This window comes from Perna viridis, chromosome 2 (assembly GCF_037379345.1).
Source record: "Perna viridis isolate PV_CMFRI_1.1 ecotype Kerala chromosome 2, ASM3737934v1, whole genome shotgun sequence".
Taxonomy (NCBI): domain Eukaryota; kingdom Metazoa; phylum Mollusca; class Bivalvia; order Mytilida; family Mytilidae; genus Perna; species Perna viridis.
Window position 1 is genome coordinate 66,713,492 of NC_142446.1, and position 121,896 is coordinate 66,835,387.

Below are 121,896 nucleotides of genomic sequence, written 5' to 3' on the forward strand. Positions count from 1 at the left end.
GTGTGCGTAAATTTCAATACAAAGATTTTTAACACGGTTATTGTAAACCTAACTTGCAGTAACTTAACTTGATTAATCGCATTCAAAACGCATTTTTTTTGTTACCCATGTGCGTATTTTTTAAGTTTGAAGGAGCAAACTTATTCGTTGACAAAACAAATAGTTTATTATGTATATAAAATCCTAAAATTTAGACCTATTGGGACGGGTTATATTTTTCACTGAGTATCACTAAACATTGCAGCAACATCAAAGTATTTGTGCGTTGGCATGGCTATTACAGTCTATATTGCGGAGTCATCATTCAAAGTTTCTAATGAAGGCAGCAAAACCCTACTTATTAGTCACCGTCTATACTACTCTAGTAGAATTTAAGTCTTTGTAAAGCAATTGGATATTAAGTTAGGACGCGGATTCCTCGAACAAATATGGCCCCAATGGAAGCTGCATTTATACGTTCTTTTAAAAGTCTTTTCAATTATGTCAAATAAGATTAGGAGTGATACTTAGAAGGGAATTTAAACTTTTGCCATCTCCAATTTATCCTCTAGTTATCTTAATTTTTTTTTGTAAAAAAAAGTCCTTAAAAGTGCCGCCAACATGTAAATTATCAATCGAAAAAATGATGAAAACTTTTTATGAGACTTTTTGACATTGAAAGTTTCTATCTATATTGTTTTTTTCTGAAAATAGGCTTAATACTGAAAATACCTATTTAATTCGCCTTTTAAGATCAATACCTTCTACAACATTGTAATAGTAAAACGTTTGTAAGCACTGTCATAAGAATCACTTCATAATGTGAAAGTTTCATTTTATTTTATGGCGCTTTTATGCGGAACAAATCATTTTGGCTTTTCAAGTGCAACAACTCTAATATGTCATAAATAGACATGGCGGAAATGTTTCTACGGATAAAAAGTCCATATGCATGTTTTTTCAGGATACCCTAAGAAACACTCATGCCCGCTTCCATCCAAACCTGTCGTATGGTTTCAGAGCATAGGATGTTTGAAGAATTGCTGAAAGAGAATACTGCTACAACGATGACGACGACAATAGTGACGACGGTGAACGATGCCAAGTGCTTGTCGTTTGAACAAATAAACAAATAGACCATGTGCACCGGTAAGATATTGGTTGAATTTATTATAAATAAATAATACAAATATCCCCATTTACGTTATACATTTTCATCCTGTAATAAAAGAAAGAGTAACCAAGGGAACCAAGATTCTAGCGGAAATTAACAGAAAGTAATCCTGGGACAAAAGCCAGACATGAAAAACAGACACAAGCAACAAAGAACATAAAATAACCAAAATAATACACGCAAAGTAACAAAAGTGAAAGAGCAATTTGGACTCCACTAAACGTTTCGAACACGAACCATTGAAAATGTGAACTAAATAACTTTATAAAGTTTTGAGACACTAAGACCGGGAACTTTCATAAATGTTCGGTTTAGGAAGGTTTTCAGTTTAGACAGGTTTCATTGAATAACATAGCATCTTGGCAATTTGAATAGTCTTGTTTTTCTCAGATAATTAACGAGGTAAACCTAAGGTTAGGGAGTCAGCTCTTACGAATCATTGTCATGGGAATGTTTGTATTCAACATTTATATTAATTTCATGTATGCATCGAAGTAACTTGGATTGTTTTCATTCAATGAAAGCTTGATAGGCATCGGTGAAATTGAATATAATACAAACACTGATTTCAAGAGTTATTTCCCTTACTCTAAGTCTACCTCCTTAAATTATAATATATAGGATTTAATTTTCTGAAGATGACCAATGTTATAAATACGATATACTTCACTCTCAGCATGATGAACCATCAAACGACGAACAAGCAAAAGAGATGGTATAGTAAAAGATGTTGCTGTACCATGTATGTCTGAGAGCAATTTGGCCACCTTTTAAGTCTAGGGTGTAACAATTTTTTTTATCGGTAAAACACATCTTAATTCATTTATTTTTTTATCACAAGCAGATACTAATGATTGGCGATAATCAAACATGCCGTTTATCTCTTTCCACCTTCCCTCTTGTGACCGGTAATGTATTTTAGTAGTAACGCTCTGAACAATTTTATTCCTAATTTGAAGACATTTATACTTATTGTTCAACTAGCCTCCGATTGATCAACCAAGGAAAAATATAAATTATGTTTATATCCGCGCATCTATCAATATCAACGATGGTAGATAGACTACCCACAAAAACAAAGAATTTGCTTAAAATACCCTTATTCCGTAATTTGATATGTCAACTTTGTGTTATTGGCTTCCAGTATTGACAATTTTTCTGTCAGTTAAAGGTAACAAAATGTGTTAACGTTATACTGATACATGCATACATAAATACGTGAGTAAGGCTGTCGTTTGCCCGGTAGAAACAAACACTATTTGACCCATCGTAACGACAAAATAAAAGAAACGTGTCCCTCACACACACACACACACACTTCTGAAAATCATTGGCATTACAATAGTTCAACGTTGTTTTGTTTTTGTTACTTTGTATGTATGATTTCAGTTACTTCATGTCCTTTGTTGTGTATGTTTGTTTTCCATGTCTGGTCTTTGTCCCTGGATTACATTCTTTTGATTACCGCTATAGCCTTGGTTCTCTTGATTACTCTTTCCTATAGTATATACATTTAAATGTGATTTCTCAAAAAATACGCAAGGATTTCTCATATCATCTTCAACAATGTCCACGACTCCATGAGGAGTTACTACCTTAAACAATAAGATTTGATTCATACTTGTAAGTTTTTATTTCCCCTGGCCGAAGGCCATCTGAATTATGTGAGCTATTGCAATCACTTGGTGTGCGTCGTCGTAGTCGTCGTCGTTAACAATTTTTCACAACTCTTTTCCTCTGACACTACCAGACCCATTGGGAACAAACTTAATATGAATGTTCCTTGGGGTATTATGCATAGAACTGATTTTTGATCCGTCGAAAAAGATGGTCGCTGTTTCTACAAATAGAACATAGGGGTCAGACAGTTGTTTTTTGCATATATCTCCAAAACAGTTATGTTTAGCCAAATCCTAACATGGGATAAAAGTGTTCAGCATGGTGAGTTCTATCTGTGATCAAAATTTCATTTTAATCTGTTACAGGTAACCCATGTTGAAGTTATTGCCCTTTTTTGAATTTGTTTGCTACTTTTAATGTTATTTCTTTCAAAAATCTTCTCCTCTGACACTACTTGACCAATTGGGACCAAACTTGGTATGAATGTTTCTTAGGATATCTTGCATAGGACTGATGTGAGGATTTTTGATCCGTGGAAAACATGGTCGCCGTTACTAAAATAGAACAAAAGTGTCCGACAATAGTTTTTGACATATATCTCCAAAACGGTTAGGTTTAACGAAATTGTGACATGTGATATAAGTGTTCAGCATGTATCTCCAAAACCGTAAGGTTTAGCAAAATTATTTCAATTGCTGAAATGATCCTTATTATAAGGCCTTCAAAAGTCCTCAGGGATCAAAGTTGTCAGGCGACTCCTTCTAAGAGTTATTGTCCTTAAAAGATGAAAAATGACATTTTTTTTTACAGTTTTCAGACAATATCTTGAAAACTATAATAGATAGAAAGAAACTTTCAATCGCTGAAATAATCCTTATGACAGTCCTACTGAGTCTTCTTGAGTCAAAATGATTGGACAACTCCTTGTCAAATTTATTGCCCTTGAAAGACAAACTTTAACAAAGTGAGGGATTCAGGCTCCTGGGGGCTTCTTGCTTAATTATGAATTTGGTGTGTACAATGATCCGTCATTCATTGTTACTTCTATAATCTTAAAACAAAATGTCAATGGAAGTTTCGGTAAGAGTCTTCTCTTTGTAAAGGGTGGCATTCTGTAAACCACTGCGGCTTCTTGTGTGATTTTTTTTGTGAGCTTCACCAGTTTTTTTTATTAAATGAAAATTGAAAACTTATATTCATTGTTTGTGTCAATTTTGAGGTTAATGCATGCAATGTTTTATTAAAACAGCTTTTAAAAAAATCAAATACATTAGGTCGAAATGTATGTAAAAACAATACTTTAACGAAAATACTCCATAGTATTTCAAATCCATGGACATTTTTGAAACTTAACCTTCCACCACCGAATAACAACAAAGTTACACTAATTGTAAAGTGCTATATTCTGTAGAAATCAGGCTGTAGTAAAATTATAATAAAAAACACAAACAAGTAGACCCATGAAATCTTTATCAAAATGTTATCCGAAACGACGATAGAAATCAAATTCATATTTGTTTTAAGTGTCAGTAATTCAAAGCATAAATTTATGAAATGCATTGTTATTTCATCATCAAAGGTAAAATAATTCACGTCTCACTCATATTCTACTGTAATTTGGAGCTTTTCTGTATCCTCTGACACTTTTGGAAAAAAACTGCCTCTCAATTTGTCTTCAATAGACTATAAATTCTGTATTAACATTGTCGAATTGATATGTTTTTTGTCTGCTTATTTTGTTTTTTTTTAAGTTTTGCCTGAATCGAAAAGTTTCAAGCACATGAATCAAAAAGGTTATAGTTTAAAAAAAAAAAAATAATATTAAGGCTTTTTTACCCAGAATTAGAAAAAAAACTAATTTTGACATTTTGAATACGAAGTTTCATCTGTATCAACATAATGAAAATTTTTAATCACTAGTTATATTTGTAATCTGACAATGAAAGTTATGCTAAATCACAATAAAAGGTTGTACTCTACATTTAGGAAATAGTTAATACATTTAGTATGCTTCATACTAGGTTCATATTACCTATAACACTTACTTTGAAAATAACTGTAAAACTGATATTTCAAATTAATCTAGTGTTTAATAATTTTTTGTGACTTATATAGTACATGTAAATGTTAAGTCTGTTAAACAGAGAAAAATGAATTTTATTATTTTTTTTTATTAAAATACCACGCACTGATAATACAAAAACATATACAATTTCTTGAAACAAAAAGATACACATTAAGCCTATATGGACTTATATGACACTATTTGATCATTTGTACATTGAAAACAGTTCAACCAGACAACAATGTCCAAGTACATTCCGCTAAAAAAACAAAATACAAAATTATAGTTTCTTTTTGTATCAACGTTACAAATGTTACATTCAAACTAGAAGCAATGAGACAGTACTTAAAATACAAAAAGGAATATGACACATCTAGTATAATAATACGACACAAAACACTCTTAAATACTTTTCTATACTAACGGCGTCGGATTGCTATCATAACAGTCGTTTGTTTTACTGTATTTTTTTACGAAAACTGTGAAATAATGAAGAAAATTATTTAAGTACTTGTCCATTTAAAATCTAGATACTGTGTAAAGTAGAAGTGTTTTATGATGTGAGAAACCCATGGAACAAACGACGCTCATTTAGTCAACATATGTTATATTATAACGTAACGATAGTCATTTTCGGTATTTAGATCTCAACTTATTTTTTTTTTAGAAAACCAGACGTTTATCACCCACTAAAATCAACTAAATCAAACCTATTCAAGAAAGAAAAAACTTGCAACGTACCAATTTCATACACAATCCATATAATTTATATCTCGAAAAAGCATTAACCGACTTACAAACTAAGACTGGTAATTTGGTCTATAACTGTTTCTGAACTAGAAATAAAGCAAATTGGTGGGTTTTTGACATACATGAAACACTTGCTGGCTGATTTTCATAAAGACTTCTACTTAATGAAGTGCTCTCTCTCTCCTTCTGGCTATTCTTTATATAGAGGAGGGAAGACTGCGTTGTCATTGCCTGGCTGCGAAAACCCAGGCTGTTGCCCATATTGTTGACCATTTTGTTGCTGTCCAACAACTGTTGTTGTTGCACCGGGTTGAGTTACGACTGTTCCTACCGTTCGCTTATGAGCTGCTATATGTTCAGTTAAATGAAAATAATAATTTTATATTCACAAGAATCACACAGACAACAACTATAGAAATAAAATTTAAAAGTAAATAAAAATCATGATAAAACCAAATACAGTACAACCCCCTTAAATGAAGACAAACAAAAACAAACAAAAACAAACAAACGATCCCCAAAAGAAACCAAAACAAACAAACAAATAAACAAAACCAAGAAAAAAAGAAAAAACAAACAAAAAGAAATGTTATTTTCATTGAACCGCTGAAGGATATCCAGGTAATTTGAAGCTATTTTAACATTTCCTTTGACACTTTATCATATATTGCTTCACTGAATTCTTCGTCAATTAGTGTATTATGAAATGTAGGTTCATCGTAAGCATTGTTAATCATAGCAATGGTAGTGCCACTCGAACACTAAATACCGGGAGCATGGACCAGGTGCATCTGTAGAGTAAGCGTTCTACGCTTTTCTAGAAACACCAGCCGAGTTGCTCATAAAAGTCAAGTCCCAGGACAAAAACAACTGAGCTTCGAAATAGTATGTCCTATTCCGCCAGCAACACCCCTCTCATTGCTAATGAATAAAATACGGTAGATGTCAGGTGCGATTGGTTGTCACTTCAGCAAAATAAATTAAAATTTTACTGATATCTGATTTTATATGTGAGAGATTGAAACCTCAGATCAGTCAATCAAACTGTATTGACGACCATAAAACTTATTAAGTGATGAATAACATACAATCTTTCTACATGGAATATTTCTTCTGTAAAAAATGTTCTATTACTCCAAAAACCTATTAAAGAAAGAACCGAAAAGTCTCTAAACCATGCTTGTCTTTATACTTACATTTGCAGCAGTAATAGACAAGGGACATGAGGAACACAAAGCCAAACAAGGCCCCAATACTAACTCCAACAATGGCTCTGTAATAAAATTAGAATTCAAATACACAAGTTAAAAAAAGGTGTTTTTACAAAGTTAACAATCATTTTTGTTGTTCTACAATTTTCAAAAACAGAATTAATCTTTTATTCCCCCCACCCCGCAAAATTCGTAGACACTGATCCAAATTGTCAATTCAAGTTAGGCACCATTCAATAACAAGATAACACACGCAAAAGTTTTGTTCATTAGTATCTTAGAAATATCCTTCTCAGGAAAAGAAATGATGAAATACAAAAAATCTTTTGATAAACGTTAAAAATAAATAGTACCTAATCGACATACAAGTGGAGCTTCCGGTACAGACATATCCATCTTCACAACACCAGTCATATCCAGAACAATGATAATAGTTTGTGTAGCAGGTTTGAGCTGCAAAAAAAATTCACATTCAACATTAAGGCTCCAATTAATCTGATAATTAGTCGCAGTATTTGTAACAATACGTTCTTATTCTGTCAGTAAAATATAACTAACAAAAACAAAATTTCATGTAACTCGTACTTGAAAATATAATGATTCTTGTTGCGTAAAAAATAAGGCCCAGTATTTTTCGTTTTTGTTTTTTTTATCTTTGGCGCGCTTTTCCATTTTTCCTACCAAAATCCTTAAAAATAAAAGTTTAAGAGTCAAGTAATATTGCAATGATGTTACTTACACTTCACATCTACGACACATATTCCAAATAGAATTATTTGATTATATATGATATTCATTGTACTCTCACTGTCTACGATGTACGTAATAAGTAAATAAGTAACGGAAAGGCCTTTAAAACCAGTATTACGAGGAAGTCCTCTGATATGTTATCGCGCATGACAAAAGTAATCGTAATACATTATTATTTTTAAAGACACTTTCATTCGACGTTTCAAATACCAGTCTTTGTAAATATCAGACAGGAGTTGATTCATGCATTTCTAAAACCCATCATTTTTTTTATTAATTCAAAAAAAAGTTACAGACCACATAAAGAGTCCTGGTATGTCTTTCTGTTGTTGCACTTTTGAAATAAAAATTAAATATATTGTGTATGTAATTGACACTTTTTAAGAGTTCTTGATTTATTTTGATCGATATAGGTGATAATGCATATTTGTCTTTAATATATACAGTTGTATGCAAAAACAACTACATGTCGGAAAAACCGTTTGATTGGTATCTTTTTCTGCATCTTGAGTCGCCTTTACCCTTGAAAGTGCCTAAATTTTATGTGGATTGGTACTTAAGTGGACAAGATCTGATTAGGTGTTACAAGCTATGAAGACAAATTTGTATTTCCCTTGCATCTTTTAGACATTGTATAGCAGAAAATCGTTAAAGTATACTATTTAATGCACAATATACAACAATGTGACAAACGCAGGCAAAATTTTTTTTTTAAAGTCGGAATGAGTTATTGAATAAAATGAGAATATTTTCTGCATTTTAGCTCAAATTCAAACCATCTTGGTAGTACAACGGTACGTTAGGTATATATGAAGAACAAGCAATTAACCAGAGAGGCTACATACTCGGATGAATAGACCTAAAATCATCAGGTCCTTAATAGGTTTTAGACTGGAGATCTTGAACTGGCAAGACAGTTGTATTTGACTCTTCTTCTAACGTATATTCGGTAACGTTTATCTTAGTACCACGAAAATGTAAAATTAGCACACTTGTTTTTAACAAATTTAACTTTTTAAATGTTACATTAATATTCAATGGATCAAAGAATCACCTATTTACCATTAAGAAAGTTCTACTGAAAAAAATATATATTTTTCCTATCAGTGCATTTATCTCAATAAAAAAAAACATTAGTCATAGTGTTGGATATCAACTACTGCCAAAATATACTATAACCTATTGCTATATACTGAATACCCGTTTTCCGTAATTCAATACGCCAACTTTGTCTCATTGATTTATACTTTTGACAATATGACAATTTTTTCGTTTTAGGAGGTAAATGTATGTCAAAATATAAGAATTATTCCACTGAATCATTAAGATTACAAATAGGACACTTGTATCACATACATGTGTACTTTAAATTTGCTTCTTAACTAAAGTGAATGAAAGTGTTGATGTATTTCTCCGGTAAATTGATAGTATTCCTAAATTTTATTTTTTTAACTCAATTATTTACATGGACATTAAAATTTAATGTCCCATGTTCATCTAGAAGAAGTTATAATGCTTAAATTGCAGTACAAACAATGAAATGCCTGTCGTCAAGATGGAACTCATGGATGTTCGCTTAAATTACAACACAAATACTGAAATATTTGACGTCGAATCAACATGGAATCCATGCATGTGTTTTTATTCTTGCAGCACAAACATTATACAATAAGGCGGACCAATATATTATTAATGCATGTGTGTTTAAATTACAGCACAAGCACTAAAATACCTGATTTACGATCAAAATTGAACCAATGCATGTGTGCGTAAATTTCAATACAAAGATTTTTAACACGGTTATTGTAAACCTAACTTGCAGTAACTTAACTTGATTAATCGCATTCAAAACGCATTTTTTTTGTTACCCATGTGCGTATTTTTTAAGTTTGAAGGAGCAAACTTATTCGTTGACAAAACAAATAGTTTATTATGTATATAAAATCCTAAAATTTAGACCTATTGGGACGGGTTATATTTTTCACTGAGTATCATTAAACATTGCAGCAACATCAAAGTATTTGTGCGTTGGCATGGCTATTACAGTCTATATTGCGGAGTCATCATTCAAAGTTTCTAATGAAGGCAGCAAAACCCTACTTATTAGTCACCGTCTATACTACTCTAGTAGAATTTAAGTCTTTGTAAAGCAATTGGATATTAAGTTAGGACGCGGATTCCTCGAACAAATATGTCTCCAATGGAAGCTGCATTTATACGTTCTTTTAAAAGTCTTTTCAATTATGTCAAATAAGATTAGGAGTGATACTTAGAAGGGAATTTAAACTTTTGCCATCTCCAATTTATCCTCTAGTTATCTTCATTTTTTTTGTAAAAAAAAGTCCTTAAAAGTGCCGCCAACATGTAAATTATCAATCGAAAAAATGATGAAAACTTTTTATGAGACTTTTTGACATTGAAAGTTTCTATCTATATTGTTTTTTTCTGAAAATAGGCTTAATACTGAAAATACCTATTTAATTCGCCTTTTAAGATCAATACCTTCTACAACATTGTAATAGTAAAACGTTTGTAAGCACTGTCATAAGAATCACTTCATAATGTGAAAGTTTCATTTTATTTTATGGCGCTTTTATGCGGAACAAATCATTTTGGCTTTTCAAGTGCAACAACTCTAATATGTCATAAATAGACATGGCGGAAATGTTTCTACGGATAAAAAGTCCATATGCATGTTTTTTCAGGATACCCTAAGAAACACTCATACCCGCTTCCATCCAAACCTGTCGTATGGTTTCAGAGCATAGGATGTTTGAAGAATTGCTGAAAGAGAATACTGCTACAACGATGACGACGACAATAGTGACGACGGTGAACGATGCCAAGTGCTTGTCGTTTGAACAAATAAACAAATAGACCATGTGCACCGGTAAGATATTGGTTGAATTTATTATAAATAAATAATACAAATATCCCCATTTACGTTATACATTTTCATCCTGTAATAAAAGAAAGAGTAACCAAGGGAACCAAGATTCTAGCGGAAATTAACAGAAAGTAATCCTGGGACAAAAGCCAGACATGAAAAACAGACACAAGCAACAAAGAACATAAAATAACCAAAATAATACACGCAAAGTAACAAAAGTGAAAGAGCAACTTGGACTCCACTAAACGTTTCGAACACGAACCATTGAAAATGTGAACTAAATAACTTTATAAAGTTTTGAGACACTAAGACCGGGAACTTTCATAAATGTTCGGTTTAGGAAGGTTTTCAGTTTAGACAGGTTTCATCGAATAACATAGCATCTTGGCAATTTGAATAGTCTTGTTTTTCTCAGATAATTAACGAGGTAAACCTAAGGTTAGGGAGTCAGCTCTTACGAATCATTGTCATGGGAATGTTTGTATTCAACATTTATATTAATTTCATGTATGCATCGAAGTAACTTGGATTGTTTTCATTCAATGAAAGCTTGATAGGCATCGGTGAAATTGAATATAATACAAACACTGATTTCAAGAGTTATTTCCCTTACTCTAAGTCTACCTCCTTAAATTGTAATATATAGGATTTAATTTTCTGAAGATGACCAATGTTATAAATACGATATACTTCACTCTCAGCATGATGAACCATCAAACGACGAACAAGCAAAAGAGATGGTATAGTAAAAGATGTTGCTGTACCATGTATGTCTGAGAGCAATTTGGCCACCTTTTAAGTCTAGGGTGTAACAATTTTTTTTATCGGTAAAACACATCTTAATTCATTTATTTTTTTATCACAAGCAGATACTAATGATTGGCGATAATCAAACATGCCGTTTATCTCTTTCCACCTTCCCTCTTGTGACCGGTAATGTATTTTAGTAGTAACGCTCTGAACAATTTTATTCCTAATTTGAAGACATTTATACTTATTGTTCAACTAGCCTCCGATTGATCAACCAAGGAAAAATATAAATTATGTTTATATCCGCGCATCTATCAATATCAACGATGGTAGATAGACTACCCACAAAAACAAAGAATTTGCTTAAAATACCCTTATTCCGTAATTTGATATGTCAACTTTGTGTTATTGGCTTCCAGTATTGACAATTTTTCTGTCAGTTAAAGGTAACAAAATGTGTTAACGTTATACTGATACATGCATACATAAATACGTGAGTAAGGCTGTCGTTTGCCCGGTAGAAACAAACACTATTTGACCCATCGTAACGACAAAATAAAACAAACGTGTCCCTCACACACACACACACACACACTTCTGAAAATCATTGGCATTACAATAGTTCAACGTTGTTTTGTTTTTGTTACTTTGTATGTATGATTTCAGTTACTTCATGTCCTTTGTTGTGTATGTTTGTTTTCCATGTCTGGTCTTTGTCCCTGGATTACATTCTTTTGATTACCGCTATAGCCTTGGTTCTCTTGATTACTCTTTCCTATAGTATATACATTTAAATGTGATTTCTCAAAAAATACGCAAGGATTTCTCATATCATCTTCAACAATGTCCACGACTCCATGAGGAGTTACTACCTTAAACAATAAGATTTGATTCATACTTGTAAGTTTTTATTTCCCCTGGCCGAAGGCCATCTGAATTATGTGAGCTATTGCAATCACTTGGTGTGCGTCGTCGTAGTCGTCGTCGTTAACAATTTTTCACAATTCTTTTCCTCTGACACTACCAGACCCATTGGGAACAAACTTAATATGAATGTTCCTTGGGGTATTATGCATAGAACTGATTTTTGATCCGTCGAAAAAGATGGTCGCTGTTTCTACAAATAGAACATAGGGGTCAGACAGTTGTTTTTCGCATATATCTCCAAAACGGTTATGTTTAGCCAAATCCTAACATGGGATAAAAGTGTTCAGCATGGTGAGTTCTATCTGTGATCAAAATTTCATTTTAATCTGTTACAGGTAACCCATGTTGAAGTTATTGCCCTTTTTTGAATTTGTTTGCTACTTTTAATGTTATTTCTTTCAAAAATCTTCTCCTCTGACACTACTTGACCAATTGGGACCAAACTTGGTATGAATGTTTCTTAGGATATCTTGCATAGGACTGATGTGAGGATTTTTGATCCGTGGAAAACATGGTCGCCGTTACTAAAATAGAACAAAAGTGTCCGACAATAGTTTTTGACATATATCTCCAAAACGGTTAGGTTTAACGAAATTGTGACATGTGATATAAGTGTTCAGCATGTATCTCCAAAACCGTAAGGTTTAGCAAAATTATTTCAATTGCTGAAATGATCCTTATTATAAGGCCTTCAAAAGTCCTCAGGGATCAAAGTTGTCAGGCGACTCCTTCTAAGAGTTATTGTCCTTAAAAGATGAAAAATGACATTTTTTTTACAGTTTTCAGACAATATCTTGAAAACTATAATAGATAGAAAGAAACTTTCAATCGCTGAAATAATCCTTATGACAGTCCTACTGAGTCTTCTTGAGTCAAAATGATTGGACAACTCCTTGTCAAATTTATTGCCCTTGAAAGACAAACTTTAACAAAGTGAGGGATTCAGGCTCCTGGGGGCTTCGTGCTTAATTATGAATTTGGTGTGTACAATGATCCGTCATTCATTGTTACTTCTATAATCTTAAAACAAAATGTCAATGGAAGTTTCGGTAAGAGTCTTCTCTTTGTAAAGGGTGGCATTCTGTAAACCACTGCGGCTTCTTGTGTGATTTTTTTTGTGAGCTTCACCAGTTTTTTTTATTAAATGAAAATTGAAAACTTATATTCATTGTTTGTGTCAATTTTGAGGTTAATGCATGCAATGTTTTATTAAAACAGCTTTTAAAAAAATCAAATACATTAGGTCGAAATGTATGTAAAAACAATACTTTAACGAAAATACTCCATAGTATTTCAAATCCATGGACATTTTTGAAACTTAACCTTCCACCACCGAATAACAACAAAGTTACACTAATTGTAAAGTGCTATATTCTGTAGAAATCAGGCTGTAGTAAAATTATAATAAAAAACACAGACAAGTAGACCCATGAAATCTTTATCAAAATGTTATCCGAAACGACGATAGAAATCAAATTCATATTTGTTTTAAGTGTCAGTAATTCAAAGTATAAATTTATGAAATGCATTGTTATTTCATCATCAAAGGTAAAATAATTCACGTCTCACTCATATTCTACTGTAATTTGGAGCTTTTCTGTATCCTCTGACACTTTTGGAAAAAAACTGCCTCTCAATTTGTCTTCAATAGACTATAAATTCTGTATTAACATTGTCGAATTGATATGTTTTTTGTCTGCTTATTTTGTTTTTTTTTAAGTTTTGCCTGAATCGAAAAGTTTCAAGCACATGAATCAGAAAGGTTATAGTTTAAAAAAAATAATAATATTAAGGCTTTTTTACCCAGAATTAGAAATAAAACTAATTTTGACATTTTGAATACGAAGTTTCATCTGTATCAACATAATGAAAATTTTTAATCACTAGTTATATTTGTAATCTGACAATGAAAGTTATGCTAAATCACAATAAAAGGTTGTACTCTACATTTAGGAAATAGTTAATACATTTAGTATGCTTCATACTAGGTTCATATTACCTATAACACTTACTTTGAAAATAACTGTAAAACTGATATTTCAAATTAATCTAGTGTTTAATAATTTTTTGTGACTTATATAGTACATGTAAATGTTAAGTCTGTTAAACAGAGAAAAATGAATTTTATTATTTTTTTTTATTAAAATACCACGCACTGATAATACAAAAACATATACAATTTCTTGAAACAAAAAGATACACATTAAGCCTATATGGACTTATATGACACTATTTGATCATTTGTACATTGAAAACAGTTCAACCAGACAACAATGTCCAAGTACATTCCGCTAAAAAAACAAAATACAAAATTATAGTTTCTTTTTGTATCAACGTTACAAATGTTACATTCAAACTAGAAGCAATGAGACAGTACTTAAAATACAAAAAGGAATATGACACATCTAGTATAATAATACGACACAAAACACTCTTAAATACTTTTCTATACTAACGGCGTCGGATTGCTATCATAACAGTCGTTTGTTTTACTGTATTTTTTTACGAAAACTGTGAAATAATGAAGAAAATTATTTAAGTACTTGTCCATTTAAAATCTAGATACTGTGTAAAGTAGAAGTGTTTTATGATGTGAGAAACCCATGGAACAAACGACGCTCATTTAGTCAACATATGTTATATTATAACGTAACGATAGTCATTTTCGGTATTTAGATCTCAACTTATTTTTTTTTTTAGAAAACCAGACGTTTATCACCCACTAAAATCAACTAAATCAAACCTATTCAAGAAAGAAAAAACTTGCAACGTACCAATTTCATACACAATCCATATAATTTATATCTCGAAAAAGCATTAACCGACTTACAAACTAAGACTGGTAATTTGGTCTATAACTGTTTCTGAACTAGAAATAAAGCAAATTGGTGGGTTTTTGACATACATGAAACACTTGCTGGCTGATTTTCATAAAGACTTCTACTTAATGAAGTGCTCTCTCTCTCCTTCTGGCTATTCTTTATATAGAGGAGGGAAGACTGCGTTGTCATTGCCTGGCTGCGAAAACCCAGGCTGTTGCCCATATTGTTGACCATTTTGTTGCTGTCCAACAACTGTTGTTGTTGCACCGGGTTGAGTTACGACTGTTCCTACCGTTCTCTTATGAGCTGCTATATGTTCAGTTAAATGAAAATAATAATTTTATATTCACAAGAATCACACAGACAACAACTATAGAAATAAAATTTAAAAGTAAATAAAAATCATGATAAAACCAAATACAGTACAACCCCCTTAAATGAAGACAAACAAAAACAAACAAAAACAAACAAACGATCCCCAAAAGAAACCAAAACAAACAAACAAATAAACAAAACCAAGAAAAAAAGAAAAAACAAACAAAAAGAAATGTTATTTTCATTGAACCGCTGAAGGATATCCAGGTAATTTGAAGCTATTTTAACATTTCCTTTGACACTTTATCATATATTGCTTCACTGAATTCTTCGTCAATTAGTGTATTATGAAATGTAGGTTCATCGTAAGCATTGTTAATCATAGCAATGGTAGTGCCACTCGAACACTAAATACCGGGAGCATGGACCAGGTGCATCTGTAGAGTAAGCGTTCTACGCTTTTCTAGAAACACCAGCCGAGTTGCTCATAAAAGTCAAGTCCCAGGACAAAAACAACTGAGCTTCGAAATAGTATGTCCTATTCCGCCAGCAACACCCCTCTTATTGCTAATGAATAAAATACGGTAGATGTCAGGTGCGATTGGTTGTCACTTCAGCAAAATAAATTAAAATTTTACTGATATCTGATTTTATATGTGAGAGATTGAAACCTCAGATCAGTCAATCAAACTGTATTGACGACCATAAAACTTATTAAGTGATGAATAACATACAATCTTTCTACATGGAATATTTCCTCTGTAAAAAATGTTCTATTACTCCAAAAACCTATTAAAGAAAGAACCGAAAAGTCTCTAAACCATGCTTGTCTTTATACTTACATTTGCAGCAGTAATAGACAAGGGACATGAGGAACACAAAGCCAAACAAGGCCCCAATACTAACTCCAACAATGGCTCTGTAATAAAATTAGAATTCAAATACACAAGTTAAAAAAAGGTGTTTTTACAAAGTTAACAATCATTTTTGTTGTTCTACAATTTTCAAAAACAGAATTAATCTTTTATTCCCCCCACCCCGCAAAATTCGTAGACACTGATCCAAATTGTCAATTCAAGTTAGGCACCATTCAATAACAAGATAACACACGCAAAAGTTTTGTTCATTAGTATCTTAAAAATATCCTTCTCAGGAAAAGAAATGATGAAATGCAAAAAATCTTTTGATAAACGTTAAAAATAAATAGTACCTAATCGACATACAAGTGGAGCTTCCGGTACAGACATATCCATCTTCACAACACCAGTCATATCCAGAACAATGATAATAGTTTGTGTAGCAGGTTTGAGCTGCAAAAAAAATTCACATTCAACATTAAGGCTCCAATTAATCTGATAATTAGTCGCAGTATTTGTAACAATACGTTCTTAATCTGTCAGTAAAATATAACTAACAAAAACAAAATTTCATGTAACTCGTACTTGAAAATATAATGATTCTTGTTGCGTAAAAAATAAGGCCCAGTATTTTTCGTTTTTTTTTTTTTATCTTTGGCGCGCTTTTCCATTTTTCCTACCAAAATCCTTAAAAATAAAAGTTTAAGAGTCAAGTAATATTGCAATGATGTTACTTACACTTCACATCTACGACACATATTCCAAATAGAATTATTTGATTATATATGATATTCATTGTACTCTCACTGTCTACGATGTACGTAATAAGTAAATAAGTAACGGAAAGGCCTTTAAAACCAGTATTACGAGGAAGTCCTCTGATATGTTATCGCGCATGACAAAAGTAATCGTAATACATTATTATTTTTAAAGACACTTTCATTCGACGTTTCAAATACCAGTCTTTGTAAATATCAGACAGGAGTTGATTCATGCATTTCTAAAACCCATCATTTTTTTTATTAATTCAAAAAAAAGTTACAGACCACATAAAGAGCCCTGGTATGTCTTTCTGTTGTTGCACTTTTGAAATAAAAATTAAATATATTGTGTATGTAATTGACACTTTTTAAGAGTTCTTGATTTATTTTGATCGATATAGGTGATAATGCATATTTGTCTTTAATATATACAGTTGTATGCAAAAACAACTATATGTCGGAAAAACCGTTTGATTGGTATCTTTTTCTGCATCTTGAGTCGCCTTTACCCTTGAAAGTGCCTAAATTTTATGTGGATTGGTACTTAAGTGGATAAGATCTGATTAGGTGTTACAAGCTATGAAGACAAATTTGTATTTCCCTTGCATCTTTTAGACATTGTATAGCAGAAAATCGTTAAAGTATACTATTTAATGCACAATATACAACAATGTGACAAACGCAGGCAAATTTTTTTTTTAAAGTCGGAATGAGTTATTGAATAAAATGAGAATATTTTCTGCATTTTAGCTCAAATTCAAACCATCTTGGTAGTACAACGGTACATTAGGTATATATGAAGAACAAGCAATTAACCAGAGAGGCTACATACTCGGATGAATAGACCTAAAATCATCAGGTCCTTAATAGGTTTTAGATTGGAGATCTTGAACTGGCAAGACAGTTGTATTTGACTCTTCTTCTAACGTATATTCGGTAACGTTTATCTTAGTACCACGAAAATGTAAAATTAGCACACTTGTTTTTAACAAATTTAACTTTTTAAATGTTACATTAATATTCAATGGATCAAAGAATCACCTATTTACCATTAAGAAAGTTCTACTGAAAAAATATATATTTTTCCTATCAGTGCATTTATCTCAATAAAAAAAAAACATTAGTCATAGTGTTGGATATCAACTACTGCCAAAATATACTATAACCTATTGCTATATACTGAATACCCGTTTTCCGTAATTCAATACGCCAACTTTGTCTCATTGATTTATACTTTTGACAATATGACAATTTTTTCGTTTTAGGAGGTAAATGTATGTCAAAATATAAGAATTATTCCACTGAATCATTAAGATTACAAATAGGACACTTGTATCACATACATGTGTACTTTAAATTTGCTTCTTAACTAAAGTGAATGAAAGTGTTGATGTATTTCTCCGGTAAATTGATAGTATTCCTAAATTTTATTTTTTTAACTCAATTATTTACATGGACATTAAAATTTAATGTCCCATGTTCATCTAGAAGAAGTTATAATGCTTAAATTGCAGTACAAACAATGAAATGCCTGTCGTCAAGATGGAACTCATGGATGTTCGCTTAAATTACAACACAAATACTGAAATATTTGACGTCGAATCAACATGGAATCCATGCATGTGTTTTTATTCTTGCAGCACAAACATTATACAATAAGGCGGACCAATATATTATTAATGCATGTGTGTTTAAATTACAGCACAAGCACTAAAATACCTGATTTACGATCAAAATTGAACCAATGCATGTGTGCGTAAATTTCAATACAAAGATTTTTAACACGGTTATTGTAAACCTAACTTGCAGTAACTTAACTTGATTAATCGCATTCAAAACGCATTTTTTTTGTTACCCATGTGCGTATTTTTTAAGTTTGAAGGAGCAAACTTATTCGTTGACAAAACAAATAGTTTATTATGTATATAAAATCCTAAAATTTAGACCTATTGGGACGGGTTATATTTTTCACTGAGTATCATTAAACATTGCAGCAACATCAAAGTATTTGTGCGTTGGTATGGCTATTACAGTCTATATTGCGGAGTCATCATTCAAAGTTTCTAATGAAGGCAGCAAAACCCTACTTATTAGTCACCGTCTATACTACTCTAGTAGAATTTAAGTCTTTGTAAAGCAATTGGATATTAAGTTAGGACGCGGATTCCTCGAACAAATATGTCTCCAATGGAAGCTGCATTTATACGTTCTTTTAAAAGTCTTTTCAATTATGTCAAATAAGATTAGGAGTGATACTTAGAAGGGAATTTAAACTTTTGCCATCTCCAATTTATCCTCTAGTTATCTTCATTTTTTTTTGTAAAAAAAAGTCCTTAAAAGTGCCGCCAACATGTAAATTATCAATCGAAAAAATGATGAAAACTTTTTATGAGACTTTTTGACATTGAAAATTTCTATCTATATTGTTTTTTTCTGAAAATAGGCTTAATACTGAAAATACCTATTTAATTCGCCTTTTAAGATCAATACCTTCTACAACATTGTAATAGTAAAACGTTTGTAAGCACTGTCATAAGAATCACTTCATAATGTGAAAGTTTCATTTTATTTTATGGCGCTTTTATGCGGAACAAATCATTTTGGCTTTTCAAGTGCAACAACTCTAATATGTCATAAATAGACATGGCGGAAATGTTTCTACGGATAAAAAGTCCATATGCATGTTTTTTTCAGGATACCCTAAGAAACACTCATGCCCGCTTCCATCCAAACCTGTCGTATGGTTTCAGAGCATAGGATGTTTGAAGAATTGCTGAAAGAGAATACTACTACAACGATGACGACGACAATAGTGACGACGGTGAACGATGCCAAGTGCTTGTCGTTTGAACAAATAAACAAATAGACCATGTGCACCGGTAAGATATTGGTTGAATTTATTATAAATAAATAATACAAATATCCCCATTTACGTTATACATTTTCATCCTGTAATAAAAGAAAGAGTAACCAAGGGAACCAAGATTCTAGCGGAAATTAACAGAAAGTAATCCTGGGACAAAAGCCAGACATGAAAAACAGACACAAGCAACAAAGAACATAAAATAACCAAAATAATACACGCAAAGTAACAAAAGTGAAAGAGCAACTTGGACTCCACTGAACGTTTCGAACACGAACCATTGAAAATGTGAACTAAATAACTTTATAAAGTTTTGAGACACTAAGACCGGGAACTTTCATAAATGTTCGGTTTAGGAAGGTTTTCAGTTTAGACAGGTCTCATTGAATAACATAGCATCTTGGCAATTTGAATAGTCTTGTTTTTCTCAGATAATTAACGAGGTAAACCTAAGGTTAGGGAGTCAGCTCTTACGAATCATTGTCATGGGAATGTTTGTATTCAACATTTATATTAATTTCATGTATGCATCGAAGTAACTTGGATTGTTTTCATTCAATGAAAGCTTGATAGGCATCGGTGAAATTGAATATAATACAAACACTGATTTCAAGAGTTATTTCCCTTACTCAAAGTCTACCTCCTTAAATTGTAATATATAGGATTTAATTTTCTGAAGATGACCAATGTTATAAATACGATATACTTCACTCTCAGCATGATGAACCATCAAACGACGAACAAGCAAAAGAGATGGTATAGTAAAAGATGTTGCTGTACCATGTATGTCTGAGAGCAATTTGGCCACCTTTTAAGTCTAGGGTGTAACAATTTTTTTTATCGGTAAAACACATCTTAATTCATTTATTTTTTTATCACAAGCAGATACTAATGATTGGCGATAATCAAACATGCCGTTTATCTCTTTCCACCTTCCCTCTTGTGACCGGTAATGTATTTTAGTAGTAACGCTCTGAACAATTTTATTCCTAATTTGAAGACATTTATACTTATTGTTCAACTAGCCTCCGATTGATCAACCAAGGAAAAATATAAATTATGTTTATATCCGCGCATCTATCAATATCAACGATGGTAGATAGACTACCCACAAAAACAAAGAATTTGCTTAAAATACCCTTATTCCGTAATTTGATATGTCAACTTTGTGTTATTGGCTTCCAGTATTGACAATTTTTCTGTCAGTTAAAGGTAACAAAATGTGTTAACGTTATACTGATACATGCATACATAAATACGTGAGTAAGGCTGTCGTTTGCCCGGTAGAAACAAACACTATTTGACCCATCGTAACGACAAAATAAAACAAACGTGTCCCTCACACACACACACACACTTCTGAAAATCATTGGCATTACAATAGTTCAACGTTGTTTTGTTTTTGTTACTTTGTATGTATGATTTCAGTTACTTCATGTCCTTTGTTGTGTATGTTTGTTTTCCATGTCTGGTCTTTGTCCCTGGATTACATTCTTTTGATTACCGCTATAGCCTTGGTTCTCTTGATTACTCTTTCCTATAGTATATACATTTAAATGTGATTTCTCAAAAAATACGCAAGGATTTCTCATATCATCTTCAACAATGTCCACGACTCCATGAGGAGTTACTACCTTAAACAATAAGATTTGATTCATACTTGTAAGTTTTTATTTCCCCTGGCCGAAGGCCATCTGAATTATGTGAGCTATTGCAATCACTTGGTGTGCGTCGTCGTAGTCGTCGTCGTTAACAATTTTTCACAACTCTTTTCCTCTGACACTACCAGACCCATTGGGAACAAACTTAATATGAATGTTCCTTGGGGTATTATGCATAGAACTGATTTTTGATCCGTCGAAAAAGATGGTCGCTGTTTCTACAAATAGAACATAGGGGTCAGACAGTTGTTTTTCGCATATATCTCCAAAACGGTTATGTTTAGCCAAATCCTAACATGGGATAAAAGTGTTCAGCATGGTGAGTTCTATCTGTGATCAAAATTTCATTTTAATCTGTTACAGGTAACCCATGTTGAAGTTATTGCCCTTTTTTGAATTTGTTTGCTACTTTTAATGTTATTTCTTTCAAAAATCTTCTCCTCTGACACTACTTGACCAATTGGGACCAAACTTGGTATGAATGTTTCTTAGGATATCTTGCATAGGACTGATGTGAGGATTTTTGATCCGTGGAAAACATGGTCGCCGTTACTAAAATAGAACAAAAGTGTCCGACAATAGTTTTTGACATATATCTCCAAAACGGTTAGATTTAACGAAATTATGACATGTGATATAAGTGTTCAGCATGTATCTCCAAAACCGTAAGGTTTAGCAAAATTATTTCAATTGCTGAAATGATCCTTATTATAAGGCCTTCAAAAGTCCTCAGGGATCAAAGTTGTCAGGCGACTCCTTCTAAGAGTTATTGTCCTTAAAAGATGAAAAATGACATTTTTTTTTTACAGTTTTCAGACAATATCTTGAAAACTATAATAGATAGAAAGAAACTTTCAATCGCTGAAATAATCCTTATGACAGTCCTACTGAGTCTTCTTGAGTCAAAATGATTGGACAACTCCTTGTCAAATTTATTGCCCTTGAAAGACAAACTTTAACAAAGTGAGGGATTTAGGCTCCTGGGGGCTTCTTGCTTAATTATGAATTTGGTGTGTACAATGATCCGTCATTCATTGTTACTTCTATAATCTTAAAACAAAATGTCAATGGAAGTTTCGGTAAGAGTCTTCTCTTTGTAAAGGGTGGCATTCTGTAAACCACTGCGGCTTCTTGTGTGATTTTTTTTGTGAGCTTCACCAGTTTTTTTTATTGAATGAAAATTGAAAACTTATATTCATTGTTTGTGTCAATTTTGAGGTTAATGCATGCAATGTTTTATTAAAACAGCTTTTAAAAAAATCAAATACATTAGGTCGAAATGTATGTAAAAACAATACTTTAACGAAAATACTCCATAGTATTTCAAATCCATGGACATTTTTGAAACTTAACCTTCCACCACCGAATAACAACAAAGTTACACTAATTGTAAAGTGCTATATTCTGTAGAAATCAGGCTGTAGTAAAATTATAATAAAAAACACAAACAAGTAGACCCATGAAATCTTTATCAAAATGTTATCCGAAACGACGATAGAAATCAAATTCATATTTGTTTTAAGTGTCAGTAATTCAAAGTATAAATTTATGAAATGCATTGTTATTTCATCATCAAAGGTAAAATAATTCACGTCTCACTCATATTCTACTGTAATTTGGAGCTTTTCTGTATCCTCTGACACTTTTGGAAAAAAACTGCCTCTCAATTTGTCTTCAATAGACTATAAATTCTGTATTAACATTGTCGAGTTGATATGTTTTTTGTCTGCTTATTTTGTTTTTTTTTAAGTTTTGCCTGAATCGAAAAGTTTCAAGCACATGAATCAGAAAGGTTATAGTTTAAAAAAAAATAATATTAAGGCTTTTTTACCCAGAATTAGAAAAAAAACTAATTTTGACATTTTGAATACGAAGTTTCATCTGTATCAACATAATGAAAATTTTTAATCACTAGTTATATTTGTAATCTGACAATGAAAGTTATGCTAAATCACAATAAAAGGTTGTACTCTACATTTAGGAAATAGTTAATACATTTAGTATGCTTCATACTAGGTTCATATTACCTATAACACTTACTTTGAAAATAACTGTAAAACTGATATTTCAAATTAATCTAGTGTTTAATAATTTTTTGTGACTTATATAGTACATGTAAATGTTAAGTCTGTTAAACAGAGAAAAATGAATTTTATTATTTTTTTTTATTAAAATACCACGCACTGATAATACAAAAACATATACAATTTCTTGAAACAAAAAGATACACATTAAGCCTATATGGACTTATATGACACTATTTGATCATTTGTACATTGAAAACAGTTCAACCAGACAACAATGTCCAAGTACATTCCGCTAAAAAAACAAAATACAAAATTATAGTTTCTTTTTGTATCAACGTTACAAATGTTACATTCAAACTAGAAGCAATGACAGTACTTAAAATACAAAAAGGAATATGACACATCTAGTATAATAATACGACACAAAACACTCTTAAATACTTTTCTATACTAACGGCGTCGGATTGCTATCATAACAGTCGTTTGTTTTACTGTATTTTTTTACGAAAACTGTGAAATAATGAAGAAAATTATTTAAGTACTTGTCCATTTAAAATCTAGATACTGTGTAAAGTAGAAGTGTTTTATGATGTGAGAAACCCATGGAACAAACGACGCTCATTTAGTCAACATATGTTATATTATAACGTAACGATAGTCATTTTCGGTATTTAGATCTCAGCTTATTTTTTTTTTAGAAAACCAGACGTTTATCACCCACTAAAATCAACTAAATCAAACCTATTCAAGAAAGAAAAAACTTGCAACGTACCAATTTCATACACAATCCATATAATTTATATCTCGAAAAAGCATTAACCGACTTACAAACTAAGACTGGTAATTTGGTCTATAACTGTTTCTGAACTAGAAATAAAAGCAAATTGGTGGGTTTTTGACATACATGAAACACTTGCTGGCTGATTTTCATAAAGACTTCTACTTAATGAAGTGCTCTCTCTCTCCTTCTGGCTATTCTTTATATAGAGGAGGGAAGACTGCGTTGTCATTGCCTGGCTGCGAAAACCCAGGCTGTTGCTCATATTGTTGACCATTTTGTTGCTGTCCAACAACTGTTGTTGTTGCACCGGGTTGAGTTACGACTGTTCCTACCGTTCGCTTATGAGCTGCTATATGTTCAGTTAAATGAAAATAATAATTTTATATTCACAAGAATCACACAGACAACAACTATAGAAATAAAATTTAAAAGTAAATAAAAATCATGATAAAACCAAATACAGTACAACCCCCTTAAATGAAGACAAACAAAAACAAACAAAAACAAACAAACGATCCCCAAAAGAAACCAAAACAAACAAACAAATAAACAAAACCAAGAAAAAAAGAAAAAACAAACAAAAAGAAATGTTATTTTCATTGAACCGCTGAAGGATATCCAGGTAATTTGAAGCTATTTTAACATTTCCTCTGACACTTTATCATATATTGCTTCACTGAATTCTTCGTCAATTAGTGTATTATGAAATGTAGGTTCATCGTAAGCATTGTTAATCATAGCAATGGTAGTGCCACTCGAACACTAAATACCGGGAGCATGGACCAGGTGCATCTGTAGAGTAAGCGTTCTACGCTTTTCTAGAAACACCAGCCGAGTTGCTCATAAAAGTCAAGTCCCAGGACAAAAACAACTGAGCTTCGAAATAGTATGTCCTATTCCGCCAGCAACACCCCTCTTATTGCTAATGAATAAAATACGGTAGATGTCAGGTGCGATTGGTTGTCACTTCAGCAAAATAAATTAAAATTTTACTGATATCTGATTTTATATGTGAGAGATTGAAACCTCAGATCAGTCAATCAAACTGTATTGACGACCATAAAACTTATTAAGTGATGAATAACATACAATCTTTCTACATGGAATATTTCTTCTGTAAAAAATGTTCTATTACTCCAAAAACCTATTAAAGAAAGAACCGAAAAGTCTCTAAACCATGCTTGTCTTTATACTTACATTTGCAGCAGTAATAGACAAGGGACATGAGGAACACAAAGCCAAACAAGGCCCCAATACTAACTCCAACAATGGCTCTGTAATAAAATTAGAATTCAAATACACAAGTTAAAAAAAGGTGTTTTTACAAAGTTAACAATCATTTTTGTTGTTCTACAATTTTCAAAAACAGAATTAATCTTTTATTCCCCCCACCCCGCAAAATTCGTAGACACTGATCCAAATTGTCAATTCAAGTTAGGCACCATTCAATAACAAGATAACACACGCAAAAGTTTTGTTCATTAGTATCTTAAAAATATCCTTCTCAGGAAAAGAAATGATGAAATACAAAAAATCTTTTGATAAACGTTAAAAATAAATAGTACCTAATCGACATACAAGTGGAGCTTCCGGTACAGACATATCCATCTTCACAACACCAGTCATATCCAGAACAATGATAATAGTTTGTGTAGCAGGTTTGAGCTGCAAAAAAAATTCACATTCAACATTAAGGCTCCAATTAATCTGATAATTAGTCGCAGCATTTGTAACAATACGTTCTTATTCTGTCAGTAAAATATAACTAACAAAAACAAAATTTCATGTAACTCGTACTTGAAAATATAATGATTCTTGTTGCGTAAAAAATAAGGCCCAGTTTTTTTGCTTTTTTTTATCTTTGGCGCGCTTTTCCATTTTTCCTACCAAAATCCTTAAAAATAAAAGTTTAAGAGTCAAGTAATATTGCAATGATGTTACTTACACTTCACATCTACGACACATATTCCAAATAGAATTATTTGATTATATATGATATTCATTGTACTCTCACTGTCTACGATGTACGTAATAAGTAAATAAGTAAAAAATATAAAAAAAAATAAACAAGATTATTTTTAAAAGCACGGAAAGGCCTTTAAAACCAGTATTACGAGGAAGTCCTCTGATATGTTATCGCGCATGACAAAAGTAATCGTAATACATTATTATTTTTAAAGACACTTTCATTCGACGTTTCAAATACCAGTCTTTGTAAATATCAGACAGGAGGTGATACATGCATTTCTAAAACCCACCATTTTTAATATTAATTCAAAAAAAATTACAGACCTCATAAAGAGCCCTGGTTTGTCTTTCTGTTGTTGCACTTTTGAAATAAAAATTAAATATATTGTGTATGTAATTGACACTTTTTAAGAGTTCTTGATTTATTTTGATCGATATTGGTGATAATGCATATTTGTCTTTAATATATAGTTGTATGCAAAAACAACTATATGTCGGAAAAATCGTTTGATTGGTATCTTTTTCTGCATCTTGAGTCGCCTTTACCCTTGAAAGTGCCTAAATTTTATGTGGATTGGTACTTAAGTGGATACGATCTGATGAGGTGTTACAAGCTATGAAGACAAATTTGTATTTCCTTTGCATCTTTTAGACATTGTATAGCAGAAAATTGTTAAAGTATATTATCTAATGCACAATATACAACAATTTGACAAACGCAGGCAAAAATGTTTTTTTAAAAGTCGGAATGAGTTATTGAATAAAATGAGAATATTTTCTGTATTCGAGCTCAAATTGAAACCATCTTGGTAGTACAACGGTACGTTAGGTATATATGGAGAACATGCAATTTACCAGAGAGGCTACATACTCGGATGTATAGACCTAAAATCATCAGGTCCTTAATAGGTTTTAGACTGGAGATCTTGAACTGGCAAGACAGTTGTATTTGACTCTTCATCTAAAGTATATTCGGTAAGTTTAACCTTAGTACCACAGAAATATGAAAATAACACACTTGTTTTTAAATGTAACTTTGATTTTCAATGGATTAAAGAATCACCTATTTTTATTCAAAATTAGGCTGATTGTAACATTCACATTCAGTCAACTGAGAGGAAATAAGAAATAATTGAGCCATAGCCCATTACTTATACCCCTGCACACCGTCTTTGATACATTAAAATATTTATGATATCTAAACGCTTTTGTTAATCGTACCTTCTAGTAAATGGTCTACTGTTACATGTAAATAGATTAAATGTATAGCATTTCCAATTATTTGGTTTTAAAACTAAAACAAATCAATTCAAAATCGACAAACCGGGTAAATATTACTTTAAATCTGATCTCTATCAAGTATGATTTAACAGAGAAAAAAAATGGACCAATGATTACACTCTTAATATCTACGCATTTATCTTAACAAAAATGCAGTAGTTGTATACAGTAAAACCTGTCTTAACCGAACGATGAATGATCCAAAATATGTTTAAACCAGACACTTTTAAAAATCCTTTTATTTCAATTTAAATGAATATATAAGTTTCAGTCTTTATAAAAATTAGACAGGAGGTGATACATGCATGTCAAAAACCCACCAACTTCACTTTTTATTTCCTATTCAGAATCAGTTACAAACCGCATAATCAGTCGTAATTTCTAATTTGAATGTTGCGCTTTTGAGATAAAATTCATATAGATTGTACATTAAATTAGTGCTTTGCAAAAGTTGCAAAAGTTATCGTTCTTGGTTTGCTTTGATTTGGTTGATTGAGATGAATGAATGAAGTACAGATCTAAATACAGAAAAGACTAATGTTACCTAGAAGTATAGCATCTGAAGACCGGAAAAGAACAGTGTTTATTCGGTGGGTTTCTTCTACACCATTAATCACCTGTACCATAGGCAGTATCTGAATTTTATATGGACTAGTACTTACATCTAAGTAAACCGATCACATGTTTAAACCAAACTAGATTCAAAGTCCATAAAAGGTTTGCTATAGCCAGATTTCACTGCATTATCTACCAGAGAAACAGTAATTCCAGCCTGTTGTTTTAAACAAATATACATACTTCTCTTCCGTAATTTAATTCTCCTATTTGGAATTATTGACTTAAAATTTTGACAATTTGTAAATTCTATTAGTTCTAGGTGTTCATGGTATGTAAATGTTTGAAGTAAGCAGGCAGTAAGTTGCACATGACAAATTTTAAATATATCATTTTTAAAAATATTTATCTACCATCAAAAGATTTAATGTGCTCTCTAGGAGAAAATGAATAATTTCTGTGAAAACCATATTTAGAATTACATACACAAATTTATTTTTTGCTAGTTATATCCTAGTAATCACCTACGAAATTGAAATCGTCAAAAGATTCTTAAATATAACAGATTTTTTTACCATATTTTTTAAAATTTGCAGCATTACAGTACCTGAGGCTTCAAAATACAGTGGCTTCATTCCTTGTATTACACATTGTAGAACTCCTTGGTGATGTTTTTTTTTTTCTTTTTTCGTTAGTTTTGGTGTAAGTACTATTTTTTTTATTTAAGGAGGTAGACCTTAGGTAAGGGACATAACTCTTTAAAATCAATGGAATGTTTGTATTTACCATTTTACATCAATGTCATGTAAGCATCTAAGTAACTTGGAATAATTTTATTCTGTTTCAATTAAATTCTTGATAAGCTTTGGTGAAATTGAATATGATACAAACATATCACTGATTTCAAGATTTATGTCCCTTACCTCCTTAAATCTTTCTATATATTTGAATCTAATGCTGCTGATGAGAAGTAATCCCTTGAAACACGTGTACAGCATATCGAAATTTGAAATATATATATAAATATGATGGGTATATTTGTCTGCAGATTAAGTGCATATCATCAGCCTGAAGTCAGATATTGTAGTATCCGATTTTTAGAATATTTACTGACATTACAGTAACCAATAAAAAAACTGTGACTTCATTCCTTGTATTGTGATTAGTATAACATCGTGATGCCGCATTTGGCTCCGATAATGTGTTTTTTTGGGATCTCCTTTTATTATATTTACTTTTGATCTTCCTATGTTTGCTAATAAGAAGGTAGGATTCAATGGAACTATATTTAGTAACATTTACAACATTACACTAAAAAAAGAAACATTTTTTTTTTTTTTAAATTTATATATTTCTTACATACCACAACAAAACGAATAACAGTACAATATAGTATAAATAAAAAGTTTCAAATAAGAGAATTACAAAGGTAGCAACATGTGATTATCAAAGAGTAATCAAGGGAACCAAGGTTATAGCGGTAATCAAAAGAATGTAACCCAGTGACTAATATAAGTAATATAATCTTTTGATAACTGGATTAATCGCACATAATTTCTAGATATACTAGAAAGATAACGAGCATAAATAGCTTTAAATACTACCTTCTCCATTTGATAAAAAAAAAAACTATAAAAAAGCAAACCAAAAGTTCACTCGTTCGTGCTTCACTCATAACAGTAGTTAAATATGTAAAAAAAAATCTCGAAATTTTCACCACGTTTCCTACAGTTTATTTCCGACGATTTTTACGATAAATTACAATGTCTGGCTCTATATAAAATTATTAAAATTACCGATAGATGATTCATTTCGTGTACGAAATTGAAATAAAGTTATATGAAACGTTTTCTACAACTGAAAAGCTCTCATTATATTAAAAAGATAGATACTGTATCAAATGCTTATGATTTTAAAAGCACACTGTACAAAAATCAAAACAATACAAATCACGTTTTGAAAGTAGTAAATCATATTTTCTTAGTAACTTTGGAAAAAGTCTACTAAATACTACTCGTCTTCGATGTTAAATAATGATACTTGATCATGTACAAGCATGAACCAATTCGGTTTGATGTGTATGACGTAATGAGAAACGTAAAATAAAGTCCGTAATGTACAAATGCGTTCGCATACAGCCGGATATCGGTTCTTGAAATAATAATTTACAACTGTGTATGGTCTATTGTTATACATCTTCTAAAGCAAGTGGAAACGTGTTGGTTTTCGGTGCCGGGATTGACCACGCAGATTGTTGCTTGTTACCAATACCAGTGAAGATTGGCTGTCCATGTGTATGATTCTTTATCTTTGAAAACACTCCAGGTGTACCATACATATCTTCCGTCTTCCGATTTTTCTTTGCTAAATTAACATGAAAATAAGATTAATTTTAAATAAAACGCAACCTCAATGAATTATTAACGTATAATTATTTATTTGATTTAATTCAGATAATTCAACCATAACGGATAAAGAAGGAAACTTGTAGAAGAGAAAATAACTTATGCATAACAAAGTCTACATGGATTTATTGGTAGTAAATAGCAGTGTGATTTGCAAATGGCCGAAGTAATTTTAACCAAAAATTATTTTGCTTAAAAAAAGTGATATTGATATCATTCGAAAGGCATTTGACATGTTCATTTTTCTTTATCATCACATTAATCGTTCCCTTCACTGGCTGTTTAATCACTGATATAACGCCTATTATATGGCGTATACTAATTTTAATCAAATATAAGCTTTGGCCATATCTTTTATCACTGTATGAATGACGGCAATATATTATTATTGAACAACCCTGTGGTAGACGATGTAGGTTTTTAGGAAGCATAAGTATGAACCAGTCATAAACCAGTCAGAAATGTAAATTGCGGCAGATGTAAAGACACTTCCACTGGTCTTAGAGGGAATTACGTCCCGCATAGAAATAACACATTCAAAATATAGGGAAAATGGTCGTCTATAAAAATGTTTCACACAGTTATCTTCAGTTTTGTCTGCATATAATTTCCTTTTGAGGAATCTTTTACTTGATGTTTCGAAACTTACATTTACGGCACAATCCAATCACAATTACAGAGCAGGTCAAACATAGTAATGCTCCTATGCTCACAATGATCCTAAAATAAAACATTCTTTCATTTAAGGTAGATTATACCCAATAATTCTAGTAGATATATTTTTTTAGTTTTTCAGGAAGATGACCTTGAATAACCACACTTCGTGATTTTAATGTAATATAACATAGATAACCGAACATGATTTTGAGAGAACTGAGCCTTAATAAAGGCAATTTCTATATGGATTTTCCAGAATTTTTTTTCTAAATTTAGATAAAAAAACTTAACTAACAATTTTCCATATTTCAAAAAGAAAATTGGGGGTCACTGAACTATTTTTCTTGTAAATGAAAACAAAAAAAAAAAAGAAAAAAAAATCATTAAAATTCCCTTTACATTTCTATAGAAGGTTTTTCCACCAATGATACACCTTAAAAAAGGGGGCTTTATACCACTGATATTCGTAATTTAACATAATGCAATTTGTATGCCAAAAGTTATTTTAAAATAATCTAAACATAATATTTTATATTTTTAGTAAATAGAGATATTTCTATTTTATATTTGAATTTCGAGGGATTTGCTTTCGCTACCGGTGCACCTTATCCATGCTCTCAATTTTTAGTGGAGTTCGTGTTTCTCTGTGTGTATTATTTTGTTTGTTTTATACGCTTTTTTTTGTGTGTGTCTGATTTCCCTGTTTGGTTTCTGACCGTAGATTACATTCTTTTGATTTCTGCTAGAATCTTTGTTCCCTTAATTACTCTTGATATAGGAATTAAAGGTAATACATTTCCTTCATCTGATGTTCTAAGGATGGTTCAGTCTCAATCGGAACTCCTCTACCTTTCTAGTTACACTAAAGAAAAACCTCGGAGGCACTAGGCGAAATAATCTGTCCGGAATTTGACCGATCCGATTCTAAAATTATAGTTTTACTGGTTGAATTTTTTACCATTACTTTTTTTCCTAGCTTCTTGTTTCGAGTTATTGTTCTTCATTTCTAGTGATATCTAACCAAATGTTTTAGCGCTGGTGGATAGAACTACTTTGAGTATGACTACACTTCCGGCAGTTTTTTCAGGAAGAAATTCTCCTTTCTGCATCCGAGGTTATCTTTTAGTGTAGCGGAAATAGCCGAGTAGTTCCGATTGGTTTTGTCCTTGTTTGTTGATTACCTTCTTTTGATTTCCTCTAGAATCTTGGTTCCCTTGATACTCTCCAACAGTCGCATTTCAAATATATCCGCCCCACCTTAAATAACACAAAACTTTCACTTCGTATTTCTAACCCTTGATTTAATTTTTTGTTTAATTTAGAAACTTGTGATTAATGTTTGTCTTGTTTTTCTACATTTTATATTTTACCAAATTGGTAAACATGTACTACGCCCTGCACAAATATTCAAATCCGGGCAACACATATCAACGACCGAACACTGGCGATAAGAGTCTCCACAGGTTGGTTCTATAGAAAAAAATAAACACAAAAATTAACATTTCCGTTTAAGAACAGACAGAGACAAACGAGTGGGGATTGCTCTGAAATTCGCAATTATATGACAAATTAAATTGACTGTAATGAGACGATGTTTATCCTTGCAGTTTTGCATAAAATTATTCACTGTAAACATGTTAAATTTCGCGGTACCAAATTTTGGTGGATTTTGTCAAGTGAACATATTTGCGGATATCACTTTTGTCGGATAAAAAAAATGATAAGCCTTATTTAAAATGTTCAAAATCAATTTCATGGGTACTTTTTTTCGCTCTTTTATGTTAAAACTCGAAAATAGCGAAAATTAGTACACCGCAAAAATTGATACTTTTACAGTATTTTGATTCCTTGCTTTGGTTAAGAGGAAGACCAGTTTTTATTATGAAGATCTTTAGTAAGTCGTACAAGATTTACACAGATGCTTGGTATTGTTGTTTTTTTTCTTGATAGTCTCATTCAGATATGTGTAATATCAGGTTATAAATATTATTATCATGACAGTAAAAAACTATGGGATAGCATGCTAGCGGCCTACATACGAGGTGAAAAATTAAAGACATCATATCGTTCGCCTTATAGACTTGATATATTATTAACAAGAATCTTCCAGATATGATTATGACCTAATTCGGAATGTAACCATGGGTGTTAAACAATATGAAATTAATAAACATCAAAATTGATAAATAAGGCCAAGGAGGAGGATTAACAAGTTTTGTAATACTGTAAATTCTTTCTTTTTACAATATTTATTTGATTATATGACCGGTTTTAAGTTGTGTTTTAATGCTCCACAAAAGTTTTAAATCAATGTGTTGAGTCAGAAATTATTTATACATTAAAACTTTCGGTAACTGTATATCAATTAAATTCACGACTGTTGTAATTTAAAAAGTGTAAGTAAAATCGGTTGTATATTTTGACAGATATGATTTGTTTTTATCGATTTAACAGCATAGTGTAATAGAAAAACATGTATTTATTAAGTCTAGATAACTTTATTGCCATTTACCGTATGTGCTTTGGTCCACTATACAATTTGGCCTTTTGGTATAGATAGAAAAAATAGCAGATATTGTGCTGACAACTTCACTTTGAAATTGTCCTTGATAGTCGAGTTAAAAATAGGATATAACAGACCAAATTAAAAAAATAATAATTGAACTAGAATATACATGTATTACGAGATGCAGAGGACTAAATTAACCCCTTTTCTAGAGGTTAATATGTTGATTTAGCTTCCTATACATCGATACACAGCTTCTTATACATCGATACACAGCTTCCTATACATCAATACACAGCTTCCTATATATTTGATTGTAAAGCTGCTGAAGAGAAGTTACTCCTTGAAACACGTGTACAGCATATCGAAATTTACAATATATGTGATTGGTATTTTTGTACTTAATATTATTTTAGAGTTTACCAAGGAAATGACATACAAAAACAAAGACATTTAAAAACTGGCTATACCTTTAAGACGTAATGCATCTGTATCGCTAGTCGCATCATTTACTAAATATGCCATACTTGTCGTAGTGCTAACAAATTTGGGAACAGTGGACATCGAAGACGTTGATTTGAATACAGTTGTAGCAGTTTCTTTTGAAGTAACTGCAGAGGTTTCTTTGGCATTGTTAGTAGCTGCAGTTGGTGTAGCTGACTCGGTAGACTCTTTGATGGCAGTTGTTGCAGTGGTTGTAGCCGATGCAGTTGATTGAATCATTGTTAATGAGGATAGATATGTATTCGATGCATTAGATCCAACAGTTCCCGTTGTTGTTAAAGCTGTATTTTCTGTACTTGTAGTTTTTCGAGTAGAAGCTGTTCCAGAAGCTGTAGTTGATACAGCAAGTTGAATGAAGGTAGATGTTTGGGGATCAGAAACCTTTGGAATTCGGGGGTCAGAAACCTTTGGGATTGTCTGCGCTGTTGTAGCTTCTGTATCAGATATGGCGTCAGTATGAGTAAATGCAGATATTTGAGGTTTGGAATTGTCTAAATAGGTCTGTGTTATTGTAGGCGCTGTATTTGATATGACTTTAGTTTGAGTAAAGGTAGGAGGTGTGGATGTACGATTTAAAGCAGCCGTAGTGGTCAATGATACAGAGGTCGTAGTTGTTGTAGCTGTGAGAGTTGAAATAGGTGGCATTGATATAGATGTTGTTTGGATGTGAGTTGCTGTCGTCGAAGGAATAGAAGATGTAGTTGTACTGGTAGCTATAGAAAGCGGTATTGTTTCTTTCTTTGTAATGTCAGTAACAATCTTCGAAGTGATGACAGATAGGGTTGTTAGGGTTGATGTATGCGGAGTCATGTCAGATAAAATATGACTAGGTATTGTAGAAGTTGTTTGTGTGTTTGGTGCATTCATTGAAGTAATTTCTGGTGTTATGGTTGTTGTAGAAACAGGAGATGGAGTTGTTTCAGTTGTTCTTTGCGTGTTAGTTTCTCCTTTCGAAATTATTTCATGTGCAATGGCAGGTGTTACTGTAGGGGTCGGGGTTGTTATAATTGTTGTTTGGCGGGCCGTTGAAATTCTCGAAGAAATTTTACTTGAAAGAAGAATTCCGGATGTGGATTGTTCAGTTGTTACAACTGACTGCCTGTTTGTTGCTGCTTGGGTGTTGATTGGCGTAGTCGAAATGAAGTCCGGAGTTACAGTTGATACAGCCGTATTAGGCGGGGTTGTAACAGTTGATGTTTGATTTTTTGTTGGCGTCGTCAAAGTAATCTGAGGTGCTGTGGTAGTGGTATCCGTAGTATGCGGTATTGTGATAGATGTTGTTAGGACATTTAATGGCGTCTTTGAAGTAAAGTCAGTACTTACGTTAGTTATAGCTGTATTAGACGGTGTTGTTACAGTTGTATGGGTGTTTGTGGACGACGTAGAAGTGATTTGAGGTGTTGTGGTAGTTGTATCCGTAGTATGCGGTGTTGTAAAAGATGTTGGGATATTTATTGGCGTCGTCGAAATGAAGTCTTGTGTTACGGTTGATACAGCCGTATTAGGCGGTGTTGTTACAGATGCTGTTTGAGTGTTTGTTGGCGTCGTCGAATTGAAATCAGTGGTTACAGTAGTTATAGCCGTTTTAGGCGGTGTTGTTATAGTTGATGTTTGAGTTTTTGTTGGCGTCGTCGAAGTGATTTGAAGTGGTTTGGTAGTGGTATCCGTAGTAGGCGTTGTTGTAGTAGATGTTGTTTGAGTTTTTTTTGGTGTCGTCGAAGTGAAACCAGGAGTTATGGTAGTTATTGCCGTATTAGGCGGTGTTATTACAGTTGTTCTTTGAGTGTTTGTTGCCGTCTTCGAAGTGATTTGAGGTGTTGTGGTAGTGGTATCCGATGTAAGCGGTGTTGTGATATAGGTTGTTTGGGTTTTTGTTAGATTCGTCGAAGTGAAGTCAGTAGTTACGGTAGTTCTAGCCGCATAAGGCGGTGTTGTTACAGTAGTTGTTTCAGTATTTGTTGGCGTCGTCGAAGTAATTTGAGGTATTGTATTAGTGGTATTCAAAGTAGGTGGTGATGTAAACGATGTTATTTGAGTATTTATTGGCGTCGTCGAAGTAAAGTTAGTAGTTACGGTAGTTATAGCATTATTAGGCGGTGTTGTCACAGTTGTTGTTTGACTTCTTGTTGGCGTTGTCGAAGTGATTTGAAGTGGTTTGGTAGTGGTATCTGTAGTAGGCTGTGTTGTAAGAGATGTTGTTTGAGTGATTGTTGACGTTGTCGAAGTAATTTGAAGTGCTGTGGTAGTGGTATCCAAAGTAGGTAGTGATGTAAACAATGTTGTTTGAGTATTTATTGGCGTCGTCGAAGTAAAGTTGGTAGTTACGGTAGTTATAGCCTTATTAGGCGGTGTTGTCACAGTTGTTGTTTGACTTCTTGTTGGCGTTGTCGAAGTGATTTGAAGTGGTTTGGTAGTGGTATCTGTAGTAGGCTGTGTTGTAAAAGATGTTGTTTGTGTGTTTGTTGACGTCGTCCAAGTGATATGAGGTGTTGTTGTAGTGGTATCCGAAGAAGCTGGTGTTGTAAAAGATCTTGTTGGAGTGTTTGTTGACGTCATCGAAATGAAGTCATGTGTTACGGTTGATATAGCCGTAATCGGCGGCGTTGTTACAGTTGTTGTTTGAGTTTGTGTTGGCGTCGTCGAAGTGATTTGAAGTGGTTTGGTATTGGAATCCGTAGTAGGCTTTTTTGTAAAAGATGTTGTTGGTGTGTTTGTTGACGTCGTCCAAGTGATTTGAGGTGTTGTGGCGGTGGTATCCAAAGAAGCAGGTGTAAAAGATGTTGTTGGAGTGCTTGTTGACGTCGTCGAGATGAAGTCATGTGTTACGGCTGATATAGATGTATTAGACGGTGTTATTACAGTTGCTGTTTGAGTTTTTGTTGGCGTCGTCAAAGTAATTTGAGGTGTTGTGGTAGTGGTATCCGAAGTATGTGGTGATGTAATAGATGTTGTTTGAGTATTTATGGGCGTCGTCGAAGTGAAGTCAGTAGTTACGGTAGTAATAGCCATATTAGGCGGTGTTGTAACAGTTGTTGTTTGAGTGTTTGTTGGCGTCGTCGAAGTGATTTTAGGTGTTGTTGTAGTGATATCCGAAGCAGCTTGTGTTGTTATGGTTGCTGCTTGCGTGTTTGTCGAAAACGTCGAGGTGGCGTCAGATGTAATGGTAGTCGTAGTAAACGGACTAGTTGTACTTGTGGTTTGATTGTTTGTTGACGTCGTAGAGGAAGTGATGTCACGTGTTATAACTGTTGTATCTGTAGTTTGCCATGTTGATATACTTGTTGTTTCCGCGTTTGCCGCCATTGTAGATGTGATTTCAGTTGTTAAAGTAGTAATAGCAGTTGTAGTGTCCGCTACAAAACACAGAACAATTACTTAGAAGAGAAAAAATAAACCGTTCATTTGATAAATAAATAAGTTAATTTGACAGTGACAATCTTCTGTACAACTTGAACTGGTTATAAAGGGATCCAGATAAAACACCATACGGTAGAGTAACACCTGGACAAGAAGATTCTATCATCCTGACTTTTGTATTGAATAATTGAGTCATTAGATTGACGTTAAAATAATTATCCGTACGGTTGTCAAAGCAAAATTAAAATGTTACTGAGCTTGTCGCTCCATTTTACTTAAACTTAAAATTTCTAATGGTAAAACAATCTATCGACCCTACTGAGTACTGACTCACAGTATTTAAATGAAAGTCAAAAAATGAAATAAATTGTCAGTGTATGAACAACGACGAAAGATAAATTCATAATTTATACAATAAGAATGTTGGGTTATACATCAAATCTTAACAAAAGAGCAATTTGAATACTAATAAGTTTCTACTGTTAATTAAGTGAGTTTCTGCACCTTTATTTTACGTTTGTTATTTTCCGGACTCTTACAAACTTAAACTAAATGTTTTGCGGGGTATCCCATGTCATGACTTTTATGCGTTTTTATTCTTTGTAACAAATGTGAAAATACTTTAGCCATGACAAAAAATGTTTCGCCTATCAACAATGTACAACTCTATCTGTCACCGGCTATAATTTTAATCTAATGAAGCTATTAACCAGTTAAGAATCATGCAAAATGGGAAACATGTTTGGAAAGCCTACATATTTTTATTTTTGATATTTTGTATAAAATGTCATGGTAAACAGAAATTAACAAGTGGCTTTTCATATAAACCCTGTTCATAGAAGATAAATATTGTATAGAATGCAGAGTAGAATTCAAAAATAAGGAAGATAAAACCTGTTCATAGTAGATAAATAATTATAAGCAATGTACTATATAATGCAAAATTAAGGGAGATAATTCTGTAAATGACACTGAAACACATTAGAAACTATTGAATATTTCATGTGAATTTCCTCTTAAGAGTAGACAGATTGGAATGAATTATCACACATTCCATCATATAGACCCACAAAACAACTTAATAAAAAAAATGTGTAGCCTTTTTTGGGATGTATACCTTATTACAAAATCTGCATAATTCTTACAAAGACTGCTACTTAAGATGTGGCTTTTCATATTACCCATGTTCTTAGAAGATATAAATTATAAAGAATGTACTACAGAATTGAAAATTAAGGGAGAAAAATTTGTAAATGACAGTGCAATACAATAGAAACTATTAAATATTCGAAGTGAATTATCTCCTAAGAGCGACAGGTTGGAATGTCATCATATATGTCATTAAAACAACTAAATGACAAAAATATAAATGTGCAGCTTTTTTTTGGTATATCACATTTTACAGAATGTGCACGATTCTTACAAAGACTGTCGCGTATCTTACCACAATCTGGAATTGCGCATGTCTCTTTCTTAATGGACGGATCTGTTGTGTAACACCAGGGTTTGTCCTTGCCATTCGGGCTCCTACAGTAGTTTTCATCTGCACTTGTCATGGAAAAACAACTACCATAGAAGCAGAAATTGTTCGGATGAGCATGTGGACTTTGACTATCCCATCTTTGACACTCTATTCCTGATTCTGTAAAACTTAGTGTACCAGTGTACGAATTCAATCTTTTACTTCCAACTGTGGCAGCTTCGAAACAGTCTGAAAGAAATTTTCAATGAAATCAGAAAAATTATCATGATTGCAAACTTGGCGTAAATAATAACTATCGACTGCATGGTGAGTATATTGAAAGCTAATCGAAGTAACCTCACACTTTCTCCGAAACTATTGTGATAAAAATTTGCAGTTAATTTGTTGGTTTATCCAGGTTAGTGGTTCGTTTATTTAATCGTCAAGATATTAACTAAATATCAGTAGTAATGATGTAAAAATAAGAATAAATTTTCAAGTCAACTGAATAAAAATGAAGATTTTTACATTCATGTACAATTGCAATTATTATTTCGGCGTTTTTATCTAAGGGAAATAACTCTGTAACAATCAGCAAAACGTTTTATTTTTGACACTATCAGCAACTCACTGATCAAGTTTTCTTGATAGAGCAAATATATGTTCATTTAAATTATTCCCATATAAATTTAAACAAGCCAATTTTTTTTAGAGAAGATGATAGGTATTACCCCCTTATGTTTATTGATTTGATTCAGTTTATTTTTTTCATGTAATATACATGTATCTGTAGAAATGAGATAAAATACGCTTGTCGTTCTCGTCTTGTATACACACCGTCTCAATTTTACATTTTTAAAATTTGAATTGCTTTCTCTTTCCTGTTTGTGAGAGTAAATAACCAGTCTTACCAGTTTGAACTTTTCCACATTGAAAACAGAAAAATAGAAGAAAATAACAGTTCAGAAATACATCACATAGCATCGTATAAGGTTATTAGAATTTGTACGATGGCATTTGAGACGTTAAATTTGTATTAAAACGATGATAGAATTACTAATGAACAGAAGGAGACCGTGTTTCTAGCTCCATTTGTGCCCAATAATTTTTAATTTACTTATTGCTTGTTTAGGTGATAAAAATTCGAGAAGTTAAACAGATTTTAAAGGATTCTTTTGACTAAACAGACAGGTGACATATTTTAACAATATTTAAGTAATTATACATTTCTTGTATTCGAATTGTCAAAATTGCATAGACTATAGTGATTTTCATATTTTTCTGTCCCCAGTAATAAATGACTCTTTAAATGGCCTTTTTTCTATTCAAATTTATATCGGAATTTTGTATGAATGGTCAATTATTCCATTTGCAGTAAAGATCTTCATCGAAGCAAAAAAAAAAAAAACAACTTAATAGGGCCAACTAGGACAGAATACATCCTGAAATGATTTGTTAGTTTTGCAATGTGTGTCAAGATAATTATATTTACATATAACATCATAGTTAATTCAAAAATAGAATACGTTTCACAATTACAAATGTACATTGTAGTGGAATTTATATATTGATCGAAATCGCCCTGAAATGATAGCATCAATGAACTTCATCGTACAGTCTATATTTTTATCATTTAGATATAGAGAATTAAAAAAATAGCAATTCCGCGATTTAAAAAACCGTTTTAGGTCTAGAAAATTAAAAGATGACTTGGCACGATCATGAGAGAGTAATTAAGGGAACCAAGGTTATAGCGGTAATCAAAAGAATGTAATCCAGGGACAAAGACCAGACATGGAAAACAGACATACGCAACAAAGAACATAAAGTAACTAAAATCATACATACAAAGTAACAAAAGTAAATGGGCAACTCGGACTCCACTAAAAACTGGGAGCATGGACCAGGTGCACCGGTAGGGTAAGCGTCCTCTGCCTTTTTAGAAACACCCACCGAGTTGCTCATAAAAAGTCAAGTCCGGGGTAGACAAACGAGGAAAGGAAAACCATGACCCGTTGAATAAATCAGTTTTCATGGTGTTGATGGATACACCATAACGATCCACGAGTTCATGATGACGACCATAAAACTTCTGTAGTGATGACTTCAATCTTGTAGCAACATAACCCTGTTCCAGAAGCCTATTTGTTAGAGTTCTAGCGCGATACAAAAAGTCTGCGTAGTTTCGGCAAGCTCATGAGTTATGAGTGATATGAACACTTCATACGCAGGAGCCGAAGGGATGTTGCCACAGATGAAAGGAAAGTTGACAATTCTGAATGAAAAGTAATCACGTTTGTCGTAAAGTTCGGTCAGTAGTTTTCCTTTACCATCGATTTCTAAGTGTAGGTCAAGATATGAGGCTGACTTCACAGTGTCTGTAGTATCCTGTATCTCAAGTTCTTTTGGGTAGATGCGATGTATCAAATCCCCGAAATTAGGATTGTTTAAAGATAACACGTCATCTATATAGCGGAAACTGAGATTGAAGGATCTAGCTTAACAATATTCTTTCTTTCTGATCAGATCAGCTATAAAGTCAGCCTCATAAGAGTGAAGGAATAGGTCAGCTAGTAAAGGGGCACAATTTGTTCCCATTGGAATGCCGACCGTTTGTTGAAAAACACGTCCACCACACTGGACAAATATGTTGTCGATTAAAAATTCCAGCATTTTGTGAACATCTTCCTCTGCATATTTGGAAGATGATTTGGAATTATTTCTTACAAAGTATGAGGAATCTCTACCAAAAACTATATATTTGTATCTAGGTGTGCCATCTTTTTTTGGAAAAACAGCGATGTATAATGTTTTTAAGTCGGGATTTTAACTGAGTATGGGGAATAGAAGTATACAGTAATGAAAAATCATAGGTTTTAATGCTATTATATTCAGATAATAGTCTTGAAGTGATTGTCTCCAAAAGATCTTTCGAATTTTTCAGGATCCACATTGAATTAATACCACTACGGGAGTAACAAGTGTTGTGGTAGGACTGTAGACCCTCATTGACAGTTGTGAGTATAGAAGTTAAAAGTTTTGAAAGAGGTTTGGTGGTACATTTTGCAGATCCAGCTATGAAACGTTGTTTGTATGGATTCTTGTGAAGTTTAGGAATCCAGTACATAGACGGTAAATCACAATCATCTTCCTTGGTAGAGAGACTAAAAGAGGATAGTACAGATTTATGGTTTTCCACAATCTCTTCTTTGGAAAGAGTGGTAGCAGTGTAGGTCTTATCACTGCTATTATTTTATACGTCTACCTCTGATAATAAACATTGGATATAAAACGTTTGCAGACAAAACAATGTTGTTTTGGGCATTGTCTGCTGGTACGACAACATACTTGTCATGTATAGTAGACAATGTTTTTGCTACATCGGGGTCTTGAGAAAAATGCATTTCATTTCAAACTAGAAAAACTATGAGTAATGCTCACTATCTAAATATCCCCACTCCCCCATCTGATACATGTAACATGCTCCTTTTGACCTTCATATTGGGTTGGATAAAAATAAAGATTTTGTGAAAGTTACATTCAATTCTATTTAGTGGTATAGGAGGAATAGTGGACAAGGGTATCCTCAAAGCCCTCATATTATTTTGCTATGTGAAACCCCCAAAATGATTCAGATCAAAATCTTAAATAGGAGGTGTAGAATGAGAAAATGTAATGAAGAAAGTTTCATTCAATTCTATTTTGTGGTGTATATATGTAGGAGGAGTAGCGGATAAGAACCCCCAGTATAGACGAAAGGTAGGGAGACAGACGGAAGAAAGAACAGACACACCTATCACTTTATACCCCCAAATTTACCCTAGTTTGTAAGTGGGGGTATGTGAGGTATAATAAATCAATCATGCAATAAGTTGAATGTGAACCAGTTATCTGCAATATGACAAGCAATATTTTCTAAATTTACATGTTTTATTTTAATTATTGCGAAGGGTGTTAAAAATGCAAAAATACCAGTCTTTTTTTTAAATACATATTTTTGGTACGCTATACACGTATTTTCAACAACATGGAAAGAGGTCCAGTTATAATCAAAACACAACAAGTACTTAAGAGGCACTCCACTTACATTATAAAAATCATGCAAAATGTGATTCATGGTTGGGAAGCCTACATACTTTTATTTTTGATATTTTGTTTAAAATGTCATATTAAACAGATAATAACATGTGGTTTTTCATATAACATATGTTCGTAGGAGATAAAAATTATATAGTATGCACTGCAGATTTCAAAACTAAGGAAGACAACTCTGTAAATTACACTCAAATACAATAGAATCTATTTTCAATGTTGATTATCGCCTAAGAGCAGGCAGATATAAAGGCGAATAATCACGTGTAAAGCCAATTATCCAATGACGTAGGTATATTTGCTGTTTTGATATGCAAAATAAATTAACTACTGAAGTATTATAGTGAAAGCTACCCTTTCCTGTCTGTGTGTAACAATTACAATAAGTAAACCGTAATCACTATAAACCAACAAACCGTAATCACCAGACCACCAATTGAAACCGTAATCACCAGACCACGTGATCACCAGAACACAAAACTGTAATCACTATAGACCACCAAACATTCGTAATAATTTTACCAACAACATAACGAGAATGAATATGTTGATTAAGAGGCAACAACCACGCCGGGATGAAAAATATCAGCTCAAGGTCACCCATGGGTCTTCAATAAACGACGAGGAATTCCTTACACCACATGGCAGGCTGCAGCTGGCCTTAAAACAACATTATACACAGGTTCAGCGAAATAGTTGCTCGCATATACTGCAGTAAAATTAAAGAAAATATAGTGAACGTGAAAACGAAACAATATATACAGAGGCAGGAAATATCTGACATGGGACAGGCCCAAAAATGAGGCGATTAAGTACTTTTGTGTAATCACAGCCACGACACGATTGTCAAAAATACAACTATAACTTGATTTGAATAGAAAACACAGAGATGTAAAAAACTAAAAGAAAAAGAAAAATATAGGCAATTTTTTTTCACGGACGGATACTGGCTCATTATAAATGTCTTCCGTTAGAAAACTTGCATGGGTAATATGAAACTGGTGTAGCATATAAATCGAAAAAAAAAAAAACAAAAAAACAAAAAAACAAAAAAACAAAACAAAACAAAACAAAACAAAAAAAAACTGTTAAATTTACAAATGCGATTTTTTTATTATCTTAATTTTAATTAGTGTATTTCGGATAATTTTCCACCATTTACGCATTGTTTACTTTATTCTTATCATGATACTTTGATGAAATAAATGATATTGCCCAAATTTGAATTGGTTTTTTGATAAACCCTTTTGTAACTCGTGTTGGGTAGCTGCGTTATTGTTGTTAAATTATTACCGAAATACACATACATGCAATATAAAGGCGGTCATTGTTTACATTTCCAGTGCCAAATTTCATAAAAAAATATCATCGGAGATTTTCCTCAAATTCTTCTTCAACTCAAATTTGGATCAACCAAATTACTTGAAATTGAAGATTTGAGGAAAAACTCAAGGATTTCAGGAAAATCTCAATTTGAGATATTTATGAAACTCGAGCCAGAGCATTTGATGTCACTCCAAGTTTTTGGTTTTTGCTTTTTTTTTGTCGGAATTCTCACTGCTAGTGCTTCAGTTTTTTGTGCATTGTCTTTATTTTTTTTTACTTTTTATATGGAATATTTTCTACTCTGATCGATACATTGTGTAGGTAGATCGGCTTTATTTCCTGCAATCACATTCTGGTCATATATTTGGATTTTGACGTACATTTGTATTTGAATTGTCCCATTGTTTACGCTCTAGTATTGTTTATCCGATATTCATTCATATAATAATAGATTCTCATGTTAAGAAAATACAGTTCAAAAAGGAAACGACCGATGCATCTTTAAACCGGAACCTTATAAACCTGGAATACATGTATGACAGCATGTATGAAAGACCGAGTTACTAATATTCATTGTGTACCGTGTTTCACTAAAGAAAGATGAGAATTAACTTGTGTTGCCCGTAAAGCTCTTAAATACATTCTACGCCAGCGTTTTAATTTAGGTAAACAAACTGTCGCTTTCTGTACACACCGGGTCAACCACTGCTTATTCTCTTCTTACCTTACCTTCCTATTTTCATTATTGAAAGTAAAAATTAGTCTTACCGGTTCGAACTTTTCCGCATAAACAGAAAAATATAAGAAAATAGCCCTTCAAGGATAAATCACATTGCATCGTATTTCGCTCAGAGACGTTGTACAATCAACAATTCAGTTTAGGTAAAAATATTAAAAAGTAATTAAAATCCCTAATGTCAAAAGCAGGCCACAATTCTTAGTCCCTTTTCGACAGAGTAATACTTCTTAATTTTCTTATTGATTGTTTAGATGACATGAATTTGAAAAACGTAAATATCAAATTCAAAGGTTCTATAGAATTGTTACAAATGTTAACAAAATTTATTTCAGTTCCTTCATTAATTATATAATTCCTGAATTCAGAGTGGCCCGTATCGCGAGACACAATTGTATATCTTATGTTTACCTTTCCTCGGTAATTAAAGATTAAATGTATCTCCATGTCGCGTCTCAAATCTGAGTCACCGTACAATTTTATTTCTATAAGTATTACAAAACTTTTCACGCAATTTCTTTTCAAAGGTTCATCAACTAAGAGTAAAGAAAACAGAACTGTCACATCAAATATATATTGCGTTATATACGTGACATATTAATTTTGAATAGCATTCTTCAGAAGGTTAAGTAGACAGCATTATTCAAAATGCAGTTTTGTACAGGTCTGTTTTTAATTTTACGATGCTGGCCACGGGTATTGGCATTTCCTAATTTGTTTGTAGGGGTTTAACGCCCGAGCAGCAATACTTCAGGTATATTCAGGCAATGAACATGAAGTGGATAATAAAATGAATATGAAATGATGATAAAATGAAAAATGGGATGATACACAAGGATAATGGGGTCCAGAAATTTTGTTTGCCACTGGAAATAGGAAGAGGTGGGTAGGGTGGGGCAATTTAGCCTCATTGTGGCGGACCCCTATGGTTCCTACTCCGGAAGAATACCACAGTAGGGTTTTTTAACGTGCGATGAACGTGGCATATTTCCCAACACGTTGCACCACTATGGTTTGCGGTCAGGTTTTCCGTATTATAGCCTGACAACCCCAGCATGCAACACACCAAGGGTACCCCATTCCAACACCTGGGGCACACAACCCAGTTGCTCTGTGCGCAGAGCGCCCTAGCCCCCGGCTAAGGTTCTGAGCACTATTTAGTCGCCTTGTACGACAAGCTTAGCGCTGTTGCAGGCCTGTTCTTTTAACACCCGGACCTGCATGGGGCAACATTTACTAATTAAAGCTAACTTTAAGGCTGTCTTGTAACGAAAACATTTATAGCTTGAAAGTGATATATATATTTTTTAAAATGTCCTATTCGCTGGTATTTACTAACATGTGTCTTTCGTATAATTTGTAGCCAATGTAAAGAACAACAATTACCCCCTTCAATAAAACAACAAATACAAAAATAAAAAACAAACACACAAAAACACACAAAAAACACATTTTCCCTAGAAATATCTTTTTTTGCCTACATGTACTTGGAGTCAGTGATCTACTTTTTTATTTTTTTTTCATTTGGAAGAAGGGACATAACTATGAATTTACAAATTGAATATGTTTCATTACATACATGTATATTTGTGGAAAGAACATGTAAAATTTGTCTTGCAAGGCCGGCACTTTTCTGTAGCAATAGAAATGTAACAGTTGTTTGTTATTTTAGTATGTTTTTAATAATGGTCTTCCTTAAGCGTAGGCAAATGTTCCTTAAATATGAAAATATTAACAGTAAAACATACCGATTTTACAATAAAGTTTATTGATTAATTATTGATCTTCCTGAGTATGCATTTCATACAGCAAATATTTGATCTTTCCAATATCGAGAAAATCGGAAACTTTAAAACCTTATATAAGTGTTGTAGCAACTCCCCAAGTCTTACGACACGCAAATAATTTCCTTTAAAAAATGAAAGTTGTACACGTATTATATTTAAGCACATTTTATTCTAAATGAATGAGGACTTCAAATGTAAATTGTACACGTATATTATTATGAAAAACTGAAAATTGTTACATAAAATTTAAAAATTTTACATCCTTAATATCAAGACACGACGTGAGTGGATATTCGCTATTTTCACATTAGAAATATATCGTTTTTAAACATGTTATACATGTACGAGATAAATCATTGTCTTAACAACAAATGATTTAAAAATGCATTTTCTTCTATTAAAATAGCACAGGCACATGTGGACTGCATGGGACCAATGATGCCTCTTAATGCCAACTTCCCCTTTTTGCGTAAAAGTCATTCAACTATCAAACAGCGTTTTCTATCCATAAGGGTTTTCTGGAATGTGTATCGGAAAACCTATATAAATAGAAACTACTGTTGTACTTGAATAACTTTAATTACAAATGAAAGCAGAATAAAATTTAAAGTATGACAAACTAATTGCCAATGCAAAATAGAGGGGATGCATCAACAGGCTCCATTGGGTGCTGTCTACGAGTACCTTTGGAAAGTAGATACATTATTCATGCATAGATTCGCAAGGTTTTCTGTTCTCAATCGAGTTTTCAATGCACAAAATGTAGAATGTAGCCATGAATACTTTTTTTCTAACTGTAAGCGGGAGGAGGCGGAGGGTATGCAGGCTGGCTTGGTTGAGAATAACCGTAGGGTTGTTGTCCGCCGTATTGCGGTTGTCCACCATACGGCTGTTGTCCATACATTGGTTGCTGGCTATATTGTATGCCACTTTGTTGTTGGTTAATAACAGTTGTATTTGTGACACCTGGTTGAGTTATTACTGTTCCAACTGAACGTTTATTTTCTGAAAAAGAAAAGATATTCCATTTGTACAGTTTTAAAGATACACAGTAGAAATCATTATTAAAATAAAGTCTATTAGCATAAACTCAAAACTAATCGTTTAAAGATACAGGTATTCATCATTTTATACTCATTTACTAAAATCTGAGCCCATATAATACCCTAGTCAATTTTACCAACATTTGCTAAATTCCAAGCCCATTTACCGCCCTTTGATAAAATCGAGCCAATTTTACCATCCTTTGCTAAAATCCGACTATCTGCTTATTTCATGTACAATGTACTTGATAACAGTGGTTTGGAAGGACATTTTGAAACGGGGCTATTTTCCGGATTTTTCAAAGACATTTACAATCTGGATGGGCCATCTGCAGCCATAAAAAGCAAGTGAGTAATGGCACTTTGCCTTCCCAATCCTTGCGGTAATTGAGACAAAACGTGGCACATGTACATGTATCACCACATGATAAGATAAACTCCGTTCTATCTGGTTTAATGCACATTTTTATATTTATTTTATACTTATTCAGATTTATTTCGATTGTAATTACTATACATCTCAAGTAGGATATACTACATGTATATGCATTTTTAAACTACAAAACTTAAATAATAAAAGCTGCTGAAGTTATTACAAAATGATGTCTTTTTCACTATTTCCGTTTAGTATGTATCTGATATAAAGCAAAACCAGGCACATGCGCAGCCAATATGCGCTTTTAAATACTATAACTTACGTCTGCAACACAGATAAATGACAACAATAAAGAAACCTAAACCGGTAAGAGCTCCAATGCATATCCCAACAACGGCGCTGTAAAAAGAGAAAATCATTGCCTTCAGAGATAGCTAATTATTTGATCCCGGAGTTTGGTCACGCCATATAACCAAATAATGCGTTTTTTTTTCTTTCGCTTTCGATTTTCTCGGTATCGGACATCTTTATCGAATAAATAATTTCACAGACTCATGGAAAATAATAATTATAACCAAAGGATGGCTGAGTGTATGTATCAACTCAGAAATTGTTAGTACATGAAATTTCCGGGGTTTCAATCCTCCATATTGGGAATGTGGTAATTACTGTTATCACACTCCGTTTTTCACCAGTTATTACATATTTTCTTTACAATTTCCCAACAAGTACCGTAAATTTTCCTGAGCCATGAGTCACTGTATTGAATTCTCAATTCAACGCATGATGCAATTAATAAATTCAACGTACCATCAAAATCGTGATTCTTTTTTATCTTACCCGATAGATAAGCACAATGAACTTCCGGTACATACATAGTCATCCGGGCAACACCAGTCACTTCCGGAACATTTGTAATATGAAAAGTAACAAAAATCACCTGCAAAAAATGGGAAATAGATGTTAAAAACATTCATTTTATTTTTTAAATACACATTTAATGCATACATGTATAATTATGACGGAATTCTCTATCACCTGGCATTTATGTGTGCATTTTGAGTGGTAAGCAGCATAAATCTGGCGTATTTTCTTATAGATTGTTTAACTCGCTCATCTTGCATCCGTTATTTCAGTACTTTACATTCACATATGATTTGTATAATTATTTATTACTGCTCCACGTTAAACTGCTGATCGGTGCCGTGTTTATCGTCTTAGCTTCATAGTTCTACATTGTAATTCCATACGAGATCAAAATGTACCTCTTAAATGTCATACACATACATGTATGTTCTACGTGTCTTATTTGCTTGTATGAGAACGGGAAGTTTTCATTAATAGATGAAATGATCGGTTAGCATTAAACATTACCCAGTTTCCGATTCAAACACAGGAGCTCGTTACAAATGACTATTTAAGTCATATACATTATCACGACCCCGATATAATTATATAGCCATTGCCAGTTGTTAAATCTGGTTCCTAAATTCGCTAAAACTTTGAGAGAAACCTGTGGAACGAAAACATCATCCGCACATCTTGGTAACCAGTTGTTTTGACTGAAAAACATTCGGGTCAAGAGTCCTCATATCAAGGGAACCAAGATTCTAGCGGAAGTCACCCGATTTTAGAGCATATCGCATTTGTGCCATTATGGATGCTGAAAGCAAGCCAAAATCATTAGCATAGAATATTTGACGATTAGCGACTTCGAAGACTTCACCGCAAGGAGTGCTATAGGTCTAGTGTTAATGTAACATGTGATACATAATTCAAAAAGTCATGTTTATCATTATCATATATTTCAACTGCACTGTATTGTAAACAATGCATATAAAAATGTATATTTTAATCAGATAGTCTGAAAGACTTACGCAAGACAGGTGTCCTTTAATAATGAATGACTTTAATATTTCTTCATAGACCGAACAATCAATAGTGATTCCTTATAATTTAATTTAAATATTAAAATCATTTAAAAAGTTTGATGACATCACAGTCATTACAAAATTTGATCTATGAGATGGTGAACGAAATTTTTTATCCAATCAGAAACTGGGATACTTCTGAAATTAAATTACAAGTTCATTAACTGTAATTTAGTAGGAGAAAAAAACAGCTCGTGGAAACCACTGGTTTCTCTGATTTTTTTTTTGTTATGCGTTATGCGATTTAATTGCAGCAAAGACAATTATTGAAAGGTGAATGGTGTTTTGTTCTGTATTATGGAATTGTATGCATTTAAACATGGAATACTTATTCAATAATCACGAAAGTTGGTTACTGATGACAATTCAAGTTAAGAGCCAGATATGATTCGTAAAAATAATGAATAGATAAGGCGAGGGTTGAGATTTATTTATGGGTGAAATTGGCCCCCTTATTTTCATGAAAATTGATGTTTGAGTCCCATTAAAACTTTCAGTTGCTGAACAAACGTGTTGTACCAAAAGTTGAATTGCCTTAATATTGGTCAAAATTGCCGCCTGCCTTAAATTTTAAAAAACAAGGTAGTGTTACCTATTCAACATAAGAAAGTATCTTTGCCAATGTAGATCCATGTAATATGTAATCTATCAATAGATGTCATGAAGCATACTCTTGTATTTGTCTATTTTTTCATTATCCATGAAAATTTGGAGGGTAAACGTTAGTGGAGTCATCACAAATTGAAAAAAAATCAAATTTTACCAAAATTCAGCAATTTTAAAGGAACATTGAGTTTTCTTACTACTACACAACAAGTTAGAACTAATTAAGTGTAAGTTATTGTAAGAATCAGGCAAAATAAGAAAAATGAGAAATATGCATGTCAAAACCCCACCTATCTGACAATATAATTTATTTCGAGACTTTGTAATTGCGTGTCATGTGTTATTTTCTTGAACGAAATTTAGAAACAAAAAGAAAAAAAATTTACTGCGTCAGCTATCTTTTTTAAAGATACATGTAGTAATTGTTTTTCATACCATGTTTCACCAACTGCCTGATTCTTACAGAGACTGACACTTAAATAATTCCAATATGGGTAATACTTTTGTAATACACCAAGGCCTTAACAAATTTGTCATTAATTAGCCTAGTAGGAGGCAAACACAACCCTAAGTGTACAGCGTCCTTTGTATTCGGAGTCTACCATACAGTCGTTAAATTATTTACAACAATGCATGACCTAGATTAAAGTTATCTATTTCTTTATTAATACACTTTCTATCGACTTTTCGTAAACAAACAATAAGATATGAAATAGGGTTCGTAAGTCGCTTCTGACGTCAATTTCCGTTTTACAACACTGTTTAAATAGTGAAGATAAGGCCTTTTTGTGCAACTTAATCGAAAGATTTTCTTTCACTGTTACAATGAGAGAAACAAACCAAGATATTGTACATGGACAATGTATATTGTACACGTATAATAATAAATACACATTTAGTTTATTTTTTTCAAACTTGCATGATAAACTGTAATGGCAGTGGCATGTGGATACTGACAATTGCAAAATTATACTTCATACGCAAGGGGGGTGCATTTGTCCAGAAGTAATAAACCACATTTTAGCAAAACAACTGTTCACTCTGCAATGCATAGACAGACTATTAATATTACTATCTCCATTACATAATAATATATATTATTTTCAACAGAATATGCTAACAACGGTTTCTACTTCAAAAGCGTCAAATGGGAACCAAGATGCTAGCGCAAATCAAAAGAATGTTATCCAGGGACGAGGACTAGAAATGGAAAACATTTAGGTCAGTGTGTATATACAATAAAACTAGTGTTTAAAATGTAAATTTCAAAAAGTTCGGATTATGCGGGTTTGGGCTTCACCAACCTTTTCACAAAATACCTTCATTTGTTCCATTTAGTTAATATTGGTACAGTGTATGCAACATTATATTTCCTGCTTTTCGTCACGTGTTGTTCTGTTTTAATATACAAATGTAAGAGTTGTACACATGTAATGTGTTATCTGCCTAATTTTCGTCAATTAAGGTTCTTTAATCATTTAAAACTGTCACATACATTCTGTCACGCTTACCTTTGACAAAATCAAGTAATCCTAGCAATATTGACATGAAGACGACCCGAGCTTCCATGATCATCGATGTGTATTGTAGTGCTTAGGAAATGGAGTTATTCGTCCATGTCAACTTATCAATAATTATTCGGTGAGGTTCCAGAAGGGTAAATGAACTTAGTGCATTAATTCCACACTAACTGAAGTATGGAAATCGAGAATTTATCTATTTTACGTGTATAAATGAAATAAAATCTGGTCTTCAAAGTCAAAATCTGTTGACTTCCGCTAGATTCTTGGTGCCCTTGATATGTTTACTTTTTTGTAACCATGATGACCTGAATGTTTTTCAATCAAAACATCTGGTTTCCAGGAAGTGCGGGTAATGATTTCGTTCCTTGTTTCTCTCAAGTTCTTTTTGCGATATTTGGGTCGCTTCCTCGTGATATTGACCAGGGAACCAGATTAGGAACCAGATATATTTATATATCGGGGACCTGATTATGTACATTGTATGAATGTTCCTTGAGGTATCCTGCATAGAACCTTTCTGGGGATATTTGATCTGTCGAAAAACATGGTAACATAGGGGTCTGACAGTAGTTATTCACATATATCTTCAAAACCGTTAGGTTTAGCCAAATTCTGACATGGGTAAAAGTACATGTATTTAGCATATCTGTGGTAAAATTTTCGTTTTAATCCTTAAGCCATGTTGGAGTTATTGGCCTTTTTTGACGTTTTTTTTTTGCTATTTTAAAAGTTATTTCTTTCCACAATCTTCTCCTTTGATACTACTTGATCAATTGTTTTTATTTTTCTGCAAAATTAAGACAAAAAGGAGCAAATGATAGCTTTGTACTCTACCTTTAATAAAATCTGAATTGTAACCTCCCATTTATATACATTTCTGGATCCGCCCTAAACAGTTGTGATATAACAGGTGTAATAAGCATTAAAGCTGATACCAGAAAAAATATAGAAACAAAGACCAAGAAGACTCATACGAGAAATAAAAAAAAATACGAAAGGAAAAAAAGGCAATCTAATTAAAATTAAACCTATCAATTTTCCATTCAGATTCAGTTACTGCATGTAGGATCACACTGTGTAACAACCTTTGAATTATTCAAAAGGAAAGAAAAGTTCGTCTGAAATACTTCATGTAGTGACTGGGTGGAACAATTGATAGGTATAATTTTTTTTTATTAGCTTGGGAAAATAAGGAGTATAGCGTCGTGGTTAGTGAGCGCTTTCTTATAATATTCCTTTTTTTTTTTTAAACATATTTGACTTCAAAGTATAATTAATAGATAGGGGAGGATCAAGGATTTCAGGTAAAAAGGGTGCATACATTGAACTAATAAAAAAAGAATAACGGTCGAATTTGTAATTAACTGTTATCACGTAGATATGCCTTACCAGTCACATATGGACTCTGTTATTCAAAACTGGATTGATGGTGACATTGTCACAGTGACCGATTCTATATATTATTATGAGCAATTTATAATATCAGTACAACCATTTGACATCACCCAAGTGTACTGGTTTCTTAAGTATGATATTTTATTGTGTGCATATATGGAACTGTGAACTGTGACGAAGGGATGTTTCAATAACGCAAAATCAATTCTTGGGTAGTAGTCTGTGACCCTGTGGGGAGGAGAAATGGAACAGTGAAGTTAATGCAACTACATGTACATATCAAATACTATTGACCTACTACATGTATTACAAGCAAGTTGTACATAAACGAACTAATACGAAAACTTAACATAAATTCTTAAAATTAAGGTCAACATACCCAGAATGGCTTATGTAAAATAGCTACAGAATTGTGGTAAAGTAAGTAAGTTTTATTGAAATAAAGACCAAACACTGATGTATCATCAATTATTGACAAACAAACGATGTAACGAAGCAAGCAAACAAAATATGACCTACAATTCAATACAGAAATATTCATATAACGTCCCGTGATATCCCTGCTGAGGAATAGAGTTATCTATCTTTGACCAACCAATTTGTATAAAATACAATAGGTATTAACGCAACATGTTAGAGAATATGGTGAAATCTCGAAGTCATTAGACGGTGACTGCGGGGGCATTTACAGTGATGCTAATGCAACTGTGTACTAAATATAATTTTTATGATAGTCCCGGCACATGTGGTTCAACATTAAATACTTCAAGCTCCACGCAGCGGCAGACGTTCGTTCCGTCTCTTACTAACCGCTGCAGACAGGCCTTTTGAAATTCTTGGGACACTTAAAATAAAACGTCGCATGACAATCGAATAGCGTCGCCTAAAATCATTCACTTTTTTCCCGACGTTGCAGGATTCTGTAATCTTCTTAATCTGGTTCCTTGGTCAATATATAAGCGACCTTAGGATCGCTAAAAAATATAGATGAGATTAACTAAATTAATTTTATCATTGTGCATTTATATCGAAAGATCATGTTATGAGTAATTTGAAAAAAAAATATTTAGACGTTTCTTTTTTAAATTTGATTAGAACGTATAAAAGAAAACAAATTAACGTCATTTTCACTAAGCCAATCAAAAGACGACCTCACTGGTGACCTGGGGTTATATTTGAGAAAAACTTGTGGAACGAAAATATTATCCAGGCATCCAGGGTCCGGTTTCATAAAACATCTAAAATTGAGATTTTCCTCAAATCAAATTTCAACCAATTAAATCACTTGAAATTGAAGATTTGAGGAAAACACAGGACATCTCAACATAAGATTTGTCTAAAATGAAACCCTGGCCAGGTTAGCATTTTCTGAGAGGACTGGTTGCAGCGTCTCAAGCTCCAGAAAAGCGTCTGACGCATTCGGAGCACATCGCCTTTTCTAGTTACACAAAAGCAAAACCTCGGAGGCACTAGGGGGATGGATCTGGTCGGAATTTGACTGATCCGATTTAAAAATTATTATAATTATAGTTAAAATGATTGAATTTTTTACCATTAATGTTTTTCTTAGCTCCTCGCTTCGCGCCAAAATTCTTTGGAGAGTTATTGTTCTTTATTTCTAATGATATCCAACTAAAATTTTTAGCGCCACCTGGTGGATAGAAATACTTTGATTATTCCGGTAAATTTTTCAAGAATTTCTCCTTTCTGCATCCGAGATTTTTTTTAATGTAGCGGAAATGGCCGAGTAGTTCCGATTGCGTCTGACGTTCGAAATTTACTCTAGATGCTGCAGCCAGGCCAATCACCAAATGCACAGGCCAGGATGCTGGATTTTTATAAAGTCTTCACATTATTTTTTTTGCAGTTTTTACTTGATTATTGTTATTTTATCTTTCCAGGCATCGACGAACACTATTGATAGTGTGACCGCTTGCCAGGTATTCCTCAAACGATAGAAACCAAATCGATTGACATGAAATATTTTACGAGATGCATTGAACCATGTAAGCAATTAATGTCGGTTTGTAATAAACACAAAGCAAAATTTAATGATTATGCTAAACTTCAGTCGAGTCTGCAAACAGTGTCTTCATTAATCATTAATGACACAGCTATTGGTTTGCTTTTAAATAAATCGATTGACTCCTTTGTGTTACACCTATTAGCTTTTCAAAAAAACAAGTCGTTTCTTCGCTGTAATATTTTTACTTTTTCAGATTAAAATTAAAAAATAAAACATTGATTTCATGTATTCTTTGAACGTTAGTATGAATGATGTTTTATGTGCTGGGGGAAACCCGGTTTTTATGCATCCCGTCGTACACTGGCAATCCGATCACCTAAAAAAATAACAAATTTGTGATCCCATATCTAACGTCTCCATTAATGTTGGTTTAGGTTGTTAAGCAAATCAGGGACTTGTTAATCTGTTTTCTGCATGAATACTCCTGGTTTGTTCCATACTTTTGTAGTGACACATCTTTAACTTTACCCTCTAATTTTACATCAACTTTATCAACTATTATACATATGCTACAGGAGATAATTTTTTTTCGTTTGTTTTAAAAACATGGTGATTTTAATTATGTTTGGTGCTTAGGCATCGATCATTTTTATACTGAAGGGAAGATGATGGGATGTGGGGATGGGATTTAAAAAATGAAGTTATTTCAAATTGGAGCAAAATAATTTTTAACTTTTAGCTACAGCTGTCGCTGAAAAACATTTTAGCGTTTGCGCCTAAAAAAGAAAAAATATCAGCCCCCCTAAAGAAAAAAATAGTCTGTGCCTTACACTTGCCTTTTGCATATGTACTCCTCATAATTTTGTCGTCGCACATCACATAGATCTGGCAAGGGCGATATATGGGTAGCTCGTACATCAGTTTTCAATTGATCAGAGCAAATGTCCGTTTGTAAAATAATGGCATTTCTTACACCAATACATCAACCAAGTAAATTAATATAAATATGAACGATGTGGAGAGTAAAGCAAAATATATTATTACATAGATAGCAGTGTTTTATGGAATGTTCCCAGTGAAATATATTTCGATAATTTCCTCTGTGAAATAAATTCGGTAATTTCACTCTCGGACTTTCTCCCGCCAAAACGTCACAACTTTGAAATCAATTCGCCGTTCACAAAATTTGAAATTTATGTTGACAATAGCAACGAATAATCGAGAAAATCTATAAAATAAATACTTAGGATAATCAATTGGTTATTGTGAATAACCAAAATATGATCACTCAAGCAGACCGCAGTAAAATTTAACTCGTGCGCGGAACAAGTTCCACACACTCGTTAAATCTAGGGATTCTTCGGCACTCGTGATCATATTTTACTTATTCACTCCCCTATTATTATTATGTACTTCCTCTATATTCATAGAAAGAAGAAACCAGTCGATCCGAATTAGAATCCGAATTCGGAACACTGCCGAAGAGACTGTGTCATTGTTACCTTCACACCAACCTACACCAGAGTTTGAATCCTCTTTACAGATACATTGAAGCGTGTAGCGAAGAAATTCAGCACATGGGTACATTTGTACCTAATAATGTTGATAATAGCGTCAGGTGTAGTTTTATTAATTATACGTATTTAATTTAACGTATTAGTTATTTGCCTTACCCTTTATAACGAAAGAGCTATACAAATAACTCGTCAACGACTAAAATTTAACGAACTTTGGCTCTGGTAGGCCTCCGCAGTATTACTTTTTAAGTGGTAATTAATTACTTATATCCAACAGAGACTCAATAAGGATCTTTTCCTATATGGAAGTCAACTATCGAGGATTTCCAAGATCGATGAACAAACTGTGGGAATCTCTCAAAGCAAAAACTCAGGACTAGACTTCACATATGAACAAATTTCAAAAATATTTGAAAATGTGCCCGTTTATAATATTCGAAACATTTTTTGAGCATCTTAGCTCAGCTTCTGTATTCTGTGTTCTCCCATCTGTTCAAATTTTTCTCGTATGTGCTCTACACTGCTTCAAACCTGTCCTCTTCTTTTTTAGTATGCTTTCCCTTCCTCCATGTAACATTGGAAATCATTTAAAACATTTTTTATGTATGTGTGTTTTACCGTTAAAAATATATGTGTATTTTTTGTAAGGAACGGATTTATAGTTAAAAGATTAATTGTTCAAGAACAATTGACAGGTCTTTCCAAACCATTCCTTATCTGCTCTGATACTTGACTGAATACCATTAACCATGACACTGTGTCTAAGTAGCTAATTGGGTTGGATAAATTAATATGACTAATCCTGATAAATATGTTTAATCTAAACTAGATCAAGTAAGTGTACAATTTTGGTTAAGAGAGATGATTACTGCAGGGCCATGGTTTTTAATTTCTGCTAATACTTTTCAGCTTAAGAGAAAACAAATCAAATTATTTGTATTCCTCCACCACTTACAAAGTGGATGGTAGGGGTATATAGTGATAGAGGTGTCCGTCCTTCCGTCCGTATTTTCTTCCTTTCGTATCCATCTTTTATCTGTTACTCCTTCTACACAACTAAATGAAATTTAATGAAAATTTCACAGAATCTCGATTGCATATTCTCATTGTGCATCTCTTATTTTCCATTTTGATGTTAACCAATTATTTGGAAGTAAAACGGTGCATCACTATCGAAAGTGCTAGTGGGGTATCAATTTAGTGAGTATTGGTAAGTTTTTCTAGTGTAATGATCACAAAAACTCTCAGAAATCATAGCGGAAAAAATGTGTATTTTCAACTAGTACTTTATGTTTGTTATATGAATAACCATGATGGCCACGTTTTTATCTTCAGTTCATACCATTCCGACTTGTATCTTATGTACATATAAGTATTAAAACTTAAAATTATAACGACCACAAACAGCAAGTGTCATCATGTATGAACTTACGGTAATGATTACAAAATGAAATGAAATGAACTAAAACTTTATCTATGTCTTAGACTTGAATCTGTGATGAATAGTGTGCAGTCCATTCGTTTGTTCATGCTATTCGAATACTAAATCATAAGAACTATTCTTCATCTTTTCCTTAAAAATGGCGTCAAATTGTTCATTTTGTGCCACTGTGAAGTGGTTTTTCCAATCACCAATCTGTCCTGAAACAAAATTTATCAGTTAGATGTACTATTACTGCTGCACAGTGATGTAAATTTCAAAAACTATTTATATAAATAGAAAATAAATTGAACATGAATGAAATATTATAATTGCCAATATAGTTCCAAAATATCGCAATATCGTCCGTAAACCTTATAACCGCTTCCTTATTTCTGTTATCACTACGCTCATCGGAAGTGAAATGTGTCTGATCAATGCGTGTTACTCATTAGAACTTATTATTCCTTATAGCGGCCGTTTACTTTTCTTACATGTACAAACGACCAGACCAAGAGTATGGGTACAGTTTCTCATTCTCTGATATATATTTTTTTTTAGATTAAGTGTCTGTCCCTGTAAGAATCAGGCAGTACGTGAAACATAGTATATTTTTCATAGTGTAATTTGACTATTTGCACCATCAGAATCAAGGAAACAGACATGATTTTCCATATCATGCTGGACAGTTGAGTAACAATTTCATTGAAATGCACTGAAAATGAACATTTCAAGGGCAGATTACTTTATCAAAAACCTACCTCATTTCTTTTAAGATATTCTATCGAAAAATTTCAGAGCAAATCCAATGATGCAGAGAACAAATAATGGTCTTTTCAAATATAGAAAGCATCCGTGAGTGAAATCATAATTATTGTCAGAACAGTAGGGTTTTGGCATGCATGTTTCTGATTTTTCCAATGTTGCCTGATTCTTACAAATACTTACACTTAAACACTAAATGTCTATTCCTTAAAGGATTTTATAAGTGCTTCCTACAGGTACATGTAGCTGAGTACTTACGTATGTATCTCTGTGTTTATTTTATCAGCTGCTATATTGAACACAAGGTTCAGTAATCTGCTATACTGAACACAAGATATCTCTTAAATAATGTACACATCCAAATTAAGACCGAAGTTTTTATGAACAAAATTTTAAAATACTGATTTTGAAGGTGGCCAAAGGTGATTGCAATATTCTATGTTTTTTTATATATACCTTTCCGAAAAATAAAGCCTGAGCCGTCTTTGGTCACTTTGGCGGTGATATCTGCTTTATTTTGCTTCATATTTTCAAATAAAGTTGCTTTAGCTATTCCAGTAATCATTTGGTCTGAACATTTAGCACCTAAAAATTCAGCTAGTTTCCTAATTTCTTTCTCTGGTTCCTGCAGCGAAAACAAGACTATGTGTGATCTAATATGCAATATGTACTAACAAGTGCTTTCTGATTTCGAGGTTGAAAAAAATTGTACTTAAAACTTTCTACATTATAACAGATTCCAATACTCAATACAGTCGAACGCCACTAAGGTAACAGTATTACGATCTTCGGGGATTTGCGTTTCAGTAGGAGAGCGTCTTTAAGGAGGTAGACCTAGGATAAGGGACATAACTCTTAAAAATCATTGGAACGTTTGTATTCAGCATTTTACATCAATCTTATGTAAGCATCTAATTAACTTGGATTCATTTTATTCTGCTTCAAACGAAAGCTTGAGAGACTTTGGTGAAATTGAGTATGACGCAAACATATCACTGATTTCATGAGTTAGGCCCCTTACCCTAGGTCTACCTCCTTAAGGTCGAATGGTAAAACGTGAAACTATACGCATGTGTAGTATCTGTCAAAAAATCTGTTAAGTCAACAGATAATCAGCACAAAGTTGTCAGTCCGATGGAGATTTTGTTTAGATAGGTTTCATGGTATGACTACACAAATTAAATGTTTTAACACAACAAAAGCGGAATTTGTTTATTCAGCTTGCTTATATTTAAGAACAGCACTGCCTTAAAATCAGACAGAAGCTTTTGGTTGATTAGCAATTCATCCTTATCTTAAACTTCATGTAAAAGATGTAGAAACAAAATTCGACAATAAGAGTACAAATGAAAGTGGGTCAGTTGAGATATTAACAGTTAAAGTTTGGTTACGTTCTACTATAGAACAGTTCGGGAAAAATTAACCGCCTGAATTTTTACATTATAACCAGCAGAAAATAAACGCAGGAATTGTTTTAGGATGTAACTAATATGTTGGAACACTTTCATTAATTATCTTGAGAAATGATGAATCAACCGGTCCCTACCTGATTTTTAGACAGACCCACACTTAAAATGTTTCCTTTTGAGCTGTTTAATTTAATTCTGCCAAAACTCAATGGTTCAACGTTTGCAGATCAATCAAAGATCAAATACCTATATCGAGTTATATGATTTTAGGCTTAACCTGTGGGGGACGTAGCTACATTGTATTTGACAAACGAATGAAGACTCTTTTGTTATATAGCTAATGTCTCGGTCAAGCGAAATACGCAAGACTTCCTACTACACATCCCGAAGTCCTAACTGTATATACGTTATTTGCTAATTACGTCATTTCCGACGAAACGATATTGAGTCATTCTTCATTGCGTTAAAAAGAGCATCTACATATTGACGTCCAGTCTCTGATGAGATCAAAGCTGTGGTTATAACTATAACTGTATTATGAACGAGTTAATTGAAACGCATGAAACAACCCATACCTTTTTCATTTGTTCGTACTGGATTGTGTATATCATTCCTGGATGGTCTTTCTCAGCATGTTCCATTGCAAGCTCGTAATCAAACCAACTTCCGTACGGGAAACCTAATAAAAAATAAAAAGTATCGGCATGAGACTCGAGATTATGATTATTGTAAATATATGTACTCAGGCTGACTGTAACAAACCTGTTTATAGACTTCTACCTATGTCAAGAGGCGATAACACCTTCAACATAAAATGATAACAAAAGTATAAGAAACATCGATCCTTTACTTCATAGCTGTAGCCGATCCAGAAATACCGGATATTAGTTGAGGGGGGTAGGGGGTGAGGTGACTTGCTTAAGGGAGGGCCAACTTGGACGTTCGTTGAAAAAAATATTAAATTTGACCACACAATTTTATTGAAATATGTAGTTGATAACAACATCTGCAAGCAAGCTGCTAGAAATAAGGTTTTGTCGCCGTAGCTCTCCGATCTCTATGATCTTGGGTGGTAATCCTTTCTACACCGGAAGATGAACTCATCTCCAAATCATCCAAATAAATGTTTAATGACACAGGTTATACAATTATATCAATCATTTGAAAATAAAATGCTAAAGTACACGACAATACTTTCGCTCATCAACTCAATGAATATACAAATTTAAAATTTTCGTACAGGTCGATGAACCTTATAACAAATAATCGCTAGTAGCTAGGTTATTATCGCTATTTTGTTTAAAATCCCTTTGATCTTGCTATACAATAGTTTTCAATCTCACGCGAGTCCGAAATTAATTGCTGAACAGCATACATATACGTGACGTCACGTAGCGCTCCGCCGAAAGATAGTCCCAAAAGAACTCTTTGCAGCGCTTATCAAACTTACAAATGTACATATTAAGGTTAGGAAAACTAATACATTACCTTTCATTGAAACAGCGTTAAACACATTATTTAATATTTTTTTTCACCTCGCGGGAGTTTCTCATGCTCATCTTGTCTCGCAGCCTCTCGTTGAAAAAATATTAAAATAATATAATAATACCGGTATCACAGTATGTTACGTTTTCTAATTACGTACCTAAATTAATCTCAATTCTGCAGTTACTGTAGATGATTCAATCATGGGAGGTCAATTTGTGTGTTGGATTCAAATTGCTTATTTTGTTTTAGACAATTTAGATTATTACTTTGATGAACTCGTTTACGTCTAGGATTTAAAACCCAGTCACACAAATCTTATACGACCGTCTTACAGACAAAGGACTTTGGCGGCAGTTGTGAGGATTAATTCAAGGATTAGAGTAAATATATTCAATTTTAAAATGTACCTTTAAAATCTGAAAATACAGACGGCACTCACCTTCTCCACTCAACCATTTATCGTAGAATTCGCCAAAAGTGCCTTCAATTAGAGTGAAAATGTCCTTCATAGCATGGTAGTATGAAGAAACACAAACATCTTTTGGGTTCCTTATCATATGGACGATTTTACCCTTGTCCTCTATAAACTTCTTTGGTATATATTTAAATTTCAGATGAGTATTAAGGACTCTAGGTGATGGCAGTGCGTCCATAATAATTAAATCCAAGATGGCTTCTAACATGGTATGAGCTTTTTCGCTCTTGTCTAATTCTGTGGTGTTATTCAAGAGCATTTTTATGATTTCATACGTCCAATGAGTTCCTAAAACAAATAAACCAAAGAAAATACTGATCATTTATTAAAGACTTTTAAAACTACCTACAAACTTATAGCTGATCAAACATTGTAAAAAAATATAACAATTGCTCAGAACGACCTAAAATATGTCGACAAAAATTTGCAAAATTATTTTTTTTTTGCATTTATTTTGTTCATTCGTGTGAATAATGCAACAAAACCTGTCACGTGACCTTCCAAGGGACAGTAAAGTCATGGTCACATTTATACATAAGACAGGCGATCCTTATATAGAAGTAATCATAGTAATTATACTGAGGTATATTCTGTCTTATTCATATAGTCTTTGTGAGAGGATATTACTAAATACAGATGTTCACTCATAGACAGATTTGGCTATACCTGATTTCCCCAGTGTACATATGAGAATATCGGTCTCCCTGGTTTGTAGGTTCATAATATCGTCAATGACCTTCTCCACCCCCTTCTCTCTGATTAGTGGAAAAGTCGGAAGTGCCATGCCTTCGTAGATAGGCATTGGTATCGCCTTCATCTGTTTCACCATTTCGAGCATCTTCTTTTCCTCTTCTTCGTTCATATTGCTTGGGGTTGTCTGAAAACAAAGATATACAAATAGAGATCCATGCACACGGGAAAACAGATATAACACAAGACAATTCAAATTTGCAAAACACTGAATTGCAAATCTTGCGCCGCTTTTTCTTCAACCTACCATGTCATGTGAGTAACCATTGGATGCAGATTCGCATGGGATTTAATGAAATGCATTTTACTTTACCATTTTTGATAAAATAAACTTATAGTTTCAATTTAAGTTCTTTATTATCCCATGGGATTTTCATAGAATCTCATGGGATTTTTTGGTGTCCCATGGGATTTTTTTTCTCCCATGGGATTTTTTGTTTATAAATCAATACAGTTAGAAACATATAAAAATGGGTACATGTGTATGGAGAGGTATTATGATAAGATACCAGAAAGTACAAATGTGTGTGTAGATTGAATGAAGCTATAGAATTTAAATAATTTTACATCTCTATTATTTATAAGCAAGTAATAACCAATGCGTTCTCACTTTTAGTAAGTATATTTATTACTTTATTAAATTTTATAAGGAATATGCATGTTTTTATGTATTAAATTATTCAACTTAAAAAAGAATTGAAGCTAAATTATCTTGATAAGTGTTATTTCTTGAACATGCTTTATAACAAAATATAGTTCATTTTTTTTGCATTGCAAAAGTACTGATATTGTTGATAAACTACAAAAAGGTTAGTCTTTCATAACATTTCATAACCATATTCACATTTAACACAAAAGTATCTGTATTTTTTGGCATTTTTTGTCCATTCTTAAACAAAAAGTGTTAAAATGCAAAATCAACGTTATTTAATACACCCCCCCCTTTTGTGTAAAAATTGGGTTGATTTTGAAAATGAGCAAATTAACGCCTAAACCTTCTTTCATAATTTCTAAGGATATGAAATAGATGCCCATGCAATTTGACAATTAAATGTCTGCATCAGTCTAACTTATCATTTTGAACCTTATATCATGGGCAAGAACCACAGTTCATATAAACTATTCCAATCTGGCTAACATAGACATAATAAAAACACCTAATATTGTCATGAATGTAAACAGATATAAAATTACTTTAACAGAAAATGAATGTTTGATACACATTACAGCACATCAAATCATAGTAAGGTACAATAATGTATGTTCTAAGTTTTTCCTGAATCGGCAGACATTTATTAATGATACTTTAAAAAAATTAAAACCTTTTTTGCAATGGTGGGGTTTTGAATAAAATGAATTGATTTCTTCTGATGAATGAACGTGTAACTACATTCCTATTTCAAAATTTACATGTTTGTTGCTTATGTCTAAACCCCTACAGTTTCCTCCAATTTTACCCTTCTGTGAATGAGGCTGATACATCTAAACTATTTCCTGAATGTCACAAGTACATGTATGTACATATATCATATTTAGGTAGCAATGATGATTTCTTTACAACTGTACTCCAGTATCACCAAAAGAAGATTCTCAATTTCTCATTTGATGGTAATAATAGTAAAAGCTCATGTTATGTACTGCACACTTTGTAGTGATGATCTGATCATGATAGTGTTGCTCTTAAATATAATGTGAAAATCCTCCTAAAATTTTGCAGGAATTTCTTGGTGTATACCAGTAGCTATTCTGACCATAGAATCCCAACCAATAATGATACCTAAAAAATAGTTAAGAACTAAAAATGTCATAGTATTGGGTAGATTTTTAATTAAAAAAAAATGCAAACAAAGCACAAAAATGTGATGTCAAGGTCAATGGTAATTAACCCTAGAGCATGTAGAAGGCTATACATCTTAAAAATGCTTAACAACACGCCAGTTATCAAAAACCTACCTTGAAAGATAATTAAGTAACAACCTAGTGTAAACATGATTTGTGTTACTGGCTGACTAATTACTGAGGGTGATTGGTCAGTTTCAGCAGGCAACAACCACCCCCTCACTTTTCAAAGCCATGCAAAGCATAATTTGTAGGTCTTCAACTCTTAAAGGTTTCTTACAAATATTTATAACTTGCTAATGTACTCTGATTTATATGGAACTCATTCATGTATAAAGACAGAACTTGCTAAGTTGAAAAACTAACTACAAGTAATATGCTTCTTGTGCTCAATTAACTAACAGAGTGCACAACATTAATAACAATTTGAAGTAAACTGATTACCTAAACAAAACATCAAAATCATGTACAAGTAATGCTTTACCATGCATATATAGGAATACCTGTAATTACAAGTTATCACATGTTGCTCTCACTACAGGATCCAAAACCCAATCCATCAGGTTGGTCAATGTATTAATAGTCATCTGGTATTATCAGGTTGTCCCTACAATATACAAAGCTAAAAGTACTGCATTGAATCTCTACTGATGCATTTCTTCACAAATTTTTTCTTAAATGCCTTGAGTGGTTTTGGAGGAGCTGTGCTAACAAGGTTTTCACATTAAAAACCAATCAGTTTAATTATCTCCCTTTATGGGTCTAGTGCATATATTATATCTTTACATAAAGCCTAACTTTCCAATTTTAATAATATAAAATATTAGATTACTTTTTAATCATTCAAACAGTATGCGTGAAAGTTTCTGATAGTCTGTTAAACGAAAAACAAAATCAAACATCTCCACTACTATTTTGCGAGTTTAAGTGTGCTTTCTATTAAAATGTGCGTCATGAAAGCTTCATGTGTATTCAAAGCAAAACTGTTTCAGCCTATTGACAATGTCATCAAGATTATGTTACAAAATGCATACCTGTGGATGAAAAAAAATTGTTTAATTATTTAATAATCACTGAGCATTGCATGTATAAGTACTTACTGCTACAGTAATTATGTCAAATGATAATCACCATTTTTAATTGGTCAATATTTTTCTCTAAGAAATGTGCAAGTGTCTCTCTTTTAAATACAAGTCTTCACTTAAAGTTCTGAAAAAATAAAAATACAGCTAGACAAATTTAGTTGTACAAGTATTAAAATGCCAGCCATATGTGTAAAGATTGTGTTAAATATGGTTCTGTTGAAAAATTTCTGTTGGTATTGAACCCTCCCCCCTCCGAAAAAAAAAAAAACAAATACAAAAACAAAAAAACAAATGCCAATCAACATATTTCAATCTTTCCACACAGCATATCCTATTTTAAGTTCTATTTAAGAACTTTTCAGAACTAACATGTATTAGGAACACATACTAAGCAACCAATCCAGTTTGTTTTGTACTATAAGTAAACAAATTGTAAGTCTATTCTACTGACTGAAAACTCGTGACTTGTTCTTGTAATTAATGTTCAAATGAGGTTGAATTCATTAAAAATACTTTAATTCTTCTTTGACAGATAAGTAGTTATATGCTGGGCAGATCCAGAAATTTGTAAAAAAGGACTGGGTGTTTTTTTTATCACTAAATAAGTATAGCTGAAAAAAAGTCCCCATTAATTAACAAGACATATTTTCAAATAGAAATATTGATTTTGCTTGCTGGTTAAATATAAATAAAAATATTGCACTTGCGAAGCAAAAATTTTCATCCGGGTCTTCCCCCCCACCCCGCTTTGTAATGTCCATTATTATTTTTATAAGACTTGCACAGACGGTACATATACAGTAAAGCTTAGGGTGCTCGCTGACTTAGGCAATGCCTACTCCATATTATAAACTTGGTAAAGAGTGACCAGTCCCTGTAATATAAATTCCCTGACCACAGAAACTTTAATCATTCAATATTACAATTACAGTGAACATAATTCAAAAAAGGATTCTTCAGATACAATAAATATTTCCCCTTCAAATAAAATACAAAAAAAAAAATCTAATTTCATAATGGGTAAACACCGCAGGAGAATTCAGCTGTAGTTCCCAACCTGTGACTGGAAGGAGGAGACTGTTTCAGGAGCAGAGTAGTCAGAGCAAATCATGCAGATTTTCTGGAGCAGTACAACTCCTAACTTACTGTAGTCGTATGCATTCATTGTTGTATTGGATTCGTTAGTTTCTGAACGACTGCAGCATCAACACTTATCTCGCTGCTGGGACAAGGTCATAGCGGGGAATGAACCGTATACAAAAGAGTCTTGTGTCATGCGTGATTTCGGCACCCCGTTTCGCCACTGACTGACAATACATATCCGAGGTTTCCTCTGTAATTATCCTTTCGTATAACACTTGTTGTTTTACCGATGCAGGAACGCACAAGATGAGCATTGCAGTACCCTAGTAAATAGTTGTACAAAAAGTTATTTCATAGCTAGCGAAGGAGTTAAATTTAGGTAAATGCTGTATATAATATAAATCCTTGGGCTAACGAATGAAACTGCACTTTCTCGGGACTTTGTCTTGATTAAACATAGTACGTGTACATTTTAATACCCAGAATACTAAGATGCTGGCATCTCCGTTCGTCCATAGGATGGTGCCATATCAGAAAATAACTTCCATGCAAGCGAACCCCTTTCACGGGCTGCAGTAATTCGGTTTTGTAATTTAAACTAAAGCATGGACTGTAAAATCATTGGTGACAGTTACACGCATAGACCTGTAATTAATTATAACTCCCTGTTACATGTACGGTTTTAATTCGCTAGTAAAATTATAAAAACCTTATATAAATTAAAAGAAAAAAATTCAATCACTAGTAAGCAGATCCTTTCAGTAAATATAATTATATACAAGGACTTTTATATAGCCTATCAAAATCCTTTGGTTGTTATATTCAAAAAAGAAGTATTAAAAATGATATAATTGGATTAATGTGGATAATTTTATGCAAAATGTTGGTGAAAATGAGGAAATATTATACTATGACACGCCCCTTTTTTCTAGACCCCACCCCTTTTAGAACCCACTTTCAAAATCTCGGTTAAGTTTACGTACGACACTACACAGGCCAGGTGACGAATAGAATCGCCCTGAGGTAATTTTTGAAAAAATAATTGTTTTATGGCTCAGACAGATCAGGTGACTCAACGGGTGACAGGATTTACCTGTCCAATATTTCAGTAGAAGATGTTCGTTCCCTTACAGTTCTGATCATCCGTGTGTATATAGTGTACAAAAGTGCGTTCCTGTTATATACAAGAAGCTTTTACAGATGAGAAGATGACAAAGGTATACTAGAATATTCCAACATTACAGTAAAATTCCTTAATTGTATAATTTCAAAATCGCCTACATACATGTAGGGAAACTGAAGCTCTAAAGTTTGTCATATCTCTGGTTATAGCTACAATTTGTATGATATGCATTATACTGTATTGTACATACGTGTAATAACATTCACCCATTCTACTTTTCGAAACACTATACGGTAGAATCTGTCCAATATTGCAGTAGAAGATGTTCGTTCACTTACAGTTCAGATCATCCGTTTGTATGTAGTGTACAAAAGTGTGTTTCTGTCATATACAAGAAGCTTTTACAGATGAGATGATGACAAAGGTATACTAGTATATTCCAACATTACAGTAAAAATCCTTAATTGTATAATTTCAAAATCGCCTACATACATGTAGGTCCAATATTACCGTAAAACAAAGGGTGAGAGACAAACATGAATATTTGTCCATAACAAATGAATGGTTATTAACAAAGTTATCGAAGTGATAAACTCTATATAAGAGTCAAAATGAAAAGTCTGCATAAAATTTAAATGGTATTATCAAAGGACAACCGGAAAGTTTGCAACCACTGCAATGATCATCGTCACTCGGTACAGGCATTTCCTTTCGACATTGAGGATTAAACCAGGTTTTATGGCGGCTGTCCTTGGTCCCCTTATAAATTGATTTTTTAATGTGACATTTGTGCATAAGAAATAATCAAACAAATAGTTGCTTCACATATTTTCGATAAAAGTGAATAGAATGTATCATTTTGATAATTTTCTTGGGTAAATTTAGGGTCCTATCTCAGCTCCTATTTTGTAAATATCTTGATATGCCACACGAAACACGTACGAAGCCATATTACGGGATGTATTTATTACCTAGATTATAAGTGCCCCCAGCTAAACCGACCACTTCCTGTATATTGTACTTAATTAACGGAATATCGAGCTGTTAATACCTGTACTCATTTTCTCGTAATAAACGAAACTTTAAGTTTTACGGATACATTTTGACGGCAGATTTTGATTTTTTAAATTCATTGTGAAGATCAATTCAAATCAATATCTGTATAAGTTAAGTAAGACAATCATGCTCACCAGTACAATGTTACAACAAACAACAGTACAAGTGTTCTAACAACTGAACAGAAGATGATATACGTTACAAATGCAAATACACAATCATAATTAAAGTAATTAAGTTAAGACTGTAAATACATAGAAAAGGCACCTACATAAATTACGGATCACCTTGAAATTTCCATTGATTTTGAAATATATGCATGTACTATATTTTGAAAGAGGAGTGGCTTCTAAAATAATAAGGCTAGACATACTGACGTCACAACTCGATACAAAATGAAATTCATCCTCAACACTTTTCATTGTGCACAAAGCACACTATCTATTTGACATCTCTATACCATAGTAACCACCAGTTTCAACAAACAAGGAATGTAATGATTATCTTAGTTTACAACTAGTAAGGCATTTTTTGTAATAAGTCCGTTTTGTTAAATATTTTTGCAGACTTGGTAGAAATTCAACAACAAATTTCTACAAATAACACTTAGGAGAGCCCTGAAAGATTCCGTTTAGATCAAATGTTAAGTACCAGTCAATATAAAATTCAGACACTGCTAATGGAAAAGTGATTCATGCTGGATAAAAAGTAATTCACGGTGAAGAAAAACCTACCAAACAAACGATGCTTCTGTGCAAATTTTATTTACAATCTACATTTTTGTACAAACTTTTGCTCTATTTAGCGCAACAAACAAATAAAAAACTAAGACTGGTTATGTGATCAGTAACTGTTTCTAAACAAGAAATAAAATTACATTGGGTTGGTTTTTGACGTGCTGTCTGATTTTTAGAAAGCCTGATAAAAAATGTACTTACGATTAAAATACTAGGAGTGTGAAATGTGGTGCACGATAGAACGTTTCCATGTGTTGTTACGTTTTGGTCCGTGGTCAAATCATAACTTGTCACATTACACCATAATTCTTTTCTTTCCCCTGTATTTCCAAACTCATTGAGAAACTCTTCGCATGACAATAAGCACGCGAGAATAAGAACTTTCACTGCTTTCAAAATCTTGGATGCAATTAATATTTTAAACTCGTTCTTTCCAAAATAGAAATAGGTTAGTATCATTCATTCCCGAGTATTCGATATTGTCGTTTACTAAACGGAAATAAACGCGAATTGAAGGATCACTCAGTCATAACCATTTTACTGCTACAAGTGGGGCTGCATGTACTGGACAACAACAGCAGGTCTCACTTCCAGATAATGTTTACTAAAGCAATGTAAACATGATGGCTTTTAAAAGGATATGGTCTGGATTAGACACCCCCTTTTTTGTTGGAATTTTTTTTTCAATATTTTACCATTTTTTGGGCAAATGTGACAAAGTCAAACTTTATAGTTTGATATTTTAAGCAAAGATTTTTATTTATGTACTGCAATGGTAATTCTTCTACAAGTGATGGAATAAATATTGAGTGAAAAATGTGACTAAAACAGTATAAGCAATGACCATTTTTGAATGCTGGAATAATACATTTTGTATATGTTCCATAAATTTATCTGTGCACGCAGTAAGAAAAACTAGATAGAGGTAGGTACTGTCTCACATAAGATACAGTACAATTTTTGTTGTTGTTGTTAAAATGTAGATATGGATAGTTATGGGTACAAATGTAACTTGTTTATGTTGTTAATCTTCTGTATTAACAATTCAGAAAGGCTTTAAATTTGAAATTAACAATATAGATATGATCATTTGAAACCATAATAGATTCAGTGCTTCTAGACCCAAATGTAGTACAGAGTTTTGATTTTAGCATTTTAAATATAAAAAATACTAGTTTAGTTTTTCAACCTGTCCATCACACACTGAAGATTGGATGCAAGTTTTCATTAGTGGGAATCGGGGTGTCAGATTTCTTGTGTTTGAAGAGAAATTGTGTTACGATTTGGAAATTGTATATATATGGCATATAAGTTGTACTGATTTCATTTTTTCTTCTCATGGACTTTCATCAGTGGACTTAGTACTGTCATATTTTAAAAAATTGGAATATTTTTTTGGCACCACTTTTTGCTCTTATTTCTGAACATTGATTAAAAAAAATTGGTGACAGAATTTTGGAAGCCAGTGCAACCCCTGTTTCAGTTACATGTTTATAACTCCATTTTACTGTCTATATACATAATCTGAAAGTTATCTAATTTTGAAATAATGCATAATAAGTATAATTTTGTTTTGAAGGTGCTCTATGTTGCTCGAGAGAGATTAGAGGATGCATGAAAGGATTCTTAGTAATGACTCGTAAAAGGTGAGTGACGTATAAAGAACTTGCAAAATTAAATATTAAACCAACTGTGTCTGAGGAAAGATAAACAAGCTCTGGCTAGATGTTAAGTTCCGGTAAAAATCACTATTACTTGCTATCAGGAGATATCTCTTTTTATATACACATGCTTTTGTTATATGATTGAGCCAAAAACAAATATCTATATTGTGTGAATATTCAATTGCAAATAGAGTTTGTCAAGTCCTTTTCTAAAATTATAGTTGAACTGGACCATTATTTTTTAAGCTCTTCTCTTTGCACCACTAACATACCTTGTGTTTCAAAGGTAATCAAGGGACCAAAGTAATAGTGGCAATGAAAGGAATGTAATTCAGGAACAAAGAGGAGACATGGAAAACAGACATACACAACAAAGAACATAAAGTAACTAAAATCATACACACAAAGTAACAAAAGCAAATGTGCAACTCAGACTACACTAAACTCGTTACATTTTTTGAAAGTTCAACGACAGCTTTCTCCACAATCTCTTAATTAATTTTGATTAAACTTACCCCTAGCATGTTGGACTTAACATTGAATGTTACTTATGTGCATTACAAGATAACTGCTTTAAGGATGCTTGCAATGAAAATTAATTCAACTAAATTGAAAGATACCATATGTATTATCATGCAGAATTGTTTTTCACCATTTCAGGGACCAGCCACCTGCTTGCCTCTATGGTGAATGACTTATTCAGTATATGCAAACTTGATAGCTTATCATATTAGGTATACACTGTTCTCCAGAAGTTTTGTACTCCTGCTTTTTGAGACGGGACACATTATGGCATACTGGTGTCCGTCCATCTGTCCTTCATACTTTGCACAATAAATCAAAAGTGCTGCCACGAACTTATATAGAAAGCACTTTATCTGTGTGTCTGTTTGTCTGTTCATGTTATCTTTTAGATGTCTGATTGCAAGTAATTTCAGCTGTTGATATTAGACATAAACATGTATCAAGTAAGAAAAAATAAGATCACTTTGATTACAAATAAAATGGTATTGCAAAATATTTTATATATTCTGTTTGCATAAAGATTTTTACTTGTTTTATTCTACAGAGACGAGAAAGGAAGCATGTTTCACGAGTTGAAGCTGACCAAGAAGAAAAAGAAGTGCGAAAAAGCTGATTATGGACCTGAGTTTAGACTTCCATTAGAATTTTTATACTTTATTTAAATACTAAGATTAAAGTACTGCTCATATAGCATTCTAATTTATATTCTTTAACAGCATATTTATAGTCAGAGTGTCTTTGAATATTTTTTTCTATTTCGTTGTTTTACATTTGTGGTTGATAAGTGAATTTTCAAAGTGATTTAATTTCAAAGCTATAAAAGATTAAACACTTCAAAAACATCCCAAAAAATACAAAAAAAAACCTCTCTCTTTTAGTCATTCAGCTTTTTTATTCATACTGCCCAGAAGAAAAATGCACTAAGTGAATATGTAAGGCATACACTCTCTATGACTATCCTTGTATTTTAACACAAGATATCCCATGGGAGAAATTAAAATCGCATGGGAGAAAAAAAGTCCCATGGGAGAAAAAAAATCCCATGGGACACAAAAAAAATCCCATGGGATAAAAAAAAATCCCATGAATTTCAAATTGTAACTACAAATTTATTTTAGTAAATATTGTAAAACAAAATGCACTTTATTAAATCCCATGCAAATCTGCATCCAATGGTTACTCATATGACAAGGTAGGTTGAAGAAAAAGCGGCGCAAGATTTGCAATTCAGTGTTTTGCAAATTTAAATTGTCTTGTGTTATTGGATAATCAATTGGTTATTGTGAATAATCAAAATATGATCAGTCAAGCAAAGACCCCAGTAAAATTTAACTCGTGCGCGGAACAAGTTCCACACACTTGTTAAATCCAGAGGTTCTTCGGCACTCGTGATCATATTTTACTTATTCACTCCCCTATTATTATTATGTACTTCCTCTATATTCATAGAAAGAAGAGACCAGTCGATCCGAATTAGAATCCGAATTCGGAACACTGCCGAAGAGACTGTATCATTGTTACCTTCATGCCCACCTACACCAGAATTTGAATCCTCTTTACAGATACATTGAAGCGGGTAGCGAAGAAATTCAGCACATGGGTACATTTGTACCTAATAATGTTGATAATAGCGTCAGGTGTAGTTTTATTAATTATACGTATTTAATTTAACGTATTAGTTATTTGCCTTACCCTTTATAACGAAAGAGCTATACAAATAACTCGTCAACGACTAAAATTTAACGAACTTTGGCTCTGGTAGGCCTCCGCAGTATTACTTTTTAAGTGGTAATTAATTACTTATATCCAACAGAGACTCAATAAGGATCTTTTCCTATATGGAAGTCAACTATCGAGGATTTTCAAGATCGATGAACAAACTGTGGGAATCTCTCAAAGCAAAAGCTCAGGACTAGACTTCACATATGAACAAATTTCAAAAATATTTGAAAATGTGCCCGTTTATAATATTCGAAACATTTTTTGAGCATCTTAGTCAGCTCAGCTTCTGTATTCTGTGTTCTCCCATCTGTTCAAATTTTTCTCGTATGTGCTCTACACTGCTTCAAACCTGTCCTCTTCTTTTTTAGTATGCTTTCCCTTCCTCCATGTAACATTGGAAATCATTTAAAACATTTTTTATGTATGTGTGTTTTACCGTTAAAAATATATGTGTATTTTTTGTAAGGAACATTGTTCAAGAACAATTGACAGGTCTTTCCAAACCATTCCTTATCTGCTCTGATACTTGACTAAATACCATTAACCATGGCACTGTGTCTAAGTAGCTAATTGGGTTGGATAAATTAATATGACTAATTCTGATAAATATGTTTAATCTAAACTAGATCAAGTAAGTGTACAATTTTGGTTAAGAGAGATGATTACTGCAGAGCCATGGTTTTTAATTTCTGCTAATGCTTTTCAGCTTAAGAGAAAAAAATTCAAATTATTTGTATTCCCCCACCACTTACAAAGTGGATGGTAGGGGTATATAGTGATAGAGGTGTCCGTCCTTCCGTCCGTATTTTCTTCCTTTCGTATCCACTTTTTATTGTTACTCCTTCGACACAACTAAACGGAATTTAATGAAAATTTCACAGAATCTCGATTGCATATTCTCATTGTGCATCTCTTATTTTCCATTTTGATGTTAACCAATTATTTGGAAGTAAAACGGTGCATCACTATCGAAAGTGCTAGTGGGGTATCAATTTAGTGAGTATTGGTAAGTTTTTCTAATGTAATGATCACAAAAACTCTCAGAAATCATAGCGGAAAAAATGTGTATTTTCAACTAGTACTTTATGTGTGTTATATGAATAACCATGATGGCCACGTTTTTATCTTCAGTTCATACCATTCCGACTTGTATCTTATGTACATATAAGGATTAAAACTTAAAAATTATAACGACCACAAACAGCAAGTGTCATCATGTATGAACTTACGGTAATGATTACAAATTGAAATGAAATGAACTAAAACTTTATCTATGTCTTAGACTTGAATCTGTGATGAATAGTGTGCAGTCCATTCATTTGTTCATGCTATTCGAATACTAAATCGTAAGAACTATTCTTCATCTTTTCCTTAAAAATGGCGTCAAATTGTTCATTTTGTGCCACTGTGAAGTGGTTTTTCCAATCACCAATCTGTCCTGAAACAAATTTTATCAGTTAGATGTACTATTACTGTTGCACAGTGATGTAAATTTCAAAAACTATTTATATAAATAGAAAATAAATTGAACATGAATAAAATATTATAATTGCCAATATAGTTCCAAAATATCGCAATATCGTCCGTAAACCTTATAACCGCTTCCTTATTTCTTTTATCACTACGCTCATCGGAAGTGAAATGTGTCTGATCAATGCGTGTTACTCATTAGAACTTATTATTCCTTATAGCGGCCGTTTACTTTTCTCACATGTACAAACGACCAGACCAAGAGTATGGGTTCAGTTTCTCATTCTCTGATATATATTTTTTCAAAATTAAGTGTCTGTCCCTGTAAGAATCAGGCAGTAGGTGAAACATAGTATAAAAAATTGTCATTTGGATAGTGTAATTTGACTATTTGCACCATCAGAATCAAGGAAACAGACATGATTTTCCATATCATGTTGGACAGTTGAGCAACAATTTCATTGAAATGCAAAAAACTAATTGTCTACTCCTTAATGGATTTTATAAGTGCTTCCGACAGGTACATGTAGCTGAGTACTTACGTATGTATCTGTGTTTATTTTATCATCTGCTATATTGAACACAAGGTTCAATAATCTGCTATACTGAACACAAGATATCTCTTAAATAATGTATACAACTAAATTAAGACCAAAGTTTTTATGAACAAAATTGTAAAATACTGATTTTGAAGGTGGCCAATGGTGATTGCAATTTTCTGTTTTTTTTTTATATATATATATACCTTTCCGATAAATATAGCTTGAGCCGTCTTTGGTCACTTTAGTGGAGGTATCTGCTTTATTTTGCTTCATATTTTCAAATAAAGTTGCTTTAGCTATTCCAGTAATTATTTGGTCTGAACATTTAGCACCTAAAAATTCAGCTAGTTTCCTAATTTCTTTCTCTGGTTCCTGCAGCGAAAACAAGACTATGTGTGATCTAATATACAATATGTACTAACAAGTGCTTTATGATTTCGAGGTTAAAAAATTTTGTACTAAAAACTTTCTACATTATAACAGATTCCAATACTCGAAACGGTCGAACGCCAATAAGTTAACAGTATAATTACGATCTGGGGATTTCCATTTCAATAGAAGAACGTCTTTAAGGAGGTAGACCTAGGATAAGGGACATAACTCTTAAAAGAGTAATCAAGGGAACCAAGTTTATAGCGGTAATCAAAAGAATGTAATCCAGGGACAAAGACCAGACATGGAAAACAGACATACACAACAAAGAACATAAAGTAACTAAAATCATACATACAAAGTAACAAAAGTAAATGAGCAACTCGGACTCCACTAAAAACTGGGAGCATGGACCAGGTGCACCGGTAGGGTAAGCGTCCTCTGCTTTTCTAGAAACACCCGCGGCGGAGTTGCTCATAAAAAGTCAGGTCCGGGGTAGACAAACGAGGAAAGGAAAACTATGACCCGTTGAATAAATCAGTTTTCATGGTGCTGATGGATACACCATAACGATCCACGAGTTCATGATGACGACCATAAAACTTTTGTAGTGATGACTTCAATCTTGTAGCAACATAACCCTGTTCCAGAAGCCTATTTGTTATAATTCTAGTGCAATACAAAGTCTGCGTAGTTTCGGCAAGCTCTGGCATAACGTATGAGTTGTGATATGAACACTCCATACGCAGGAGCCGAGGGGATGTTGCCACAGATGAAAGGAAAGTTGACAATTCTGAATGAAAAGTCATCACGTTTGTCGTAAAGTTTGGTCAATAGTTTTCCTTTACCATCGATTTCTAAGTGTAGGTCAAGATATAAGGCTGACTTCACAGTGTCTGTAGTACCTTTTATCTCAAGTTCTTTTGGGTAGATGCGATGTATCAAATCCCCGAAATTAGGATTGTTTAAAGATAATACGTCATCTATATAGCGGAAACCGAGATTGAAGGATCTAGCCAAACGATATTCTTTCTTTCTGATCCGATCAGCTATAAGTCAGCCTCATAAGAGTAAAGGAATAGGTCAGCAATTAAAGGAGCACAATTTGTTCCCATTGGAATGCCGACCGTTTGTTGAAAGACACGTCCACCACACTGGACAAATATGTTGTCGATTAAAAATTCCAGCATTTTGTAACCATCTTCCTCTGTATATTTGGAAGATGCTTTGGAATTATTTCTTACAAAGTATGAGGAATCTCTACCAAGAACTATTTATTTGTATCTAGGTGTACCATCTTTTTTGGAAAAAACAACGATGTATAGTGTTTTTAAGTCGGGATTTTAACTGCGTATGGGAATTAGAAGTATACAGTGTTGAAAAATCATAGGTTTTAATGCTATTATATTCAGATAATTGTCTTGAACTGATTGTCTGCAAAAGATCTTTTGAACTTTTCAGGATCCACATTGAATTAATACCACTACGGAAGTAACAAGTGTTGTGGTAGGACTGTAGACCCTCTTTGACAGTTTTGAGTATAGAAGTTAAAAGTTTTGAAAGAGGTTTGGTGGTACATCATTGGAAAGTTTGTATTCAGCATTTTACATCAATCTTATGTAAGCATCTAATTAACTTGGATTCATTTTATTCTGCTTCAAACGAAAGCTTGAGAGGTTTTGGTGAAATTGAGTATGATGCAAACATATCACTGATTTCATGAGTTATGTCCCTTACCTTCCTTAAAGTCGAATTGTAAAACGTGAAACTATACGCATGTGTAGTATCTGTTAAAAAATCTGTTAAGTCAACAGATACTCACGACAAAGCTGTCAGTCCGATGGAGATTTTGTTTAGATAGGTTTCATGCTATGACTACACAAATTAAATGTTTCAACACAACAAAAGCGGAATTTGTTTATTTAGCTTCCTTATATTTAAGATTAGCGATTCATTCTTATCTTAAACTTCATGTAAAAGACGTAGAAACAAAATTCGACAATAAGAGTACAAATAAAAGTGGGTCAATTGAGATATTAACAGTTAAAGTTTGGTTACGTTCTACTATAGAACAGTTCGGGAAAAATTAACCGCCTGAATTTTTACATTATAACCAGCAGGAAATAAACGCAGGAAGAGTTGTTTTTAGGACATAACAAATATGTTGGAACACTTTCATTGATTAACTTGAGAAATGATGAATCAACCGGTCCCTACCTGACTTTTAGACAGACCCACACTTAAAATGTTTCCTTTTGAGCTGTTTAATTTAATTTTGCCAAAACTCTATGGTTCAACGTTTGCAGTCCAATCAAAGATCAAATACCCATATCGAGTTATATGATTTTAGGCTTAACTGTGGGGGACGTAGCTACATTGTATTTGACAAACGAATGAAGACTCTTTTGTTATATAGCTAATGTCTCGGTCAAGCGAAATACGCAAGACTTCCTACTACACATCCCGAAGTCCTAACTGTATATACGTTATTTGCTAATTACGTCATTTCCAACGAAACGAAATTGAGTCATTCTTCATTGTGTTAAAAAGAGCACCTACATATTGACGTCCAGTCTTTGATGAGATCAAAGCTGTGGTTACAACTATAACTGTATTATGAACGATTTAGTTGAAACGCATGAAACAACCCATACCTTTTTCATTTGTTCGTACTGGATTGTGTATATCATTCCTGGATGGTCTTTCTCAGCTTGTTCCATTGCAAGCTCGTAATCAAACCAACTTCCGTACGGGAAACCTAATAAAAAATAAAAAGTATCGGCATGAGACCCGAGATTATGATTATTGTAAATATATGTACTCAGGCTGACTGTAACAAACATATTTATAGACTTCTACCTATGTCAAGAGCCGATAACCCCTTCAACACAAAATGATAACAAAAGTATAAGAATTATCGATCCTTTACTTCATAGCTGTAGCCGATCCTGAAATACCGGATATTAGTTGAGGGGGCAGAGGGTGAGGTGACTTGCTTAAGGGAGGGCCAATTTGGACGTTCGTTGAAAAATATATTAAATTTGACCACACAATTTTATTGAAATATGTAGTTGATAACAACATCTGCACGCAAGCTGCTAGAAATAAGGTTTTGTCGCCGTAGCTCTCCGATCTCTATTATCTTAGGTGGTAATCCTTTCTATACCGGAAGATGAACTCATCTCCAAATCATCCAAATAAATGTTTACTGACACAGGTTATACAATTATATCAATCATTTGAAAATAAAATGCTAAAGTACACGAAAATACTTTCGCTCATCAACTCAATGAATATACAAATTTAAAATTTTCGTACAGGTCGATGAACCTTATAACAAATAATCGCTAGTAGCTAGGTTATTATCGCTTTTTTGTTTAAAATCCCTTTGATCTTGCTATACAATAGTTTTCAATCTCACGCGAGTCGGAAATTAATTGCTGAACAGCATACATATACGTGACGTCACGTAGCGCTCCGCCGAAAGATAGTCCCAAAAGAACTCTTTGCAGCACTTATCAAACTTACAAATGTACATATTAAGGTTAGGAAAACTAATACATTACCCTTCATTGAAACAGCGTTAAACACATTATTTAATATTTTTTTTCACCTCGCGGGAGTTTCTCATGCTCATCTTGTCTCGCAGCCTCTCGTTGCAAAAATATTAAAATAATCTAATAATACCGGTATAATGGTATGTTGCGTTTTATAATTACGTACCTCAATTAATCTCAATTCTGCAGTTACTGTAGATGATTCAATCAAGGGAGGTCAATTTGTGTGTTGGATTCACGTTGCTTATTTTGTTTTAGACAATATAGATTATTACTTTGATGAACTCGTTTACGTCTAGGATTTAAAACACAGTTACACAAGTCTTATACGACCGTCTTACAGACAAAAGACTTTGGCGGCAGTTGTGAGGATTACACGGGCGAAACCCTGGTTTTCCGTTAAATCAAGGATTAGAGTAAATATATTCAATTTTAAAATGTGCCTTTAAAATCTGAAAATACAGACGGCACTCACCTTCTCCACTCAACCATTTATCGTAGAATTCGCCAAAAGTGCCTTCAATTAGAGTGAAAATGTCCTTCATAGCATGGTAGTATGAAGAAACACAAACATCTTTTGGGTTCCTTATCATATGGACGATTTTACCCTTGTCCTCTATAAACTTCTTTGGTATATATTTAAATTTCAGATGAGTATTAAGGACTCTAGGTGATGGCAGTGCGTCCATAATACTTAAATCCAAGATGGCTTCTAACATGGTATGAGCTTTTTCGCTCTTGTCTAATTCTGTGGTGTTATTCAAGAGCATTTTTATGATTTCATACGTCCAATGCGTTCCTAAAACAAATAAACCAAAGAAAATGCAGATCATTTATTAAAGACTTTTAAAACTACCTACAAACTTATAGCTGATCAAACATGGTAAAAAAATATAACAATTGCTCAAAACGACCTAAAATATATCGACAAAAATTTGTAAAATTATTTTTTTTTGCATTTATTTTGTTCATTCGTGTGAATAATGCAATAAAACCTGTCACGTGACCTTCCAAGGGACAGTAAAGTCATGGTCACATTTATACATAAGACAGGCGATCCTTATATAGAAGTAATCATAATAATTATACTGAGGTATATTCTGTCTTATTCATATAGTCTTTGTGAGAGGAAATTACTAAATACAGATGTTCACTCATAGACAAATTTGGCTATACCTGATTTCCCCAGTGTACATATGAGAATATCGGTCTCCCTGGTTTGTAGGTTCATAATATCGTCAATGACCCTCTCCACCCCCTTCTCTCTGATTGGTGGAAAAGTCGGAAGTGCCATGCCTTCGTAGATAGGCATTGGTATCGCCTTCATCTGTTTCACCATTTTGAGCATCTTCTTTTCCTCTTCTTCGTTCATATTGATTGGGGTTGTCTGAAAACAAAGATATACAAATAGAGATCCATGCACACGGGAAAACAGATATAACACAAGACAATTTAAATTTGCAAAACACTCAATTGCAAATCTTGCGCCGCTTTTTCTTCAACTTACCTTGTCATGTGAGTAACCATTGGATGCAGATTCGCATGGGATTTAATGAAATGCATTTTATTTTACAATTTTTGATAAAATAAACTTATAGTTTCAATTTAAAAATCATGGGATTTTTTGGTGTCCCATGGGATTTTTTTCTCCCATGGGATTTTTTGTTTATAAATCAATACAGTTAGAAACATAAAAATGGGTACATGTGTATGAAGAGGTATTATGATAAGATACCAGAAAGTACAAATGTGTGTGTAGATTGAATGAAGCTATAGAATTTAAATAATTTTACATCTCTATTATTTATAAGCAAGTAATAACCAATGCGTTCTCACTTTTAGTAAGTATATTTATTACTTTATTAAATTTTATAAGGAATATGCATGATTTTATGTATTAAATTATTCAACTTAAAAAAGAATTGAAGTTAAATTATCTTGATAAGTGTTATTTCTTGAACATGCTTTATAACAAAATATAGTTCATTTTTTTTTGCATTGCAAAAGTACTGATATTGTTGATAAACTACAAAAGGGTTAGTCTTTCATAACATTTCATAACCATATCCACATTCAACACAAAAGTATCTGTATTTTTTGGCATTTTTTGTCCAATCTTAAACAAAAAGTGTTAAAATGCAAAATCAACTTTATTTAATACACCCCCCTTTTGTGTAAAAATTTGGTTGATTTTGAAAATGAGCAAATTAACGCCTAAACCGTCTTTCATAATTTCTAAGGATATGAAATAGATGCCCATGCAATTTGACAGGAATTAAATGCCTGCATCAAAGTCTAACTTATCATTTTGAACCTTATATCATGGGCAAGAACCACAATTCATATAAACTATTCCAATCTGGCTAACATAAAAAACACCTAATATTGTCATGAATGTAAACAGATATAAAATTACTTTAACAGAAAATGAATGCTTGATACACATTACAGCACATCAAATCATAGTAAGGTACAATAATGTATGTTCTAAGTTTTTCCTGAATCGGCAGACATTCATTAATGATAATTTAAAAAAATTAAAACCTTTTTTGCAATGGTGGGGTTTTGAATAAAATGAATTGATTTCTTCTGATGAATAAACGTGTAACTACATTCCTATTTCAAAATTTACATGTTTGTTGCTTATGTCTAAACCCCTACAGTTTCCTCCAATTTTACCCTTCTGTGAATGAGGCTGATACATCTAAACTATTTCTTGAATGTCAACACTTTAGCTTCAGTGGGAATAATATTAGCAGTCACAAGTACATGTATGTACATATATCATATTTAGGTAGCAATGATGATTTCTTTACAACTGTACTCCAGTATCACCAAAAGGAGATTCTCAATTTCTCACTTGATGCTAATAATAGTAAAAGCTCATGTTATGTACTGCACACTTTGTAGTAATGATCTGATCATGATAGTATTGCTCTTAAATATAATGTGAAAATCCTCCTAAAATTTTGCAGGAATTTCTTGCTGTATACCAGTAGCTATTCTGACCATAGAATCCCAACCAATAATGATACCTAAAAATAGTTAAGAACTAAAAATGTCATAGTATTGGGTAGAATTGTAATACAAAAATGCAAACAAAGCACAAAAATGTGATGTCATGGTAAATGGTAATTAACCCTATAGCATGTAGAAGGCTACACATCTTAAAAATGCTCAACAACACGTCAAAAACCTACCTTGAAAGATAATAAAGTAACAACCTAGTGTAAACATGATTTGTGTTACTGGCTGCCTAATTACTGAGGGTAATTGGTCAGTTTCAGCAGGCAACAACCACCCCCTCACTTTTCAAAGCCATGCAAAGCATAATCTGTAGGTCTTAAAGGTTTCTTACAAATATTTATAACTTGTTAATGTATTCTGATTTATATGGAACTCATTCATGTATAAAGACAGAACTTAATGTGCTAAGTTGAAAAACTAACTACAAGTAATATGCTTCTTGTGCTCAATTAACTAACAGAGTGCACAACATTAATAACAATTTGAAGTAAACTGATTACCTAAAAAAACATCAAAATCATGTACAAGTAATGCTTTACCATGCATATATAGGAATACCTGTAATTACAAGTTATCACATATTGCTCTCACTACAGGATCCAAAACCCAATCCATCAGGTTGGTCAATGTATTAATAGTCATCTGGTATTATCAGGTTGTCCCTACAATATACAAAGCTAAAAGTACTGCATTGAATCTCTACTGATGCATTTCTTCACATAATTTTTTTTTTAAAATACCTTGAGTGGTTTTGGAGGAGCTGTGCTAACAAGGTTTTAAAAACCAATCAGTTTAATTATCTCCCTTTATGGGTCTAGTGCATATATTATATCTTTACATAAAGCCTAACTCTCCAATTTTAATAATATAAAAAATTAGATGACTTTTTAATCATTCAAACACTATGCATGAAAGTTTCTGATAGTCTGTGAAACGAAAAACAAAATCAAACATCTCCACTACTATTTTGCGAGTTTAAGTGTGCTTTCTATTAAAATGTGCGTCATGAAAGCTTCCTGTGTATTCAGAGCAAAACTGTATCAGCCTATTGACAATGTCATCAAGATTATGTTAAAAAATGCATACCTGTGGATGAAAAAAAATTGTTTAATTATTTAATAATCACTGAGTTTGCATGTATAAGTACTTACTGTACAGTAAATGTGTCAAATGATAATCACCCTTTTTACTTGGTCAATATTCTACTCTAAGAAATGTGTAAGTGTCTCTCTTTTAAATACAAGTCTTCACTTAAAGTTCTGAAAAAATAAAAATACAGCTAGACAAATTTAGTTGTACAAGTATTAAAATGCCAGCCACATGCGTAAAGATTGAGTTAAATATGGTTCTGTTGAAAAATTTCTGTTGGTATTGAACCCTCCCCCCTCCAAACCCCCCCCCAAAAAAAACAAAAACAAAAACAAATGCCAATCACCATATTTCAATCTTTGCACACAGCATATCTTATTTTAAGTTCTATTTAAGAACTTTTAAGAACTAACATGTATTAGGAACACATACTAAGCAACAAATCCAGTTAAAACTTTTTGCAGGATTGTCAGGTAGTGCCTGTTTTGTACTATAAGTAAACAAATTGTGAGTCTATTCTACTGACTGAAAACTCGTGACTTGTTCTTGTAATTAATGTTCAAATGAGGTTGAATTGATTACAAATACTTTAATTCTTCTTTGACAGATAAGTAGCTATATGCTGGGCAGATCCGTAAATTTGTAAAAAGGCCTGGGTGTTCATTTTTTCACTAAATATGTATAGCTGAAAAAAAAAAAAACTCCCCATTAATTAACAAGACATATTTTCAAATAAAAATATTGATTTTGCTTGCTAGTTAAATATAAATAAAAATATTGGACTTGCGAAGCAAAACTTTTCATCCGGGTCGCCCCCCCCCCCCGGCTTTGTAATGTCCATTATTATTTTTGTAAGTCTTGCACAGACGGTACATATACAGTAAAGCCCACGGTTCTCGCTGACTTAGGCAATGCCTACTCCATATTATAAACCTGGTAAAGAGTGACCAGTCCCTGTAATATAAATTCCGTGACCACGGTAACTTTAATCATTAAATATTACAATTACAGTGAACCTAATTCATAAAAGGATTCTTCAGATACAATAAATATTCCCCCTTCAAATAAAATACTAAAACAAATCTAATTTTATAATGGGTAAACACCACACGAGAATTCAGCTGTGTTGGATTCGTTAGTTTCTGAACGACTGCAGCATCAACACTTATCTCGCTGCTGGGACGAGGTCATAGCGGGGAATGAACTGTATACAAAAGCGTCTTGTGTCATGCGTGATTTCGGCACCCCGTTTCGCCACTGACTGACAATACATATCCGAGGTTTCCTCTGTAATTATCCTTTCGTATAACACTTGTTGTTTTATCGATGCAGGAACGCACAAGATGAGCATTCCAGTAACGTAGTAAATAGTTGTACAAAAAGTTATTTCATAGCTAGCGAAGGAGTTAAATTTAGGTAAATGCTATTGTCACAGTATAAATATTTATATATATTTTAGTATATTTTTGGTTGTTATATTTAGGTTGTTATACATTTATTTAATAACTAAATATACTTTCGTTTATTATCTTATTTACTTTTGAGTATATTCCTATACATTCCATCTTCATCCCATAATCATAATCATTGTTATTGTAATCATCATGTGACGGTTGACTGGACCGCTCTCCGCTAACAGGTTCCCGCTGCACGGACTTTACTTTTCTTTTATTAAATTGTCATTCTGCACTCCGACTTTCACCAGAGTGGATTGTCTTATCGACATCCTTTATTGCATATTAGTCAATTGTAATAATCTTTGTAAAATAATTGATATTTGAATTTAACGGTGGAATATTTCATATAGTATTCATTGTTTTCATTCCATTTATAATTCGTGTCCTTTATTGCAGAATTAAATATCATCGTTGACAACTGGCCATTATACTTATTTTCGCCTTGCCCAACATAATCTAATGGTGAGCATAATTTCCGGCGACACTATATATAATATAAATCCTTGGGCTAACGAATGAACTGCACTTTCTCGGGACTTTGTCTTGATTAAACATAGTACGTGTACATTTTAATACCCAGATCTAACGTAACATGATGGCATTTCCGTTCGTCCATAGGATGGTGCCATATCAGAAAATAACTTCCATGCAAGCGAACCTCTTTCACGGGCTGCAATAATTCGGTTTTGTAATTTTAATTAAAGCATGGACTAAAATCATTGGTGACAGTTACACGGATAGACCTGTAATTAATTATAACTCCATGTTACATGTACGGTTTTAATTCGCTAGTAAAATTATAAAAACCTTATATAAATTAAAACAAAAAACTCATTCACTAGTAAGCAAATCCTTTCAGTAAATATAATTATATACAAGGACTTTTATATAGCCTATCAAAATCCTTTGGTTGTTATATTCAAAAAAGAAGTATTAAAAATGATATAATTGGATTAATGTGGATAATTTCATGCAAAATTTTGGTGAAAATGAGGAAATATTATACTATGACACGCCCCTTTTTTCTAGACTCCCACCACTTTTAGAACCCACTTTCAAAATCTCGGTTAAGTTTACGTACGACACTACACAGGCCAGGTGACGAATAGAATCGCCCTGAGGTAATTTAAAAAAAAATAATTGTTTTATGGCTCAGACAGATCAGGTGACTCAACGGGTGTCAGGATTTCCCTGTCCAATATTGCAGTAGTAGTTCGTTCCCTTACAGTTCTGATCATCCGTGTGTATTTAGTGTACAAAAGTGCGTTCCTGTTATATACAAGAAGCTTTTACAGATGAGATGATGACAAAGGTATACTAGTATATTCCAACATTACAGTAAAAATCCTTAATTGTATAATTTCAAATTCGCCTACATACATGTAGGGAAACTGAAGCTCTAAAGTTTGTCATACCTCTGGTTATAGCTACAATTTATATGATATGCATTAAACTGTATTGTACATACGTGTAATAAGATTCACCCATTCTACTTTTCGAAACATTATACGGTGGAATCTATATGAAGCTCTAAAGTTTGTCATATCTCTGGTTATAGCTACAATTTATATGATACGCATTAAACTGTATTGTACATACGTGTAATAAGATTCACCCATTCTACTTTTCGAAACACTATACGGTAGAATCTGTCCAATATTGCAGTAGAAGATATTCGTTCCCTTACAGTTCTGATCATCCGTGTGTATATAGTGTACAAAAGTGCGTTTCTGTTATATACAAGAAGCTTTTACAGATGAGATGATGACAAAGGAATACTAATATATTCCAACATTACAGTAAAAATCCTTAATTGTATAATTTCAAAATCGCCTACATACATGTAGGGAAACTGAAGCTCTAAAGTTTGTCATACCTCTGGTTATAGCTACAATTTATATGATATGCATTAAACTGTATTGTACATACGTGTAATAAGATTCACCCATTCTACTTTTCGAAACATTATACGGTGGAATCTATATGTACAATCTATACCTGGTGTGCACTGAACATACTATTTTGTACAGTTCATATTGGTTACCAAGTGTCTACACTTTGAAGTTCAATGAAAGTGTACATTGCGCGTTTTTCGATTCAACTTTTCCGCCAATTGGATAAAAAACTAGTTTAATTGTCCCAACATATTTCCCCGTGGTTGAATTGCGCTTAAAAAGACTGGCACTAATTGTGTCAGTCTACCTGTAAAAGGTAGTGATATCAAACATTTCATAAAAATATGAAAATAAAATAGAAGTTAAGAATATATATATCCAAAAATGCCAAAAAGATGTAATCTACACTTAAATAGATTTACCTTGTATTGGATCTAGTATTGACAAATCTTTTAAATGGACATTAACTCCACCCGGATAACTTGCCGATCCCAAGTCTGGATGTCCCTATCATATGTAAAATCAATTTCAATTCTTCCCATGCGCGGTTGAGCCACGGTGCTTCACACGTCATACAATAAGGACACAACCCATATCATGCCAAAAACTGTTTTAAAATATAGGAGAGTTCTTCGTGATGTCATCACTTACCTGTGATTTGGATTTAGTTGGCAAAAATCCCTTCAGTGGCACGGGGCATCAACTTTATATCATCATAACGTTTTCGTTTTTTAAGATAATTGAAAAATTCTTTTGGTTCTCTACACTGCCAATAATACTCTTTTTATCCACTGAATTTTAAAATAAATATTCAGTAATTAGACTGTGTGAGCATACAAATTTTAAAATAATTTTTAATGATAATAGAGGTTTACATATAAATATCATTTCACATTTATTTTTTAAGTAAAAGAGTAAAAAATTTACATACAAAATATGAATTATTTTATCTAAATGAAACATTTTACAGAACCAAAATTGGATATAAAATAACAAAGTTATAAAGTTTTGAAAATTGAGATTCTAATCATGAATTTGCTAATTGTTTATTTCGTTGTTTATTTGCCAACTAATTTGACACTTAATGATATGAAAATTAGTGAATATGACATCACTAATGAGATTGGCGAACTCTCCTATAGAGGTCCAATTTCTATTTAAAGACTCCATGAGCGAATCAATGAAATACCAAAAAAAATGTCATCCTTAAAGATCTGACAAGAATATCATAACATATCCCTTACGAATAAGCCTATTCAACAGTTTAGTTTACTTATTGGGCGAGTATCGAGCTTTCCGTGCTATGTGTAGAATATTACCGTAAAACAAAGGGTGAGAGACAAACATGAATATTTGTCCATAACAAATGAATGGTTATTAACAAAGTTATCGAAGTGATAAACTCTATATAAGAGTCAAAATGAAAAGTCTGCATAAAATTTAAATGGTATTATCAAAGTACAACCGGAAAGTTTGCAACCATTGCAATGGTCATCGCCACTCGGTACAGGCATTTCCTTTGGACATTGAATATTAAACCAGGTTTTATGGCAGCTGTCCTTGGTCCCCTTATAAAAATAATAATCAAATAATCAAACAAATAGTGGCTTCACATATTTTCGATAAAAATGAATAGAATGTGTCATTTTCATAATTTTCTTGGGTAAATTTAGGGTCCTATGTCAGCTATTTTGTAAATATCTTGATCTGCCACACGAAACACGTACAAAGCCATATTACGGGATGTATTTATTACCGAGATTATAAGTGTCCCCAGCTAAACCGACCACTTCCTGTATATTGTACTTAATTAACAGTAAAACGGAATATCGAGCTGTTAATACCTGTAGTCATTTTCTCGTAATAAACGAAAATTTGAGTTTTACGTATACATTTTGACGGCAGATTTTGATTTTTTGAATTCATTGTAAAGATCAATTCAAATCAATATCTGTATAAGTTAAATAAGGCAATCATACTCACCAGTACAATGTTACAACAAACAGTACATATCCCAGTATTCTAACAACTGAACAGAAGATAATATACGTTACAAATGCAAATACACAATCATAATTAAAGTAATTAAGTTAAGACTGTAAATACATGGAAAAGGAACCGACATAAATTACGCATCACCTTGAAATGTCCAGTGATTTTTAAATATATGCATGAACTATATTTGAAAGAGGAGGGGCTTCTAAAATACTAAGGCTAGACATACTGGAGTCACAACTCGATACAAAATGAAATTAATCCTCGACACTTTTCATTGTGCACAAAACACACTATCTATTTGACATCTCTATACCATAGTAATCCCCAGTTTCAACAAACAAGGAATGTGATGATTATCTTAGTTTACATCTAGTTAGGCATTTATTTGCAATAAGTCCGTTTTGTTAAATATTTTTTGCAGACTTTGTACAAATTCAACAACAAATTTGTACAAATAACACTTAGGAGAGCCCTGAAAAGTTTCGTTTAGATCAAATGTTAAGTACCAGTCAACATAAAATTCACTACACTGCTAATGGAAAAGTGATTCATGTTGGATAAAAAGTAATTCACGGTGAAGAAAAACCTACCAAACAAACGATGCTTCTGTGCAAATTTCATTTACAATCTACATTTTTGTACAAACTTTTTCTCTATTTAGCGCAACAAACAAATAAAAAACTAAGACTGGTTATGTGATCGGTAACTGTTTCTAAACAAGAAATAAAATTAAATTGGGTTGGTTTTTGACGTGCTGCCTGATTTTTAGAAAGCCTGATAAAAAATGTACTTACGATTAAAATACTAGGAGTGTGAAATGTGGTGCACGATAGAACGTTTCCATGTGTTGTTACGTTTTGGTCCGTGGTCAAATCATAACTTGTCACATTACACCATAATTCGTTTCTTTCCCCTGTATTTCCAATCTCATTGAGAAACTCTTCGCATGAGAATAAGCACGCGAGAATAAGAACTTTCACTGCTTTCAAAATCTTGGATGCAATTAATATTTTAATCTCGTTCTTTCCAAAATAGAAACAGGTTAGTATCATTCATTCCCGAGTATTCGATATTGTCGTTTACTAAACGGAAATAAACGCGAGTTGTAGGATCAGTCAGTCATAACCATTTTACTGCTACAAGTGGGGCTGCATGTACTGGACAACAACAGCAGGTCTCACTTCCAGATAATGTTTACTAAAACCATGTAAACGTGATGGCTTTCCAAAGGGATTAGACCCCCCCTTTTTTTGTTGGAATTTTTTTTCAATATTTTGCCATTTTTTTTGGCAAATGTGGCAGTCAAACTTTACAGTTTGCATATTTTAAGCAATGATTTTTATTTATGTACTGCAATGGTAATTCTTCTACAAGTGATGGAATAAATATTGAGTGAAAAATGTGACTAAAACAGTATAAGCAATGACCATTTTTGAATGCTGGAATAATACATTTTGTATATGTTCCATAAGTTTATCTGTGCACGCAGTAAGAAAAACTAGATAGAGGTAGGTACTGTCTCACATAAGATACAGTACAATTTTTTTGTTGTTGTTACAATGTAGATATGGATAGTTATGGGTACAAATGTAACTTGTTTATGTTGTTAATCTTCTGTATTAACAATTCAGAAAGGCTTTAAATTTGAAATTAACAATATAGATATGATCGTTTGAAACCATAATAGATTCAGTGCTTCTAGACCCAAATGTAGTACAGAGTTTTGATTTTAGCATTTTAAATATAAAAATACTAGTTTAGTTTTTCAACCTGTCCATCACACTGAAGATTGGATGCAAGTTTTCATTAGTGGGAATTGGGGTGTCAGATTTCTTGTGTTTGAAGAGAAATTGTGTTACGATTTGGAAATATATGTGTATATATATATGGCATACAAGTTGTACTGATTTCATTTTTTCTTCTCATGGACTTCCATCAGTGGACTTAGTACTGTCATATTTTAAAAAATTGGAATATTTTTTTTGGCACCACTTTTTGCTCTTATTTCTGAACTTTGATTAAAAAAAATTGGTGACAGAATTTTGGAAGCCAGTGCAGCCCCTGTTTCAGTTACATGTTTATAACTCCATTTTACTGTCTATATACAGAATCTGAAAGTTATCTAATTTTGAAATAATGCATAATAAGTATAATTTTGTTTTGAAGGTGCTCTATGTTGCTCAAGAGAGATTAGAGGATGCATGAAAGGATTCTTAGTAATGACTCGTAAAAAGTGAGTTCGTATAAAGAACTTGCAAAATTAAATATTAAACCAACTATGTCTGAGGAAAGATAAACAAGCTCTAGCTAGATGTAAAAATCACTATTACTTGCTATCAGGAGATATCTCTTTTTATATACAGATGCTTTTGTTATATGATTAAGCCAAACACAAATATCTTTATTGTGTGAATATTCGATTGCAAGTAGAGTTTGTCAAGTCCTATTCTAAAATTATAGTTGAACTGGACCATTATTTTTTAAGCTCTTCTCTTTGCACCACTAGCATACCTTGTGTTTCAAAGGTAATCAAGGGAACCAATGTAATAGCTGCAATCAAAGGAATGTAATTCAGGGAAAAAGACCAGACATGGAAAACAGACATACACAACAAAGAACATAAAGTAACTAAAATCATACACACAAAGTAACAAAAGCAAATGTGCAACTCAGACTACACTAAACTCGTTACATTTTTTGAAAGTTCAATGACAGCTTTATCCACAATCTCTTAATCAATTATGATTAAACTTACCCCCAGCATGTTGGACTTAACATTGAATGTTACTTATGTGCATTACAAGATAACTGCTTTAAGGATGCTAGCAATGAAAATTAATTCAACTAAATTGAAAGGTACCATATGTATTATCATGCATAATTGTTTTTCACCATTTCAGGGACCAGCCACCTGCTTGCCTCTATGGTGAATGACTAATTCAGTATATGCAAGCTTGATAGCTTATCATATCAGGTATACACTTTCTCCAGAATTTTTGTACTCCTCTTTTTGAGATGGGACATATTATGGCATACTGGTGTCCGTCCATCTGTTCTTCATACTTTGCACAATAAATCAAAAGTGCTGCCACGAACTTATATAGAAAGCACTTTATCTGTGTGTCTGTTTGTCTGTTCATGCTATCGTTTAGATGTCTGATTGCAAGTAATTTCATCTGTTGATATTAGAAATGAACATATATCAAGTAAGAAAAAATAAGATCACTTTGATTACAATAAAATGGTATGGTAAAATATTTTATGTATTTTGTTTGCATAAAGAATTTTACTTGTTTTATTCTAAAGAGACGAGAAAGGAAGTATGTTTCATGGGTTGAAGCTGACCAAGAAGAAAAAGAAGTGCCACAAAACTTATTATGGACCTGAATTTAGACTTCCATTAGAATTTTTATAATTTATTTAAATACGAAGATAAAAGTACTGCTTATATAGCATTCTAAGTTTATATTCTTAAACAGCATATTTATAGTCAGAGTGTCTTTGAATATTTTTTTCTATTTCGTTGTTTTACATTTGTGGTTAATAAGTTAATTTTCAAAGTGATTTCATTTCAAAGCTATAAAAGATTAAAAACTTCAAAAACATCCCAAAACAATACAAAAAACCTCTCTCCTTTAGTCATTCAGCTTTTTTATTCATACTGCACAGAAGAAAAATGCACTAAGTGAATATGTAAGGCATACACTCTCTATGACTATCATTGTATTTTAACACAAGATATCCCATGGGAGAAAAAAATCCCATGGGAGAAAAAAAGTCCCATGGGAGAAAAAAAATCCCACGGGACACAAAAAAATCCCATGAATTTCAAATTGTAACTACAAATTTATTTTAGTAAATATTGTAAAACAAAATGCATTTTATTAAATCATATGCAAATTTACATCCAATGGTCACTCACATGCCATGGTAGGTTGAAGAAAAGCGGCGCAAGATTTGCAATTCAGTGTTTTGGAAATTTAAATTGTCTTGTGTTATATGTTGAAATATAACAAATGCATCACCTATAACTCAAATCAACAGAACTAGTCTGGAGCTGTCATGTCAGTTAACTGCTAGTACATGTGATTAATTCATATTCTGTCCCTGTGCAGGTCCGGGTGTTTAAAAGAATAGGCCTGCAGCAGCGCTAAGCTTGTCGTAAAAGGCGACTAAATAGTGCTCAGAAACCTAGCCGGGGGTTAGGTGCTCTGCCCACAGAGCAACTGGGATGTGTGCCCCAGGTGGTGGAATGGGATACCCCTGGCATGTTACATGCTGGGGTTGTCAGGCTATAATATGGAAAACCTGACCGCAAACCATAGTGGTGCACCGTGTTGGGAAGGATGCCACATTCCTCGCACGTTAAAGAACCCTGCTGTGGTATTCGATAGGAGTAGGAACCTTTGCGCTCCGCCACAGGAGGCTAAATTGGCCGACCTTACCCATCCCCCCTTTTTCTAATGGCAATCAAAATTTGTCGACCCTGTTGTCCTTGTGACCCATCCTTTTTTTTATCATTTCATGTTCATTTTATCATCCATTTCATGTCCATTGTCTGAATATAGCTGAAATATTGCTGCTCGGACGTTAAACCCCAACAAACAAACAAACATTCATATTCTGAATCAGTTCATTGTTTCCGTTGGAACAAGGGACTCAGACCTTTTTGAACTGATTTTTAGGTGCGTATGTGAAATTATATTTTTCCACAGCAGCCAGATTTTGAAGGGCGACGGTTGTGATCACGTTAAAGTGCTTTAACCCCGACGAATTTTTGCGCCTGTCCCAAGTAAGGAATTCATGGCCTCTGTATGTCTTGTTTCGTTTTAACCTTTAGTATATTTTTTCTGTGACATGAGTATTGAGGGTTAACTCTTTCGCTGTACCTGTGTATAATGATAGTTTTGGGGCCAGCTGCAGCCTGCCCTGTGGTGAGGTTTACTCATTAAAGTGAATCTAGCCGTTACGGTTAATACCAGCCCGCATGGAAGCTAGCCGTCAATAATATTCATGAGCGCTGCATTCAAAATTTGAATTAAGTTATTCATATAATGAAAACGTTGAAAGGGAATGAAAATAAGTAGATTTTTCTCCATATTGATATATTTTTTGTCTTCAGTGGTACTATCAATTGCGGGACCGGGTCCAGAAATTTTGAAAAAAGGGGTTCTAGATGGTTTCCCGAAAAAAAGGGGGGCTCCAGGCTATTTGCTCATTTTTGGCCAAATTTTGCACGGAATTAACAAAATTTGAAAAACCGCCTCGTTGATCTACTACATGTACTGACTATATTCATGTATAAGATTTAATTTCCCTTGTTTTGGTTACTCGTCGTAACACAAATTAAGTGTATTAAGAAAGTCCAATTTAGAATCAAATATCTCAAGTATGTGTTCAAATAGCTCAGAATTATTTTTAGTACTTTCTTTTATTCAATCCTTCCTTGCCTTCGAATAGTATACTAAATTTGCCAAATTAGAAATTCATATTGATCTTCATAGAAGTATGTACAGTGTACATGTAAATTGTATTAGTGCTTTATATTGTGCACACAATAAAATTAGATATACATATAGGAAGCGGTAACTTGTAAATTAATCCATTTTATGATTCATTTAAGATAACAAACGAATGTCTAACAAAGATATTTAGATAATGTAAATTCCTTACAATAATCCACACATCCTTGTGGATATTTGGAGCTTCAAGAGTGATTCATGCTTGATTGTGTTCTTAACTTAGAGTTTAATAAACAATTATAAGTTACCATTTTAATGGCCTTAAATCTCATTCCAGTCTCAAGATGGACTAATTGACCTTGGTCCAAGACATCGACTTCGAAGTTGGTACATAAGTGGTAAGGGGCCCTTTTAAATTTTTTTCTCAACGACAGAGGAAGATATAAATTCCAAATGTTTTGGGAATTGGTAGTCCTTAAGTATGCTTAAAATCTCAGTCCTAAGATAGACTAACGGACTGACAGACCTTGGTCCCCCAGGTTGACTTCGAATTTGGTTCATTATTTTATTTTCGACGTTTTTTGCAGAAGCGCTACTAGATCTTACTCCTTTTTACAAAACACAGCGAGGTACATGTATCTTTGGTTGCATTATACATGTAGGTCACCAGTATGTGGAGGCTTAGCCCTAGAAGGGACCCAGGGGTACAATCCTAATGAAGACCTCTGTATAAGTTGAATTTGAATAAAAGTAAATATCAGAATGAACCAATGTGTTATTTTGACTGCGAATAAATATATACAGGTTTGTATTAGAAAAAAACTACACATTATATTCGTCTTGCTCGAGATTTCATCTCAAGGAGTTATTTTGGTAACAAATTTGTATCTTTTGTCAAAATCTCTTCCTTGCTATCAATACATGTTCATTTCAAATTTATTTTTTAAGTAAAAGAGTAAACAATTTACACACAAAATATGAATTATTTTATCTAAATGAAACATTTTACAGAACCAAAATTGGATATAAAATAACAAAGTTATAAAGTTTTGAAAATTGAGATTCTAATCATGAATTTGCTAATTGTTTATTTCGTTGTTTATTTGCCAACTAATTTGACACTTAATGATATGAAAATTAGTGAATATGACATCACTAATGAGATTGGCGAACTCTCCTATAGTGGTCCAATTTCTATTTAAAGACTCCATGAGCGAATCAATGAAATACCAAAAAAATGTCATCCTTAAAGATCTGACAAGAATATCATAACATATCCCTTACGAATAAGCCTATTCAACAGTTTAGTTTACTTATTGGGCGAGTATCGAGCTTTCCGTGCTATGTGTAGAATATTACCGTAAAACAAAGGGTGAGAGACAAACATGAATATTTGTCCATAACAAATGAATGGTTATTAACAAAGTTATCGAAGTGATAAACTCTATATATGAGTCAAAACGAAAAGTCTGCATAAAATCTAAATGGTATTATCAAAGTACAACCGGAAAGTTTGCAACCATTGCAATGGTAATCGCCACTCGGTACAGGCATTTCCTTTGGACATTGAGGATTAAACCAGGTTTTATGGCGGCTGTCCTTGGTCCCCTTATAAAAATAATAATCAAATAATCAAACAAATAGTTGCTTCACATATTTTCGATAAAAATGAATAGAATGTATCATTTTCATAATTTTCTTGGGTAAATTTAGGGTCCTATGTCAGCTATTTTGTAAATATCTTGATCTGCCACACAAAACACGTACAAAGCCATATTACGGGATGTATTTATTACCTAGATTATAAGTGCCCCCAGCTAAACCACTTCCTGTATATCGTACTTAATTAACAGTAAAACGGAATATCGAGCTGTTAATACCTGTAGTCATTTTCTCGTAATAAACGAAAATTTGAGTTTTACGTATACATTTTGACGGCAGATTTTGATTTTTTGAATTCATTGTAGAGATCAATTCAAATCAATATCTGTATAAGTTAAATAAGGCAATCATACTCACCAGTACAATGTTACAACAAACAATACATATCCCAGTATTCTAACAACTGAACAGAAGATAATATACGTTACAAATGCAAATACACAATCATAATTAAAGTAATTAAGTTAAGACTGTAAATACATGGAAAAGGAACCGACATAAATTACGCATCACCTTGAAATGTCCAGTGATTTTTAAATATATGCATGTACTATATTTGAAAGAGGAGGGGCTTCTAAAATACTAAGGCTAGACATACTGGAGTCACAACACGATACAAAATGAAATTAATCCTCGACACTTTTCATTGTGCACAAAACACACTATCTATTTGACATCTCTATACCATAGTAATCCCCAGTTTCAACAAACAAGGAATGTGATGATTATCTTAGGTTACATCTAGTAAGGCATCTTTTTGTAATAAGTCCGTTTTGGTAAATATTTTTTGCAGACTTTGTACAAATTCAACAACAAATTTGTACAAATAACACTTAGGAGAGCCCTGAAAGGTTTCGTTTAGATCAAATGTTAAGTACCAGTCAACATAAAATTCAGACACTGCTAATGGAAAAGTGATTCATGTTGGATAAAAAGTAATTCACGGTAAAGAAAAACCTACCAAACAAACGATGCTTCTGTGCAAATTTCATTTACAATCTACATTTTTGTACAAACTTTTTCTCTATTTAGTGCAACAAACAAATAAAAAACTAAGACTGGTTATGTGATCGGTAACTGTTTCTAAACAAGAAATAAAATTAAATTGGGTTGGTTTTTGACGTGCTGTCTGATTTTTAGAAAGCCTGATAAAAAAATGTACTTACGATTAAAATACTAGGAGTGTGAAATGTGGTGCACGATAGAACGTTTCCATGTGTTGTTACGTTTTGGTCCGTGGTCAAATCATAACTTGTCACATTACACCATAATTCGTTTCTTTCCCCTGTATTTCCAAACTCATTGAGAAACTCTTCGCATGAGAATAAGCACGCGAGAATAAGAACTTTCACTGCTTTCAAAATCTTGGATGCAATTAATATTTTAATCTCGTTCTTTCCAAAATAGAAACAGGTTAGTATCACTCATTCCCGAGTATTCGATATTGTCGTTTACTAAACGGAAATAAACGCGAGTTGTAAGATCAGTCAGTCATAACCATTTTACTGCTACAAGTGGGGCTGCATGTACTGGACAACAACAGCAGGTCTCACTTCCAGATAATGTTTACTAAAACCATGTAAACGTGATGGCTTTTCAAAGGGTATGGTCTGGATTAGACCCCCCTTTTTTGTTGGAATTCTTTTTCAATATTTTGCCATTTTTTGGGCAAATGTGGCAGTCAAACTTTACAGTTTGCATATTTTAAGCAATGATTTTTATTTATGTACTGCAATGGTAATTCTTCTACAAGTGATGGAATAAATATTGAGTGAAAAATGTGACTAAAACAGTATAAGCAATGACCATTTTTGAATGCTGGAATAATACATTTTGTATATGTTCCATAAGTTTATCTGTGCACGCAGTAAGAAAAACTAGATAGAGGTAGGTACTGTCTCACATAAGATACAGTAAAATTTTTGTTGTTGTTGTTAAAATGTAGATATGGATAGTTATGGGTACAAATGTAACTTGTTTATGTTGTTAATCTTCTGTGTTAACAATTCAGAAAGACTTAAAATTTGAAATTAACAATATAGATATGATCGTTTGAAACCATAATAGATTCAGTACTTCTAGACCCAAATGTAGTACAGAGTTTTGATTTTAGCATTTTAAATATAAAAATACTAGTTTAGTTTTTCAACCTGTCCATCACACTGAAGATTGGATGCAAGTTTTCATTAGTGGGAATTGGGGTGTCAGATTTCTTGTGTTTGAAGAGAAATTGTGTTACGATTTGGAAATATATGTATATATATATGGCATACAAGTTGTACTGATTTCATTTTTTCTTCTCATGGACTTCCATCAGTGGACTTAGTACTGTCATATTTTAAAAAATTGGAATTTTGTTTTTGGCACCACTTTTTGCTCTTATTTCTGAACTTTGATTAAAAAAAATTGGTGACAGAATTTTGGAAGCCAGTGCAGCCCCTGTTTCAGTTACATGTTTATAACTCCATTTTACTGTTTATATACAGAATCTGAAAGTTATCTAATTTTGAAATAATGCATAATAAGTATAATTTTGTTTTGAAGGTGCTCTATGTTGCTCAAGAGAGATTAGAGGATGCATGAAAGGATTCTTAGTAATGACTCGTAAAAGGTGAGTTACGTATAAAGAACTTGCAAACTTAAATATTAAACCAACTATGTCTGAGGAAAGATAAACAAGCTCTAGCTAGATGTAAAAATCACTATTACTTGCTATCAGGAGATATCATATCTCTTTTTATATACAGATGCTTTTGTTATATGATTAAGCCAAACACAAATATCTTTATTGTGTGAATATTCAATTGCAAGTAGAGTTTGTCAAGTCCTATTCTAAAATTATAGTTGAACTGGACCATTATTTTTTAAGCTCTTCTCTTTGCACCACTAGCATACCTTGTGTTTCAAAGGTAATCAAGGGAACCAATGTAATAGCTGCAATCAAAGGAATGTAATTCAGGGAAAAAGACCAGACATGGAAAACAGACATACACAACAAAGAACATAAAGTAACTAAAATCATACACACAAAGTAACAAAAGCAAATGAGCAACTCAGACTACACTAAACTCGTTACATTTTTTGAAAGTTCAATGACAGCTTTATCCACAATCTCTTAATCAATTATGATTAAACTTACCCCCAGCATGTTGGACTTAACATTGAATGTTACTTATGTGCATTACAAGATAACTGCTTTAAGGATGCTAGCAATGAAAATTAATTCAACTAAATTGAAAGGTACCATATGTATTATCATGCATAATTGTTTTTCACCATTTCAGGGACCAGCCACCTGCTTGCCTCTATGGTGAATGACTAATTCAGTATATGCAAACTTGATAGCTTATCATATCAGGTATACACATTCTCCAGAATTTGTGTACTCCTGCTTTTTGAGATGGGACATATTATGGCATACTGGTGTCCGTCCATGTGTTCTTCATACTTTGCACAATAAATCAAAAGTGCTGCCACGAACTTATATAGAAAGCACTTTATCTGTGTGTCTGTTTGTCTGTTCATGTTATCTTTTAGATGTCTGATTGCAAGTAATTTCAGCTGTTGATATTAGAAATGAACATATATCAAGTAAGAAAAAATAAGATCACTTTGATTACAAATAAAATGGTATTGTAAAATATTCTATATATTTTGTTTGCATAAAGATTTTTATTTGTTTTATTCTACAGAGACGAGAAAGGAAGTATGTTTCATGGGTTGAAGCTGACCAAGAAGAAAAAGAAGTGCCACAAAACTTATTATGGACCTGAATTTAGACTTCCATTAGAATTTTTATAATTTATTTAAATACTAAGATAAAAGTACTGCTCATATAGCATTCTAAGTTTATATTCTTAAACAGCATATTTATAGTCAGAGTGTCTTTGAATATTTTTTTCTATTTCGTTGTTTTACATTTGTGGTTGATAAGTTAATTTTCAAAGTGATTTCATTTCAAAGCTTTAAAAGATTAAAAACTTCATAAACATCCCAAAACAATACAAAAAACCTCTCTCCTTTAGTCATTCAGCTTTTTTATTCATACTGCACAGAAGAAAAATGCACTAAGTGAATATGTAAGGCATACACTCTCTATGACTATCATTGTATTTTAACACAAGATATCCCATGGGAGAAAAAAATCCCATGGGAGAAATTAAAATCCCATGGGAGAAAAAAAGTCCCATAGGAGAAAAAAAATCCCACGGGACACAAAAAAATCCCATGGGATAAAAAAATCCCATGAATTTCAAATTGTAACTACAAATTTATTTTAGTAAATATTGTAAAACAAAATGCATTTTATTAAATCACATGCAAATCTGCATCCAATGGTCACTCACATGCCATAGTAGGTTGAAGAAAAGCGGCGCAAGATTTAAATTGTCTTGTGTTATATGTTGAAATATAACAAATGCATCACCTATAACTCAAATCAACAGAACTAGTCTGGAGCTGTCATGTCAGTTAACTGCTAGTACATGTGATTAATTCATATTCTGAATCAGTTCATTGTTTCCGTTGGAACAAGGGACTCAGACCTTTTTGAACTGATTTTTAGGTGCGTATGTGAAATTATATTTTTCCACAGCAGCCAGATTTTGAAGGGCGACGGTTGTGATCACGTTAAAGTGCTTTAACCCCGACGAATTTTTGCGCCTGTCCCAAGTAAGGAATTCATGGCCTCTGTATGTCTTGTTTCGTTTTAACCTTTAGTATATTTTTTCTGTGACATGAGTATTGAGGGTTAACTCTTTCGCTGTACCTGTGTATAATGATAGTTTTGGGGCCAGCTGCAGCCTGCCCTGTGGTGAGGTTTACTCATTAAAGTGAATCTAGCCGTTACGGTTAATACCAGCCCGCATGGAAGCTAGCCGTCAATAATATTCATGAGCGCTGCATTCAAAATTTGAATTAAGTTATTCATATAATGAAAACGTTGAAAAGGAATGAAAATAAGTAGATTTTTCTAAATATTGATATATTTTTTGTCTTCAGTGGTACGTACTATCAATTGCGGGACCGGGTCCAGAAATTTTGAAAAAAGGGGTTCAAGATGGTTTCCCGAAAAAAAAGGGGGGCTCCAGGCTATTTGCTCATTTTTGGCCAAATTTTGCACGGAATTAACAAAATTTGAAAAACCGCCTCGTTGATCTACTACATGTACTGACTATATTCATGTATAAGATTTAATTTCCCTTGTTTTGGTTACTCGTCGTAACACAAATTAAGTGTATTAAGAAAGTCCAATTTAGAATCAAATATCTCAAGTACGTGTTCAAATAGCTCAGAATTATTTTTAGTACTTTCTTTTAATCAATCCTTCCTTGCCTTCGAATAGTATACTAAATTTGCCAAATTAGAAATTCATATTGATCTTCATAGAAGTATGTAAAGTGTACATGTAAATTGTATTAGTGCTTTATATTGTGCACACAATAAAATTAGATATACATATAGGAAGCGGTAACTTGTAAATTAATCCATTTTATGATTCATTTAAGATAACAAACGAATGTCTAACAAAGATATTTAGATAATGTAAATTCCTTACAATAATCCACACATCCTTGTGGATATTTGGAGCTTCAAGAGTGATTCATGCTTGATTGTGTTCTTAACTTAGAGTTTAATAAACAATTATAAGTTACCATTTTAATGGCCTTAAATCTCATTCCAGTCTCAAGATGGACTAATTGACCTTGGTCCAAGACATCGACTTCTAAGTTGGTACATAAGTGGTAAGGGGCCCTTTTTAAATTTTTTCTCAACGACAGAGGAAGATATAAATTCCAAATGTTTTGGGAATTGGTAGTCCTTAAGTATGCTTAAAATCTCAGTCCTAAGATGGACTAACGGACTGATAGACCTTGGTCCCCCAGGTTGACTTCGAATTTGGTTCATTATTTTATTTTCGACGTTTTTTTTGCAGAAGCGCTACTAGATCTTACTCCTTTTTACAAAACACAGCGAGGTACATGTATCTTTGGTTGCATTATACATGTAGGTCACCAGTATGTGGAGGCTTAGCCCTAGAAGGGACCCAGGGGTACAATCCTAATGAAGACCTCTGTATAAGTTGAATTTGAATAAAAGTAAATATCAGAATGAACCAATTCGTTATTTTGACTGCGAATAAATATATACAGGTTTGTATTAGAAAAAACTACACATTATATTCGTCTTGTTCGAGGTTTCATCTGGATACTACTACAAGGAGTTATTTTGGTAACAAATGTGTATCTTTTGTCAAAATCTCTTCCTTGCTATCAATACATGTGCAACGGAAAGTTTGAAATGCTATCAACGCTGGAAATTATCTTGAATAGTCTACGTTCCTGTATATTCCAACGTAATTAAATGGTTACCATGCAATTTTATATGCCTTATATTATGGAAATTAAAGCTATGCCTTATATGTAACAAGTACATATAACTTTTTATTTCATAAATTTTATTCATTAGACTTTTTTCCATTCAAATAACACCTACAACTTTTCACAACGTTGGTACTTTTTACCGTTTCCCCTGTTTCAAACCCGTGGGGAAAGTTCAAAGAGAAATAGATTTGTAAACTTTGAAAATACATGCCTACATCTTTAATACGAACATATTTGAAATCAGACAGGAGTTACTTCCACATAACTTTATGCATTAAATTAAAAATTTAATATTTGAGGATTTAAAGCACACACAATTTTAGTTGTAGAAATTAATACTTTCTTAATACAATCATTTTGAACAGTAAAGTGGATGAAAACTTTAAATCTTCCAAATAATTCAAAATTCCGGCAAATGTCATGTGGTATAGTTACTTTATTATCGAAAAGTCATTATTTCTTTTTTATAGTTTTATACGACGGTTTTTTTTATTAGCAAAATGACCTTCAAGGGAGACAATAAGCGAAATTATCATAGTTCCCAAGGACTAAGTATTTTTTTATTACCATTCAAAACTAATAAGATACTGAATATTGTTTATTAAACTTAACAGTCTAATTTTTAGGATTAGAAGATAATTGTAAGAGTAACATGTACGTGTAAACGTTGGAAAAAGTAACTGCACGGGTGCTGATTCATAGAGGCCATAGACCCCCCTAAAATTTGTATTTTTAAAAACTCTAACCAACAAAATTTTCTTACTTAGCGTTCTATTTACGCCCCTAACCGAAAATTCTGGATCATATTGCGTATTCGATACCATAGTTACACTTATTTTTTTTTATATTTCATAACATCAATTTATAAGTACGCCTTAGTATACAGACTTAGACGTACGTTCTATCTTTATTCTTATTTTCTGCACTCAAAATATTAAGAATAGCGAAATCGATTTGCGTATTTCAATTTAAAAAATATTGTTTGAACGCACCCAAATCTTATGAATATGCATGAATATTATTGACGGCTAGCTTCCATGCGGGCTGGTATTGACGGCTGGCTTCACACCGGTGGTTTCCTCGTCGTTTATTGAAGACCAATGGGTGGCCTTGGGTTGACCTTTTCTGTCTAAGAAGACTCAGGCAGTGGGTGAAACATGGTATGAAAAACCCATCATTTTGATAGTGTAATTTGACCATTTGGACCACCAGAATCAAGGAAAACAGACAAGTTTTTCGATATTATGCTGGAGCATTGAGTTATAATTTCATTGAAATGCAATGAAAATGAACATGTCAAGGGCAGATAACTCAGTCAAAAACTTCCTTTTTTTCTAAGATTCTATTGAAAAATTTCTGAGCAAAGCCAGTGATGCAGAGATCAAATGATGGTCTTTTCAAATAGAGAAAGTATCCTTGAGTGGTACTACATTGTCAGATCAGTTGGGTTTTGACATGTATGTTTCTGAGTTTTCCTTTTTTGTCCGATTCTTACAAATACTTGCACTTACATGTAATACACTACAACTCGAATAAATATTATCTCGAATTTAAACAAAAACGTTTTAACTCAGAGAGTCACACTAAACTACATTACTGCATCAACAAGTTTTAAGAACTTCAGTTTTGAATTGTGCTATGACAAAAACTGACGAAATTTAAAATCTGGTGAAAGAATAATAAACATGTGATATCTTATCATATGAAATCTTATGCAGTATTTCGTACTTTCGCCAGTCCAAAGAAGACGTAAGCATAGGGAAAAAGATTCACCCGATCCTGCTACAAGCATATTCACTTTCAGACAGATATAATAACCTTTTGTCTAGTCTAAATAACGTTCAGGTGTTCATTACTTTAGAGCAAGTATTTTTTCACTACTAGTCATCTTTCTGATCTTAGAGATTTCGCATTCGACGAAGGAGGTGTCGACCCTTGAATGAAATACAGTTTGCCCAGCATAATGTGACGTGGCCAAGTTCGTCTTTTTAAACCGGTTAAATCTGAGTCTCATCAAGACTAACAGACTCCTGAATCAGGGGTATGAGGAAATGCGTCTCAAAAGGTCTCTTACAAAATTATTTTTTTAGATAACAGTCCTTGGTTAAAAATACTCAGTTTCTTCTAAAATAATGAAATATGATTATTTTTTTTTTGTAAATTGTTCTATGTGCTGATGTGACCGCTGATTTACCGATTATGACGCGATAGCATGCAAATGGTATTTTATCACCACTGGTGTATTCACACGGCAATAGAAAAGGGGAGTTTAGCGCGCTGTAAAACCTAGATTTAACCCACCATTTCGTTGGAAATGTCTGTACCAAGTCAGGATCATAGTGGTACAAGCTACTCCGGTGGTGTAATATTTATTTTGCCAGATTGGTTTTGGACTTGACTTGATTATTGATCAGATTAGGGTTATTTTGTTGTTAACCATATTTCTTTTACAATAGAATCATAAATAGACAGTCATTTGATATTTGGGATTAATGTGTGAGGGGGACTGGAAGATTCCTTCGGATCAGAATATTTATTTCCACCATGTTAATGGAATAAGAAAATTGATAAATGATTTCGCGGTTGATGTTCCTGCAGTGTAAACAGACCCAAAGTCATTTATATCCTAATTTTCAAATAACTATTTTACATTTGTATTATAACAAAAAAAACAAAAAAAAAAAAAAACAGAAAACAAAAATAAAATCACAATATACTGTTGTTATATAATGAAATCAACACATTTTTATCAAGATCAATACTGAATGATTGATTGATTGTTGGTGTTTAACGCCCGAGCAGCAATATTTAGTTATAACCAGGCGGTGAACATGAGATGGATGATAAAATGAACATGAAATGATGATAAAATGACAAATGCGATGGGACACGCGAATAATGGGGTAGACTGATTGCCACTGGAAATACAGATGGAGGGGGTAGGGTCAGGCAATTTAGCCTGCTGTGGCGGAGCGCAAAAGTTCCTACTCCGATCGAATACCACAACAGGGTTCTTTAACGTGAGAGGAACGTGGCATCTACCCCAACACGTTGTACCACTATGGTTTGCGGTCAGGTTATCCGTATTATGGCCTGACGACCCCAGCATGTAACATGCCAGGGGTACCCCACTCCAACACCTGGGGCACACAACTCAGTTGATCTATGGGCGGCAGAGCGGCCTAGCCCCGGCAAGGGTACTGAGCACTATTTAGGCGCCTTTAACGACAAGCTTAGTGATACTGCGAGCCTATTTTGACACCCGGACCCGCAGGGGTGGGGGATCAATAGTGTCAACTGTCAATCGATTGCGCCATTTGTAATTTATATTCATATTTAAGTGTATTAGGATACTCATCATCATACCCCATTCACTGGGGTAAAAATGACCGTTACAGTCATCCCGAGATAGAGGATGGAAATTCGATGGTAAGAATATTTTTTCTTTTATAAAGCTGTCTATTAAAATCATGCAACAAAATAAATATTACTAATAGTCATTCATCGATACTTGGTATTTGAAGCGGGAAACATGTGGGTAAAATGTATGATTAATGAGAAATTACAATGTAAAAATATCGGCGGAATGACCGTAACGAAGAATCTTCTTTTTCTAAGGATGACCGTAACATGCAGAAAGAGATTCCTGCAACACGAGAAACAATAATATTTCGTGGTGAGAGTTGGTACTTTACCACAATGATAAACGCTGAATTGCAAAATACTTCAATGAATTCTGTTAAAACTGATATACATGTACCTAATAAATACATTCCAAATGACTTCTACATGTACATGTACTACAAGCGGTGTTTGGTACAAATACTGAAAGAAATTAGCACGTTGAATCAATAGATTCAGCGATCCATCTTTGAAGATTTTCCTGATGTTTCCCTGGAGCAAACATCCTAATTGAACAGCCGAACAGCAAAGTACCTCCGTGTTAAGTAATACAGAAGCATCTTGATAATGTACTTGCATAGCTGCCCCGTGCGGTAGGCAATATTGTTGGCTTGTTTCTTGATCTTGAAACAGGAAAGTACCTATGTACAATGATCGAAAAGGGGGCAGTTAAGGCTTCCATGGACCATTCACTTGACTAAGCTGCCAACTACTTGTACGTTAAATATATGTGCTTCAGTTAAATTCAGTTGAAGCATTTAATTATTGTTACACACCTTCTCTATTACATAGCATAAATTATTACATAATTATAGCATGCACATTTAACACTCCATTTAATTTATTCAATTAGGGAGCACTGTAGCGTATCCTAACAGCTGATTTTATTCAGATTGGATAAACATGATACAGGGCGCCCAATGGGACTTGATCTTTTTGTAATCAAAATCAATTTTGTGAGACAATAGTCAATTTTGTGTCACAAAATGAGAAATTACAATGTAAATATGTCACGAAAGTCAATTTTTGTATGCAAATTAGTTTACGGAATCCTTTGGATATGTAAATGAATTCAAAATGTACAGCATCAGTACACGTGTATTACAAACTGCAAGGTATAAGGTACGAATGTGCACGGTTATAATAAAGCTCATGAGTGAAAGAAATATCGGTACACCCACTGTGTCACTTAATCATTTGTAAACAAAAGGAAACGAAAGTTAGATACGTACTATGTCGGTTCTTCATCTCGCCCGACCTGTTCCACTCAATCAAATTTCTTGTGTCATACATCAATAGAATCGGAACGAAATAAGGAATATATTTGTATCTGGCAAAAAATCGTGAGGGATCGTGGAACAAAATAATCTTTCGACTTTCACAGCACAACATATTTCTAATATGATTTTTTTGGCTAATCTGACGATTCATTTCTTTTTCCAGCAAAATTTGGGACAAATACATTAATACAAATTATCTTGTCAAATTTTAACAAATTTGGTTGCGATTAACAGGTCGGGCAAAAGCATTTTATAGTTGAGTTGAAAGATGTCAGGAAATGATCACGTGATTCACAAGGGAAAATCCCAATAAATCGGAAGTAGACAAATCGCGTATTTTAAAACCTGTTTTATCAAACAAATCTCATAGAAAACGTATAATAACAATTTTAGTAATTTCAAAATAGATTTACTGTAGAATGCAACTTAAAAAGATTTTTTTTTAATTTCACTTAAAACGACCTTAACCGTCCTGCGTTGCTCGAAGTAATCGGAAACCTGCGTCTGCGAGACCCGAGGTTACTATATCCAATGAGAAACCTTACAAAATCGTGATGAGAGAATTCATTTGCATATCCAAATGACTCTGTAAACTAATTTGTATACAAAATAGACTTTTGTGACAACATTCAATTTCGAATTGAATTTTGTGACACAAAATTGTCTTTTGTGAAAACTTGAATTTTGTGACACAAAATTGAAAATTTGTAGTATTTTATACATTTTGTTAATCAGGATTCATTTTTGTTGAACAAAATTCACTTCTGTATGTACAAAATTGAATTTTGAGTACAAAACCACAAGAGTCCCATTCAGCGCCCCATACATGTAGGGAACAACAGAGAAACAGTGAGGAATTTAAAACACACAAAAACTCTCAAATTCTAACAGGTATAAAAATGGTGTAGTTTCTTCTGTTTTCCCAGTCTATTTTAAGTTGTGGATAAGCACCTAAACTAATACATCAATTCTGTACCTTTTACAATATTTAAGTCAATATTTCGCATTTCGTATCAAACTAATCCGTTTTCCGGTACGCTAGTCTCTTGTTCTGTTACGGTCATCCTATATTGTTTGTTACGGTCATCCCGCCGATATATTTATCTTGTGATTTCTCATTAGTCATATATTTTATCCTGCTTCTCGCTTCAAATATCAAGCATTGATGAATGACTAATAATCAATTTGTCATATTAATTTTGTTGAACAATTTGAATAGACAAGTTTTTTTTCAAAGAAAAATATTCTACCCAAACTGCCACCCTCCATCTTGTGATGACCGTAACGGTCATTACGGTCATCTGCTACAGTCATCCGACTACCCTAGTGCCAATGAAGTAGCTCCGATGTCAACGGACAATGTTGCTCGATTACGTAGAACTATTCAGAATTTCACAAAAATTAAAATATTAATTATTTGAATTATTGATTTTCATACACATGTATGTAAAAGCATAATGTTAATTTCATCAAACTTCATTAATGAGTGTCTCCTTATGAGACACAATCCTCTAAAGGAAGCCTAAACCAAATTTAAACTCGGGTTTCCAGTCATTCATTTCATTATACACAACAGAATAAAAATATATTGTATAAAATGTATGGTTAAATTATAATTGTTTGTTTTGCTATATATTAATGTTACTGTTTTACACTTTCACTCCCACCTATGCAAGCCAAAGTGGACAAAAATGAGCATTTTCTAATATTATAAAATGATTTTTTAATATTACAAAATATTGATTTTTGTCCACTTTGGCTTGCCATACCCACCATTATACATAGAAGTAGTATTTGCTATGTTTATTTCTATTGTATGTTTTTGTATAATGCCATGACCATTTAATGAAAAAGTATTTTAACAATAACATTGAATATTGTAATGTTTTCGTTCGAAAGTGTGTGTCCTAGATTTTGACTTGAGAAGAACCAGTGAGATAAAATTCCACACTGTCTTCCCTGTTATATTTATATACATGTATATTTAAATGCAGTTTTTTGTCTCTAATGCTGATACGATTTTGTTAGCATCTATATCATAAAGCAAGATACTTTTAGCATATTATCGGAGAAATTATCGGTTTAGTTACTTACAGTCGTGCACGCCTGTCAAGTGCTTTAACGTCTTTTTATTGGAACAGGACAATAAATGGCTACAGATATCAAAGTATTCATACGGACAATCGCGATTGATGTTTTAGACGACGAAAGACAACAGGTGAAGTCTATTGCCTAAGATTATTGTTTGCAAAGTACACAATTGATAAACGTTTATTACTTTTTTCCACTGGAAACAAGTTTTTATATTTCGGTAATAAATAAGTCTTGTAAGGATGAATGTGAAATGAATATATCATATTGGCATATAGCGTACATGTATTGTCGGATGATCTGCAAAATGGCAGCTTGGTTAAAATGCATTTAATTAATCTACGTAATGTATGATTTGGCTTCATTGAGCAGACCTAGCAGCGGTTTAGGGGACGATTATTTGATTTTTTTTTTTTTGGGGGGGGGGAGGGGGTGGGTGTGGTGACTGGCAGATTTTGGGTATTAATATTCTAGCCCTGAAACAATTGAAAATAAATATTCTACCCTTCAACTCTATAAAATAAGTTTTCTTACGGATACCTTTGTCCAGATACAACTTGGCTGGACGACGTGGAAGTAAATAATCTTCTCCAGATGTAGTTAAAAATAAATTTTCTGACCAGCAAAATGTCAAAAATAAAATATTCTGACCTCATACATTTTCCAGCCCCACCCCTCACGATCGAATGGATGCCATCTAAAGTTTTTTTGCCCACAAAAGCCATCTCGTAAGTCAGGGCGTGTTCAACCATTTGTGGCTATCATCACTATAGAAGTTTGCAATATGATTGATGTCAAGTCTCTACCTCTCCATTGAGAATAAAATTACATTTAAACCAGAGCAGTGCTCCAGGTCCCCCGTAAAAAATTAAAATTTCATGGAATGTTGCAAAATGCAAAAATATATTTTGTTCAGCCCGTGTGACCTTGACCTTTAACATACTGACCACAAATTCAATAGGTGTCTTCCTGACACCATAAGCCTTCAGCTGTCCAAGTTTGGTGAAATTCTATGAAGACATTCAAAAGTAACGATCCGGAAACCAAATCCCCCCCGGGAAAATTATATTTTGTTAAGTCTGTGTGATTTTAACCTTTAACCTATTGACCTCAAATACATTACGTGTTTTCCTTTCCCCATAAGTCTTCAACTATCCAAGTTTTGCGAAGTTCTATGAAGACGTTCAAAAATTATGCTCCGACATTTCATCTAAAAAGTTATGTTTTATGAAGTCCATGTGACCTTGACCCTTGACCTTCTGACCTCTGTTTTTCTTACCTTATAAGTCTTCAACTGTCCAAGTTTGGTGAAATTCTATGGAGGTGTTCAAAAGTTACGCTCCGGAAACCACTTTCGGGCGCACGGACGGACGGAAAGCCGAATTGTATACTGCCCTTTATTGTCAGAAAATTCAAATACAGTGTATTGAACTTGACTATTAACGTTTTGATAATCAGAAAGACCAAAAATCGATATTGTTCAATTCAATAGCCATATAGACAGCGCACTGCATGTAATCGTTGATTTGATTTAATTTCTTTCTGGAAAAAAGGGGGGGGTCGGCTAGGATCAAATTTTGTGTCCTGGATTTTTCCAGTATAATTTCTGACCATAATTTTTATTTTTAACTTTAGTCTGTCCTGGATTTTTTTTCCCAAAACCAGATCCTGATTTTATATCTACTACTTGCTTCCTGACCATTAATAATTTACCCAACCGTCATTCTCGATTTTTTAACCGTATATCATCGTCCTGCCTCCTGCCTTTTTATTTCATTTTCGATGCTAGCCCCTTCACCATCAATATGAAATGGTTGCTTCCTTAACAGTATAAATCCCTAGAAAGAGCGAACGCCAAATTAATGGTTAAACGATGTCGGAAAGGAAACCTGCCGTAGAGCATCGGGTGTGATGGGTTATTTAATGCATACAACTGATGCAGAACCGAACTTGACATATAACGAGAATTATACACAGGTACAGCGAATTAGCTGCCCCATATCCTCCAGAAACATAAAAGTAAACGGAAAGTGAATACGTAACAATACATAAAGAGACCAGAAATTCTCGACTCAACAGTTAAGCCTAAGACTCTCAGTGGTCGTGCTTTTGATATTTTTAAAAATACATGTAGTGGAAAATTCTTTGTTGGTTGATGAAGACTGCAGTCCTTTTATAGCAGAAAATTGTAACTGTACATTTACAATGAAACCCATAAAATTTAGGTAAAGTAGATTTGAAAATAAGTATGAAGTTTATGTTGTTTTTATTTTGCAGAATATGTTACATGTAACGAATCAAACTTTTACGGAGCTGTGTACAAAACTAATTTATTTTACGGAATTGTGCACAGAATGAATTTATTTTACGGAGCTGTGTACAAAACGAATTTATTTTACGGAAGTGTACATAAAATGAATTAATTTTACGGAACTGTGTACAAAATGAATTTATGTTTGCGGACAACGAAGTCATTGAAAAGGCATTACAAAGTTATCGATAATAATTAAGAGGTAGTTCAATCTTTATCATTTTCAGTCATGACTATATAGAACAGCATCATACAATATTCTGTCCATGCAACTACAAAAAAGAATAGCAGGCTAACAAATCAATTGCAGCCACACCAGTGTTGTCATAATAATAAAATTTGGTAGAAATAGTAAATTTAACTTTTTTTCAATTCATATATCAGATTACCATGTTTTGTAATCCCTTTCCATTAAAAAAAATCAGTATATCATGATATTTGGAAAAATGAAACTTCCGTGCATGTTCTGTCTTTCCATCTTTGACTTATAAATATATGTAGATTACATGCATTATTTAGGTCCAGTAAAAATCAGACAGAAATTGTCAGTGGTCAGTGTGTCTGGCCAAATGTTAGGCAAACGTTTAATGTATTTCGTAAAGACTGCAGTATTTACAGTAAGGGGTGGAGTATCCTACAGTCTCCGTATTTCTCTTAATGAACATTACTGTACATTTTTCGGGTAAAAATGGTGCATTTACCTCCCGGAAGTCCTTATTGTGCTTGCTCCAAAAAAATTAAACGAAAATGCTCATTGTTATTTTTGTACTTATTCTGACAAGTTTTTACTTTCTGTAAATGTGCTGCTTCCTGGATTTTAAAAAAATCGTATGTACCACTTCCGGTTATTATAGGAACCCGTTGAAACTGTATGCTACCGATTCTTGAATCAGTTGTAACAAACCAAGTGGTAATACGGACACCATTATGAATCCATGAATGCCTGGTTAAAAGTCATTTTCAAAAGACAGGTGTGAAGACCTGTAGACATGTTAAAGGAATTAAAAGTTACACTTTACACAGTGCACCGCTTCCAGGGGTTAAAAATGAACATTACTGATTTTTTGGGGGGAAAACTGCATTTACCTCGCCGAAATCCATATTGTGCATGCACTTCCTGGGATGTAAGAAAATCGTATGAACTAGTTCTTGGGACTCGTAGAAATTGTATGCTACCGATTCCTGTATCAATTTTGACAAATCAAGTTGTATGGTAGAAATTTTGAAGATTATTTCTGTAACTTTTTGTAGTATTTTGGTTATTTCTAGTACAGACAAAAAGTAGTCAGACACCATCATAGATCTACGATTGTCTTGCTAAAAGTCATTTTTTCATAGAGAGATGTACAGACCAGTAAGCGTTACCTAAAGTTCATAAGTTCACAATGTACCGGTTCATGGGGTCCCAAGAAATCGTATTTTTATCGCTTCCAGGGACCAAAGGAATGTTTGATACTGGTTGCTGTAGCGCACGTATCCAAAAAAAAATGTTTGTAAATGTACAAAAAAATATGTGTACACTGATAAAACAGGTGCAACTTGTCGGAACGGAAATGTTGTCTATGACTTAAAAGTTCGACCAATGACGGAACAATATCCGAACGCCTTTATTTTCGTTTTTCTCCCATGATAATCATAGGCGAGGACGACAAATGCGACTATGCATGGTACCTATAGCACACAAAGGCATGATGATTAATTTATCGTTGAAGGAAGAGAAGCGATACGCACAATGAGGTCATCTCATTTAAATTTATAGATATAAATGTAACCTTGATACACTAGAGTTTAAATGCACCTGGATACATTTGACCTATTTAGGGACACACAGATTAACAAAATGTCATTAACTGATTTTTTTTTATCCTTGCGCATACACACTTTATTTAATTGGTCACTTATTGTTGACATATAGCATTATGTATCTTGTACGTGTACATGTAGGTACTTAAACATACCAGTCTCTGTAAGGAATCAGGCAGTGAGTGAAACCAGGTACATGTATAAAAAAAACTACCAATTCAAAGTTTAATTTGACTTTTTGCACCATCAGAATAAAAGAAAAAACAAGACAAGATTTTCCTTGTCAATTTGGTAAATTGAGTAATAATTATACACTGAAAATGAACATTTCAAGGGCAGATAACTTTGTTAAAACCCCCAATTTTCTAACATTCTCTTTCAAAAGTCCTGGCAATGATGCGTGAGTGATATTGTATTGTCAGATCGATGGGGTTTTGAATTCTTGGTTGAAATTATATTTTCAGATCGATGGGGTTTTGACATTCTTGGTTGAAATTGTATTGTGGGATCGATGGGGTTTTGACATCCTTGGTTGAAATTGTATTGACAGATCGATGGGGTTTTGACGTCCTTGGTGGAAATTGTATTTTAGTGAGATCGATGAGGTTTTGACATCCTTGGTTGTAATTGTATTGTCAGATCGATGGGGTTTTGACATCCTTGTTGTAATTGTATTGTGTCTGATTCTTACAAAAACATACACTTAAGTACCATTGATGATGGACACTCAGACACTGCCAATGATAGAGTTGATACAAGTTCAGGCATTTTATATTTACATTAGTATGCAAGTATATAAATGGTAACACAGAATGTTTCAGATATCATACATGTACATGTACCCATTATAGCCGATATAGAAGTTTATATGTGTGAGGAGGGGTTCCGATAAAAAAAAATGGTAGAAAGTTCCTAGCTTTCATTTGCTCACATTTATTTAGTTTTACACCCAACCTAACCAAATTTACAAACAAAAGATTAGGAGGAGCACTATACCCCCATTCCACCCAACACTCTCGTCTAAGGATCCGCCTTATTCAGTGCACATAGACCAAGCTGATTAAATGGTTTGTTTGAATGGTCAAGTGATGCACATCCAATTCTAATTTAACATTTTAAAGCTCATTGGGAAAAGGAAGAACTGTAAACACTAAAACTATTTACACATCGGTAAATAGCAAAATGGTTTGAAACAATCCAAGTACTTACATAGCGTGTTGTCAAAGAGGAGTGTGTGAAAATCAATAGAAATTATAAGGTGTCCTGTGATATTACACGTAGCACTAGTGATATTCTATTGAAAACGATATGTACTCTCGTAATAACAAAATGTGCCATTAATTTTACAAAGCTTAATGTCTACGACATAAGTGGTCTTTCAAATTGTTGCATTTGCTATTTACAATATTACACCAAATTATGTTTAAATGTAATAAGATTTGTCCATATCTCTATTTAGGAAGGGTAAATACATGTATTCATTCATCATGAGTGGAATACTTCATTCGAATGTTATTTTATATGTACTGTTTTTCATCTTCTCTTTAAACAATGCATCGAATCTTTCATTCTGAGCCACTGTAAAGTAATTTTTCCAATCACCGATTTGCCCTGAAAGAATACAGAGATTGCAATTAATAACTATAATTTTAAGGATGTAGACCTAGGGTAAGGGACATAACTCTTGAAATCAGTGGTATTTGTGTATCATATTCAATTTCACCAATGTCTATTACGCTTCCATTTGAAACAGAATGAAATCAATCCAAGTTACTTTGAAGCTTACAAGAGATTTATGCAAAATGCTGAATACAATTAAGCGTTCCAATGATTTACATGAGTTGTGTCCCTAACCCTAGGTCTACCACCTTAATTAAGCATTCTTTGTACATGTGACGTCGAACTTAATTAGACACATTGTAATGTCATTTGTGGGGGCATATATCATATGTCTACGATTGACCCCCTTGATCGAATTTTTACCCATGCTTACACTCTAATTTCTACTCATTTGTTATTTAATTCGATGCATTTATATTCTGGAGTTGCTCTCAAAGAGGGATTTAGTATATTGTGTATGTCGTCATCAACCTTGTTGAGAAAGCCACAAACAAGCTCTGTAGACCGTATAATTCAATAAACTACCATCACATTGACAATACCTCCAAACGCTGACATTCATTTTTCAACAAGAACAGCAATTTATCACTTTGCTTGCTAACTTTCATGATTTATTTATACGTGTATGGTACTGTTTTTTTTTATTTCAATAAGCAGAACACACATAAATCAAGTTTCTATAAAGAAACAAGAATAAAACAAAACGAAGGAAAAACAAACAACAATAATAACACACACACACACACACACACACACGCACACACACACACACACACACACACACACACACACCACTAACAAATTGATAAAACAAACAAAAACAGTTGCACATACCTTTCCGGTAAATAAAGCCTTTATCGGTTTTGGTTATCGCGCTGGTAGCATCCTTTTTGTTCTGCTGCATATTATCAAATGATGTTGCTTTAGCAATACCTGCAACCATTTGGTCTGAACTCGTAATACCGAGGAAGTCCGCCAATTTCCTGATTTCTTTTTCAGGGTTCTTGAATATATAAAGCAAGAGCATGAAGTACCTCTAGCTCAGAAATTCAAAACTTAAAAACCCAAATTTCATATCCGTAACTGTTATTTTTAACGTTGATAAGCTAGTCTTTTCGCAGAGCATAACAAATTAATTCAGTGCCAATTGATCTAACACACGTTTGCATGTAATTAGGTTATTAATTGTTTACAATTAGAACTTCTCTGATTCAGTGTATTATGATTTCATATTAATCTCGACTGACATAAATTTTCATAACTTTTCATAATTCTCAGAAAAGGGAAGAATCTCTAGAATGTGTCCGAATTAACGCCCTGCTACGAATCGTTACGATCCGATAAATATCATGTCGACACCTGTTCTGGTTGCTTATCTAATTTTAGTTTCGGTTATTCATTTATGTCCAGTTATCTACCGTAATGTCTGCATTTTGAGCTCTGAACGTCGTTCGGTATTTCTGTTTCTATTGCTATCGTTTAATGTACATTTGTATTTGTTGATGTCAGTGTTTTAGATGTTTCTATTTTGTACGTCAGTATTTATCGGTTTCTGTATGTTGTTTTTGTTTTTTGCTTCTTTTATATTTTAATAATTTTTTTTTCTTTATTTTTCTCTGATTTTTTACTCTCGGTCTGCTTCGAATGTTCTATTTTTTTCGAATTGAAATTGAAGTTTTCCAGCCGAGCCATCAATTTATATTTCAATTTTCCCCCGTGTTGCAATCAGTAGGAATTAATAATAAAAGTCTTCTCATCTTGAAATTCCATCTAAGCTCAAGTCACGTGGCAAAATCAAAGTGAAGATGGGCGATTAAAAAAAAAAAACAAAAACAAAAAAAAACAAAAACAAAAAAAAAAAAAAATTAAAAAAACGGAAAAACGAAGACAAAACAAAAACAAAACAAAACAAAACAAAACAAAGAAATCGAGATTTAATGCTCCTATTCAGTAAATGGTGTATCTAGAAACACTTATTTTAAATGTAAAGAGAATGGATATGGTGAATATGTCAAAGAGACAACAATCCCAATGAAAAATGTCAGTTGAAGGCCAATCATGGTTCTTCAATGAATGACGAGGAAACCGGTAGGCTGCAGCTGGCCCCAAATCAACATTATACACAAGTACAACGGAATAGTTGCCCCCATATACTCCAGCAACATAAAAGTAAACTGAAAGCGAAAACAAAACAATACGCAGGGTGGCCAGAAATTCCTGACTTGGCAAAAACGCAAAAAATACCGCGTTATTTGGCGTGAACACCTCAATTCCCTTTTTTTAATCTTGCCACTCTGGAAAAAAAATATTATGAAATTAAACACATCTAATAATCAGTTCAAAAAGATCCATTGTTAAAACAAGTTATATGCCTTCTGTATACATAATGTTTACCCGTCTCATTTCTTCATACTGGATCGTGTGTATCATCCTTCGATGGTCTTTTTCTGCTTGTTCTATTTCTAACTCATAGTCAAACCAAGAGCCATACGCAAAACCTTTTGGAAAATAGAATGATAATTATATGAAATCAATGAAAAGGTCAAATGCACAAGATGAATGAATGGGCGTGTCAAATATACAACCGTCTTTTTAAAATATTTGGGCGTGTCGAATATACAGCTGTCTTTTTAAAATATTTGGGCGTGTCAAATATACAACCATCTTTTTAAAATATTTGGGCGTGTCAAATATACAATTGTCTTTTTAAAATATTTTGTATCGTAGTATTAGACATATTAAAGTATAATTTGCAAAAGTGCAATCATGTTCAATTTATGTATATCAAATCGTCGTGATAAACTCGACTTTAACAAAAGACACAGCCCATAATAAAAGGGTGCATATGAAATGTATTTTCTTAATTATGAATGAAATCTTCCAATTTATAGGGGGCATTGATATTTTCCTCCGTTAACAAACATTCTTTTTGACCAATCTTAAAAAATAACCGCAACCAAACAATCAAATAAAACTAGCCTAAAGAGCAAAAATTTTGATGCTTACTATAACATATCCTTAAGTTACCTTCTCCTATTATCCATGATTCAAAAAATTCTGCAAAGGTTCCTTCGAATTTTGTAAATACGTCTTTCAACGCATGGTGGTATGACGAAACACAAACATCTTTTGGGTTCCGTATCATATGGATGATCTTGCTCTTGTGTTCTATGATTTTTTTCGGGAGGTATCTAAACTTTAGATGAGTGTCCAGGACTCTTGGTGAAGGTAAACTGTCTAAACTTCTTAAATCCATGAGGGCTTCCAACATAGTTTCATTTTTTTGGCCCTTGTCTAATTCGGTGGTGTTATTTAAGAGCATTTTAATTATTTCGTACGTCCAATGGGTTCCTAAACGATACCGAGGAAACTTGTTAAAACAATCGTCATTTTTCTACAGAGGACACAATTTAATTAAATCATAATAATAATAATAAAGCCATTGATTTATATTTTTTTTAGAGGAAGACGAAAAGTTCAGTGTTCCTTTACTCATAAGCAAATTCAAAATCGTGGATATACATGTGTACGTGGTTCACAATCTTTTTCTGTCTATGATTTGAAGCACACGTATGACTGTCTTCATCCAAGCAATAAAATGAAAAGGCATCGCAAAAGTAATATAAAGATGTTTAAACCCATTTTGTTTTTCATTTTGTAAAATTTCTGGGGTGGAGGAGGGATCCCTCACAGATAAGGGGGAAGGGTGCTAGGATATGATTTGCCATTTTTTGTCAATTTTACACATTAAAGTAAAAAAAAAATCAAGTAAAAAGGGGGTGCCAACCCCCTGTACCCCTCTGGATCCGTCACTGAATTTAATATTCCTAGTTTCCGGTCCTTGTAAGAGATTCAAATGTCACTCATTTTTAAAATGTACTTACTTCTGCCATGTGCATGACTGTGTACATTACATGTTAGTACCTTATTTTCTGTCATTGACATGGCAAGTGTACATTACCTGATTTAGCAAGTGTACAGATGATGACGTCAGTTTCTCTGGTCTGTAAGTTCATGATATCTTCAATTGTTTTCGCTGCTCCCTTATTCCTGATCGGTGGAAAAGTTGGTAACTTAAAACCTTCGTAAGAAACCATAGGCATGGGTTTCAGATCATTCATCGTTCCGAACAGCATGCCTAGTTCCATGATGGTTGAGAGTCAAGAGAGGCAGATGAAAATATGCGTTGTGTGCCCTTTAAATTTGAAAAAAAGAACAAAACAATAAAGCCAGAGGAACTGTAGGTGTAAATTGGTCAGCAACAAAAAACAAAACAAAATAAAACAAAAACGCACATTAAAACAAAAGACAAAATTTAAAACAAAAACAAAACAAAAGCAAAACGAAACAAAAACAATACCAAAAAAATGTATTTGTAAGGCAGAGAAAATGGGTAATGAGGCACTTTCTAAATAGAAGAAGTTCGAAGGCGTGAGAACCTAGTAATTATCTTTAAACGGCCTTTGATCATTCACCATAAAGTTTCCTATGACAAAACCATGCACTATAAAAAAATGACAATACTATATTAAGGCAGCTTATTAGCTTATAGACATTTTCCATATTTCCGACTTTGATTTCGTTTTTTTTATAATTTTGAGCGAAGGGAAGTAAATCACCAATGCGACACACTGGTTTACTGTCTGTTCGGAGCAATGGACGAAATTTTCATTTTCGACTTGTTCAGTATAAATAGAACACTTTGAGACGGGAATTCCCATACAAGCACATCTGCAAGAGTAATCAAGGGAACCAAGGTTATAGCTATAATCAAAAGAATGTAATCCAGGGACAAAGAACAGACATGGAAAACAGACGTACACAACAAAGAACATAAAGTAACTAAAATCATACATACAAACTAACAAAATCAAATGAGCAACTCGGACTCCACTAAGCATGGACCAGGTGCACCGGTAGGGTAAGCGTCCTCTGCTTTTCTAGAAACACCCGTCGAGTTGCTCATAAAAAGTCAAGTCCGGGGTTGACAAACGAGGAAAGGAAAACTATGATCCGTTGAATAAATCAGTTTTCGCAGTGCAAAAGTTCCTACTATCACATTGTATATTTTTTTTGCGAATGAGACTGGAATCACCATACAAGCACATCTACAACCATCACAGTGTATACTTTTTTGCGTATCAGACGGGAATTCCCATACAAGCACATCTGCAACCATCACAGTGTATAACTTTTTGCGTAGTATTATTTAAGAGAAACCCATTTTCTATAAGCACAAGATGGTTTGTAAATAAATGTGCTTTTAGGTGAAAAACTTTTTTTTCTAAAAACATAAGAACACTGAAACAGCTAACGTTATGTAAATTATTACGACCGGAATTACATTTGTACTAGGTAGTGTCCGTAACCCAATTGGTATGATAGTTGACAGTACTTTTCTTAATATAAATGCGAAAGTTTTTGGTTCGAATCTGACCTGGGAATATTTTTCATGTTTTGATATTTTTTATAAAAAATGTTATTATTAAAATACTATTTATTTCTTTCGATGATCAAAGTCATACTTGATCGAAGTATAGTTTGTTTTTTAAAAAGTTGTTACACCTATTTCCCAGGTGTTTCCCAATCAACCAAATATACCATCGACTCGAGACGTATTTAAATGCCTAATTATATCATTTACCTGTTAGTACGTTTTAATGAACAAAATACCGGAAATTGTCCGAAATCCTTCTGAATATTTTTTTTCAAAATAATCCCCCTACCCGTACATAAATGGTTGATGCCTTACAAACAAAATATCACCAATGCACTTACCTTTCGAGCTAGCAAGACTGATGAATCTTTCCAATATGTTCACTCATGTACTTGCTATGTTACCTGCTTCACTATAGATGTATGCGAACATGGACTTTATATAACATGCATTCCATGATGCAAGATACATGTACTGAAAAAAGTACATATATGTACAATACCATAATATAGGACATAAAATCATTCTACCTATTTACACGTAAATCACAAGTTTTAAGTCTAATCAGGGACAACATAGGAATTCTTAAATTGAAATCATAGGGAAAGAGGTACATATATGTATCCTCTCAGACTTAACAATTCATAGTTCATTCTTCATACACGTACTTCGATATTCTAAATAATTATTTAAAATTCACA

The 121,896-nt window shown here is 33.0% G+C and overlaps 8 protein-coding genes and 4 long non-coding RNA genes across 39 annotated transcripts; 4 read left to right on the plus strand and 8 right to left on the minus strand.

Annotated features, from left to right (window-relative positions):
• Nucleotides 1-4,590: 4,590 nt before the first annotated feature.
• Nucleotides 4,591-7,677, minus strand: LOC148626564 (uncharacterized). 3 transcript variants are annotated; one of them, XR_015920106.1, is made up of 5 exons: nt 7,539-7,677; nt 7,153-7,252; nt 6,785-6,861; nt 5,711-5,936; nt 4,593-5,097 (listed from the first exon to the last, which is right to left on the minus strand). XR_015920106.1 is itself a non-coding variant. In XM_088570649.1 (4 exons), exons 1-4 carry the CDS (start codon nt 7,594-7,596, stop codon nt 5,779-5,781), a joined length of 390 nt encoding a protein of 129 aa, XP_088426775.1. In that variant the 5' UTR covers nt 7,597-7,677; the 3' UTR covers nt 4,591-5,778. The 3 variants fall into 3 exon arrangements, 2 of the variants coding, with proteins under 2 accessions (XP_088426775.1, XP_088426774.1); XM_088570649.1 differs by having other exon boundaries at nt 4,591-5,933; XM_088570648.1 differs by having other exon boundaries at nt 4,594-5,936.
• A 6,303-nt stretch (nt 7,678-13,980) lies between these two features.
• LOC148626565 (uncharacterized) lies at nt 13,981-16,972 on the minus strand. Of its 2 annotated transcripts, XR_015920107.1 has the most exons (5): nt 16,849-16,972; nt 16,464-16,563; nt 16,096-16,172; nt 15,022-15,247; nt 13,981-14,407 (listed from the first exon to the last, which is right to left on the minus strand). XR_015920107.1 is itself a non-coding variant. In XM_088570651.1 (4 exons), the coding sequence occupies exons 1-4, from the start codon at nt 16,904-16,906 to the stop codon at nt 15,090-15,092; spliced, it is 393 nt and encodes a 130-aa protein (XP_088426777.1). In that variant the 5' UTR covers nt 16,907-16,972; the 3' UTR covers nt 13,984-15,089. The 2 variants fall into 2 exon arrangements, 1 of the variants encoding a protein (XP_088426777.1); XM_088570651.1 differs by having other exon boundaries at nt 13,984-15,247.
• Nucleotides 16,973-22,778: 5,806 nt separating this feature from the next.
• Nucleotides 22,779-26,268, minus strand: LOC148626566 (uncharacterized). 2 transcript variants are annotated; one of them, XM_088570683.1, is made up of 4 exons: nt 26,149-26,268; nt 25,769-25,868; nt 25,401-25,477; nt 22,779-24,549 (listed from the first exon to the last, which is right to left on the minus strand). In XM_088570683.1, exons 1-4 carry the CDS (start codon nt 26,204-26,206, stop codon nt 24,395-24,397), a joined length of 390 nt encoding a protein of 129 aa, XP_088426809.1. In that variant the 5' UTR covers nt 26,207-26,268; the 3' UTR covers nt 22,779-24,394. The 2 variants fall into 2 exon arrangements, with proteins under 2 accessions (XP_088426809.1, XP_088426808.1); XM_088570682.1 differs by having other exon boundaries at nt 22,779-24,552.
• Nucleotides 26,269-29,395: 3,127 nt separating this feature from the next.
• Nucleotides 29,396-42,497, minus strand: LOC148626567 (uncharacterized). The gene is made up of 6 exons (XM_088571121.1): nt 42,437-42,497; nt 38,881-39,147; nt 34,046-37,432; nt 32,440-32,539; nt 31,062-31,132; nt 29,396-30,371 (listed from the first exon to the last, which is right to left on the minus strand). The coding sequence occupies exons 1-6, from the start codon at nt 42,495-42,497 to the stop codon at nt 30,196-30,198; spliced, it is 4,062 nt and encodes a 1,353-aa protein (XP_088427247.1). The 3' UTR covers nt 29,396-30,195.
• Nucleotides 42,498-46,801: 4,304 nt separating this feature from the next.
• LOC148626568 (uncharacterized) lies at nt 46,802-52,573 on the minus strand. Its single transcript, XM_088570681.1, has 4 exons — nt 52,307-52,573; nt 49,099-49,198; nt 48,581-48,657; nt 46,802-47,844 (listed from the first exon to the last, which is right to left on the minus strand). Exons 1-4 carry the CDS (start codon nt 52,368-52,370, stop codon nt 47,630-47,632), a joined length of 456 nt encoding a protein of 151 aa, XP_088426807.1. The 5' UTR covers nt 52,371-52,573; the 3' UTR covers nt 46,802-47,629.
• Nucleotides 49,189-57,904, plus strand: LOC148626569 (uncharacterized). Of its 2 annotated transcripts, XR_015920115.1 has the most exons (4): nt 49,189-49,323; nt 51,906-52,016; nt 55,615-55,719; nt 57,110-57,904. It is a non-coding gene; the product is annotated as an uncharacterized LOC148626569 (long non-coding RNA). The 2 variants fall into 2 exon arrangements; XR_015920114.1 differs by lacking the exon at nt 49,189-49,323 and having other exon boundaries at nt 51,826-52,016.
• A 92-nt stretch (nt 57,905-57,996) lies between these two features.
• Nucleotides 57,997-110,111, minus strand: LOC148626570 (sulfotransferase 1C4-like). 8 transcript variants are annotated; one of them, XM_088570671.1, is made up of 9 exons: nt 67,574-68,627; nt 66,474-66,551; nt 65,846-65,949; nt 64,914-65,280; nt 63,420-63,630; nt 62,718-63,041; nt 61,366-61,469; nt 59,838-60,006; nt 57,997-58,837 (listed from the first exon to the last, which is right to left on the minus strand). In XM_088570671.1, exons 4-9 carry the CDS (start codon nt 64,983-64,985, stop codon nt 58,728-58,730), a joined length of 990 nt encoding a protein of 329 aa, XP_088426797.1. In that variant the 5' UTR covers nt 64,986-65,280; nt 65,846-65,949; nt 66,474-66,551; nt 67,574-68,627; the 3' UTR covers nt 57,997-58,727. The 8 variants fall into 8 exon arrangements, with proteins under 8 accessions (XP_088426797.1, XP_088426798.1, XP_088426801.1 ...); XM_088570672.1 differs by having other exon boundaries at nt 66,443-66,551; XM_088570675.1 differs by lacking the exon at nt 64,914-65,280 and having other exon boundaries at nt 66,443-66,551.
• On the plus strand, nt 70,515-72,785 carry LOC148626571 (uncharacterized). Its single transcript, XR_015920117.1, has 3 exons — nt 70,515-70,874; nt 72,006-72,072; nt 72,751-72,785. It is a non-coding gene; the product is annotated as an uncharacterized LOC148626571 (long non-coding RNA).
• Nucleotides 74,935-110,134, minus strand: LOC148626572 (sulfotransferase 1C4-like). Of its 15 annotated transcripts, XM_088570656.1 has the most exons (12): nt 89,730-89,867; nt 88,398-88,537; nt 87,320-87,409; nt 85,933-86,521; nt 84,457-84,564; nt 83,864-83,967; nt 82,911-83,313; nt 81,455-81,665; nt 80,754-81,077; nt 79,376-79,479; nt 76,553-76,721; nt 74,935-75,775 (listed from the first exon to the last, which is right to left on the minus strand). In XM_088570656.1, the coding sequence occupies exons 7-12, from the start codon at nt 82,980-82,982 to the stop codon at nt 75,666-75,668; spliced, it is 990 nt and encodes a 329-aa protein (XP_088426782.1). In that variant the 5' UTR covers nt 82,983-83,313; nt 83,864-83,967; nt 84,457-84,564; nt 85,933-86,521; nt 87,320-87,409; nt 88,398-88,537; nt 89,730-89,867; the 3' UTR covers nt 74,935-75,665. The 15 variants fall into 15 exon arrangements, with proteins under 15 accessions (XP_088426782.1, XP_088426780.1, XP_088426779.1 ...); XM_088570654.1 differs by having other exon boundaries at nt 85,933-87,409; XM_088570653.1 differs by lacking the exons at nt 88,398-88,537; nt 89,730-89,867 and having other exon boundaries at nt 87,320-88,376.
• LOC148626573 (uncharacterized) lies at nt 90,452-93,619 on the plus strand. Of its 2 annotated transcripts, none has more exons than XR_015920113.1 (2): nt 90,452-90,785; nt 92,645-93,619. It is a non-coding gene; the product is annotated as an uncharacterized LOC148626573 (long non-coding RNA). The 2 variants fall into 2 exon arrangements; XR_015920112.1 differs by lacking the exon at nt 90,452-90,785 and adding an exon at nt 91,648-91,977.
• Nucleotides 98,085-100,704, plus strand: LOC148626574 (uncharacterized). Its single transcript, XR_015920108.1, has 4 exons — nt 98,085-98,281; nt 99,413-99,479; nt 100,153-100,226; nt 100,561-100,704. It is a non-coding gene; the product is annotated as an uncharacterized LOC148626574 (long non-coding RNA).
• Nucleotides 110,135-114,891: 4,757 nt separating the features above from the next.
• On the minus strand, nt 114,892-121,695 carry LOC148626575 (sulfotransferase 1B1-like). Its single transcript, XM_088570680.1, has 6 exons — nt 121,537-121,695; nt 119,720-119,953; nt 118,786-119,109; nt 118,153-118,256; nt 116,593-116,761; nt 114,892-115,749 (listed from the first exon to the last, which is right to left on the minus strand). Exons 2-6 carry the CDS (start codon nt 119,904-119,906, stop codon nt 115,640-115,642), a joined length of 894 nt encoding a protein of 297 aa, XP_088426806.1. The 5' UTR covers nt 119,907-119,953; nt 121,537-121,695; the 3' UTR covers nt 114,892-115,639.
• Nucleotides 121,696-121,896: the final 201 nt, after the last annotated feature.

Bases quoted from the DNA above. Each gene is read 5' to 3' on its own strand.
- LOC148626572 (XM_088570661.1), bottom strand. From the start codon at position 82,982: ATGTATCAGCCTCATTCACAGAAGGGTAAAATTGGAGGAAACTGTAGG. The intron at 79,480-80,753 runs GTGAGTGCCGTC...ATTTTTTATTAG, and splicing joins TAAATGGTTGAGTGGAGAAG to GTTTCCCGTACGGAAGTTGG. The intron at 75,776-76,552 runs GTATATATATAT...AATTTGTTTCAG, and splicing joins AAGCTATATTTATCGGAAAG to GACAGATTGGTGATTGGAAA.
- LOC148626575 (XM_088570680.1), bottom strand. From the start codon at position 119,906: ATGGAACTAGGCATGCTGTTCGGAACGATGAATGATCTGAAACCCATG. The intron at 118,257-118,785 runs GTAACTTAAGGA...ATTTTCCAAAAG, and splicing joins ATCATGGATAATAGGAGAAG to GTTTTGCGTATGGCTCTTGG. The intron at 116,762-118,152 runs GTAAACATTATG...TATATATTCAAG, and splicing joins AGTATGAAGAAATGAGACGG to AACCCTGAAAAAGAAATCAG.
- LOC148626565 (XM_088570651.1), bottom strand. From the start codon at position 16,906: ATGAATATCATATATAATCAAATAATTCTATTTGGAATATGTGTCGTA. The intron at 16,173-16,463 runs GTACTATTTATT...ATTTTATTACAG, and splicing joins TCCACTTGTATGTCGATTAG to AGCCATTGTTGGAGTTAGTA. The intron at 15,248-16,095 runs GTAAGTATAAAG...CTGAACATATAG, and splicing joins TGTCTATTACTGCTGCAAAT to CAGCTCATAAGAGAACGGTA.
- LOC148626567 (XM_088571121.1), bottom strand. From the start codon at position 42,497: ATGAGGGCTTTGAGGATACCCTTGTCCACTATTCCTCCTATACCACTA. The intron at 37,433-38,880 runs GTAAGATACGCG...TGTGTTTTGTAG, and splicing joins ATGCGCAATTCCAGATTGTG to CGGACACTACAACTGCTATT. The intron at 32,540-34,045 runs GTATAGCCAGTT...TTTTTTCTATAG, and splicing joins AGATGCATTACGTCTTAAAG to AACCAACCTGTGGAGACTCT.
- LOC148626566 (XM_088570682.1), bottom strand. From the start codon at position 26,206: ATGAATATCATATATAATCAAATAATTCTATTTGGAATATGTGTCGTA. The intron at 25,869-26,148 runs GTAAGTAACATC...TTTTTTTTGCAG, and splicing joins ATGTGTCGTAGATGTGAAGT to CTCAAACCTGCTACACAAAC. The intron at 25,478-25,768 runs GTACTATTTATT...ATTTTATTACAG, and splicing joins TCCACTTGTATGTCGATTAG to AGCCATTGTTGGAGTTAGTA.
- LOC148626570 (XM_088570671.1), bottom strand. From the start codon at position 64,985: ATGTATCAGCCTCATTCACAGAAGGGTAAAATTGGAGGAAACTGTAGG. The intron at 63,042-63,419 runs GTATAGCCAAAT...TATTTGTTTTAG, and splicing joins ATGTACACTGGGGAAATCAG to GAACTCATTGGACGTATGAA. The intron at 58,838-59,837 runs GTATATATAAAA...ATTTTGTTTCAG, and splicing joins AGGCTTTATTTTTCGGAAAG to GACAGATTGGTGATTGGAAA.
- LOC148626564 (XM_088570648.1), bottom strand. From the start codon at position 7,596: ATGAATATCATATATAATCAAATAATTCTATTTGGAATATGTGTCGTA. The intron at 7,253-7,538 runs GTAAGTAACATC...TTTTTTTTGCAG, and splicing joins ATGTGTCGTAGATGTGAAGT to CTCAAACCTGCTACACAAAC. The intron at 5,937-6,784 runs GTAAGTATAAAG...CTGAACATATAG, and splicing joins TGTCTATTACTGCTGCAAAT to CAGCTCATAAGCGAACGGTA.
- LOC148626568 (XM_088570681.1), bottom strand. From the start codon at position 52,370: ATGATCATGGAAGCTCGGGTCGTCTTCATGTCAATATTGCTAGGATTA. The intron at 48,658-49,098 runs GTAAGATAAAAA...CTCTTTTTACAG, and splicing joins TCATTGTGCTTATCTATCGG to CGCCGTTGTTGGGATATGCA. The intron at 47,845-48,580 runs GTAAGTTATAGT...TTTCTTTTTCAG, and splicing joins CATTTATCTGTGTTGCAGAC to AAAATAAACGTTCAGTTGGA.